Raw genomic sequence first — 116,248 nt, forward strand, 5'->3', positions numbered from 1 at the left:
TCCTTTGCTGGGGAAAACATTTACAATTGCTGCCAAACTCCCAGTGTTCCACTCTGTCTGCCCTCTCTCTTACCCTGCTTTTACCCCCAGCCTGGAGTCCGCTTGGGTGGAAATGCAGCATATAATGGGCCCAGAGTTAATCATCTGCAGGTTTCACCTGATAAGTCACAGCATGTTTGCTACGCTCCTTCCAAGAGTCAACAGCAGCTGTGGGGATGTACCGAGGGTGGCCTATGGCATTCAGAGCTCTGGCCCAGATGGGAGGCAGTGTGCCGGGAACCTATCTGAACACCACCATCTGGAGTGCCTCTGTTGCCCTGAAGGCACTTGTCTGCGTCTCCAATGGACACAGCTTAGAGATGCCAAAAAACGAGCCAAGTTCGCTGGATGGACAAATGGCCTGACGTCAGTGGAATTTGCTCATAATTTGGGCCTCATGTGTGATGTACTGTCTGAACTCAAAGAGCTATCAAAACAGTCAGGGAGGAAGAGAAGAAGGAAAAAGACAAGGTGGAGGAAAAGGAGGAGGAGGAAGAGAAGTAGGAAGTGCGAGAACAGGTAGATGAGAAGGAGAAGGAAGAGGAAATTAGGAAATGGCCAGGAGCTGTGGGAGGACAGGTTCAGCTTTTGACTCCTGGGGCCAACAGTCCTTGTTAGTTTGTTGAAGGCATCAGTGCCAAACGAAACATGGCCTTTTAAAGCACTGAATTACGTGAGTGCAGAGCTGTTAAAATCAGTGTAGCAAAAATCCAGCTGGGTTTGGCCAGTGCCACAAAGTACAAAATGATGATCACTTGCTCTGCCAAGACCCAAGGTTCCCCAGACGTGGTGGCCTGAGCAGAATTATTTGAATATATGTTCATTCTTTAAAACAAGGAATTTGCTATTAGGAAATAGACATCTGTTGTTTTTTTTCTTGCTCTGGGTCCCGAGGTGGATTTATTGGGAAGCTTCAGAGCCTTTGACTTGCATGGGTCCCTGTAAGGGCTGGGAGACTCTAGGAGTTAGAGATTGCTCTAGATGGGGAGAGGAAACCACGTTACAATCAAGAGGCATTTAAACATAAGCATTTCTGGTCAATTGCCTAAAGAGACCTCAGCAGAAAAGAACTGAATCTCCAATATTTCAGTAACTTGTTGCGACTTATTTTCTCATTCTAAACAAATTCACTTTCATACTTATTTTCAAATTTGTAATTTTGTATTATTTTTATTAAGGAGAGGCTGAAAATTACGAAGCTCCGGGCTCCACAAAACCTGAATCTGTCCCTGTCTGCCTCCATGGCTTTTCTTCTGGTCACCACACCTTAATTTGTCTTTGTGGAAAGGCCCTACTATTCACTCAGTGGTAGGCGTGGGATCCAGGTCTAGACAAAAAGAGAGGAAGTGACTGGTTTAGGAAAAAGCATGTGATCCAATTTGGGCCAGTGAGAATTGGGGCCAGACTTTTTGCTGGATCTCTCTACCATGGTTTTTAAGTTGTGGGAATGAAAGTTTGACATTACTGTTTTGCTTCTACAAAAGGAAACTGCCTGAGAATAAAATTAGCATAGATGAAAGCAGAACTGAGAGATTAAAAAGAAGCCAAGTCCTCATGTCACTTTTTGCCCCAGAAACCAGTTGTATTGAAGCTGGTATACATAACCCTGGGCTTTTCAGATAGACAAGTCAATTAAGCCCTCTTTTTTGCTTAAGCTAGTTTGAGTTGGGTTTCTGTCATTTGTAACTGAAAGAGTCTTGACTAATACAGATCTAGAAAAAAAAATCTACTATTATTTCAGTTCAGAAAATGGTTCATTGGTGTATTTGAGTCTTTCCCCCAGCTTTATTGAGATATAATTGACATATAACATTGTGTAACAACTTGATTTGATACAAGTATCTACTGCAAAATGATTACCACAATAAGGTTAGTTAATGTATCTACCACTTCACAAAATTACATTTTTTTGTACTTGCCTCTTAATAGTTATAAATAGATAATGCTTATTGATCACTCTCATTAAGGGCTTGCATAATCCATTGTATCTTACAAGCAACCTTATGGTGTATGCACTATTATTAACATGCCCATTTTACTAAAGAGAAAATTGAGGCACATAGAAGTTAAGTAACTTGTCCAATTGGTCCACTATCACCAAAACAAGTGTCTCAGACTTGAAGCCATGTTGATCAGTCCTTCCATTTATTCAGCAAATATTTATTGAGCACCTACTAGGCACTGGGCATTTAAGGATGAATATGACATGGTTCTTTCTAAAAGCTCTCAAAGTATTGGAGGGAGGGAAGCCTGAAAAGTTTATTCTTTTAAAGAATGTGGATCTGGCCATGCAAATAAGTGTCTAATAAATACCTCTCTCAGGCTTCCCTGGTGGCACAGTGGGTGAGAGTCCACCTGCCAATGCAGGGGACACGGGTTCGTGCCCAGGTCCGGGAAGATCCCACATGCCGCGGAGTGGCTGGGCCCGTGAGCCATGGCCACTGAGCCTGCGCGTCCGGAGCCTGTGCTCTGCAACGGGAGAGGCCACAACAGTGAGAGGCCCGCGTACCGCAAAAAAAAAAAAAAAAAAAAAAAAATATATATATATATATATATATATATATGTATATATATCAATTCTGTGGTTGTTATTAAAACACTACAGGGTCTCCCTGGTGGCGCAGTGGTTGAGAGTCCGCCTGCCGATGCAGGGGACACGGGTTCGTGCCCCGGTCTGGGAGGATCCCACATGCCGCGGAGCGGCTGGGCCCGTGAGCCATGGCCGCTGAGCCTGCGCGTCCGGAGCCTGTGCTCCGCAACTGGAGACGCCACAACAGTGAGAGGCCCGCGTACCGCAAAAAAAAAAAAAAAAAAAAAAAAAAAACACTACAAAATCTGCATGGATATATTAATAATGATACCTTTGGTAGATGGTTGAATGGTGGCTCCCCAAAAGTTATGTCCTTGTCCTTACATCTGGCCTCTGAGAATGTTACCTGATTTGAAAATAGAGTCTTTGCAGCTGTAATTAAGTTGAGGGTATTGAGATAACATCAGCCTGTATTATCTAGGTGGGCTGTAAATCCAATGATGAATGTCCTAATAAGAGACAGAAGAGAAGAAGCAGGGACAAAGAATAAGGCAGAGATTGAAGTTATGCAGCCACAAGACGAATGTCTGGAGCCACCGTAGTTGGAAGAGGCAAGGAAGTATTCTCCCCTAGAGCCTTCAGAAGGAGTGTGGCCCTGCCGACACCTTGATTTCAGACTTCTGGCCTCCAGAATGATGAGAAAATAAACAAGCTGGTGGTTGTTTTAGACCAGCAGGTTTGTGGTAATTTGTTATGGCATCCTTAGAAAACTTGGATAACTTCTTTCTAATAGGTTGTTATGCTTAACAGTCACTTTTCAAAGAGAAGACAACTTTCAAAAGTGTTATATATGGTTATGTTATACACGGTATAATGCAAATGAATCTGGGCAAGTTAACAATCTCTCTGGGCCAATTTTCTCACCTAAAAACATGGAAATAATTCCATCACCACAAAGTGTTTAGACTATTAAATGAGATAAATGATGCCCAGCAGACAACTAGCAAAAAAGCCAGGTGCTCAAAGATGTATCCATTTGAGAACAGGACACAACACTTACTACACAGACACCCTGGTGAAACAAGGCCTCTCAGGAGAGAGCTGGGATAGTTCACATGCAGAGTCCTGGCCTATGTCAGAATTGCTTTTGCATATAACCACTTACACCCATCTGGTGTCAGCTCTTGCTCTCACCAACTAACCACTGCCCTCTCCCTCAACCTTCTCTACTTCCTGTTTACGTAGATTGCTGCTTCCTGGCCAAGGGAATTGAACAGTTTCAGCCAGACTGTATTTCCCCTGGACCTATGCCAAGACTACCTTCTCTGCTTTCCTTCTTTCATTCTGCTTTCTTCTTGTTTTAGAAGCTGTCACATTAATGAGGACAAATTTCTTGCTGCTCTGAGCAATCCATAGCTAAGCAGTTGCTCCTCTTCCTGGCTGTTGTACTGAATCAGGTGGACATGAGAAAAAAAATAGCAAAAATTACGTACGCATCAAGAAATCGGTCCAGCCCTGCTTGCCTCAGCCCCTCCAAGCTATTGATACTGAGGCTTCTTTCACTCAACTGTGCTGGTCACATTGCCTCCACTCTCAGGCCCAGCCCTCACCTATTTGTGTGAAGCAGTCCTGACCAAGGCCGGCAGGATAGCAAGGAGTCAAACTAGACCAGAACATCAGGTTGGAAGGCTGCTGAGATGATCTAATTTGTGATTCTCAATGTGAAATAAATGTCCAAATCACCTGAGAGGCTCTTTCAAAACAAAAAACAAACAAGCAAACACTTGGAACTGGAGGATAGGCATGGATATTTGGGCGGAAAAAAAAACCCAGATGATAATGATTTTGCCCACAAGTCCAGGTTTATTATTCTTAACACAGGAGATGAGAATGTGGACTCTTGAGCCTGACTGGATTCAAATTCTAGCTTTGCCACCAATGAGCTGTGTGACATTGCACATGTTTCTTAACTTCTCTGTGCCTCAATTTCCTCATCTGTAAAATAGTAGTAATAATACCTACCTTCATCATAGAAATGTTGTGAGGAGTAAATGAGTTAACATGTGAAAAGCACTTAGACTATATAAGTGTTTGCTAGTATTACCGTTACTTCTATGTTGTTTTTATTGACCGGCTCAAGGAAAAGGAAGTTGATCAGAGGATGATATGCCCGAATGAGTGATTTGAAGATGATACAGGCAGAGGCAGAGGGGATGGTAGAGTTCAGTGTATGACAGTGGAAATGGGTAGTGGAGGCTGAATAGAAGACTATCATTGGAAGGAGAAAGTGGAGCAGTAGTAAAGCATATGCTGTCTGGAACTGGAGTGCCTGAGTTTAGATCCTGCTTTCGCTACTCAGTAGCAGCACAACCACAGGCAGACCTAATTGTTTCCTCATCTGTAAAATGGAGATGATAATAACAGTGACCTATCTTATGCGGCTGTCATGGAATCAAATGAGTTAATACATGACATGCTGATTTCTCAGACTAGTGCCTGGCACATAGCAAGTGTTCTCTTATCCTTAACATTTTAATTGGATATGAGAAGGTCAAAGAACTGAGGGGCCAATTGTTAGTCGGAAATTGGCATTATCCGAGATGATGGCAAAGTCTGAGGTAAACAGGAACACTGTGAACCAGTTCACATGAATGAGTGTTCAATAAATAAGTGAGATGACCAGCAGGCTGGTAATAAAGAAGTAAGGAGGAGGAGAGTGATTATAGCCAAATGGCACTAGCCTCCAAGTGGCTGAGTCTTTCACAAGAGTGTGACAGCACTTACAGGGAGTAAAGAGGACCCCAACATCATATTCTGGCCCTGAAGGCCAAGAGCTAGGGGCAACAGTCAGAGAAGGGGCTGAGGCCGTAGGAGAGTTTCCTGCCTAGGGAGTGACAGTCCACATGGAGTGTGGGAGGAGTCTGGAAGATGGAGAAAAGATGGGGGTAGAGCCACACTGCTAAACGTCACAGTAGGTGCTATGGACAATAAATGGTCTAGACCAGCACTATTCACTAGAACGTTAGGCAGTAATGGAAATGTTCTGTATCTGCACTGTCTGATATGGTAGGCACACGTGGCTATTGAGCCCTTGAAATGAGGCCAGTGTAATCAGTGTTATTAAACAATCACTGAGGAATTTTGTTAAGATGCAGAATCCCAGACCCTACCTTCATCTACTGAATTAGAATCTCTGCAGTTTGGTCCAGGACTATCTCCCAGAGATCCCCAGGTGACAGGTTTAGGCCAGGTATACAGCCAGGTTTATGCCATGCTGCATGATCTAAGGAGGCTGGAGAAAGTGGGTATCCATGTGGTTTAAATATAGGAAAAGCTATCATATAGGGTCTGTTTGGGAAGTTTTAAACTTATTTTATTCTGAGTGACTCTGATAGTTTTTATTTTGAAAGTGTTTGGCTTGGTTGATCTAAGAAAATTTAAAACTTAAAGAATGTAAGAGTAGAGAAAATCGTATTATGTTAAAGGTTAATACTAGTGTTCCTATTACGGGAGAATTAACTGCTTGAGAAGAAATATTTTGATAAATGCTAGAATCCAAAAGTGAGAGTGGGACTTCCCTGGTGGTCCAGTGGCTAAGACTCTGTGCTCCTAATGCAGGGGCCCTGGGTCTGATCCCTGGTTAGGGAACTAAATCCCACAACTAAGAGTTCCTAATCCTGCAACTAAGAGTTCGCATGCCGCAACTAAAGATTCTGCATGTGGCAACGAAGATCCCGTTGTGCCGCAACTAAGACCCAGCGCAGCCAAATAAATAAATTAAATAAATAGTAAAAGAAAGAAAAAAGAAAAAAAGGGAGAGTGAAAATCCTTTCTGTGTAAAAGGGAAGATGAATCTGAGATTTGGATGGGCCTCTGGGATGGAAAAAGGGAAGAGAAAGGAAAGGGGAAAGAAGTTCTGCAAGATGGTGGTGGGCTGAGTATGTACAATGTAACAGCACCCACCCCCCACCAAAAAATGTCAAATACAGTTCACCAAATTACAAATATTCATTGAGCAAGTTATTTAACCTCTCTGTGCCTCAATTTCCTCCTTTGTAAAACTGTGGTAATGTTACTTACCACTAAGTAAGACCTACAGGCTTTTTGGTTGGGGGGAACTGGTGAAAGAGCTGAGTTTTCTAGCTCTTGGGAAAACTTGGGCTGTCCTGGGGTAAATTAGAGCCAGTATGATTGAACACAGATGCCTGGAGGCAGAGAGAGTCAGGAGAGCATCAACTGCTGAAAATGCCCAAAACTCTGTGGAAAGTTTTGTGTTACTCCACATTGTGGAATCAAGTAGTTGAGGCAGTTTCATTGGGCTCTCACTGGTTAGGGAGACCTCAGCTTTCATCTGGGTTACAGCAGGAAAGAAAGCAAAACATAAAATGGCCTGTGGGTCCTGCTACTTGAATTCGCTGACCCTTAGACTGGCTGCATGAGCCGCCGTCCACTCACGGGCCTCTCTGCTAGCCTATCTGGTCTCTTGGGGCTGGTCTGTTTATGTCCTGTCCTCTCATCCCCAGAGTGGCCTGGTCAGCTCTGGTCTCAGCTCTTATCATCCCTCCCAAGTGGTGTCACAAGGATGTGTGTAGATGATAAGTGCTCTAGTCCTAGAGTCTAAGGGTTTAGGGAAGGGGGACAGCAGCAGGGCCCTGGGTGATTGGGTATCTGATTTGCCCTTGAGGGAGGCCAGATTAGGCCAGGCAGGGTCTTAGGCAAAAGTGGGGTGCAGGAGGGAGGAATAGCTTTGGGGAGCAGGGGTACAGGGTTGCCTAGAGCAGTTGGAATATAATTGAGACAGAAGGAAAAAGCAAATGTATTCCAGGAATATATGTCAGCAATTGAACCTTAGAAGCCAAATCCACATTAAGACTGAGAGAAAAGGAATGGTCAAAAATGGAAGACGGGACCCAATTTCAGAAGCAACTAAATACAGGAACATAGCAGAAGACAGGGCGAAGGGAGGAATGGCCAAAAGGTACTGGATTTCTAGCCACAGTGCTAGGTTACACGTGGCTAAGTTATCCTCTCCTCAGTGAGAGGTAGAGGTTGCCCTGCACATGGAAGCATACCTTTTTTATGTGTGTGTAGTAAGATGTACATAAGATTTACTATTTTTTAGTGTATAGTTCAGTGGCATTAAACTCATTCACATTGTAGTGCAACATCACCACTCTCCATCCCCAGAGCTTTTTCATCTCAATCTGAAACTCTAAACCCATTAAACAATTCCCCATTTCCCCCTCCCACCTGCCCCTCATAGCCACTGTTCTACTTTCTGTTTCTACAAATTTGACTAATCTAGGTACCTCAAATAAGCGGAATGATGAAATATTTTTCCTTTTATGCCTGGTTAATGAAACATACCTTTTTAATATCCCCTCAAAGTTCCTAAGGAACATGTCAGACGTGCCCCAGGTCATGTCTCGACTAGCTCTGCAAGTAAACCAACGACTTGCTGCTTATCCATCACGGGTTCTGATTCTTCCCTTGAGGGAGATGAATGCAGGCAAGAGGAAGGGGTGCACCTTCTCCCTTTGCATTACTTTTGCTGCCAATTTGCCTCCTCTGTTCCCCAGCCTTTTTTTTTTTTTAACATTTTTATTGGAGTATAATTGCTTTACAATGGTGTGTTAGTTTCTGCTTTATAATGAAGTGAATCAGCTATACATATACATATATCTGTTCTCCAGCCTTGATCACCACTACCAATGTTAGCTCTACTTGATCACACCACAGCCCTCTTTAACCCCAAAATGGAATGAAATTGCTGCTCTAAAGAGTGAAACTGGGACTTCCCTGGTGGCACAGTGGTTAAGAATCCTCCTGCCAATGCAGGGGACACAGGTTCGAGCCCTGGTCCAGGAAGATCCCACATGCCACGGAGCAACTAAGCCCGTGCACCACAACTACTGAGCCTGTGCTCTAGAGCCCGCGATCCACAACTACTGAGCCTGAGTGCCACAACTACTGAAGCCCGCGTGCCACAACTACTGAAGCCCACACACTGAGAACCTGTGCTCCGCAACAAGAGAAGCCACTGCAATGAGAAGCCTGCGCACCTCAATGAAGAGCAGCTCCTGCTTGCCACAACTAGAAAAATCCCGCACACAGCAACGAAGACCCAACGCAGCCAAAAATAAATAAATAAATATATATATATATATATATATATTTTAAAAAAAGAGTGAAACCTTTTTCAACAAGCCTTAGGTAGTCTAGCATCTCAACAAGTGTGTTTGGAGTCATACAGATGGCCATGAACCTCTTTTAATTAACTAACATTTGGACTGGGACTCATTCTGTGATACCGCTTACCTCAGCCTCCCTCACCTATCTGGTCTGTGCCCATGGTGAGATGGATATGTCCTTCCACTGCTCACCATCACCCCACTCTCACCCATATAGTCCTCTGCTTTTCCAGCACCAGGCTTCTGCCCTCCCCCTGGGATTAGGGCCTATTTCATCATTCCCTCTCTATTCAAAGGTATCATCCATCTGTCTAGGGTCCCAATCATTAGTGTCCATGGTCCTTTTTACCATTTCTCTTAGAAGGCCTAAGAGTCTTCATGCAAATCGACCCCTGGTGGTGGCTGTGATCTCCCAGAACTCTCAAGGTGACATGCAGTTGAGCCTCACCATGACCCATGTGACTCATGAATTTTATTTTTGAAAGAGAGGAAGGAGGGGCAAGTTGAAGACTACAGTTCCATGACCAGACACTGTCAGGGGACTTTGCTGAAAGGCTCTTGCCTATCATAGAGGGTCAAGAGTCTCTCATCCTCAGGATCTGAAAGTGAACACTGAAAAGGAGGAAAACACATTTTGCTTTGGCAAAAATCAGGATTCAGATCCTGACTCCTTCCTAGGTGGGTGACCTTGGAAAATGATTTAATCTGGCTAGCCCACAGTTTTCTTATTTGCAAAACTGGAATAATATAGTACATAGCATATAGGGTACATCGATTTGGAATCGTAGTGGCTGTAAGAAACAGAACTACAATATAAGGGGTTTCAAAATATTTTTAAAATTTTTCTCTCACCTCAAAGTCCTGAAGTAGAGGGCTTCCGTGGTGGCACAGTGGTAGAGGGTCTGCCTGCCGATGCAGGGGACATGGGTTCGTGCCCCGGTCTGGGAGGATCCCACATGCTGCAGAGCGGCTGGGCCCGTGAGCCATGGCCGCTGAGCCTGTGCGTCTGGAGCCTGTGCTCCGCAACGGGAGAGACCACAACAGTGAGAGGCCCGCGTAATGCAAAAAAAAACGAAAAGAAAAAAAAAAGTCCTGAAGTAGAAAATACAGAGCTGTTCCACAATGTCCTCAGGGACGCAGGGTCATCTCACTGCTCTCCATTCCTTCTGTGTGGCCCTCACCCTCATGGCCCAAGATGGTGACTAGATTGCATCTGTGTTCCAGGTAGCAGGATGGACAAAGGGATGAAGAAGGGGTAAAGGGCATGTACCAATTTTGAGGAAAATTGCCAGAAGCTGCCATACAACACTTTTGCTTACATCCCATAGACACAATCACACCTAGCTGCAAGAGAGACTGGGAAATTCCAGGCAGCCTTGTGCACAGCTAAAAATTGGGAATCCTGCTACTGCAAAAGGGATAAGGAATAATGGGGGGACATTTTGAGGCTCTGTTACATAAGTTACTTATTGTAAAGATTAAGATACTCCATCAATAAATGTTGGCTATTTTTTTTTTTTCTTTTTTCTGGTACGCGGGCCTCTCACTGTTGTGGCCTCTCCCGTTGCGGAGCACAGGCTCCGGATGTGCAGGCTCAGCGGCCATGGCTCACGGGCCCAGCCGCTCCGCGGCATGTGGGATCTTCCCGGACCGGGGCACAAACCCGTGTCCCCTGCATCGGCAGGCGGACTCTCAACCACTGCGCCACCAGGGGAGCCCAATGTTGGCTATTTTTAATATTCTCCCTTGAGGGATTACTAAGGAGTAACTCAGGGAAGCAGAAATAAGAGTGTCCCCCAAATGAAGAGAAGATGTGGCTTTCATTTTATCCTTTGTTAAGATAATGACTCACCCAGACATTGTAGCCTATGAGGTGCTGACTTAAAATTTTCCAAGTTATTATCTCCTTTACTTTCTAGGGCTCGGCTCACTTTGAAAGTATCTTATTGACTCACTCTGAGCCAATCAGTGTCCTGTCTAGGCAGACTCTCAGAAGGGAGCATACCAGCAACCTAACCAGATACAGTCCCTGAAAGGGAGGACCTTCAAAAGATATGTGTACCTCCTCATACCCACATCACCGCTGTGAGTGTTTCCTCTTCTGTAGAAACTTCCACTGTCTAGTGCCCAATTAGCACCATCTCCAACATGAATCTGACTTCCCCTCTGCCAGCAGCTTACAGTCTGTCTGTGGTGCAGATAAGTTCCTGAAGATTCTTGCTTCTTCTCTGTCGCAATATTCTTGCATCACTCACTAACTGAGATGGTCTCTTTCATTCTAGAGAACACCATCCCTCCCAAAGCCCATGATCACATTGAGGGGATAACAAAGGCACTAGAAGAATTGATCAGTTAACTGAGAACAACTAGAGCAGACTTCCAGAACTGCAAGGACATGGAGGTCAGATTCCAGTCTAGTAGCCTTCAAGAGCAGAACCACTTCCCCTTTTTTCCTATTGAAATATTACATTGTATCTCAATGTGTAAAACTGATAACAGCAGAGTTGATCTGATTGAATGTGGGGAGAGCCCAAAGCCCAGCCTACCCATCTTGCCTCTTACCAAGCACCTTCGCTCCTACATGAGAAGTCCCTGGGTATCTCCAAGGGACTCCAGGGCTCACTCTACTAACCTCAGTTTGAACATCCTTATTCTGGTAATTCTCTTGCTTTAAGAGCTGGTCGTGCGAAGGGGAAAGAAAAAAGTTTTACAATCAGACAGTCCACGTGTCACATGTTGAGATCTTACTAGCTGTGTGACTCTTGGGCCTCAATTTTCCCATTTGTAAAATGGGGATGATGAATGCTGCTTTCCTGCATTGTCATAAGACTTAAAGTGAGTTTATGAATATAAAGTTCCCAACACAGAGTAGGTTCTCAATAAATGCTAGCTCCCTTTCTTCTTTTCCTTCCCCTTAAGGTAAGATGACATCTAGCACATCTTTAATGGATGTTTAACATCTTTTGCCCACCACACTGACCACTGTGTGTGTAGATGAGTGTGCCTTTATGAACGCGTCTAAAAAAGTACAGGCTACTGTTGGGTAGTTTTAGGTCCTGGAAGCTAATGATTACTGTAGTTTGTAAAAACTGTCCTCAGGCATTAACAGAGCTAATGAAAGTACTAACAGATAAGGCCGTGACATAGATTGAATGGATTGGCTTCTTACGTTTTTTTTTTTTTTTTTTCTTTTGGTGGTGGCACGCAGCATGCAGGATCTTAGTTCCCCAACAAGGGATTGAACCCATCCCTCCTGCAGTGGAAGTGCAGTCTTAACCACTGGACCACCAGGGAAGTCCCTGTTTGAAAATATGAATCAAAGAAAAGTTGAATCTATTAGCCTGGCTATCACAATAAAGAATAAAGAAGAAATAAAGAATAGTTTCTTGAATGTTGCTGAAGAAATAAAGAATAGTTTCTCCTACCCACCAGTAGGTGAGCAGGGGCTACTCTTCATTATGTTGTGTGGGCTTCTCATTGTGGTGGCTTCTCATTGTGGAGCACAGGCTCTAGGTACGTGGGCTTCAGTAGTTGCAGCACAAGGGCTCAGTAGTTGTGGCTCGCGGACTCTAGAGCACAGGCTCAGTAACTGTGGCGCACAGGCTTAGTTGCTCCGCGGCAATGTGGGATCTTCCCGGATCAGGGCTCGAACCCGTGTCCCCTGCATTGGCAGGCGGGTTCTTAACCCCTGCGCCACCAGGGAAGTCTGTTTGGGCAGAGCAGCCAGAGTACCCTCATGCTCAGTATAAGGCACTTTGGGTCACTTTATATAAAGGTCAAGTGAGGGGGAGGGAGCCAGTCAGGCCAGAGACCAGCTCCTCAGAATGGGATTCATGAATCCCATCACTAAAAGGATGGCTCAGGCCTGGTATCTGAAGGAGTTTACTAGTTTCAGTCCTAATTCTAGAATCAGAGAGCAGAGCACAATGAATAATGGTTGTTGAAGAAGGCAGAACAATGGCCCCCAAAGACATCCACATCCTATCTCTGGAACCTATGAATATGTTATATTACATGGCAAGGGGGAATTCTGGAATTAAGGCAAGGTTGCAAATGGAATTAAGGTTGCTAATTGGCTGACCTTAAAATAAGGAGATTATTCTGCATTACTCAGGTGGGCCCAATGTAATCATAAGGGTCCTTAAATGTGGAACAGGGAAGCAGAATAGTCAGAAGGACGTGTGATGATGGAAGTAGAGGTTGGAATGTTTCAGTGTGAGGACTCAACCTCCCATTGCTGGCTTTGAAGATAGAAGGGGGCCAGGAGCCAAAAGCTGCAGGTGGCCTTTGGAAGCTGGAAAAGGTAAGGAAACACTGTCCCCTCCAGGGCCTCTAGAAAGGAACACAGCTCTGCTGATACCTTGATTTTAGCCGAAACCCATTTTGGTTTTCTGACCTACAGAACTCTAAGGTAATAAATTTGTGTTGTTTAAGCCACCAAGGTTGTAATAATTTGATACAGAACATTAGAAAACTAATACAGTGGGTTATGGGCAAACACTGGGAGATTATACAAGGCAATGGGGAGGGGCATCCATGAGCCCAGCTGTGGGAAACTAAATAGCACAGAAGCTGGGGAGGTAAAGTCCAATGTGTCAAGGCTAATAATAGTGATCTCTCTGGCTCATTGGCTCATTTCCTGGGTAAGTTGGAGACGGCCACTCCTTACCCCTTCAAGCCTGCAGAAGGAGGGCAAAAGGCATTGTGGGCACACTTTCCCAAAGTAAGACTTTCGTGCTTTTCCTAATCAGTCACCAAATGATCCTGGGAACAAATGGCCTCCAGAGCCCCCACTATAGTCCCTGTTGGGGAATCCTGCAGGTGTCCTGACACTTACACTATCAGGATTGCTTCTCAGGCACAGACTCACATGTTCCTGTGAGTACCTGTCTTCCTTTTACAGATTCTTGGAAACTCAGTGTATTTTGCTTTCATCCTCAGAGCTGAGAATAAAAGGAAATATTTCACCAGGTGCAAGAAAATACCACAAGATGATAGCATTATTAATGATAACAATAGATAGCATTTGAGTTTCCTAAGCACACTTCACAAAAATGTTACAGACCTCACTTTTTTTAATCATCATGATCATCATAATCCCATAAGGTGCATACTGTTGTGATCTGCATCTTACATATAAAAGAACTAAAATCCAGAGAGATTAAGGAGCGTGCCCCAAACCACAGCCCTAGCCGGTGGTAACTCAGCTCAGTCTTACTCCAAAGCCATGCACTTAGGTATTTTATCACTGGCTTCCCGGGCCTTGAGTACCACACTGCTCCAGAACTAGCTGCAGAATGGGAAGCTCCAGCTTCCTGTAGTTCTCCCAACACCAAGGCAGAGATTTTTGACTGAAAATCACTTCCAATAATAAAATAACAAACATGGTTCAGAAATCTAACAACATTCTTTCAACTCTAACTCTCACGCCACATTGGTGCACTAAGTGACATTCCCTTCTTAGGCTCCCAGTCAAATATATCCATCTCTTCCTGGTCTAACTTCCCATCCCCTCTTCCCTATTTCCTCTCAAACCCCATTTGCCATGACTAGCAGAGGAGAGAAAGAAAAAGGAGATAGGGTAGAGGAAGAGGAATTGGACTGAGCAGGTAGAAAGGTAAGAATCCTGAGCCCTATGTGAGGATGGACAGCACTGGTGCCCACAGGTCTAGAAGCTGAAGGCTGGGGTCCTTAGTTCAGAGTCAAGACTAGTTCCCAGCTTAAGCAGCATACCCCATGTCTTCTCTTCCTGTATGCCTCGACCCTATTCCTGCTTGGGTTTCCCGGATCTATCTTACCAGAGGTAAAGAGGTAAGCCATAGGAGAGAACATGAAGAAAAATGAAGAAAAGAGGCAGAGAGATTCGAGAGAATGCTGCTCCAGTTCAAATTCATATACAATTTCTTGACTGCTTCCTCCAAAAATCTCCTCCTCTGCTGAAAAGCTCCATCCCTGCCATACTGGCCCTTGCTTTGTGCCCTTAAGGATTCCATTCTGTCACTGGCCTACATCAGAGGTCTTCTCTCTGGGAAAAAATAGATGTCAATCTAGGAGCCCAGGCATTCATTCAACAAAATCATTGAGCACCACTGAGTAGACAGTGTTCTAGGCACAGGCGGTAGAGAGATGAACAAGAAGGATGTTCTCACCAAAATGAATCTTTCAGGAGCAAAGTCTTATGTAAAGGAATCCAGAAAGCCTTTCTAAAGCAGAAACAGCCAGATACTCAGGCTAGGCTTTGAAACAGACTGAAGCACTCACATAAACTCTAAAGTTCCTTAAGCCTGGCAACCCAGATCCTCCAAGTGTATGCTTGACCTTATAAGGACCCAGGCCATCATGCAAGGAAGATATAGGTTTCATCTTAGATGCCAGCTCTGATTGACTAGTAGTGATTGCCCAGGGTCCTGTGTTAAGAAAGATCAGGAAACTCCATTTGGGCTCAAGCAGGAAAAGGTGCTATGATAGAGTAACCACGTCTGCCACATATATTTAAGGAATGAGTGATGGCAAATGTGCTACAATTACTATCCCAGCCTAAGGTGGATAATCGTACATTTTTCACAGTTGTTGCATACCTGTTCATTTCCCAGCTAGGCAACAAGCTCTAGGGAAGGCAGCATCATACCGTGGAAGGAGCACTGGAAGCTGAGCAGAAGAGCTTTTCTTTCTCTTCTGAAACGTAGCTGATGGGATGGAATGAGGTGTCCAGAATCAGAGAGGCAAGGCTTTGGAGCCAGGCATTCCACTCCTCCACGAGTTGTCTGATCCTGCACCTGGCATAGTTGATTCTTGTTTTTCTTGGTAGTTATGTTCTATAAATCTCTGTAAACACTGAATTAGCAAATACTGAACTATTACTCATAGGGGAAATACAGGGTTAGGTTCCTGCAAGCCTCAGTCACAACATTTTTGCAACCAATCAATATATAACTACATAACTTTGTTTTATGTATGCTTCTGCTTAAAGATGCCTTATTTAATATATGTTGACTCATTAACATTGAACCCATAGCCAATAGCACTATAGCTGTTCACACCTGAACATAGCTCATCTAACACATGTTTTTCTCTGTAAGGCACAAAACAGCTGCTTGCACTTAGGAAACACTAGGTAGCCCTTCAACATTATGATTCAAGGCCATTTTAAACAGCAAAATCACCATTAAACAGCACAAAAAGGTGAAAAACGTGGCACTAAGTAAACTACAAAAGGGAAACTTGTTTACAGCGTCAGAGCTGAAACAAGAAGGGGGAGCGTTGCCTTGCTTGCCTCAGCTGGGAACAAGCACATTGGACAAATCAATTTTTTCACTGCTCTGCACTGTCTGTGAATGACTTAAGTGCCAAAAGCATAAATTTGGGGTTACAAATAAATTTTAGTGAGTAGGCAAATTTGCAAATACAGAACCCACAAATAATGAGGATGGACTGTACTTACCCTCTGTGAACCTCAGTGATGGTACCTCCCTCACACTACAGATTAAATGAGAGAAGGTGTGTAAAATGCTTCACATGATTCCAGTTAGTTCTTCTTTATTCAAAATATTTGCATTTTTCACCTTGCGTACCTTGTCGGCCGTGCTCAATCCACAGAGATAAGTAGATACCAAGAGATTTCCTGTCGAATGTGCCATCCTTATCCCTGGAGCATAAATAAAAAACTGCTCACACAAGCTCAAGTAGAAAGGGAGGTATTTTGATGGAAGCAACCTAAGTGCCCATCAACAAATGAATGATAAATCCAGTCAAATCTGTTTAGCCTCTTTATGCCTCATTTTGTTTCCTCAAAATGTTTACCAGTCTGTTTCCTCCTTTTGAAAATGGACACCATAATAATACCTACCTCAACATTGTTTTGAAGATTAAATGAAATGACTTCCCTGGTGGCGCAGTGGTTAAGAATCCACCTGCCAATGCAGGGGACACAGGTTCGTAGCCCTGGTCCAGGAAGATCCCACATGCCGCGGAGCAACTAAGCCCGTGCGCCACAACTACTGAAGCCCGGGCACCTAGAGTCCATGTACCACAAGAAACAGGAGCCCTCACTCCCCGCTACTAGAGAAAGCCCACGCTCAGCAAAGAAGAACCAATGAAGCCAAAAATAAATTAATTAATTAAATAAAATTTTTTTAAAAGTGCTCAGGACAGTGCCTGGCACAGAGAAAGTTCTCAAAGCATGGTAGCTATCCTATTAATATGATCTTAGAAGAATCTTCTCAAGAGTGTCTGGAGATTCAGATAGATCAGAAGAATGACATTGGAAAAGGCTGGAAAACATCCACTGGACTGTGATTCAAGGATGTCTTTGGGAATCTTGATGAGTTTCAATGGTGCAGTGGAGGCAGAAGCCAGAATGGGTGCAGAGGAGGACTAGAGGGGATAAATGGGTTGTGAAGAGGTAGATGACGATGGGCATACAGGAGTTCATTGTACTGTTCCTCTACTTTTCTGGATATTTGAAGATCTCATAATAAAGATTTTTTAAAAGACAAAAAAAACACAAAACAAATGAAAGATAAAGAAGATGTGGTATATATATACAATGGAATATTAGTCATTAAAAAGAATGAAAAACTGCCATTTGCAATGATGTAGATGGACCTAGAGGGTATTATGCTTAGTGAAACAAGTCAGACAGATAAAGACACATACTCTATGTTGTCACTTATATGTGGAATCTAAAAAAATAAAACGAATGAATATAACAAAACAGAAAGACTCACAGATACAGAAAACAAACTAGTGGTTACAGGTGGGGACAGGGTGGTAGGGGATTAAGAGATACAAACTACTATGTATAAAAATAGGTAAGCAATAAGGATATATCGTACAGCACAGGGAAATATAGCCATTATTTTCCAATAACTTTAAATGGAGTACAATGTACAAAAATACTGAATTGCTAAGCTGTACACCTGAAACTAATATAATGTTGTAAATCAACTATATTCCAATTTTTAAAAAAGCAAAAAGAAAAGGAGGTATTTTGAACAAAAGGCACTCTCTGGGGGCACTAACGTGCAGGGGTCAGCACAGCCAGGACACCCTGGGATGGGACTGAAACAGGAAGGTTAGATGTAGTCCCAGCTCTCACATGGTTGCATCATCTGCCATCCCTGCTTCTCTCTCCGTGTCTGCTGTACTTTCCTGCTTCTCTCAGCAGACAGGTTTCCTCTCCTTTTTCTGGCTTCCTTACACCCTCATAATTTTAGCTCATGTGTGGTTCTGGCTTCCACAGAGCTGATTCCTGCCTGACTCCACATGGCTGGTGCATACCTGTAGTCTTTGCCTGTCTGGCACCATCCTCCCACTTCTGTTAACAGAGGAGCTCACTGTACACCAAGTTCCAGGATTGGCCTGTGACCCAGGCCTGGCCATTGACTCTCTCTCCTGAGAATTTGATGCTTTCTTAGGTATCTTCTATCACTTTTGTCATTACTCTGTATATCTTTTTGCTGCCTCGTGGTTTTTGTTTGCTCAGAGCTCTTGTTTATTCATGGTTTCCGCTTACCCATGAAGTCGGGATACTGCCTACTCTCCGTGTCTTTCAGCTTCTGCTCTCACTGATGATGATGACGATGGTTTTTTCTCTCCAATTCTGATTCCTGAAAGAAAAAAAAACATTGGAAGAGTTAATTGCCATTTATTCGGGCAAAACTTTCATGCCAGGATACTCTAAAGCCTAATGTCCAGCCTATTGATCAGCTGCTCCCAGGTAAGTGCCTGCCATTGTCCAACAAGCTGGGCAGAGTTGTAGGGGTAAGAGGGGAGCATATGGTATTAAATGTGGTCACCTATGTTTAAAAATTTATGTCAAGCTGGTTATCCAGATGCCTATCTTTTTCTGTCACCCCAAATCCAATCTATGAAGAAATCCCATTAGCTGTACTTTCAAAATATGTTTAGAATGTAATCACTTCTCACCATTCCCACTACTACCACTTTGCTCCAAACCACTCTGCCTCTCACTTGCATTACTTCAGTAGCCATTTGTTTCTATGCATAACCCATTCCCAACATAGTAGCCAGAGTGATTCTTTTTTTTTCTTTTTTACATCTTTATTGGAGTATAATTGCTTTACAATGGTGTGTTAGTTTCTGCTGTATAACAAAGTGAATCAGCTGTATATATAGCTATATCCCCATATTCCCTCTCTCTTGTGTCTCCCTCCCACCCTCCCTATCTCACCACCGTAGGTGGTCACAAAGCACAGAGCTGATCTCCCTGTGCTATGTAGCTGCTTCCCACTAGCTATCTATTTTACACTGGGTAGTGTATATATGTCCATGCTACAGAGTGATTCTTTTAATACCTAAATCAGTTCATATCATTCCTTTGCTTCACATCCTGCAATGGCTCCCCATTTCACTCAGAGGAAGAGCTAAAGACCTAGCCTCCATTATACTTTGACCTCATCTCTCCCACTTTCCCCCTTGCTCACTCCACTTCAGCCACACCTGCCTTCTTTCTTTTCCTCTAATATTCCAGGCACGCTCCCACCATAGGGCCTTTGCTCTAGCTGCGCCATCTGTCTGAAGCACACTTCCTACAGTTACTCGCTTAACTAACTCCTTTAGATCTTTACTCAAATCTCACTTTCTCCACAAGCCCTGCCTGACCAATCTGTTCAATACAACTGTAGTACTAAATACATTACAGTAAGTTCTGCAGTAGTAAATACTACACTTCCCCACATATCCATTCCCTCTTACACTGCTGTACTTTTTGTTCCTGCACTTATCACTTTCTAACATACTATATAAATTACACTTATTTATTGCCTGTCTCCTCCTGCTAGAATGTAACCTCCAAAAAGACAGAGATCTTTGTCTATTTTGTCCCCTGATGTATATTAAGGATTTAGAATAGTGCCTGGCCCAAGCACTCCATAAATATTTGCTGAATTGAACTGAATTCCTCAGTAGGGAGCTATAAACATGGTAGGTACACTAAAGCTTTTCTATGCAACATAAAATATCTCTTTCAGTGAAATTTATACATGTAAGTATACATATTAGAAAAGAGAAAAAGTCTGTGATCAATAATCTAAGCTCCCATTCAAGAATCTAGAAAAAGAGTAAAATAAACCCAAAGCCAAAGGAAGGAAATAACAAACATAAGAGCAGAAATCAATGAATTTGAAAGGAATACTATGAACAGCTCTATATACATAAATTTGACAACGTAGATGAAATCGACCAATTTCTTGAAAAACACAAACTAACGCAACTCACCCAATATGAAATAGATCGTTTGAATAGCACTATTCAAGAAAATAGAGCTATTAATGAAATTCACTACTTACCTATCAGAAGGGGTAAAATATAAAGTAAGGATGAAACCAGAGAAACCAGACCACTCATACAATGTGGGTAGGACTACAAAATGGAACAGCCACTTTGGAAAACAGTTTGATAGCTTCTTTTAAAACTAAACATGCAATCACCATTTAACCCAGCAATTGCACTCCTGGGTGTATATACCAGAGAAATTTTATGTTCACACAAAAATCTGTACATTAATGTTTATAGCTGCTTTACCTGCAATAGCCAAAAGCTGGAAACCCAGGTGTACTTCAAGGGGTGAACAGGTAAACAAACTGAGTATATCCATTCATGGAATATTCAACAACAACAATAAAAGAACACATTATTGATACATGCAAAATCTGGATCAATCTCCAGAGAATTATGCTAAGTGAGAAAAGCCAAAAATACATATCACCTGATTCCATTTGTAGAACATTCTTGAAATGATAAAATTACAGAAATGGAGGACAAATTGATGGCTGCCAGAGGTAATAGCCTGGGCTGGGGTGAGAAGAATGACAGGAAGGTGAATATGGTTATAAAAGGGCAACACAGACATCCTTGTAGTGATGAAAATGGTCTGTATCAATACCAATATCCTAGTTGTGATACTGTACTATAGTTTTGCATGATGTTAACAGTAGGGGAAACTGGGTGTATTAGTCAGGGTTCCCTGAAAAACAGAACCCATAGGATATATAGATATTAGATTACAGGTACAGATATAGATATAGACACAGACATAGAAATAGACATAGACACAGACAAAGATATATAGATATATAAGAAAAGATTTATTATAGGAACTGGCTCACACGGTTATGGAAACTGAAAGTCCCATGATCTGCTGTCTGCAAGCTAGAGAACCAGGAAACCCAGTGGTGTAATTCAATCCAAGTACTAAGGCCTGAGAACCAGGAAGGTCAGTAGGGTGAGTCCAAGTCCAACGGCCTGAGAATGAGGGGACCAGTGGTTTAAGCCTCGGTGTTAGTCCAAAGGCCCGAGAGCCAGGAGCACCAAGGTCCAAGGGCAGGAGAAGATGGATGTCCCAGCTCAAACAAAGTAAACAAATTCACCCTTCCTCTACCTTCTTGTTCTACTCAGGCTCTCAATGGATTAGATGATGCCCACCTGCATTGGTGAGGACGAGCTTCTTTACTCAGTCAACTGATTCAAATGTTAATCTCTTCTGGAAACATCCTCACAGATGCACCCAGAAATAATATTTTACCAGTTATCTGGCATCCCTTAGCCCAGTCAAGTTGATACATAAAATTAACCACCACACTGGGTAAAAGGTACCAGGGATCTTTCTGTATTATTTCTTACAACTACATGCTAATTTATAATTATCTGAAAATAAAAGATTTAATTTAAAAATACCTTTCTATTTTAAGATACCATGGGCTACATTTAGTAATAGCTACTTGGGGGGTAGGGGGAGAAGAGAAATACTTTATTAAATTTAATCGATTGTAAAACTGCATCTCGTTTTAGAAATGTTAAAATGTGGAAAAAGTTATATCTTAGAAACTAACTCAGAAATATATTAAGTGTGCATGTTTATTTGTATAATTATAAACATCAGACATAGGAAACCACATGAAAGTAAAGATACCAAAATAGTATCCTCTAAATGGTAGGATTTTAGGCATTCTCTCTCTTTTTGTTTTTAGCTTATCTGCATTTTCTCATTCTTCTGCAATGAACACGTATTACTTGTGTAATTTTCAAAGCAGAGCATATTTTTAAGACATTATTTATATCAACCCTTAATCCATTGCTCAAAATCCTGCAACCAATCCCCAAACGACTAGTTATTTCAGTCTATTCACATCATAGAAATCAATACCTCCCAAAGCAGCCCAGACAACTGTAATTATTGGAAATGAGAGTTATTGAAAGCAAGCCTGTGTCTTCAGAGGGCTTAAGGACATGGATTTTGTCCCAGTACAGATCAATTAACTTGGCTTATTCATAGAGGAAAATCGTAAATGTACACCACCCCCATGGTTCCCAAGGGCCAGGCACTACTCAAACATTATCCACAAGAGACACAAACATGTGAAAGCAAACAGCCGATGCAAATCTATCTCTGCTAAGCACGCCTTCTCACACCGGGCAATTCCTCATTTCCTCAAATGGTCAGAAGGAAACATAAACAGATTTTAAAATAGTTGTTACAATCAATAGCCAGATTGAAACTAAGGTGTGAAAAAGCAATCTCATTTGCAACCAAGACCCCAAATCCCCATTAAATACTTTAGTGTCAACCTTCCAAGAACTGTAAAGAAAACTACAAAACCTAATAACACATTGAAAGGAAATCAGACTATATGGTGAGCTATCCCTGCTCGTGATTGGAAAGACTAAACAAATGATACAGTAACACTTCCTATTTACAGATTTAATGCAATGCTAATTAATGGGGCATAAAGAATTTTACAAAAGAACTTGACAAAATAATTATAAAATGCACCTGAAGAGAAGCACACAAAAAGGTTAGTGCTCTGGGAGGAGACAAGATAATGCTGCAGAACATGACTTTCCTGGATTTAAAAACATTGTGATATCGTACAGAAGCGATGATCAAAACTCTTGGGCAGTTCAATTCCCAACTGAAGGGGCTATTCTGAGTTAGCATGGTGAAGAGGTGAGGGAAGAGGCCAGTTCTAAAGACCAGTCAGAGGCAATAGGTGTCTTGGGAGGGCTTTTTTGTTTCTAGGACACAGGGACCTCCTTCAAGGTAGCTCAAGTAAGAGAGGGCTTATTTTAAGGCTGCAACAAGCAATTTCACCACATCTAAGGAAGGAAACAGAACAGCTGGACCTCACTGCACTAAAATTATGAACCAAGGCAACTCTCTCCATATCTCAAGAACCCTCCCTGATGCCCCTCTAGTACTCACTAGGTCTGAGCAGTAGTTGGGTGACACCTCACCCCACCTCCTGTCTGCCCTGCAGTCCCATCTCCCCAAAGCAGTGGCAGCCCTGGAGGATGTTCAAAACACCTCTTCAATTTTATTCTCCCAGTCTTATACGTAGTAGCTGCTTCCTGAAATACAAATCTCTGGTTTTCCTAGCTTCCCCTTATTTGCATTTACAGCTTTCCAACAGCTGCCTAACAAACTCCCTGAATTTAATCCCTTCTGTTTAACATGTCCACAGTGGTTTCTATTTTCCTGACTAGACCCCAATTGCTACATTGCCAATTCCAAGGCTGACCTTAGTTTGGTGTTTTTTGTTTTTTGTTTTTTGCTTTTTTTGGAGCCAGGTGTGCAAATCACAAGCTGTTTCTCTTGTGAGCAGGTATCCACCTCTGGTCCAAAAAATCATGTCCAGGGCATGGCTATTTTCAGCAAATGGTCTGTCACCCCAAACTTTCTGGTGCAGCTGAGAATAGGACAACCCAGAAGCTGGTGGACCTGGGTGTGAGTGGGCAGTTTGGGGGTGGAGATGACTGACAATTGAGGAAGGACTACAAAGAGACTTGAGCAGAGTTAACCAAACACAGAAAGCGCAAAGTCTGAAATCAGAAATCCAGAAAGAAATCAGTGACAGGTAGTCACTGTGGGAAACCAATGGGGTTGAAAGCCAAAGGTAGGTACAGGTACAGTTGCAGTCACAGGGAGTAGATTCCAGGAACAGGACTTAGACAGACTGGAACAAAAGTGGGCATTTCAGAAATGTCAGGGACAGATATGCAGAGACGTGCTTGCACAGAGGGCCAAACAGTGTTAAATATAATCACATAAAGGGATTTGAGAGCAATCGCCATTTATCTGAGTTTGCCCCTAAGGTGACATATTCCCTAACCTGCCCCTTCTTCTTCTTTATATTTTCTTAATAATTGCCTTTTATTTTACTATTAATATTTCTTCTTCATTCTATCTGCAGAGTTTTTCCTTTTTTAAGCATCGAAGTGATATGTGTCCATTGTAACATAACATATATTAAAATTTATAGATAAATGGCAAGAAAAATATAAAGTTCATCTGTAATTCAACCATCCAAGGTTAACCTTCCAGACCTCTTTTTATGCCTCTGTATTCATATGCATATACCTATGTTCATATACACATAGTTTAAAACCAAAATTACTTCACTTCTTAAGGGGATGTAAGAGGGAAGAATCTTATAATACTAGGTTTTTTTTTTTTTTAAAGTAGACCTATTGACCAAATCAGAAATAAATTCAAAACTCACAATAAGTTAATACATGAAAAATTTGGTGAAATTAGCAACAAATAAATGAATCTCTGTTAAACAATATTGGAGAAACTAGATATCATTTAAAAGAATCTAAATACATGACCATACTTTATACTTGATCCTAGCCAAAAGGCCAAGAAGCAATATATATGACCATACTTTATAGTATATGCCACAATAGATTTGGAGGTATTAAAAACAGAAATCTATTGTCATTTGAAGATAAAAATTTCAAAGATTTATCATAAAATATATGATACAATGTAATAACATACCTTTCCTAACAGAAAACAACATATCAATTTTGGAATATTGAAGAATTTAAAGAAATCATTAATGTCAAGGTCAGTGGGTTTTATGCTATAAAATACAAAGCCAACTATTTAATTAAAAAGTAAATTCAAGATAAAAAGCAATGGAATGAGAAACCACTGAAAATAAATGTCAAAGTTTGTTCTCTATAATATATAAGGGACTGATAAAAACATGAAAGATCAGTTCCCCTTTCCAGAGAGATAAATGGCCAAAAGATGTAAATAACAAAAAATACAAAAAGTAAATAAACACTTGGGAAAATTCCTTGCCTCATTAATAATTAAGAAAAATGAATTTAAAACAATGATGAGGGGGCTTCCCTGGTGGCACAGTGGTTGAGAGTCCGCCTGCCGATGCAGGGGACACGGGTTCGTGCCCCAGTCCGGGAAGATCCCACATGCCGTGGAGCGGCTGGGCCCGTGAGCCATGGCCGCTGAGCCTGCGTGTCCAGAGCCTGTGCTCCGCAACGGGAGAGGTCACAACAGTGAGAGGCCCGCGTACGGCAAAAAAACCAAACCAAAACAAACCAAAACAAAACAAAACAATGATGAGGTAAAAATTCTCCCTACTATCAAAAGTAAAGTGAGAAAAATCCAAAAAATTGGTAAATAGACACTTGAACATTGCTATAGTACTGCAAATTAGGAAAATCTTTCTAAAAAGCAACCTGGGAATAGAGTTTTTAATCCCACTTTGGGGAAGAAAAAAGAGATCTTTTTAAATTATTTTTTATATCTGTACTACTTATTATTGTGAAAAAAACAGATACAAGTCAAATGTCCCAAAAAAAGAGATTAAGTCATCTTGGTAACATCAATACATTAATATGGTAGAATATTGAATTGCTTATAAAAATAATAAATCTATGAACAATGTGCATTAATGGAAATAAAAAAATAGAAATTTAAATGGTATGAAAATAACTTCTTGATATGAATATGTAAACATTATATCTGTACAATAATAAAGATTTTTAAAAGAAAGCAAGCAGAATCTTGTAAATGGTGGATATTTTACGATAAAGGCATTCTTTGTGCTTTTTGTTGATCTGTTTAGAAACTTTTTGCTTGGATTAACACACATAAAATTTGGTTTGGTTAAATACACATAAAACCACAATATATACAGTTTTCAATGAATTTTCCTGGATAATCAACTATGAAATTTGGCAGATGACATATCTCACAATTCTCTACCCTCCTCCAACCCATCCCCATTCTAGAACTCCTAGGAGCAGCTGAAATTTAGAATGGAAATTCCTACCATTTCGTTATTGTAGTGGATTCTGTAGTACACTGCCTACCTAGATCTCCCCTCCAGGACTGAGGCACTCATTCCCCTACCTGCTTTGAGAGTTGGTTGACAGCTCTCAAATGAATGTCTCTCCAAGAATTGCTCTCCCTCAACTGAAGAAAGCTGCCTTGCCCAAGGTCATGCTCCTTTCCTTGGGGGCAGCAACTCCTAATGACTGGCCAGTGATGGAGGGGAGGATAATACAGGCCAGACTTCCTTGCCTCAAGGATGGGCGCCCTATGGGAGCCTTTGTTGCAACTGCATCACTGTTTACTCCTCCCTCTGTTCAACCTACCACCAAGAGAGACCAACACTGAGCCCTCAATATGGCACCATTCTTCCAGGAGACCATCCAGCAACTTGTTGGCAAGTTGATTATACTGGAAGGGGCAGCGATTAATTTTGATTGGAATAAATATATATTTGGGGTATGGGTTTGCCTTTCCTGCCCTTAGGGCCTCAGCCAGCACGACTATCTGAGGGCATATGGAGTGTTTGATCCACCAACACGGAATCCTATTATATTTTTATTGGACCCAGGAACCCAATTCAAACAGAGAAGGTGCAACATGACACATGATCAAGGGATCCAAACTTTCTATTTTATATCATACTACACAGAAGCTGTCAACTTGACAGAGTGATAAAATAGCCTTTTAAAAGTGCAACTGTGGTACTGCTTTGGAGGTAATACCCTGCAAAGATGGAGTGACATCTTCCAAGATGCAGCATATACCATAAATCAACAATTATTATATGTGACTGTGTTCTCAGTCAGTATAATACATGATTCTGGAATCTAAGGGAAGGAAATAGGAGAGGCTCTGGGCTCTGCTTACCATCACTCACAGTGACCAATTGTAGTATTTACACTTCCTGTTCCAGCAACCCTGGACTCTGTGTTTAGAGGCCCTGGTGATTGAGTGGGTAATTCTTTGTCCAATTTTGATGGTAAATGGAGCGGCCTGAGAAGGGCATGGTAACCAGAGGCCCACCAGGTAAGACACATACACAACAGCACCAAGGGTGAGGGAAATAAAAATGGATTGTAGAGCAGGGAGACAATGAGTATCAACTGCAACCTTCAAAGCAGAAATAGTACCAGGGGCTGTAGTTTGTTCCACTAACCTTCCTCTTGTAGGTTTCCCCACGAAAATAGACCAAGCAGAATCCTGGAGGAGCTGTTGCCAGAACTTATTATAGTGAAACTGAGTGTATCCAGTGCAAATGGTTGGCTCTAATGGATGCTATGGTATGTCACTCAGATCTTCCTTTCTGAATTGAGGCAATCATTCCCTCAGCTGCTAGGAATATTGGCAGCTGATGGCTCTCAGACAGGTCTCTCCTCTGATATTGTCCTCAGCTGAAGAGAGTCACCTCGCCCAAGCTCATAGGCAGCCCACATCTAATGACTGGTCCCTCCCCAAGTATGAAGGCCCAGTCCTCTTTGATACAAGGCAGGACAGAGTTCCCCACAGGATTGGCAGGCAGACCTTTGTTGTGACCACTCTGCAATTCAACTCATCCTTCTATGAAATCCTACTTCCTTCACTTCTTTGCTGGTATTGAATCCCTGGGCACTCTCCAGGAAACTTCCTGCATGCAAATATTCATCTCAGAGTCGGTTTCTGGGGGACTCAATATGCAACAGTTAGTTGTTTGGTTGTTTGTTTTTTAACAGAAAAGACTATGTCTATATAGACATTAAGAATCCCTGGGTGATCTATGTCTGGAAAGTACATTTACCTCCCCAGCAACACTGACACTATTTCCTCGCCTTTGGAGACTTTGTTTTCCTGGGGCTCCATTGCATGTGCAGAATACTAGAAGCAATCAAGAAATCTTTCAGTTCCACTTCTGTCTAAAGGTCATTTCCTTTCTTCTTCAGCTCTCTGGTTGTGTCAGACTCTGAGCTTCTCTATCCCATTCTTCCAGGAAGCCACTGGTCCCATTAGCTGGCATTTGTCTCCCTCCACCCACAGTCAAATAAGTTCTAGATGCTGACATAGTTGTGGGAATCTCTACAGTGTCACCAGGAGGAGGTGAACTTAAGTTCCTCTGGCTGGCAGTCATCATCTTGTTTCTCTGTTTCTTTCCTTTGCCCCCATGGCTTTTCTCTCTTGATCAGAGAGTTAAGTCACTTACTTACTCCACGTTATCTTCAAGTCCCTCTGCCTACTGTGATTCAACACCTTTTTATAGTAAATCTCCACATTATACTTTCCAATTTTATTATTATTATTGTATTATTACACTTTAAAAGTTCTGAATGACAAAGCTACAAATGAAAACTAAGCCTTTTCCTTCCTTCCTCCCTTCCTTCCTTCCTTCCTCCCTCCCTCCTTTCAGTAAATTTCTTGGGTACCAACTGTGAGTCATCTCTTAAGTGAAGCTAGGCTATACTTAACCTTATTTAAGGTTATAAATGTGATATTAGGGACACAACCATTCCTTCTTGAGATGACCCTAGGGGCCAAACTTAGCAGTAGATTGCAGGTCTGTCTGAATCTTGCAGCACGTCCCACTGGGACAACAACCCAGAGCTCATGACCTTGGATGGAAAGTATATTAACAGCATTCTCTTTGTGTAGGAAGACCTCCAAGTTTTGTAAAGGCCCACTATATTTAGTTTAGTAAAGTGAAATGTCCCTAACCAGTAGATTTCTATTAACCAGCCAGTCCTCAAAGGCCAACTGGAGAGGGAGGCTGGAAATCATAACCCAGCCCCCTTCCAAGTGACTGCTTTAAGACATGAGGCCCTCTTGTATACTTTTAAATCAAGAGCCACATAAAATTGGACCTTCTCCATCCTCACATTGCTGTTGACCTTAGTCCTGAAGTCTGGACACACTTCTCAACTTTTCTACAACGTCCAGGTTTCTGACCTTGCAATCATTCTTCATATGTAGCTTTGACTCTCCCTCAGGGCAGAGCGTGGGGTCAGCAGAGGGAACTACTGCTCCTCTTCATCACATTATCTCAAAGTACTGTCTTTTCAAATGGAGAAATATATAGAAGGTAGCCAAAAATTGTGACTTTTGATATGCTTACTCCTCTGGTTACAGAATCTTTCTTGTTTTTTGTTCATCTTTGGCACCATTTCTTTGACTTTGACTTCACACTTTTGTTTTGCTCATGAGTCAGGATTCAGGCTCCCTCATACTGGGACAAATCAAAGAAAGCTGAAAGAAGGAAGGTAAATTGCACCATAGAACCCTGGAAATTTCTGAAATTAAAGGCACCAAGTGCCTCTGAAGATGGGAATATGGGGTGTGGGTGGAAAGAAAAGATTGCTTGAAAGTCTTTATAACTATCAGATCCCCAGATTCATCCCAAAGGCACAGCCAAGCGACTACCTAGAAGAAGGTAGGTGGTTTATTCTCTTGAGAGGCTGGGTCAAAGGCTCTTGGCTTGGTGCACTAGATGTAGTGAAAGATGGGGGATTAAACAGAAGTCTCTGTAAGGAATGATGACCTCCCCTTACCCCCACCCTCCAGCCTTTTTCCCCTGATACTTTCCCAGAAGGCTAGAAGCCAGGTTCATAAACTCTCCTGCAAAAGGATTTCTTTGACTAACTGACTAGCCAGCTAAGAGAAAGTAACTACAAATAATGCCATTTGGAGGTCCTTCCCACTGTCCCACCTCCAAATGTGACACTACTGTGAAGGCCAACAGTCCAGTACACTCTCCCATCCACAGAGGGGGCATTTAAGTGCCTCACTCTTAAATACGAATAGACAACCATTTATGAAAAATCAAAAATGTAAATACAAACAAAAAGAGTTCAGAGGGACATGATGATGCGGGAAATAAAAGAAAACATCAAGCACTAAAATGAATGCCCTTAGAGAAGTAAGAGAAAATGCTGCATCCATGAAATAAGAACAGGATGCCATTTAAAAACTAAGCAGAACAAAAACAGAGACAGGAGGGAAGGGACAATCAGGGAACCAGAAAGAGCTTTAGAAAATAAAAATATGATAGCAGATTTAAAAGTTCAATAGAAGAGTTAGAAGACAAAAAAAATTTCCCAGAAAAAAAAAGAAAGATAAGAAGAAAATTAAATCAGTACAAGTGATCCAACAACTGAACCAAGGGTTCTAGAGTGAGCGAGAAAATGGAGGGGAGGGAATTACTAAAATAAAAATATACATGATAATTTCTCAAAACTGAAGGAAATGTGTTTTCAGATTGAAAAGTCCCATGGTGTTGAGGTTCATTTTGCACAGTGGATGAGAAAAGACCCTAATCTAAGGTGCATGATCATGAAATTTCAGAATGTTAGGAAGAAAAGGAAGATCTCAAAACCCTCCAGAGAGGAGGAAAAAAACCCTCAAGCCCCACAGGACGTACCTAGTGTCAAAATTCTCAATAGCAATATGGAAAGCGAGAAGACAAAGAAGCAAAGTTTTTAAAATTCTGAGGGAAAATTATTTTCAACCTAGAATTCTATACCCAGACTATCATTTAATGTGCTGCTAAAATAAAGGCATTTCAAACATGGCAGTCCTAAAAAAAATTTACCTTTCATGAACTTTTTCTCAGGAAGCTATTGCAGGATGAGTTCCACCAAACCAAGTGAGCAAACCAAGAGGAAAATATGAGTTCTAGGAAACAGGAGACCGAACAAAAGAGAGATGTAGAAGGAATTCCCAAAATGATGAAAAAGGGAAGTGGCAGGATGACGGCTGGGCAGCTGGCCTAGAGAGCAACCAGTCCAGACCAGAGCTAGACAATGAAAAGCTCCAGGATGACATCCAGAAGAGACGTCTGTGAGAAAACAAACAGAACTGATAGAGTGAGAGATTTATAATTCTGTCAGAGGGCTTGGGCAGAAATTAGTGATTGCTCTATGGAAACAGAAGTTTAAAAAAGACAATTATTAACCTAAGGGAAAACAAAATGATTATATAAGATACACAGTGAACAGCAAGCAGCTCACCTGTGAACAATATTTCCATAAGCATAATAATGTAAACACTGAAAATGGGTCGAATCAAAATTGTGATATAATTACAATGGGAGGAGAGTTATAGGTGAAGTGTGTGTGGTAGAGGATACTATAAGAAAACAAAATTCTACCGTCCATAATAGGGAAGCAGGAGATAATACGTAAACTGAAAAAGTATTATCTCCTGATTTCCTATTATGGAGGGTAGAAAAAGTCAAGGGGAAACAATTACAAATAAACACCAGAAGAAATAGCTAGAAGATGTGACTATAGTTGGCCCCATAGAGTGGAAATCAGAGGTGGGGAGGAGGGAGCAAAAGGACTGTCATTTTGTTTTGCTGCTTTTAGTAAAAGCCTTGTGTTTGACTTCCTATACTATGTGCTCATATATCTGATTTTTAAAAAGACTAAAGCAAAAAGAAGTGAGTTAGGGAGGAAATAAGAGAGAAGAGAAAATTATTGTAGAAAAATAAGATGAAGTCAGAAGTAATATTATATCCAGTATACACCATTGCTAAAGATAGGCTGAAAATTGGGTTCTGAGCTTTTTAGCAGCCAACACAAAGTGGAAATGTAATCATTTATACAGTTTCACAATGTCCAAGAGATAAAAACAAACTACTTAGTCAAGAGAAATATATCTATTCCTGGTACTGAGATCTGAGAGACAATTTTCCCATCTGTCCTCCTAAAGAGGACACCATGTGACGTAGTGAACCACATCCTCATCAACTTGCCTAAAGCAGATGCAATAAGATTATAGAGCTCTCTCTTATCATATCTCTCAACATGGTTCGATGGCAAAATGCCAATGCAAAGTTCAGTAAAAGCAACTCTGCAAGAAGATAAAAATCTCTCCACTTCAGAGAGACAATAAAACATAGTGGCTAGTGTGTGGGCCTGGCTTCCAAATCTGTTCTTAAAATACTCAACTACTCTGCACTCAGTTTTCTCATCTATAAAATGGGCCTAAATATGATCATCTCCTAGGATTTTGTGAGGATTAAATAAGTGTATGCATGTGAAGTACTTAAAGCAATGCCTGGCATATATAAGCACTCAAAAAAAAAGATAGCTATTATTCAGAGAGGTATTTTCTTTTTTTCATGGATCTTAAATGTTAAGACCACAGTAAACAAAGCAGTGTGGTATTGGTGAATAGATAGATAGATAGATCAATGGAGATGTACAGGGAAATAGATCCACACAAGCGTGGCCAACTGATCTTCGACAAAGCTGCAAAATAATTCAGTGGAGGAAAGAAAGTCTTTCCAACAAATGGTACTAGGGCAATTGGACGTCCACAGGCAAAGAAATGAACTTTAACTGAAACCTCACACCTTTTACAAAAATAGCTCAAAATGGATCATAGATTTAAATGTAAAATGTCAAACTATACAACTTTTAGATGAAAACAAAGGAGAAGATCTCTGGAATTTAGGGCTAGGTGAAGAGCTCTTAGATGTGACACTCAAAGCATAATCCATAAGAGAAAGTTTGATAAATTGGACTCATGAAACTTTAAAAGCTTCTGTTCTGCAAAACATCCTCGTAAGAGAATGAAAAAAAAGACACAAACTGGGAGAAAGTGTTTGCAAACCAAAAAGTACTACAAAAAGTATTGCAAACCAAACATCTGCAAAGGACCATAATGAACTCTCAAAAATCAGCAGTAAAAAACAAACAATCCAATTAGAAAATGGGCAAAAGACATGAAGAGACATTTCTGTAAAGATGATATACAGATGGCAAATAGAAATATGTTCAACATTATTAGCCATTATGTAAATGTAAATTAAGACCACAATTAGACACCATTATACATCTATAAGAATGGCTAAAATAAAAATAGTGACAAAACCAAATGCTGAGAGAGCAGTTGGTTCTATTATGTATTGCTGGTAGCAATATTAAATGGTACAGCTACTCTGCAAAATAGTTTGGCAATTTCTTAAAAAACTAAACATACACTTACCACTTGACCCAGTAATCACACCCCTAGGCATTTATCCAGAGGAATGAAAATTTAAGTCCACACAAAAACATATACAGGAATGTTTATTGTAGTTTTATTTGTAGTAGGCCAAAATTGGAAACAACACAAATATCCTTCAATGGGTGAATAGTTAAGCTATAATATGTCTATATCATGGAAAATTACTCAGCAATAAAAAGAAACAAACTACTGATACATGCAACAACTTGGATGGATCTCAAAAGAATTATGCTGAGTGAAAAGAAGCCAATCTCAAAAGGTTGCATACTGTATGATTCCATTTCCATAACATTCTCAAAATGGTAATATTACAGAGATGGAGGACAGATTAGTGGTTCTAGGGATTCGGGTTTGGGGATGGGAGGAGCATAGAGGGTGACAGTAAAGGGGTAGGACGAGGGATCTTTGTGGTGATAGAATAGTTCTATATCTTCATAGTGATTGTGGTTACATTAATCTACACATATGATGAAATTGCATAGAACAATACACAAACAAACACACACACTCTCTCTCTCTCTCACACACACACATACAAGGGCATGTAGAACTGGTGAACTCTGAATCTGAATAAAGTCTATTGATTGTACCCAGGTCAGTTTCCTGGATTTGATATTATACTATAGTTATGTAAGATGTTACCACTGAGGGAAACTGGGTGAAGGGTACAATAGACCTCGCTGTACTATGTTTGCAATTTCCTCTGCACTTATAATTATTTCAAAACAAAGTTTAAAAAAATAGATACTATGAAAATATTAGGTAAATCCTACTTCAAAATCTTTCTAATTTGGGGATTAAAGTTACCTTTATTCAGCAAAATCTTTCTTTATAGATTGTATAAAATGATAATTTAAACATCTGAAGAGTTGGTAGAAATTGTAGAAATTCATCTGAGTATAGGGCTTCTTTCAAAAAATAGTGGGGCTTCCCTGGTGGCGCAGTGGTTGAGAATCTGCCTGCCAATGCAGGGGACACGGGTTCGAGCCCTGGTCTGGGAAGATCCCACATGCCGCGGAGCAACTAGGCCTGTGAGCCACAACTACTGAGCCTGCGCATCTGGCGCCTGTGCTCCGCAACAAGAGAGGCCGCGATAGTGAGAGGCCCACGCACCGCGATGAAGAGTGGCCCCCGCTTGCTGCAACTAGAGAAAGCCCTCGCACAGAAACGAAGACCCAACACAGCCAAAAATAAAAATAAATAAATAAATAAATAAAATAGTGAAGGCAAGGAGCCGGGTGTGTGTGTGTGTGTGTGTGTGTAGAAAGAGAGGTGCTGAAGGCAAGTAGCACATTTCTAAATGTCCTTACAGAATGGCACTTATTTCATAGACCAGTGTCTAGCCTTCAGCTTTTTAGTTCAAAACCAGATTTTCTTGCCCGACTGAGCATGGATTCTCATTAACTGAGCTCATAAGACTGGTATGCCATACATGACCATCTGAGCCACATGCAGATAAACAAGAAAAGCCAAGTTTCTTTCTGTTTTTTAAATAACTTACTTTGAACTCCAAACCCACATCCTACAACCTGGAGGAATACCAGCCTAACCAATTCTTTGCAAAGGCGTCACTGGTCCGATTACTGTCCAGATACCAACTTCCATAGTCTGAAGGATACTCCTAGGAATAGTGACTGCAAGGTTTTTATGATGCTTGGCATTCAGAGAGTCTTTAGGGCCTAGGATCCAGCCTCCCAGGCACTCCATACAACTTTGTCTTCTGTCTTACATCTTCTCAGGCTCTGATATATCCTCCTTCCCAACCTCTGGGAAACTCCTAGAGAAGCCTCTTACTTCCCTAAGATCCCTTCTCCCCCTGTCCTCCAGATACCCAGCATCAAATGACCCATCAGCTTTGCTTTCCCAGAAGGTGGGAAAACCCACTAACTTGAAGCTGCTTCTACTTTTGGTCTTACCAAAATCCCTATGGTAAAGAATTATAAAGGCTTACTACCTTCAAAATGTGGGGGGAAATACAGGGAGAACAGAATAAAATTAATACTTCAACAAATCATTCTACTAAAACTACATCGAACTGGAAAAGCCACTTTATTAATTTGCAGTGAGCAATGAATGTCACAACAGGTCACATCCATGTGGCTAGCCATTTCTTCCCTCTTTAAAGTAGATATTCAAGATTCTAATTAGACTGTTTTTTGGTGAGCCTGGAAGCAGAACTAGAGGTATTAGAATAATTCAACATTTAAAGGGGACAGCCTGTCTCAGCCTGATGTATCAATCCCACAACAGGGATACTCAAGTCATACTAAGGGAGTTGGAAACACTGGAAGGTCATTGACTATAATCCCCTGGATCCATGTTCACTTTGAGAATGTTCTTGCCAGTGGAGTTGCAATAGTCAGAGGCATTTGGCTGGGACTTTGTCTCCCAGGAGAGCACTTGGATGAACACTACCAACATTTGTCCTAGAGACTGTCCTATTTCTATGCTTCCACAACCTCTTCCATCAAATAACAGCCCAGTCTTTCTGGCCTATGACGCATGTCTCTTCTGGATGATTTTGCATAGATCTGTTCCAATCAATTGCATAGGAACTTCAAACTGAATTCTCAAAGAGCCATGTAATTTCTTTGTTCTTGGGTTAGCCTTCCTATACCCACCACATCCTGATACTGGTATATATAAAACTAATTATATTAGAAGATCTTCAATGTGGGATTCTAAATATCAGACGCACCTAAACAAAAGTATTATCTTAAATAATGTAAAAGTAATTATGCATTTAAAATGACATCATTGCAGTGCCCGACACAGCACGGTGGCCACGCACATCCAGTCTGCTGGCAAGGGCAGTGGAGAGCCGGGGGAAGTCATGGCCTTGGGAATGTCCTCTGATGAAAAAGAACCTGCAGGCTTATCAAATAATTTTTGTGTGGAACATTGGTGTGTTGAAAAGCAGTTCTGTGTGCTTTTCCCCCTCGGTGTGGATCAGCAGTGCTGAGGCAGCAGGCGTGATACAGAAGTATGAGCAGAGACCTTTGGGAATCCCCAAACTCCAGGGAAACTAAAGGTGACAGCAAGCCTAGTGAAGAGGACAGGAGTTGGGGGCCTGGGGCGGTGGTGGCAGGAAGGCGCCCGAAGGCAGCAGCGTCCCATCTGCAGTGGCGGCAGCCCAGCAGGTGCCCCTCATCTCTCTAATTCTGGCTCCAGCTGGGTGGTCAAGGGAGCTGCAAGGTCTTCTGGGCGAGCAGAGCCCACATTCCTGAGCTCTTCTTTGCTGTATTTGGGTCATCTCCCCCCATCCAAGGGGAGAAATCTAGATGAGGTTTAAGAATTAGGGCTTTAAGAACGTGTATCTCATAGTTGAAACCTTGGAACACGTGTTTTCAGCACAAGGTGTTAAAGTGGATTTAACGCCTTTTCAAGGAGGATGTCTCCATGTGGGCAGAACTAGAGAATAAATGGATCTTGAATACACTAGAAAAAAAATGACATCATTCCAACCATTGAAGAATAGTTAATTGTTTCATACAGCAAGAATGATGATGGGTGAAATCTACTGGATGCAAATGATCCAATAATAATGGATCACTGAAGTCAGATTTTTAAGGTTGAGTGTACACTGTTAAGTATGGAGTGGACTCACTGTAAAAGATCCTGAGTATTTGTGTTTGGGTGGGTAATAATACCTTTCTGGATTATTGTATGTGTGCTATGTTGAGATATCTAATCCTCAGACATATCATAATCTAGTACAGTACAGGCAAGTCCATGGCATTTTCTCCCACTCTTTGCAGAGAAATAATGAATGTCTTAGTGAAAGTATCGTACTCTGAATTCGCAAAGTGCTTAAAGGCAATCTTTTTGGTAATTCCTCACCTATATATCTATGTGTACCTCAAGAATTATTATCCTATTTTTTATTTTATAGGAGAATAAGAAAATATAGTTAATAATAATAGTAATAATAATAATAGATTTCACAGTCATTTTTCCTATAAAAAGTTTAACAAGTTATATCACCCATGGCAGCAAGAATAAAACTCAGACTGAGCCTGCTCCCTCAAACTCTGTTTAGTTACTTTATATTCTCTAGTATCCTCTGCTTGTCTTATTTCTCTTTTCAATCATTTTTTTCTTCTCTAGTTTTCTTAAAATGGCACAAGCAGGGTACTCATCGTTACTAATAAGATCTTCCCAATCTTAATTCATTATGTCCAGTAAAGCCAGAGAAAACACTAGCCAAGTAGCCTCATGAATGATTTTGTAATAGCTTTCTCTATCAAGATAAATGGATAGGGACTTCCCTGGTGGCGGAGTGGTTAAGAATCTGCCTGCTGGGCTTCCCTGGTGGCGCAGTGGTTGAGAATCTGCCTGCCAATGCAGGGTACATGGGTTCGAGCCCTGGTCTGGGAGGATACCACGTGCCGCGGAGCAACTAGGCCCGTGAGCCACAATTACTGAGCCTGTGCTTCCGGAGCCTGTGCTCCGCAACAAGAGAGGCTGCGATAGTGAGAGGCCCGCGCACCGTGATGAAGAGTGGCCCCCACTCGCCACAACTAGAGAAAGCCCTCGCACAGAAACGAAGACCCAACACAGCCAAAACTAAATAAATAAATAAAACTTAAAAAAAGAATCTGCCTGCCAATGCAGGGGACACGGGTTTGAGCTCTGCTCCGGGAAGATCCCACATGCCGCGGAGCAACTAAGCCCATGCACCACAACTACTGAGCCTGCGCTCTGGAGCCCGTGAGCCACAACTACTGAGACCATGCGCCTAGAGCCCATGCTCCACAACAAGAGAAGCCACCGCAATGTGAAGCCCACACACCACAACGAAGAGTAGCCCCCACTCGCCCCAACTAGAGAAAGCCCGCTGACAGCAACAAAGACCCAACGCAGCCATAAATAAATAAGTAAATTTATTAAAAAAAAAAAAAGATAAATGGATATGCTATAGCATCTTAGGACTTCTGAAGTAATTCCAGTATAATTTTAGGATTCCAAAGCAGTATATGAGAAAACAAAGGTTTTTAAAGTTCATGTCAACTGGTTTGGGAGTAAAACTTAGCATAATGTTTCTATCAAGTTGTGCTGTTTTGATTCCTTGACTATTTATGAAGCACATGAATGTTTATGAAATACATGAATATATTTACTTTGAGATTTGCTTTCCTCCAGCTCATGCATAACAACACTTTTTGTATTTATGTAAACTTGAAATAATAATAATAAGCTAGTTGTGTTCAGTTCTGTCCTTTGAGATGAAGAGATGCAGTCATAGCCCCAGAGGGCAGTCATATGGTGTCCACTGCCTCTCAGCATGATAACAAGTAAAGACTGTGCTCAGAATCTGTTCAGATGACCATTTCACCCAAGACACATTTTTGTTAAAGACAGAACACCAGGCATTAGAGGAACATGAGGCTTAGAATTAACATGTTTTGTTCTGCTAAGACAAAAAAAAAAAAAAAAGATCCAGTCCCATGTCACCTACTGACTCCATCCTACTGCAATTGGAGCATCAGGACAGAACCTGTTCTCGTCCTCATGGTCAGACCTCCAGCATTGCACACACTCTGTGAAACTCATTTGGCAAGAAGGATCCAAGGGCGCAGGAGAGTGTGCCCTTGGATCCTGTTGCCTACGTGTTGTATGAGGTGGCAAGAACATCTCTTTTGGTTTGGTTTTTCACTGCCTGAAATTATAAAATCAGATTACTGCACATAATGGGGCTTATTCCAAGAGGCTAGGGTGAGATTTAGAAGCCTTTCAGTCCACTTATCAAAATGCTTACAGTTCCCATTTCATTGTGGATGAAACAATAATAAATATTGAGCAAAAGAAGTTAATCCCCATCTGAAGGATGTTATCCAGTTAAACAACAAAAGTTGTTCAGATCCCAGGCAATGAATTTCATATTAAAATTCACAGCAACCCATAGGCACATTTCATTAAAAGCCATAGACATTGTAATGTATCTTTTTCAGTACTGATTCTGTCATGAGTCTAATTGAAAAACAGTAATCACGAACATCAGGGTTGGGTTTTTTTTAAATCAGTATTTTTCTTTTAGCAACATAGCGGATCTAGGACTGACAGGGACCTATCACGTAATGTTGTCTACATAGTAGTACCAAAGCATTTTTCTATACCAAAATTTAACATTGTATAGCAAGTATCTTCTTTTTTTAAACACTTTTTAAATTTATTTTTTGGCTGTGTTGGGTCTTCGTTGCAGTGAGCGGGCTTCTCATTGCGGTGGCTTCTCTTGTTGCGGAGCATGGGCTCTAGACATGTGGGCTTCAGTGTTGCAGCACACGGGTTTCAGTAGCTGTGGCTGGCAGGCTCTAGAACGCAGGCTCAGTAGTTGTAGCGTACGGGCTTAGTTGCTCCACAGCATGTGGGATCTTCCCAGACCAGGGATCAAACCCATGTCCCCTGCATTGGCAGGTGGAGTCTTAACCACTGTGCCACCAGGGCAGTCCTATAGCAAGTATCTTCTAAAGAAATCTTTTTATTTGATCTTTTAACCAATATAGGCTGGGTGTGAGGGAAAGTAAAGTTATTACACAGTCTTATACTTAGTATTTTTATACTTTGCTTGACATTTGACTATTTTTAACATATTTGTGGCTTATAATAGGAATTTATTTATGTTTTTGGTTACATATGTTCTATATGCCTATCAATATGATATGGGTGTATCTATGTGATATGTATACCCTGTGGTATGGTGGTAAGTCAGCCCTTCAAATAAATCCTGATTTATTGCCTTTGTGAATTTCCTTGCTGTACATACTCCTACCATGGCCAATTTCAAGCTACCAATATGATGATAATGAACGTGGAGTTTGGAAGAGGTGTGAACATTTGCCTCCAGCACACCACTGTATCTATACGTGTGCATGTGTGTGTACATGTAAATATACACATAATGTGTACACACACACACACCTGTGTGTATAGGTATGTATACTCCACACAAACACATATACATCTACACACACAACTGAGAGGGCTATGGAGTAGTGAGGAAGACTGAAACCAGTGCAATCCCACTTCTACCACTCACTAGTTATTTGAACTTGGAGGAATCACTTAACTCTTCTGTGTCTGTTTTCTCTTTTGCATAAAGTACATAATAATAGTACTATTAGGGAACCATTTACTGAAACCACCCGCCTTGGCCAGGCACGATAATAACCGCTTGCATGAGTTGTCTCACAACAGGAGGTCCTGATAAGGAACATGGTGCTGCCACCAAAAACTAACCAGGATAATTTGGGAGGGGCCAAAAGGAGGGAGGAGACGCCAGTCCACAATATATCCTGCCAACGTTTTTGAAACACTTACACTGGAAACCATCCTGACTGAGGAAGGGCCTTGAACTCGAGCAAATATGGGCACAGGCAAGATGATTGGCCAGAGACAACCCAGAAAGCTAACCCCATTACCATAAAACCTGAGACTGTGAGCCCCATGGCAGAGCAGTTCTCCTGGGTTCCCTTACCCTGCTGCTCTCTGACTGCCCGGGTGCCCCTTCCCAGTAAAGTCTTTTGCTCTGTCAGCACATGTGTCTCCTCAGACAATTCATTTCCAAGTGTTAGACGAGAGCCCACTCTCGGGCCCTGGAACAGGTCCCCCTTCCAGGAAGAGTACCACTTAATAGACATGTTGTAAAGGTTAAATAAATTAACATCTCAAGTGCTAACAACAGTAACACTTAAGAGCTATATATCAGCTATAATAATTGTTGCTGCTATTAACATTATTATTTATAAATAACCATGTGTATATATAGTAATTTGCCAAGATTTTGCCCACCAAAAGCAGCTGATGCTCCACCTTCCTCTCCTCTACTCCCCAACCTCCGCCCCATCTCTCCCCTCCTTCCATTTGCAGGTTCAGGTTAGCCTTGTAGGGACTAAGTTCTTTCCCAGTCAGAATCAGCAAATCTTTAGACCTGAGGCAGGAGCTGTTCTGTTACCACGTCTCAGGTTGTCTGTCTTACCTACTTAATCCCTCTCTATCAGTGCCTGGAGAGCTCCCCTTACTGGGTCATTACCCTGGATACTTAGCTACCTACCTTCATTCCCCAGAGTCTTTGAGTTCAGCAGTTGCCTCTCTTCTATTGGCTTCTGACCAGTGGCTTGCCTGATCCTTGCTCTGAATGAGAACCTGGATCTCTGGACCTTGACTGCTGGGTTCTAATCTCATGACTTTGCTATGGTTTGGAATCCTGACTGATGATCTTGTTCTGGACCGTCCCCAATTCCTATCCATTTTGCACTTACAATTCACTTGATCTGGGATATCTGTAACTATGATGGCCATTCAACCTGGGTTTTCCAGATAGTGTCAATTTTAAATATTTTGTCCTTTAGACACTAGTGTTTTGGTATATGAAGTATATTTCCCAGAGAATTTTTGACACCAGAGAGAACTATAAAATCCCATAGGCAAAATATGTCCTTTTTAGTTTTTTAATTCAGAAAATATAATCAGGGTTTATCTAACCTTTTAATAAGTTCCCATACTCAAGTGACCACCAGTCTTAATGCCCAGTTGCAAACCATGGTCCAGGTTCTATATATTACTCTATCAGGCAGTACTATATTACATGGTGGAGGTGATTTGGAAAGAAGGCACAGTTAAAAGGAGGACCCAAAAACCTCCTTGCCCCAGGTTTCAAATAATGGCCGGAATGTCACACATTCTATTCTCATTTTAAAAAATGATTTACTCCATCTGTGTGTACATATTGTAATCATCTGATATTTACAGTCATTTGAATAGAATGAAGACAAACAACTTGATTGTGTCTGTTTTCTTCCATTCCACTTCTTAGTGACCACGTGTGTATCAGCAGCTATCTCTTAAGATGGTCTGCCCTGGTAAGCTCCTCCCTAAATTGAAAAGTGAATAAATTTCTGCAAAATCTAAAATCAGTGATTTGAGCTCAGTTACCCCACTCTATTTCCAACAGATTCAATCTCTGCCGGCAGATTTTCTGCCTCACCAGGCATTCAAAAGTGAATTCTTAAAAATATTCCCTCTGAGAAAACATCAAATTCCACTAGAGCTCTAAACAACAATTACTTTTCTAAATCGACGTCTACTATTGAAATATAGTAATTATATTATCATTTTGTAGTTGTGGTGTATATGGGTTGCATGGGTGGTGGTGGTTGTGTGTGGGGGGGGCAGGAATGGATTAGGAAGGGGAGGGTCAGAGTTCAAAACCTTTTTATTCTTTAGAAACTTCCACACAAGCAACACTTGGGTCCCTCTCGTTTTAGAACTGACTCACTCTAGCAGTTTAAATAAAATTCATTCTTTTCCACCTAATCCCCTTTATTAAGAGAGAGAAAAAAAAAGAGTAGGATTAGATAGAGAACTTAGCTAAGTCAGGAGGCATGGATTTTAAACCAGCTTTCTCACTAACTCTCTTGATGGATCCCCAGGAGGTCCATTCTGTCCATAGACAGAATTCAGGATGTCTGTGAATTTAAAAGGGGAAAAAAATTACATCATTATTTTCATCGATGTCTAATTGAAATTTAGCATTTCCTTCAAGAGCTCTCCCAATTCTGCCCTATCTTTCACTTCCTCCCATTTGTAGGCTTAAATTGCCCATGTAGTCCTTTGATTATTAATGTAGACAAGAAACCACAGAGTGTTAGCAGTACTTATGATTTTCCACCACGAGAAGTCAGACATTTTCTTATTGCTTTCACATTTGTTGCAGATATCTCAAGTTATAATATCTATTCATCACTATTTCAAAATTATGGTACTTAATAGACTTGCTGCTACGTCTTATAATTTAACACGTTAAAAAAGAAGCACATATATTACTATATCATATATTTGTTTTTTAATATTCTGATAACTATATTTTGATGGAATTGGTTTCCTTTGGATTCGTATGTATTTTTAAAACATCTTTATTGAGATATAATACATATAACATAAAATTCACCCATTTAAAGTGCACATTTCAAAGGTTTTAATATAATCACAGAATTATGCAACCATCACTATAATCTAAGTTTAGAATATTTTCATCACCACAAGAAGAAACTTGTACTCAACAGCAGTCACTGCTTACTCTTTTCCTCTCTATCCCTCAGCCCTTGGCAACCACTAATGTACTTTCTGTCTTTATAAATTTGCCTATTCTGGACCTTTCATATAAATGGGATCATACAATATGAGTCTTTTGTGACTGGTTTCTCTCACTTAGCATGTTTTTAAGGTTCACCCAAGTTGTATCATGTACCAGGACTTCATTTCTTTTTATTGCCATATAATATTTCATTGCATGGCTATACCATATTTTGTTTATTCATATTGATGGACATTTAGGTTGTTTCCACTTTTTAGCTATCATGAATAATAGCTGAAATGCTATGAGCATTCATGTGCAAATGTTTGTGTAGATATATGCTATGTTTTCATTTCTAATGGGTTTATACCTAGGAGTGGAATTGCTAGGTCATATGGTAACTCTGTGTTTAACCTTTTGAAGAATTGCCAGACTGTTTTCTAAAGTGGTTGCACCATTTTATATCATCTCCAGCAGTGTTTGAGGGTTCCGATTTCTCAATATCCTCTCCAACTCGTTATTGCATGGCTTTCTGATTACAGCCATCCTAGCGGGTATGAAGTGGTATCTCATTGTGGTTTTGCTTTGCATTTCCCTAATGGTTAATGACGCTGAGCACTTTTTCACATGGTTATGGGCCATGGGTCATGGTATGTCTTCTTTGGAGAAATGCCTATTCAAATCTTTTGCCCATTCTTTAATTGGATCGTTTGTCTTTAATTATTGAGCTGCAAGAGTTCTTTATTCTGGATACAAGTCCCTTATCAGATCTAATTTTTCTTCAGAAAAAAAAATGGCAGAAGAAAAGAACAGACATGCTTAGAAAAATCCAGACCTTGGTGTCATTGTTTGATTATCCCTGTACATGAACCAATAAATCCTCCTTATTGTTTAAAAAAAAAAGTTAGATTCTAAAATTAGATCATGGTGATGGTTGTACAACTCTGTAAATGTACTAAAACTGTACATACCTTAAATAGATGAATTTTATGGCATATGAATTATATTTCAATAAAGATGTTTTTAAAAAGACAAAAGAGGGGCTTCCCTGGTGGCACAGTGGTTAAGAATCCACCTGCCAATGCAGAGCACACGGGTTTGAGCCCTGGTCCGGGAAGATCCCACATGCTGCGGAGCAACTAAGCCCGTGTGCCACAACTACTGAGCCTACACTCTAGAGCCCACAAGCCACAACTACTGAGCCTGTGTGCCAACTGCTGAAGCCCGTGTGCCACAACTGCTGAAGCCCGTGCGCCTAGAGCCTGTGCTCTGCAACAAGAGAAGCCACCGCAATGAGAAGCCCGCACACTGCAACAAAGAGTAGCCCCCACTCACCGCAACTAGAGAAAGCCTGCACGCAGCAATGAAGACCCAACACAGCCAAAAATAAATATAAATAAATTTAAAATAAAATAAAAAGATAAAAGAATCCATTGCCTAATCTACAGTCATAAGGTTTACTTTTATGTCTTCTTCTAAGAATTGTATTGTTTTGGCTCTTACGTTTAGGATTTTGATCCATTTTGAGTTTATTTTTGTACATGATATAAGGAAGGGGTCCATCTTCATGTACTGTACATTATTTTATGTTGTTAAAAACATTATTCTGAGAGGGAATCCACAGGCTTCACCAGTTTGACAAGGTGATCCATGTTACAGAAAAAGGGAGGAATCTTTGATCTAGAAATTGGACTATACCCTTACTTCCCTGGGTCTCAGTTTCCTCCCCTGTAAAATTCATGGGTGGGATTGAATTGGGAAGCCCCTTCCAGTTCTGTGGTGCTCTTTACTATGTACACATTATGGGCAGAAATCAATGATTCTTTTCTTAAGAAAATACCTACGTATGACACCAGCTGCTTTATTTAAAAGGAAACCATTGTTTGGCAATCCAGGGAGGGCTCAGCCAGAGCTCTGGAAAGTGTTTTAAGGGGTAGAGGTGACACGATAGGGGAAGGAAATGTTTTCTATTGAAAAGCAGTCAATTGCCTTCAACAAGTTGCCAACAAACTGGGAAAAGACTTTTTTTTTCCTCTGGTTTCAGCTGAATGCCAGCTTTTGGAAGGTAAATAGAGTGGGCTAGATGAAAGGGTTACAAACATCCCCAAATGAGGGAGGGAATTTTTTTGTACAAAGTCAGCAGGAGGAGAGATGCCATACATGCAGCCGAGGCACCAACAGTGAAGTCATCAAAGGGGAAGAAAAATCAGGAAAATAATCTTTGCTTTTACAATTGTAAAGGGACTTTTACAATTTTACGATTGTTCCTCTATATTCTTTACCTTTAAAAAAATTTTTAAACAGGTCTTCGTTACTGCATGCAGGCTTTCTCTAGTTGCGACAAGCGGGGTCTACTCTTCATTATGGTGCATGGGCTTCTCATTGCGGTGGCTTCTCTTGTTGCGGAGCACAGGCTCTAGGCACGCTGGCTTCAGTAGTTGTGACACACAGGCTCAGTAGTTGTGGCTGGTGGGCTCTAGAGTGCAGGCTCAGGAGTTGTGGCACATGGGCTTAGTTGCTCTGTGGCATGTGGGATCTTCCCAGACCAAGGCTTGAACCCGTGTCCCCTGCATTGGCAGGTGGATTCTTAACTACTGCGCCACCAGGGAAGCCCCAGCATCAAATTCTTTAAGCTATTTGACCATTGTCTATATGCATTGTAATTTTTCCTGGAATCTATTTCTACACAGTGGAACTACAGATCATAATAATTATAAAAGGAAAGCAAAATGTTTGCAAAAAGTTGCATTAAATATGCCATTTTTAAAAGACTACAGGATGCTCAAGCTGTACAAGTTTGATAATATTAAATATTTAGCAGGGTGTATATTTATGTGCCTTATAGTAAGTCTGGGATTTTATCACCTGTGTATATAATAAAGTGTCTATTTTAAAAAAAAAGATCAAAATTTGCCTGTTGGTGAGTTTGTAATTAGATAACAGAGTGAAACCACCTAGCTTATGACCAGAAAGCATGTGGAATTGTATCTTTGCCACTGTATTAAGTAATATTATGGACTGAATTGTGTTCCAACAAAGTCCATGTGTTGCTTTGCTGTATACTTGAAACTAACACAACACTGTAAATCAACTATACTTCAATTTAAAAGAATCCATGTGTTGAAAAAAATAAATAAAATACTATGGGATATTTGCAGAAGGGCTAACATAGTCTCCTGAAATATGTAAGCTATCTACCCTGATGCATAGAACATGCTAAATTCTCTGTTTCTGCAAATTTTGCAATTTTTTTTAATTAATTTTTTTGGGGGGTATAGTTTTTTTTTAATTTTTTAAAAAAATTTTTAATTAATTTTTTATTGGGGTATAGTTGTTTTACAATGTTGTGTTAATTTTTGCTGTACGGCAAAGTGAATCAGCTATATGTACACATATATCCCCTCTTTTCTGGATTTCCTTCCAAATTTTGCAAGTCTTGTGTTGATATCCATTTAAATGAACAGTAAACCTTAATCAAGGAAGGGAAAATAATCCTTAGGGGCTTGAACGTCAGGACTTCCAATTTTCCTCTTCCCAGCACCTTTTCCTCAGGTTCTTCCCCCTTCCAAGAAGGACCGACTGACAATGTGGGGAAAAAGAGTGTGGGCAGAGAGGAAGCAGAGTCAGAGCTCAAGAGCCCTGCCAGTTAGTCAAAGGTCAGCACGGAAGGGACTGTCTGTGAGAGGACGAGGAAGCTGACTTCTCTTGAGCCAGCTGAACTAGATGGCGGCCAGTCTCTATCTCCTCGCTGGGCTGGAGTCGAGTCCCCACGGTTTTATGGGGCCCCATAAAGACAAAAATGCTCTGTAGAACAGGGTCTAGCTTCACCTTTTTAGGTGAACAGGCCAGGTTTCAGCCGGGGGTCAAGGGAGAGAGGACAGAGAGGACCAAACTGGCATGTGCTGCTTCAGAAACTTACAGGCTTATTTGGAAAGACTGAAACTAAATAAAGACTTCTTATTAGCATAGAACTAGAGTTGTGAAATCTAGTCAAAGGGTTGTATGCAAGGATGCTGGGTTTTTATACATATACTCTCTCGGTGATGGGGAAAAACAGTGAAAAACAACATTCTAATTAGGGGAGAAAACTATTGTTTTTCATAAATTCGTAACATTTCTCATGCCAACAATTTTCTTTTGACACTACAACACAGGAATGATGCTCCCAAGTTTTTGCCCCCCTCCTCAAATTGAAAAGGGAAGTAAAATTCTTTTCTCAGAAATAAAATGCACATTTAAAAAAAAAAGAGCATTAAACTAACATTAGATGACTTATTCTAAATGATGTTCCCCTTTAACTGGACTTTTCTTCAGATTTTCTAAGAAGAAAAGTTGACATCTAACTCCATGTGTCAGTTTCTTTTTTTCCTTTGTAAAAATTTTTCTCACATTTACTTTCTGGTGGGAGTAGTATTTTATTGTTCTGTGAAAATCCAATTCCAATCCATCAGTTATTATTATCAGTTATTAGACATTTATGGTCAGAACTGATGGACCTTTTTGCTCTTTCTGCATTTAGATGATCTCAGCTTATATTCTGGAAATGTGCATTGAACCAGAAGTGATATCCTATCACCCCTGAGGACAAATCTTTCCAAAATGCCTGTCTAGCTCACTGTGTTCTTCACAGAAGGGAGAATCCTGAGGACTGGGTCCAACGGGGAGGAATATTGCCCAAGATGGCCGGAGACAACATAGCTGGATGGCGAGTCCCAATTTTCATCATCTTAGTTGAAGAGAGACAAGGTCGTGGCACAGAAGACAACCTTCTGCATTTGAGAGCCAGGCAAATGCACAGAAGCAAGTAGTAAAGCTGAAACCAGGGGAGTGAAGGTCTGAACAGAGCTAGGCGGATGGAGAGGGTCAAGGGAAGGATTTTGGTTCTGAAGCAACAAACCGGAAGCAGGTGCCAGAGTGCCCTTTTTTTTTCCCCCCCGGTACGCGGGCCTCTCACTGCTGTGGCCTCTCCCCCCGTGGAGCGCAGGCTCAGCGGCCATGGCTCACGGGCGCAGCCGCTCCGCAGCATGCGGGATCCCCCCGGACCGGGGCACGAACCCGCGCCCCCTGAATTGGCAGGCGGGCTCTCAACCACTGCGCCACCAGGGAAGCCCCAGAGTGCCCTTTTATGTCAGCTGTTGAGGGCAGTTCTGCTGCTCGGAGGAGCCACCCAGCACTCCAGGCTAAACGCTGCAAAGCAACAGATATATCAGATCTATTTTTATTCTCTCTTTTATATACTTTATTTTCATCTCAGTACTCCATGGTTTTTTTATCCTTTCATTCTTCCTTCTGTGGGTTCCTGTTTTGTTTTTGTTTTTTTTTAAATTTTACAATTTTATTTATTTTTTTATACTGCAGGTTCTTATTAGTCATCAGTTTTATACACATCAGTGTATACATGTCAATCCCAATCTCCCAGTTCATCACACCCCACCCACACCCCTCCCGCCACTTCCCCCGCTTGGTGTCCATACGTTTGTTCTCTACATCTGTGTCTCTATTTCTGCCCTGCAAACCGGTTTGCGGGTTCCTGTTTTTAAACTCCATTCTCTACAGCTCTAGGCTCCTTTTCGGACTTTTTAATTTTGTTTTCTTTAAGAGTGTTGTAAAAACTAGCACTTTTGCTGTTTTTGTTTTTGTTTTTCTTTGTTCATGTAGTCTGATCTGGAAACCAGGACTTTATGTTGGCCTGGATTTCTCAGGTCTCTAATCAACTCTGTGGAAAGTGGAATAGCTTGGCAACAGACATAATAATAATAATTAAAAATAACAGTAAGCACAGAACTAAGAAATGAGATTCAAAAATAAGAAGGAAAGTGACATAGGCTTTCATCTGAAAATATCTATCCTGGCCAACGGAGAAGCACCCTTACAAATCAGTTAATTACATCTCTCCATGTAGAGAAAAGCAAAACCATAGGGAAATTCTACCTTCAAGTGTAAAGTTTGCTTTGTGTATTACCTTCTGGTGAAATTCCCAAACCTTTGAAAACCCAAGATGAAAACAATGGCTGCCTCTAGAAAGACTTCCAAGGATACTTTTAAAACAGAGTAGGTTTGTTTTTCTGGTACAAGGACTTCAGAGAAGTTCTCACTTAAATCCATGCATGGTCATTTTATATCTCCCATTTATGCACGCTTGTTTGCTGAACTTAAGTCTAGTGAACGAGTTATTTTAAAAAATACTTTTTGAAATTACCCCCACCCTAAACAGCAGGACTGCTGTGTGTATACTAATGCTCTGGAAAGGCACAAGTCAGGTATTGGGTGTAGGCACAGGACAAACCGCATGGTCTGCCTTGGCAGCCCTGTCCTCACCTGCAGGCTGCCCACACACACACTGTCTTCCAAACGGTGCTCCTCTGATGCCAGATGGCTGACTGAGCTACTGTGGCAGGGAGCCTATGGGAGGGGAGGGAGGAGGGGATGTGGATAAAAATTTTATAAACTAAACTTCAAGCTGAAAACTTGATTTACCCTTTCAGCCCAATTCACATTGGAAGTCCCACCTTTTCTTAAAAATCTTGGACACTGAAGAGTTAAAAGGGTATGGAAGCTGGTGTAGCCTGGGGCTGTCATCCAAGGCCAGCAGCAGGAAGGGTTTGGCTCTGGCTAGGCTACAGACAGGCCATCTGGATGCAGGGAAGGCCTAGAATGCCAGAAGCAGCTTTTCTTTTTTGGTGTTCGGCTTCATTAAGTTCAGCCTGGGGAGAGTCTCTTTGGTTTAAGACCCAAACTGAGAGTCTTCTTTGAACAAGGATTTGATATTTTGAATTTTATATAAAACAAACACCCACTACATATACTCTTCCAGCAAAGAAGGTCATGAAAAGCAACATCCTCGATTAAACATATTTTAAAAAGGATGTAGACCAGATTCACTAGACTTATAAATACATAGAAGCTATGTGTAGTCTTTAAATAACTTTGCTAGGAATAGATAAATCTGGGTAGGTTATCTGAGGAAAAAAAAAATTCTATTTTTTATATAGTACCGCTCTGTGACTCTCATGAAGAATTCTTTCATTGTTTTTCCTATAGTTCACTTGGAAAAGCAGTTTCACCACACTGAAATTGCTTTTAGGTCTTTAAAATTATCTTCTTTCTTCATTTTTATTTTCTATTTAATTATATAACATTTGGCATAACGTTAACGTGGGCCAATTGTAATTCCTTTCACAGGAAATTTTTCTTTATTAAAATTGAGAAAAACAAAACTCTGCAGGGAAATTATAGCAACTTCCTACTCTATATCACTCATGAACATACACTCTGTTTGGAAACCACCCTCTTTAAGAGATATGATCTATTCTTCCCTAGCTATAGCAGTCTGTGGTGGATTTGTATGTGTTACTCTTAACAATGAAAGGAAAAGGTGAATGTAAATTCACTTGGACAAAACAAAGCAGGAAAGAGAATATTATCCTTAAGAGAATTCTTACCTTAAGGAAAAGAAAATGCACGTATCTTTCTGGGTGGGGAAGGTGAAGGGGGGAAGGGATGGGTGGGGATTTTTTCTCTCCAAGGCATTAATTGCCACCTAGCAGCAGAGGAGGGAATTGCGCACATAACTTTGGACTTCAACTCTAGAAAATATTGGTGTTAAAGGGCACATTACTTTTATTATGATCTAAGGAATTACTAGCCTACTGGTAGACTAGGGATTGACTTTTTTTCTCTCTTGTAGCGAGGAAAGAAAAAGAACTATAACAAGTGAAAAATTTTGCCTTATTTATAAGAATGCTCTTTCCACCCTAAAATGTCTCTATTCTTTTGTTTCTCAATGGTTACCCTTGCCACCTCAGCAACAGGCCAAAGGAAAAGAAATTCTGAAGCCACTCTGACACCAAAAAAAGGCTGGCTTTGGCCCATTAAAGGAAGAAATGCCTGTTTTTAATATAGAAAGTAGTTTTCCAAACAATCTCAGAGTTATTTCTATGAAAATGAGATCAGAATATATTTTATTTTGTTAGGGCAATAAGACGCCATCTATTTTGAAAATTAAAAGACTTTTTTAAATAAAGGATGAAATAATTTCCAGATCAAATGATTATTCAAATGTGTTAAAGAAGGGCGTCCTTATTTCAAACTTCACCAACCATGTTTTTATTTTTGTAGCAGTCAGCCATACTAAATGCCAAAACTTTAAAGGAGAGTCTCTATAATTGTGTTTCATAGATCTTGGCAGCTAAATAAAAGTACCTAAAAATTTTCAAAAAAGATTAATGCAAAATTAAACAGTTAAGAGGACTTCAAAAGCTAACAAGTTGAAAAACCTCTCGGCTTTACTCTTGGCTAAAAGTGTATCTTATTTAAGGTATTAGATATGGGAGGAGGGAGTGGTTCACTGTATACTTCCAATTTGTCACTTTTTATCCAAATAAATAGCAGGCATTGCCACTATATTGATTATATGAGCACATTATCACTAAGGAAGTCAGCAACATTTTGGAAGACAAATGCTGGTTTTAAAAGTAATAATAATAGTAGGTAATATTTACTGACTATTTACCATGTGCCAGGCAGTGTGCTAAGCACTTTAAATGAGAAATTCACTTATCACAATAATCATAAAAGATACTGGTCAATATGATCTCTATTTTACAGGTTTAAGCAACGAGAACAAGAACAACAACAAAACAAAAGTTCAGAAAGGTGAAATAAGTCATTGAAAGTCTCAGAGCTTGTAAGTAGCTAGGCTTAAATACAAACCCAGTTCTGTCTTAAAAGTGGAATGCCCCAGCTTTCAGTTCTTGGAATTCTCTCCTATCTATTCTCACTCCAATCTCATGGCTCTGAATAAATCTTCTACGATGATGACCCCCAATTTTGGATCTCCATCCTGGACCTCTCCACTAAACTCCAACTCATATGCCAACTTACTACTCCGTATCTCCATTAGAATGTCTTAGAGACATCCCAAACTTGAAATATACAAAACCATATCCATCATCTTTTCCCCCAAACCTACTCCTCCCATCTCTCCTTTGTCACATTTCATTGCAACTTTTTTCTTCCATTTGCTCAGGCCAAAAACGTTAGCCATTTTGAAACTTCTCTTTCTCTTACATGTCACATCCAATCCATTAGCAAAGCACTGTTGGCTCTGTCTTCAAAATATACCCAGAATCCAACTACTTCCTACAATCTCACCATTACAACTCTGGTCCAAGCCATTGTCATCTCTCACTTAGATTACTGTAGGCTTGATCTTGTTAACCTCCTTGGCCCCCTATAGTTTGTTCTCAACACAGTGTCAGGATAATCTTTTATAAAGTCAGTCCTGAAATGTCTCTGTTCAAAACCCTCTAGTAGCTTTCTATCTCACTCAGAGTCAAAGTCCTTATTGTGGCCTAAAGGCCCTATATTGTCTGCAGCCCCAAACCACTTCCTCTCTGATTTCATCCCATACCACTCTTCCTCAGGAATTTTTGTCTGTTTTGTTTACTGAGGTATTCTCAGCATCTTAGTAATAATGCTTGGCATATAGTAAGGTAATCGACAAATATTTGTTGAATTAAAGAGAAATATCTGACTCGAAAACCTTTCCTTTTCATCATTCCCTTCTATGAGTATATTGGTGGCTTTGTGAGTTGAAGGTGATTGGCTGGATTATTCACAGTGGCTCTTGTATCAGAGCCCCACTTGTAGACGAATAGAAGAAACATTTTGATCTCTTGGGGTTTTAATGGCTTTAGGCTCCTTTAAGCATGATTTAAAGATTTGGCTCAGGGTACATCCTGACTTTTAACCAGCAGTTGCAAAATTGATCAGTAAGGGTATTTTGCAGAAAGAATAGGCCAGAAAAGTGGCACTACTCTGTTTAAAGACCATTGTTAGTCACTTCAGGATTTTTTAGCATTAAATAAAAATAAATTCGAATAAGAGCCAAGTTGAAACTTTCCTATGCACATGTAACATTTATTGTTACTCAACTATCTAGATGACATTCTGTAATAATTTCTTAATTTCTGGAAAAAAAAAAGCATTTCTCAACAACTCAAGTATGCCAATGGCTTTTGTACAGGCCTGTCTTTTGGTCACACACACTGAGGAGGAAAATTATCTTATATACTTTAGATAGAATTCTAAAGTGTTAATCTTCCAAGTTATGTCTATTAATTTCAATTTGCTCTATCCCAAGCTTTAGCTCTTACCCAAAGAGAATCTTAGCTTCTGAGTATCTATTTTTTTTTAAAAAAAAAGGTTGTAGTGGATACAGATAAGGCTACCTTTAGAGTGAGCTATCTAAAGGCTATCAAATGTTGGTTAAATAAATTATGATACATTCTTATAATGGAATACCTTCCGGTTATACAGACATTTAAAAGCATGTGACATGAAGAAATGTTTGTGATGTAATGTTTAAATTAAAAAGCAGGTTAGGGGCTTCCCTGGTGGCACAGTGGTTGAGAGTCCGCCTGCCGATGCAGGGGACACGGGTTCGTGCCCCGGTTTGGGAAGATCCCACATGCCGCGGAGCGGCTGGGCCCGTGAGCCATGGCCGCTGAGCCTGCGCGTCCGGAGCCTGTGCTCCACAACGGGAGAGGCCACAACAGTGAGAGGCCCGCGTACCGCAAAAAAAAAAAAAAAAAAAAAAAAAGCAGGTTAAAAATAAGCATATATAATTGGATACAAATTTTTGTGGCAGTTTATTTTGTTGAGATATTAATTCTATGTTTTCTCCTATCTCCCTGCTTCTTGACCCCATTCAAGAAGGTATCCAGACCTCAGATTCCTCTAAGGCAAAAAGCAAAAGCTGCATGGAGACAAATATAGGCTCTCCCTATATTGTGAAATGAGAAGGGGAAAAAAAGAAAGGAATGCCTTTGAGGATGACGTGGAAGAGAGATTCCCCAGGATTTAGGAGATGGAAGCCCATAAGTTGAGTGAACATCTAAGACTCCTGTCTTGCTCTGTGACAAAACCTCAGAGAGGAAGGCTGCACCTGGGTGCAGGGGGTGCCAAATTCACTCACTTGATTCCGGATTCTTGAGTTCTCAGGGTGGTAAGAAATGTTGGAGTCCTCAGACCTGAAGGGAAGATGGCACAAAAGGGAATCTCAGCAGTAAATCAATGTGGACAGACGACCAAATAATTTGAGGTAATTCCAGGTATTTCCACAATGATTAAGGCCCTAGAAACTTTGTACAATCCTGGATGGAGAGGAAATGCTCAATAATAACTGAGATTGACTTTCTCACCAACATGGCAGGATGGGAACTCAGGGTTAGATTCATGTTGATCTAAAGAAATGCAATATTTCTTTCTATGGAATGAGTCACACCCCACAATATGCATATGCACACAAAGACAATGTACTATATATTATAAATATTGGAAAATGTATTATCAGGATAATTTTCCTCCCTTCTTTGATAGATATTATTGTAGGGGGAAAATGACTAAATTTCTAATAGTAATTTTCTCTACCTAGTGGATTATATGGGATTATTTTTCATACTGTCTGCATTTGAAAAAAATTAAAATAAATGTATATTCCTCTTATAATTGGAAAAATATAAAACCAACTGTAAGCTGACTTCTTTCCTATATATTTGAACAGGTAGAAACAGGAAAGGGCATATATCATTTTAGGTTCTATTTTCCAGCTATTTCAGAGCCACCAATATTAACGTGCTTAGAAGTATAATATAAACTAAACTTCAAGAAAAGATAACAGATTTTTCTCACATTAAAAAAACTGGTGTATACCTCCTGCACCCTGTAAAAACTGAAAATATTTTTGTATCTGTCAGGGTCCCAGCAAGAAACAGATGGCACACTCAAAAGGGGCAACTGAAGAGAATATAATCAGAATGTGAGGAGGGAAACAGCAAGAGATGATGATGCAGTGTATTTATTACCCCAACCTGGCCAACGTGGAGGGAGAGAGGGTAATAAATACACTAATCTCTGTCTCCTACTGCCTTTTGATCTCCTGCTAGTGCTCTCCATCAGCTGAGCTCAACCAGAAGCCAGTGGGGAAGGGAACTTGCTGATGTAACCTCTAAAGGGTGACGCAGATCTATAGGGGCAGCAGAGAATATCTGGCACAGTGACATTAAAGTACAAGTAAATCTGTCATTTTGCTATAAATATTTCCAAATTTAAAGATTTCTACTAGAAGAGTACTATAAACAGAGTTTTGTACTTTAATCTTTGAATTGGAATATCTGCAATATATTTGGAATTATCACTACTGCTAAAGTACTCTTACTCATCCACGAATTCTAAACTTTATTGGGTACCTAGCTTGTATGATACATTAGATATATATATTATACAAACAAATATAGCACAGTCCCTGTCCTCCAGGGGCTTGATTTACTAGATGGAGACAAACTGTAAATAAATAAGTACTGTTGTTATATGTGTGTAGCAGGATGTTAAAATGGGACTTTCTGTCTCAGTTTTGGCTGAGGCTCTAAGGAAAGTAAAGTGCCAACTATTCCCACATTCCACAGTAAAGTGGAAGACCACCAAAATTAGAAATTAAAAAACAGAGGGGGGCTGCTTTTGCCACTTTTAACTGTCTACCCATTTCCTCACTTCATGCCTAGGGAGAGAGGCTTTAATGGAAATTAGATATAGGACCCCTAAGCTGGGCGTCACGGTGGTGGATTAGTGTCTGGCTTATATCTGAGGAACTCATTCATTCAATACTTATAGAGCACTTATTAAGTATAGACACTATTCTAGGCACAGGTGACTACAGAGGTGAACTAAATAGACGAAAATCCTCTGCCTTCATAGAGCTAACATTCTAGTGGAATCTAGGCAGCAAGAAATTTTGGTTGGCTAACTGTGAAGATGAGTTTTCAATTTTGTCAAAGTCTATACTCCCATAGATGTGAGGCAAAGCCATTCCGTGGGTGTTTCTTTCGGTCAGATATGGGCTACCGGCGAGGATCAAGTGGAAGTGTGAGGAGACCTCCACAGTAAGAAGCTGGAGGTGTATACAACAGATGCTAGTAACTGACACTGAACTTTAGACGAGATGACATATATTTACCCAAGTGCAAGTGAGGGACTGTTTACATTTGCTCACTGGGGATGGAAGTGTTTCCAAAGAATGCATAAAGTAACGAGTCAAGTGTAAACACCTGCTGATCTCAGAGAGCATCAACAGAACTGTACTAGCCACGTTAAGAACTCTCTTGCCCTTTCCTCTATTTCATCTGGGGAGAAGTAAGGCCACCGAGTTGGTGGTGGTGGGAGGGGGCATGAAGAGAGATTTTAGGCTGGGACATAGAGAAGAAGTCAACCATTCGCCTTTCACCATGGCAGGCTCAAGCTGGTTAGAGGAGGGAAAGGGCTTTGCTATTATCTGCCAGTTATTATTATGCTGGACTTATTAACTACTTATCTGAGGCTATTGAATTGCCTAGTTAACTTTTTTTTTACTTGAATGTCAGAAAAGTCATGATATTTGTGCCATATTTCATTCACAGAGCAGGGAAGAAATAACTCCACAGGATGTGTTTTAACATGTGGTGGGAAAGTTTTGTGCAATTGCACCCTACATATCTCATTTGGCAGGGAGCTCCTACAAATCAATGAGAAAATGATTAACAAAATAATAAATTGAGAAAAGGAATTAAATGGCAATTCACAAAAGTAACATAAACAGCCAAGAAATATATGAAAATATTTTTTTACTAGTAATCAAAAAATATAACTAAAATTACAGCAAGAGTTTTTTTGGGTTTTTTTTTCTGCCTATCAACTTGAGGAAGGTAAAAAGTTCATACACTATCCAGTATTGGTGAAGGTATAAAGAAAGTGGATTCTCAGGCACTCTAGAAAATATACTGATATAGCTTTTCTTTTTTTTTTTTTTTTTTTTTTGCTATTTTGCCATATTTATCATGATTGAAAATGTGGGTTCCCTTTGGACCTGCAATTCTATTTCCATGAATTCATCATAAGGAGGTAATCAGGAAAGTACACAAAATGTGTGCATGTAGAAGAATATTCATTATAGTTTTGTTCTTTTTGGTTTTTTTTTTGCGGTACGCAGGCCTCTCACTGTTGTGGCCTCTCCCGTTGTGGAGCACAGGCTCCGGACGCGCAGGCTCGGCGGCCATGGCTCACGGGCCCAGCCGCTCCGCGGCATGTGGGATCTTCCCGGACCGGGGCACGAACCCGTGTCCCCTGCATCGGCAGGCGGACTCTCAACCAGTGTGCCACCAGGGAAGCCCTACAGTATTTTTATAATAGCAAAAACTTAGAAATAATCTAATTGCCCATCCATAGTTAAGTAAATTATTGTATTTCCACACAACTGAATACTACACAACTATTTTAAATAATATAGATTATTACTTATGGACATGTAAAGATGGCCACAACTTTTTATGTCTAGTATAAAACAGTTTAATATGATTTTACTTTTAAAAAAGATATATTTATTATATATATATATGTGTGAGGCACATGAATATATAGAGATATGTAGAAAAGAACTATCAAAATGTTTATGTGCTATATAATCATTTTAAATGATCATTTATTTAATCATTCATTTAACACTATTTATTAAGCTCTTAATATGTGCTAGGCATTATGCTAGGTGCTGTGAAAACAAAAGAAAACAATGTTAATTCAATCTGCTAAACTAATAGTGATTGTGAAAAATGACAACAAGCAGTACTGGTGAGTTTAAGAAGGGGAGCACTCTCCTATACTACTGTGGAGAATATATGTTGGTAAAATATTTCTGGAGAGCAATTTAGCACTTTTTATGAAAGACTTAGAAATACCCATTTCATTTGACCCTACAATTCCATTTTCAGGAATTTATTCTAAAGGAGTATAAATGTACACACAAAAAATACGTCAAGCAGCTCATAAATGAGTTGCTTGGGAGAGGGGTAACCTAAATATTAAACAATGGGGATTTGGATAAATAAAGTATCATATGTTCACAATGCAGAATACTAGGGAGTCACGTTTAACCTAGAAAATGTTTAACAGGAAAAAATGTCCAAAATATACAAGTGACAAGATTTAAAAAGAAGAGTGTGGTACTAAACTGCTCGGAACTTGAGCAAATCACTTCAATGATCTGAGTCTCTTACTTCATCTGCAAAGCTTAGATACTTAAGGACCCTCTCAACTCTTACCTTTCCTGAGTCTAGGTACTCATCCTTTCTTCTTTATAAAGAAAATAAGTCATCATTGGGAGTCGGTAAATGTTAGGTTGGCAGCTTATTGCAGAGCTGTCCTAAACTATTTCATTTGGGGATTTACTAAAAGATTGCTCACAAAAGAGAAAATACGTGTCTTGTAAGAAAATGTCCGCCTTTTTCCTTAGTAGCCTAATCTTTCAGGCATCGTGCTTGATTCTGAGGGCACAGAAAGACATTAGTGCCCTCGAAGAGTTCAAAGTCTCTTGGGCGGAGGGAACCAGTAATGACGTTAAAGAGTGATAAACGACAACAAAGCCTTGAAAGATGAGTTCTCCAAGGAGTAGGGAAAAGGATTCCAAAGTAGAAAGAAAAACATGTCTACAAACAAGATACTCGAGGAAGAGTATGGTTCACACAGAGAAACGAACCATTATTTGTGGCCTTTCTTGCAGTCTCGTTCTTCTCACACTACACAACACCCCACATCTCTGTGGAAGCTGAAGGAGAGGTTGAGCCGCACACTCGCTCACCCGGAGTCTCAGGTGCATCTGGCCTGGTCAGTGAGAAACTGGCGGGAATCTGCAACACACAGGGAACTTCACTGAGGACCCAAGAAGGGCGACTTGGTAGTGGCCGCCTAGCAGCTCTTAGCTCCCGCGGGGACACCTGTCCCGGGGTTTCCCGCCTATCTCAGTTCCTCCTGCTTCCCAGGCCCCGCCCACTCCCGAGCTCGCTGAGAGTTTTGAGGGCGGGGGAGCGAGGGAAGCCTATCGACATCTCTGGAATAGACTGCTCTACCCTGCGCCACCGCCTTCAAAGTCCCGCAGACTTCTCTGTAGATCGCCTAGCGGAAGTTTAGGCAGCGCTGCTCGGTCCGCGGGTTTTCAGGAGGCCGAAGCCAGCCTCGCGCCGGAACCATGGTGAGTTGGATTCCGAGCTCAGGCTGGGTTTGGGCAGAGGTCCGCTGGCTGGGGTTGGCGAGCCGCCTCGCCTGTCATCCTTAGAGCGGCCCGAGGCCACGGGCCATGGGAACCTTAGCCGAGTGGAGGGTTCAGGCAGTGATTCAGCATCTCCGGCCTGGCCGGGAGAGGGGAGGTCGGTAGTTGGTGTGGCCTTTTCCTGGGGTTTGTTTCGCTTTCCACCGGGCCTTGAACAGTACCTCCTCGGACTACTAGCCGAGTTCGCCCCTCAGTTTCCTTCAGTCGAGTAGATTCCAAGCGGTCCAGAGAGGCCCCTAGTGCTCTGTGTGGGAGAAAGGGAAAATGGGGACTTGAGATCTGCCTGCACTGCCAAGTGCGGACTTGACCTCAGGGTTTGGGTTCCTGGACCGCGTTCATTTTCCAGGTGGGTCCCTCTGTAATCTCTCCCTCAGAGCTCGATCAGAAAAGGCCCTTTTCAATCACTTTGTCCAGTCACCTAGTTTTACAAATGAGTGAACCGAAGCTGATAGAAGTGATGGAATCAGGGTTACAATATAGGGCTCAGGGCTTGCAGACCGATGTCTGCCATTCCAGCCTTCAGCTTGCTCACCACCATGATTAGTCTCCCAAGTACTGTGCTGGTGGACTTGTTTTAATACCGTCCTTAAAGCAGTAATGGGTCTGTCGCTGTGGCTATTTGTGTCCGCTTCTAACTTCCTGGTGACATTGTGTTCATTCATTCAGTACGAATGTTTCAGAGGCACTGTTTTAAGCACAGTGAAGGTTCAAAGATAAATCAGACATGTCCCTAATCGTAATATAAAGTAGAAAGGGACGTGTAGATAAAGAACTGGTGGGAGTATGTTTTGGGATTTGGGGAGGAAAGATGGAGAAGACTTTAGGAGGTAGACATTTGAGCTAGTTTAGGGAAAAGTAATGCTTTTGACCATTTATTAAGGTCTGGTATAAGGGAAGAGCATAAGCAAAGATAGGAAGGAAAGTGGACACATAGGAACTTTAGTAATTGACTGAACCTAAAGCGGGTGCTATGGACAGTGTTAGAATTGTAAGATGGGTTGGGAGCATAAGTCCCATCTAGATTTGCTCTCCCCTACCCAACTAGCTCTTTGTAAATGTAAAACTGGTTTGCAGCTGAGTACAGTAGTAATCTTCCAATGAGGTTGCAATAACAGTCTTTTGTTAATGTTAGATGAAAACAGATGGAAGAACATTTTTTAATGATAGATCTTGTTAAGATTTGGGATTTGTAATGTTCTCGTGTTAATAAGTCTTTTTTCATTTACTTTCAGTTTCGCAACCAGTATGACAATGATGTCACTGTTTGGAGCCCTCAGGTAAAATGTTTTATACTATTTCTATGAAGTGGTTTTTGGTGGCTGCAATGTGTTTAGAAACTTACGGGATTGTGGGCAGTGAGAAAATGGAATATAATCACTTTAGACTTTTCTGAAACCTAAATGTATCATAAAAGTAAGTTTCCTAGTTTTTTTGTTTGTTATTTATTTATTTATTTTGGCTGAGCTGGGTCCTAGTTGCGGCATGCAGGATCTTTTTAGTCGTGGCATGCAGACTCTTAGTTGCAGCACGCATGAAGGATCTAGTTCCCCGACCAGGGATCGAACCCGGGCCCCCTGCATTGGAGTTTTACCCACTGGACCATCAGGGAAGTCCCAAGTTTCCTAGTTTAACTATGTTCACCTGATTTTGGGGATCTCTAATTTTAAATATATAAGAGGGTCTTGTAAGATGACTCTAAGGTATGTTGGGTTTTTTTTTGTTTTAGGGCAGGATTCATCAAATTGAATACGCAATGGAAGCTGTCAAACAAGGTTCAGCCACAGTTGGTCTTAAATCAAAAACCCATGCAGTGTTAGTTGCGTTGAAGGTAAGTAAAGCAGTAAATATATCTTCTTCCTTTAGAAAACAACTGTCAAATGTAACTTTCACTATATAGATAATAAAATTGTAAACTTGTTTTTCTATCTTAAATAATGTCTCTATTTAGAGAGCACAGTCAGAACTTGCAGCTCATCAGAAAAAAATTCTCCATGTTGATAACCATATTGGTATCTCAATTGCGGGACTTACTGCTGATGCTAGATTGTTATGGTGAGTATGATCGTGGAAAACAAAAGAAACATCCCTTTGATTCATAATTGATTACATTTCTAGAAAAGATGCAGATATTTTAAGAAGTTGTCTGCCAGAGTGCTTATAAGTTAAGATCATGAATACCTTAATGGATTTGGAGTCAGTTACTAAGTATTCCATTTCTTGATCACTGCAGTATTAATAGAATTAATCATATTAATATTAACGCTTTTGAGAAGTCATTGAATAATGTGTTACTTGATAACTCAGTATATATTGTTTGATATCAGGTCTGAGAAGAGCTTGACACTTTTTTCAGGTTTTAAGGATCAGCTGAACTACCCTTGCTTTCTTTAACACATCAGTATTCATTTGACATTTATTTTTTGCAAAGCTCAATACTGGGTACTGCAGGGTATACAAAAGTGAATCAGACATAGATCTCATCTTCTAGGAACTTAAAATCTAGTAGAATATCTGTAAGGTAGAAAGTGGAGAGTAACTGGTATATTTCTGTGAGAGACCAGAGGAGATAAAGATTATTTCTAGTTGAGGGGCATTGTGTAAATGAAGAGGTGGGGCTTTGGAATCACACAGTCTTTAGTCCCCACTTTTAGCACTTAGTCTGATATTGATCTAGTCACTTAAACTCTCAATTTTTTTAGTGTTTTTTCTAAGGTTACTGATAAATAGCCTAACATGTAGAACACTTAACACAGTGACTTTTGTTGTGTGTGTTGGGAGGTGGGAGGTAGTTAGCCAAAAGTAATCTCTTAAGTCTGTGATTTAATTAGGAAAAAAGGAATATAAACACTAAGGGAAATAATAATGTTTAAAATTTTTAAGTTATCTGGCAAGCCCCCCTGCTCTCTTAGGTCAGCAGTATAGTGACGGCATTATTAGTGACGGTTTCTTTTAGCTGTTGAAAATGTAATATATGTTGTGCCGTCAAACATTTTATTTAACCCAATCTGTCCAAAATATTGTCGTGTTACAGGTAATCAGTATAAAAACTTTATTAATGAGATGTTTTACGTTGTTTTTTTGTACTAAGTCTTTGAAATTTCATGTATATTTTGTACTTATGGTACATCTCAATTCAGACTAGCCACTTTTTCAGTGCTCACTAGTCACATGTGATTAGTACCTGCCATATTGGGCAATGCAGTTTTAGACAGCCCTGGGAAATGGACTTAAATGAAAGTAGAGAACAAGTAGCTTGGTTCCTGCAGCCAACATTTGATCGTCAGATGTGACATACACATAAACTAGACAAAGCAGCATGAAAGAAAAGTACATATCCATTTCTTGTTTATTCTCTTGGCTTTAATAGTTAGGCATGAATTTCCTTTTCCCCTGTGTTATACTTGCTTGAATCTTGTCAAGTTTAAGAGTGAGACTCAACAGTCTAGTGTCTGGTATCTCCTCTAGAGTGCTGCTTATGGATAGAAGTAACGTTGGCAGGACATGTTAACAGTGCCGTACTATGGATTCTATTTCTTGTATTTGTTCTATTGGGGAAATTTTCATCAGCTTTCAAGAAAAAAAGCACTGTCTTGTTGACAGTGGGAAGGGTAAGAGAAGAGACATTGCTCTTTTTCTCTTGCTCAGCCTTTTCTTCTCTGTTCTATAAAGTGCTCTGAGACAAAGGTTATCTAGAACTAAGGAACATTTTAGTCATAAACATAGTAAGATTGTGAAAACTTTAAGGTTAGTCATTTAAAATTTAGAAGGAAGAGTTGGTATAAAAATGCATCCTTGTGGCCATGTCTTTGTGGTTCCCTTGTATGGATGTAATTCATGTAAATGTCTGGAAGAAAGCAAAAAGAAATGAAATTATTTAGAATAACTCTCTGTGATTTGAAATTACTAATTTTTCTTGTTTCTTTTTTAGTAATTTTATGCGCCAGGAGTGTTTGGATTCCAGATTTGTATTTGACAGACCTCTTCCTGTGTCTCGTCTTGTATCTCTAATTGGAAGCAGTATCCTTTTTATTTATGCATTTATTTTAGCATTTATGGATGTGGACTTTAAAGGGTTTTGATACTTTATCCTTATGTTACTTATTAGGAATATGATAATATATAACATGGGTACGATTGTGAAAACTTTAAGGTTAGTCACTTTTCAATAGCGGAATGTTTAAAATTTTTAGAAGGAGAGTTGTAGGAAGTTTTACCATGGAAGAATGGGTCTAAATAAGAAATTGGGCTGCTCTTTTATCAGCCCTTATAAATAAGCAATTAATATTTTCCAGATACAGATAAGCCAAATTTCAGAAAAACTAAGCATCATTTTTAGAGGAGATTTAAAATTTTTTATTGGTAGTTCTAGATGTTACCAAAAAATCCTTGCCCCTTATATCCAAAATGAATGAGATTCTTTACATCAGAGAAAGTCATTTTGGTAGCACTCACTTTGGATTTGGTGGATAGCCAAACATTTTTTTATAATAAGCCAAATAAATATTTCTTTTATTTTCTTCTTCTTGTGGTGGATTATGTAGCAGTTGAGAAACCAGAGTTCTTTGTTAATAATGTTTAATTTGAAAATAAAGATAGTACTTTATACCTTGTTAGAACAGGCTCTTTAACTAGTTTAAGAAACTCAGATACCAACACAAAGATATGGCCGGAGACCATATGGTGTTGGGCTGCTTATTGCTGGTTATGATGTAAGTTCATAGAGTATTGTTATATTTTAATGATTTTTTAAAAACTGACTAGAAGTTTTCTAATTTTTAGTTCAATCAAAGTGAAGAATTATGTAGTGTATTTTTCTTCTCTTTGTAGGATATGGGCCCTCACATTTTCCAAACTTGTCCATCTGCTAACTATTTTGACTGCAGAGCTATGTCCATTGGAGCCCGTTCTCAGTCAGCTCGTACTTACTTGGAGAGACATATGTCAGAGTTTATGGAGTGTAAGTGATTTTTTTTTCTTGTCCCCTCCAGTCTTTATGTAGTGAATAAATATAGTATTCTAAATGAAGAAAAATATCTGCTTTACAGAAAGAATTTTTAAAAAGATTAAACCCATGAAGTGTATATTATTTCTGTCACACATACTAGCTTTTACTTTCTCTGGCTACCACAGTAATTTGAATCATCAGTAGAACTTTTTCAAAATATAAATATGTGTCCCTGACCTTGAAGATTCTTGATTCAGTTGGTCTGAAGAAAGTGTGCCCCAGCCAGAGTTGAGAGCTACTGTACTAGCTACCAGTTGTAAGTTCTGTTTACAACTTTTAGTTTTCTGAGATTCTTATTTTTAGCCACACAGACATTCTGCATTAAGTAGTCCATAAATAAATAAGAAGTCAGTGTAGCTGTGGGAAAGAAAGGTAAAAGATGTAAGGTGTGGTGATAGGGCAGGTTTTTGAGTAGTTTGCTTACGCAAGGCTCTTGGATTTTAACACATGCTTTTTATGCATCTATTGGGGTAATCATGTTTTTTTTCCCCCTGTATTCTATGGTGGTGTATTGCATTGCTTTTGAACATTAAACCAGCTTTGCATTCCTGGGATAAATCCCTCTTGGTCATGGTGTATAATATAAATTTTATATATATATATATGTGTGTGTGTGTGTGTGTGTGTGTGTGTGTGTGTGTGTGTGTGTGTATATATATATAATGTTTATATAAACATAAATGTTGCTGGATTCAGTTTGCTGGTATTTTGTTGAGGTTTTTTGTGTATATGTTCATAAGGGATATTAATCTGTAGTTTTACTTTCTTGTGGTATCCTTGTGTAATTTTGGCATCAGAGCCAAAACTACACAAGGATAGTTGTACTAGCCACATACAAGGAGTTGGAGGCTCCTTTTATAAAGAGCAAATACAGTGGTGAGCATTCCACAGAATACATTATATGAAACTTTGAGCTGTATCATTTGTGAATTAGTATTTTGATTTAACTTATAGCATAAGAAAAGGGTAAATTCAGTAACAAAAATCAATTATCCTCTCATTAAATAAAATAATAGCAATCTAATAATAGATTATTAAAAGATTATATGGCCAAACTTTAGACTTTTGGGTTTTTGTATTATGATGTATTTAGTATGTGACAAAAACCATGATTTCAGACTATAGGGCTGACAAATAAAAGAAGCCTAGCATGAAAATGGAATTAAGAAATAATTATTAATCTATTATATTTTAGGCAATTTGAATGAACTGGTTAAGCATGGTCTGCGTGCCTTACGGGAGACACTTCCTGCAGAACAGGACCTAACTACAAAGGTAAATATCACATTTCCCAATTGTAGATACTAACATTACGGTTTAATCATTTATCACATAAATGTAAGTAATAGAGAAGTTTGTGTACTTACAGTTCTTCAATTTGTGAGTTGGTTGCCTTGGCTCATTCTCTCACTTTAAGATGTTCACTAAAAGGGACTGATTTTGAAATGATTTTTAAACATTTCTTTTTGGTATAAAGCAATAAAAGCAGTATGTCTGAGGTACAATATTCTTCATTTCTTCAAGAGGTAGGAATATCGTCATATTTTTAATTCAGTGAACAAATATGTACATTGAGCACTTACCACATGTAGGCAGTAGGCGTTGAGAATATATAGTAAACATAACAAACATCTTGGCATTTTTGGGACATACATCCAAGTGGGGGAAGAGAGACAGTGTACCCACAAGTAAATTATATAGGATATTAGAAGGTGATAAATGCTATAGAAAAAATAAAACAGGTTAAGAGGAGTAAGAGTGACCAATAGGGTGTAAGAAGGAGGTGTGGTGGGTATAATTTAAAATAGAGTGGTCAGGGATGGCCTCACTGAGAAAGTGAAATTTGAGGGAAAGATCTAAAGGAGGTGAGTGAGTGAGCTATGCAGATGTCTAGATCAGTATTCTTCCAGGGAGTATAATTGCAAAGGCCTTGAGTCCAGAATGTCCCTAGTGTTTGAAGCAAGGAGGCCGGTAGTGTCAGAGTCAGTGATCAAGAGGAAGAGAAGGAATGAAGTCAGAGAGGTAATGGAGGCCAGATTGCGTATGTCCTATAAACCATTGTAGATGCTTTGGATTTTACTCCCAGTGGGCTGTTACAGTTTGAACAGAGGAATACCATGGCTTGATTTAGGTTTTAAAAGAGTCACTCTGGTTGCCGTTCTGAGAACAGATTGTAGTGGGGACATGGGTGGAAATAGTTTCAAGGTTGTTATAGTAATTCAGGTGAGAGATTGTGGTGGATTAGAGCAGAGTCATAAGAGTTGGAGATGATGAGAAGTAGTTCAGTTTTGCTTATGTTTTGAAATTAGAACCAAAAAGGTTTGCTAACAAATTGGTTGTGGGGTGTGAGCTTAAAAAAATAAATCAGGGGCTTCCCTGGTGGCGCAGTGGTTGAGAGTCCGCCTGCCAATGTAGGGGATGTGGGTTCTTGCCCCGGTCCGGGAAGATCCCACATGCCGCGGAGCGGCTGGGCCCGTGAGCCATGGCTGCTGAGCCTGCGCATCTGGAGCCTGTGCTCTGCAATGGGAGAGGCCACAACAGTGAGAGGCCTGCGTACCGCAAAAAAATAAATAAATAAATAAAAAATCAGGTTTTTGACCCGATGAGAGGAAGGAGAGATTTATGATTTACTGAGATGGATAAGACAGTTAGAGAACAGGTTTTGGGGTAAGGTTGTGGAGGAAGATCAGGCGGTTAGTTTAGGACTTAACAGGATTTGAAATGCCTCTTGTTTGTCCATTTGGTGATAAAGAATAAACAGATATCAGATGTTCACCCCCTAGAGTTTGGTGGAGAATGGTCTATCCTAGAGTTACAAATGTTGGAGTCTTTGTGTAGAAATGGCATTTAGAGACTGGCCTGGATTAGATTTCTAAAAGAATCGAATAGTTAGACAAGAGGTTTGAAGACTTGGTTAAGGGCACTCTACCCTTTAGAGGTTGGGAAGTGAGTAGGAATCAGCAAAAAGGACTGAGAAAGGTGACGAGGAAGGTCGGAGGAAAACTTGGAAAATGAGGCATCCTTAAAAGCAAATGAAGAAACTGCAGTCATCCCTTGGAATCTGGGGAGGGATTTGTTCCAGTGCTCCCCCCCTTGGATACAAAATCTGCAGATGCTCAAGTCCCTTATATAAAACAGCATAGTATTTGCATCTTAACCAACGCACATCCTCCTGTATACTTGAAATCATCTGTAGATTACTTATAATACCTAATACAATGTAAATGGCATGTAAATAGTTGTAATTGCAATGTAAACGCTATGTAAACAGTTGCCAGTGCGTAGCAAATTCAAGTTTTGCTTTTTGGAACTTTCTGGAATTTTTTTTTTCCCCGAATAATTTTTGTTTTGCTTTTTTTTTTTTTGCGGTACACGGGCCTCTCACTGTTGTGGCCTCTCCCGTTGCGGAGCACAGGCTCCAGATGCGCAGGCTCAGCGGACATGGCTCACAGCGGCCTAGCCGCTCCGCGGCATGTGGGATCTTCCCGGACCCCTGCATCAGCAGGCAGACTCTCAACCACTGTGCCACCAGGGAAGCCCCCGAATATTTTTGATCCATGGTTGGTTGAATCTGAGGATGCAGAACCCACAGATAGAGGGGCCGACTGTCTTTCAAAGAGAAGAGAATGAAAAATTGCCAATAGACCGTGGAAGATGTGGACTGAGAATTAACCATTAGATTAGCAGTGATGTCTCTGGGACTTGACTAGACGATCTTAATGGAATGGTGGGGTAGAAGCCTGATAGGAAAGGAGTCAGGAGAAAATAAGAGGAGAGAAATTGGAGACAGCTCTTTGGAAGAGATTTTCTGTTGTGGGTCCAGAGAAATAGGGTGGTGGCTGGAAGGGAATGTAGTGAAAAAGTGGTTTTTTATTGTTTTGGTTTTTTAAGATGGGAGAGATTACAGCAGGTTTGCTGCATGGATATAAGAATAATCCAGTATCAAGAAAAACATTTATATAAGATAAAAATGAGAAAAACTGCTAGACCAATTACCTTGAACATCACACAGGTGGAAAGGTAGGCCTTAGAGAGGAAATTGAGCTATTCATTCCCAGTAACAGGAAGGGAGAGAATCTAGGGACATAGATACAGGAAAGAGTGGATACTGTGGGAGCTTGTGAACATTCTCTTCTGATTGCTTCTATTTTCTCAGTGAAATAGGAGCAAGGTTTTAAGCTGGAAGGAGAATGGAGAATATTAGAAAGAGTTGTCCAGGGAAGGGGAGATTGAATGATCTAGGGACCCGTGTAATACAACAACCACTAAAGGCCTCCTTGAGGTTAATGATCATTAACTAAAGTGAGATCAGTCAGCATATTATAAAATCCATTTTGTTATAATGAATGGATAATTAATATTTAATATGTCTATGAAGACTTTATAGCCTGCATAATCTTTTTAAACACTTTTTTCTATTATGAAAATAATATTCTTTAAAAAAATTAGGAAAGTACATTAAATTTTTTTAATTTGTTTAAAATACCTATAATGCCATCACTCCAAGATGACTGTCTTAAAATTTGGGTATACAGTTGACTGTTGACATTTACAACTTGGAAAAGGTTGCTCAGGTATCTGGCTTCCTGATTTCACATTTTTACTGAATCATAGAGAATGCCCTATATATCCTTAATGCCTCAAGTTTTTGCTGAAATTTTAATCTTACAGGAGCTCTTTTGCACTGGTTAGCGTTCACTGAACACTTTAAGAATTGCTTTTTAATTTTTCCGTGTAGAACATAGTTCCAATCCCCTAAATTCAACACTTTAGAACCCAAAATTTATTTCCCTAAGAACTATCATGTCTTAACTTACACATGAAACAAATTAGATTATTTCTTAGAAGTTAGGGTTACTTCCTAGCAAAGCGGTTTGTTCCCTCACACTGGTCTTTGCATTCCCATTATGAACAAAGTTGCAAATTTCTAGGTGACATAGACCTTTGGAATTATTCATGATTATCAAAAGTGAATATTAGGAACTTCCCTGATGGTTCAGCAGTTAAAACTCCGTGCTCCCAATGCAGGGGGCCTGGGTTCGATCCCTGGTCAGGGAACTAAATCCCACATGTCGCAACTGAGACCTGGCGCAGCCAAATAAATAAATAATTTTAAAAAAAAGTGAATATTAAATCTGCAAATTACAAAAGTTTACTAGTTTTCTTCTTCCTTTTTTCCCCAAGTATTTTTTAAGTCTCATTCAAGTGCTATATAAATTTTTACTCTGCTTTTTTCCATGCAACATTTTATCATAAGCGTTTTTCCAACCTAAATTCTCTTGAGTTTTAATTTTTACCTTTTTTTTTTTCCCCTCAGAATGTTTCCATTGGAATTGTTGGTAAAGACTTGGAGTTTACGATTTATGATGATGATGATGTGTCTCCATTCCTGGAAGGTCTTGAAGAAAGACCACAGAGAAAGACACAGGTATATAACTAATTATAAGCAAGAGACTTCAGTTCTATTGTTCCTACCATGACTGTGTAAATCTACCACTTTTGTCTTTAATTATTGAGATAGGCTCATAATTCATGTGGCAGTGGGAAAACTAAGAACTGACTAAAGTAAAATACTGAGAGGTCAGTGATCTCCATAAAACACCAAAAGGGTGATTTGGTTACCTATTGCAGTTTCTCACTTCTGTGGGTTGATGGGCTCAGCTAGATTGTTCTTCTGCTCATCTCATTTGGGGTCTCTCAAACGTTCCAATCAGTTGAGGGAGTGGGGCTGGAACATCCAAGATGGCTTTACTCACGTGTCTTCTTTACTCATACTTGCTAGATATCTTAGAGGGACAGCTAGATGGCTGGGACCTCTGCTAGGATCGCTGGGCCTCTGTCCACGTAGTCTCAGGGCCTCTCCTTCACCAGAGTATCTCTAGCAGGGTAGCAGCTCAGAGGTTGCAAAAGTTCAAAAACTGAGAAGTGCAAGCTGCCAGGCATTCTTAAGGCTGAGGCCCAGGGCTGGCACAGCATCACTTCTATACATTCTGTTGGTTAAAACAAGTCATAGGGCCAGCCAAGATCCTACCAGAGTGGGGACTGAGAGAAAATTCATTGGGGACCAGCTTGGGAAACTAAGTTGGCTCTTCACAAATATTGAGAAAAGGATCAAGAAGTATTGGTGAATCTCAGGTTAAATACTAGCCTTTTTTTGTTGAATGTTTAGAGTACACATTTGCTTTTGTAGATGCTTTTTTGATAGCTGTGTAACTGAAAAAAAAAAGGTCATGAATTTCTTCTACAGCATGAATTTTTTTTTAACATGTTGGTATTTGGAGGAGCAAGATTTGCATTATTTAACTGCTATTGGTAAGAACCAGCACTGTTGGGAAGAGTGCAGTGGAGTACCATACAACTGCTTTGTTTGAAAATATTTTTGCTGTGTTCATTAGTGCTAAAGAGGAAAAGAATGTCTAAAATGTGCCAGTATTTTAAAGCTAGTAGTGATAATAAAAGGAAAGCCTTTATTCTTGATCAAGACAAATTACGATGAAACGCTGGAATTGTTCAGTGATGCTTAGGTTTTCAGAACTGTAAAATTGTATCTATTTTTTTAAAACCCTTTGTTCGAAATTTTAATAGTGCAGTGAACCAAAATTGAGTATCCAAAATGTCTCCTAACTCCTTTTCTCATAAATTTTTTTTTATAAAGCAATGTTTATGATTAAAAGTATATATTGGTCAAGTGTTCTTTTTAATATTTTCTTTTTTCTTCCTCTCTTAAGCCTACTCAACCTGCTGATGAACCTGCAGAAAAGGCTGATGAACCAATGGAACATTAAATGATAAACCAGTCTATATATGTATTATCATACATGTAAGAATGCAGGAACACGTATTGATGACAATAACCTATACTTTGAACCAAAAGATGCAGAATGGTGGAATGGTATGTTTTAGGAATCAGTCCAGATGTGAGTTTTTTCCAAGCAACTTCACCAAAACCATATAATGGGGTGCATTTTCTTTAAGAGCGTCTCTATAATCATTTTCTAGAAAGTATAGTTATCTGAACTAACGTTTTTATATGAAGAACATATTGTCTTTGTGGTTTTAAAGACAACTGTGAAATAAAATTGTTTCACCTGCTGATGTATTGGTGTTTTGCTTTTTAAGCAGCTTCAACTCTAAATAGTAATCTGAGATTACAGCTCTGTCATCATCATGTGTGGTCACCATGTTTGCCAAATTAAATTGCCTTATTTTTAGTGACAGGAAAAATATTACCTCTTATCTATAACAGCCTTATACTAATGCCCCAGTGTATGGACTGGCTGCATGAGAATCCATGGAGATTTGGTCCAGAATACAAATTTTAGGGTTCAACCCTGGAGATTCTGATTAAAACCTAAGAAACTACCACTTTCTAACAATAGTAGTAGGAAGTTTAACATAGGAACGATTTTTCTTTCCAACCAGCAGGTGGCAGTAGTGATATCTCTGGTCTGGTCTCAGTGTAGGGAATTTTTGCAAAAATAGCAAAAGGGAAATTTAATCCCAAGCTATCATTTCCTCTTATCCTGCCCAGCCCTACTTCAGCATAATCTTTAGGCTGCCTTCCATTATTCCTGTGAACTGTGTATGTAAATATTGCAGTACAATTTTTATCTTAGATCATGCAAAATGAAATTAGAGGAAATCTGTTTTAAAAAACAAAGCCAGTAATCAAGAATTTTGCTGCTAAGAAGCCTAGAAGAATTATTTTCTTTTCTGAGATTCATATCTTTCTAGAGAGGAGCAGTTTGTTTATAGATAGGGAACTTGGATTTTTGACCTAATTCTACTAATTAGCCGCTATTGGCTTTGAGCAATTTACTTAGCCTTCCCTTAGGGAAATCCTTTGGAGAATTATTGTGAAGGTTAAGTGGGAAAGTTTATGTGAAACTTAGTAGGTTTAAATCTCTGTGTGACTTCTTGAAAGGAGAGTGGTAAGAGAAATTGGCAACCTTGTTGAAGGAATGACCTCTGACTAAATACAGGAATGTGGAGATGTTGGTCTCCACTCTGGAATCAGCCTCAAGAGTCTGCCATTTGAGCTTGCCATGAGGCCACCAGTACCATTTGACCTACAATGTAGTCGCATCAAGGATATGTAACTCACAAACACAAAACAGTGAAAGAGGGAGTCGTCCTACCTGCCTTCAGACTCAGCGTACAGTCTGGGCAAAGGGGCATAAGTGAGAAATTTCATAATCTGCTCTTTCCTTAAGCAGGTCTCCCTTCCCATGTGCCTTTCACTGTGTGAGCCTCGTCTTTGTTGAGTAATTCTGTTGTTTAAATATGTGTGTGTGTGTGTGTGTGTGTGTGTGTGTGTGAGAGAGAGATTTTTGTGTCTGTTCCCTGAATGTAAACCAATTACTTTGCTGACAATCAGCCAAAAAAAAAAAAAAAATGATCTGTATTGTACTTTGGGGGAAATTTTAATAATTTTTTTTTCAATATGTAATTTTAGTCTGACACACTAACTTTAGAACTTAAAATCCTCCCCACCCCGATAAGATTCAATTCCATTATCTGTAGAGAGTTCATTTTGATGCCTTTTCATGTTTTATCTAGTGTATTATACTCAGGCATTCCATTTAGTCTGTATTAAATAAACAGTAAAATTCCTAATAATGTCCTCATGAAACCTATCACTTTAATATAAAGAAAACATGTAATTCACTTGGAATTATTAGGCATCTATATGTGCATCTTTGAAGAACTGGTATAGTTAAGAATAAGAGACAGGGCTTCCCTGGTGGCGCAGTGGTTGAGAGTCCGCCTGCTGATGCAGGGAACATGGGTTCGTGCCCCGGTCCGGGAAGATCCCACATGACACGGAGTGGCTGGGCCCGTGAGCCATGGCCGCTGAGCCTGCGCGTCCGGAGCCTGTGCTCCGCAGGGAGAGAGGCCACAACAGTGAGAGGCCCGCGTACTGCAAAAATAATAATAATAATAAGAGACAGTAAAGTAGGTGACAGGATTCAGGTTCTCATCCCAGTTTTTTCAGTGTTTAACCATTTTATGATGCGGGCAAGTCCCTTTTCTCTAGGCCTTGATTTTCTAAACATTTAAAATTTTCAATTCTTAGTATATGACAGGTCCTTGCTCTCAATTTATAATTTAAAAAGTGTTCAAACACAACATTGTAAAACTGTACCCCAATAAAAAAAATAAAGTGTTCAAAATGATATAATTACATGCTAGAGTAAAAAGTCCCCCAAAAAAGTTCATGTTATAACAAGTGAGGAAGAATTAGGCTGTATAAGAGCCTGATATCCGTTCAACAAGCTCTGTATTTCAGAATATACAATAATATAGATACACTGCCAGTGACAATTTTCAGCGCAGACCCAAACTGCCGAGCTTTCTTATTGCTAAGTCTAGTTTTTATGCCTTTTGGGTCCTCTTTTCATGCTGATAGATTGTCACTTCTTGATAAGTGGGCTTGGGAACCAGATAACTGCATTTGTGAAAATTCCATATTAAAAATGAAGATAGACATGGAAGAACTTCTTGTACACATACCTTGGGTTGATCTCAAGGGAATTGCACTGAGTGAAAAAAGAAAAAAGTCAAACTCAAAAGGTTATATTCTAGGGCTTCCCTGGTGGCACAGTGGTTTAGAGTCCGCCTGCCGATGCAGGGGACACAGGTTCGTGCCCCGGTCCTGGAAGATCCCACATGCCAGGAAGCGGCTGGGCCCGTGAGCCATAGCCGGTGAGCCTGCGCATCCAAAGCCTGTGCTCCGCAACGGGACAGACCACAACAGTGAGAGGCCCGCGTACTGCAAAAACAAACAAACAAAAGAAGGTTATATTCTATAATTCATTTATATTACATCCTTGAAGTGACAAAATTATAATGATGGGGAGCAGGGTAGTAGTAGCCAGGGGTTAAAGAGGGAAGTGGCTGTGACTATAAAAGAATAGCAGGGAAGGAAATCTAAAAAAAGTAGATATATGTATGACTGATTCACTTTGCTATACAGCAAGAAACTAACACAACATTGTAAAGCAACTATACTCCAATAAAAATTAAAAGGATAGCAGGAGGGAGCTTTGTAATGGAATTATTCTATATCTTGACCAGTGGTGATCATACAAATCTAAACATGGTAAAATTGCATGTGAAACTGGTAAAATCTGAATGAGGAGTGAATTGTATCAATGTCAGTTTCCTGGATTTGATATTGTACTATAATTATGGAAGATTTTTTTTTACCATTGGAAGAAACTAGGTGAAGATGGAATATCTGTATTAACGTCATTTTTACAATTATCTCACGAAAAATAGTTTTAATAAAATGAATGTACAGGATTTGAGGAGCACATGGACTTTGCGATATATTTTGCGTTCTCAAAGAATTTATTTTTTGCTTGATGGTTCCAGAAAGAAGAAATCTCAAAATAACTGGATTCTAGACAGATGAAGCACTATTTGTGTTCTATCTCCCTAATTGAGATGAGCCTGTTAATAAGGTCGGGTTTTGTCAGAGCTCCTTGTATTCACAGTATTTTGCTTAAGGTTTCTAAAAAAACTTGATTACTAATTGGCCAGAAAACCGTCTTTGGGGGAGGGGGGGTACGTGGAACCTTAAATGGACAAAACCGCAGGTACTATGACTGATCGTAGCTGTAACAATTAGGTCTTTGGAGACAGGTGAAATCCTTTTAAAACAGTGACTGTTAGTCTCCCTTTAAGGATTAAAAAAATTTAATCTAGGTGCTTGTAAAGGATCCTGAAAGGGACCGATACTAAATAAGGACCAGAAATCATACCAGTGCGACTGTGATGTTCAAGCAACTCCAGCCTAACTGCAGAGGCTGAGATTCAGACTACAGCGTTAAGAACTGAAATGGATCTTCATATAATGCAGTGTCTCTTATTAGAAGAACTGAAATTACTTTCTCAAATTGTCTTTAGCTACTTTCCCAGTTTATTAGTGGGTATGCTAGAAAAGGGATTCCAGCTCCCAGTCTAGCGTTCTTTGCCAGTGGGCCACAGAGCCCTGTAAAATGTTTTTACTTTCTGTCCAAACACTTCTTCTCCTTGGTTGTTTCCGTTTCTGGAAGAAAATACAATTTCTAAGTAGCGTTTAAATAACCTCAACTCTTAACCCAAGCTTGCAGGGAGAACTTAAGTATGTGTTTCCCAGTTCCCTCTTTGGCCTAAAGCGGCCGAGGGCTTGAGAAGTGGAAGAGACTTGAAGTTCTTTTAGAATTAGAAATGCTTACGACGTACTCGCAGCGCGCAGACGCAGGGCGGAGATGCGTGTCCTCTCTGAGTTGCCGTAGGGGCTAAGGTGGCTGCGGCTTGGGTCGGTTCCCCACCCCCTTCCACGTCAGCCTAGGACTTTGCTGGTCAGCCGCCGCTGCTTCGGGTTGGAGTCGGAGGACACGGTCCCGCGGTTTCCCCAGCCGCTGCGCCTTGGAGTCAGGTAGCGGGCCGCAAGCCCCTAATCTCGGAGAGTCGTCCTGGACTGGGCAGAGGCGGAGGAACGCGCTCTAGCGGGAAGCTTCGGAAGGGGAGCGACTAGGCCGCTAGCGTCCGGGCCTGGCGAAGTGGAACGCGGGACTGGAAGGCTCTGGGCGGGACGCCTCATCTCGGCCTGCGTACTGGCCGGGGGTCTTCTCCGACCCAGGGCCCCGGGGCTCGCCATTTCGGGCCGGGGCTTGCTTTGCAGGAGGGAAGGGACGGGGAAGTGTCCCACGGATGAACGCATTAAAGCTCTTTAAGGTTTCAGCAGAATATTCGTGCACGGGCTCTTTTAACTTCAGAATTTCAGATTGTGTATTATGTTTAAAAATCACTTTTATATCGCGATGGGCTGGGGGGCTGGGGGACTGTCACTGTATTGTGGGCTTTAGTTCTGCAGTACAGCATTCTGAACCCGGGACGGGATCGTGCGGTGGGAGATAATATACCTTAGGCCAAGGCTGACAAGTGTGTGTTTTTTAATATATCAAGATTTATTTTTATGAAACATAACGTAGATTGATCCTCCTCTTCTAATACTTTAAAATTCATAAGCCAAACTGAACTAAAGACAAGAAAGATCACGATAGTTACTGGTTCTTTTTTTGCTTTTGTTTTGTCTTTTCGCTTGTGATGATATCCTTGTATTTATTTTTCTAGGTTTATTTTGGCATCCGTTATCTTTAAATCTTGTATCGAGAGTAGGCTATAACCGGAAACCATGACGGCTGCTGAGAACGTATGCTATACGTTAATTAACGTGCCAATGGATTCAGAACCACCTTCTGAAATTAGCTTAAAAAATGATCTAGGTAAACTTTGATAATACTTTGAAAATGAAATGAAAATAAAAAGCTCATTTGCTTTGCAAGTTCCTTTATAATTAGAAATGCTTAATTTTTGTCTTAATTTTTTCTTAGGATCTCTTCAATAGAACTTTGTCTTATTAAAAATGAAAATGTGTTACCTTTAGTCCTGCAATATTGGTTTTTACAAATAAAACATCTCAGTTTAGCTTATAACATGGTGGGGTGGGGCTAAAGAAATATAATGGTTTAGTTTTTAACTATTCTTCAAAATAATGTAATGTCGTGTTTAAATGTAGCTGACAGTTCTCTGTAGATAACAGGTTGAGAATGTGTATTTGAATGTTTTAATTCCTTTGTGCACTTAACTTCATATTACTTAGCTTGTAAAACCAAAAGAACTTTGTTCTTTGGGTTCACTCCCTGTTGAACAAGTAAGTCAACACTGGGATATATGTATATTTTTCAGAAAGATTTAAGCTTTTCATTTTTAAAGCATTTATACAAAGAAGAAAACAAAAACTATATTTCTGAATTTTAGAAGTGTATACTGTATCTCCTTTTTGTGAATGATTCTGTCAAAAATTTTTTTTAGGTAATGCATATTCCAAGATAATGATTCTTGTTTGACTGAACTGCTAAAAATAAGTTTAACTTAAACTGATAACTACTGTTTAAAACAGATTAGAGAGAAAATAATGCTTCAAACCTTGAGAGTATCTTTTAAAAGATAGTTTGCAGTTTGAAAGGAGATGATGTTTTACTTGCATATTCCCACCTCTTAATCAGCAGTAATGGAATACCTCCTGATTTAGGTTACTCAGTACTATGTTTCTATTGAGGTCTGTTTTTAGAGAAGGAAAAAGAAATGTTTTTTTATGGCATTTAAACTGATATCCTTAGTTTACAAAAGCCACCTGTACTGTATTTTCTTTTTTTTTTCATGTTCATGTTAGATAGTAGAATGGAATGCAAATTAATGAATAAACTTTCAGTACTATTTTTTTCTCATAATTTAAAAGTTTTAATTTTTAAACCCCCAGAATACTTAAGTTTACTGCTGGTAAACTTTATTGCTGTTTATTGCTGGAACAAAACTTGTCCTTAACTGTAAAAGTACTCTTAACTACCTGCCACCTACCAAATAAATAAATAAGTAGTCTTGAATTTTTTGTATATTTTTTACTTTATCGCAAAAGAGTTGAGATGAGAAAAAGTTTAGGAGTAGTTTCCAACTTGAGTAACAAATACTTTTGTTTGGTGAAATAGTGAGTTGCTTTAACTACCCTTTACCTTTAATCACTGGATGTGAGCCCTGATGACTATACATTCCTTGGAGTATATTTTGGTGAATTGAATTGATATTTGAAATTTTCTATGTTTTTGATAGTGTTCACACAGGAAAAGAAGTTCTGAAAATTTTGAGTACGTGGAAAGAAGCATTCTTCACCTCAGTTTGAATTGTTAGAATAAATGGAAATTGGGGTTAGGGGAACTTGAAATAAATGGTGTTGATTTTTTACAAAATAAAAGCTTAATAAACTTTTAAAACTTTTTAACCTTTAGTTACAAGTGGATTTTTATCCTGCTAAACTTTTTAGATTTGCTAATTCATGAAAAGTAGCCCAAAACTGGAACAAAAGAAGCCATCAGCATTATAGTGATAGGGTATTGTCTTGTGGACTTTGTGTCCTTTACACGATCAAACAGATTAGGTAAAAAAAAAAATTTTTTTTATATTCACAAAGGAAGCTTTGGGACAAAGAGAGGAAAACCTGTTTAGACTCAGTGAATACAACTTTAGCCACTTAGAACTTTGCCTAATCTGTCTTATTTTGTAGTTTTGTAGTACTGTCCTCTCCTGATGCTTTGTTTTTGTCATCCTCATGACTTAAAAACTGAAGGTTTGCCCAGATTGGTACTTATTCATCCTTTTACATTAGTTCATTTCTTGATTTGATATGGCACACAATTTTTTCATGGGTGGCAGGAGTTGTAATACTCTGAAGCATGGAAAGATGCTTGAGAAGTTAGTCTGTTTTAAACAAAAATACTGACCCTTACGGGATAAATTTGGCAATAACCCTCACTGTGTTCTCAGTCCAAATACCTGAGGATATTCTCTATTTAACATGTTAAGATATCATACCAAGTTGGTAATAGATATATAGCTTTTGGGGGCTAGAAAGAGCTTTTGATTTACCTAGTACGATTCTTCTGAGCCTTAAATCCTTCCTATAACTCTACCAGTTACTCATTCACAGTCTCTTTTCTCTTTGGCGACAACAGGAACTATTCTTATAGCCACGTGTGTTCTAACTGTTGAAAATTTACTTCTAGTTCTCTTCTTTTCCTCTTGATTATTAAAGACTTTTATCACCCCTCTTCATCCTTCCCTCTCCCAGATTTTGTTTATTTTTATGATCTAAACAATTGTAGTAGAGTGTGCTTGTCTCATATTTCTGTCTTCGAATTTTGGATCCAAAAGATTTTTACCATAAATTCTTTAGTATGCAGTAATAACGATGTGAAATTATAGATTGTTTTGCATAACATATAGCAAATATTTTTAGGTTAAGTAACAGTAAACTAGCATTTTATCTTAAATGCATCATCCTTTATTGTAAATAATGGTTACTAATCCAGTACATTATTTGGTGCACCTGTAGATTCACGGCTTCTGCATTAACTCCATTGGTTTGGGACCAAAGATCTAATCCAGTGCCTTTATATTATGTGTAAAGAATCATGAGGTTCAGAGATGAATGACTTGTATAAAGTGGTACAGCTTGTTTTTGTCAAAGCCAGGTGGAAAACCCTTGTCACTTGGGTTAGTACCTTTGTTACCATTGCCACTGATAATGTGAGAAAATGTTGTATTTTGTAATTGCTTTTAAAATTATCTGAGAAATTTTCTTTTGAAATAATTGTGCTTTTATTTTTGGAATTTTTGAATCAGAAAAAGGAGATGTGAAGTCAAAGACTGAAGCTTTGAAGAAAGTAATCATTATGATTCTAAATGGTGAAAAGCTTCCTGGACTTCTGATGACTATCATTCGCTTTGTGCTGCCTCTTCAGGATCACACCATCAAAAAATTACTTCTGGTATTTTGGGAAATTGTTCCTAAAACAACTCCAGATGGGAGACTTTTACACGAAATGATCCTTGTATGTGATGCATATAGAAAGGTAAACCAAACCATGATTATTTCCAAATACTGCTTTAATTTTTAAATAATTGTAAAATTGGTGGAATGGGCTTTGTTTTAATTTTTAAAATTAAATCTTGGGTAAGATGTAGGTTGTAGATATTTGGAACTGAAGTTGTAAAAAGTTACTGTGAAAAGTTTTATTGTTACTTTTTTCAGACACTTTCCATGCATTTTATATGTTATTAATAAAAAACAATGACACATAGAATATAAAACATTGATGTGATAAGTAAAACTTGCTTTAATCAACAGGAATGTGATAGAAATTGTGTAATAATCTAGGTCTTTTTCCTCAAACCTACTTTCTGACTTTTTTATTGGAAAATTTTGTATTTAAAAATTGTGGGTTTTTTGTAAAATGTTGGGACTCAACATTTCATATTTAAAATTTTATATCAGGACCTTCAACATCCTAATGAATTTATTCGAGGATCTACTCTTCGTTTTCTTTGCAAATTGAAAGAGGCAGAATTGCTGGAACCTTTAATGCCAGCTATCCGTGCTTGTTTGGAGCATCGACACAGCTATGTTAGAAGAAATGCTGTTTTGGCCATCTATACTATCTATAGGTAAATAAAGGTCTTCCTTTGGCTTAGTTCTGTGAGGACTGTTCAGACTGGAAGTTCCAAAGTGGTTCCTTGCAGATTGTATGTAGCTTGCAGATATGTTTTGATTAGGCTGAACATTTTTTCTTTATTATCATTAAGTTGTTAACGTTGAAAAGTTGAAAGAGCTGGCAACACTGGGTCCTGGTTTCTGCATAATGACAATCTGCTGGAAGTGAATATGGCCCCCTTTAAACAGGTTGTACACTTTCCAGTTTATGACACTACCTGTCATTCTCAATTTTAGTACTCCAGCCCAATTAATTAATTTATTAACTTGCTTAGCCCATAGCTTTGAGATTTTGACCTTATTTTAGAATTCTCTTTTTGTGGAATGTGGGTCTTTTTACACTTAGAAGCCTTAAGGAGGGAACTTTTTTTAATAGGAAGGGTTGCAATTCTCAGCTGATTCCTGTCCTTAGAAAGCTGAAGATTTTGGACTTTAAAAGCCATTCTAAAAAGGCAGTTTTAAAGTTTGGACTTTAAAAGAATGAGTTAGATGAGGCTGGAATGCTTGGTTTTTACAGTCACTGGTGTCAATTTATTTAGAATTAGAATGTAATTTATATAAATATCTTTGTGCTTTAATAGTTGATTGTTAAGTAATTTCACAGTTCTTTTACTGTTACATTAGATTTTGTTGTCTGTTAGGAAAAGTGGTATTCTGGTTAATAATGTAGAGTTCTTTGAAAGTTACCATACAGACTACACAAATTTCAGAATTTAAACTACAGTATACACACAAAAATTAGGACATAAGACAGTTAGAAATTTGAACACTTTCTATATGATGATAGTAAGGAATTGTTACAGTTTTTAAGATATGATAATGATATTAATATTAGTTTAAAAAAGAAAGAGTCCTTAATTTTAGAGAAGCATACTGATATATTTACAGAAGAAGTGTTAACGAGGTGTGGGATTTGCTTAAGAATAATATGGGAGGAGAGGAAGCAAGTAGAGATGTAGGTGAAACAAAAATGACTATGGGGCTTCCCTGGTGGTGCAGTGGTTGAGAGTCCGCCTGCCGATGCTGATGAGCATCAGCATTATATCCCTAAAGTATATGAAAGAGAATTGTTAGAGCTATTCAGTTGATAGGTAGCATGTTGGATAAATCAGCTTTTTCTGTATTAACTTAGAAAACATATAATTTGATAACTTAATAGATGAAGATGTAAGCTTCTGATTCATACCCAAAATTTTCTAATTGATTTAAAGTTTTGAAAAGCAAAAAAATGGATAGTGTTATAAGGTTTGATAAAGGTTAATTTTGGTAGTGTCCAGAGAGTTACTAAAATAACAAAGTAGCTTTTATTAAATATGGATATTACCTGTTTTATTTCAAGAAATTTTGAACATCTTATACCTGATGCTCCTGAACTGATACATGATTTTCTGGTGAATGAGAAGGATGCAAGTTGCAAAAGAAATGCATTTATGATGCTTATTCATGCCGATCAGGTGAAGTACTTTTTAAAAAATACTTTTATCACTGTATTTAAATGAGAATTAAAGATATTTCAGAGACCTAATCAAGTTTTTAGTCAATAATTTTGTTTATAGTACATGTGATTTGTATATTTTGACTTTTTTAGATTTTTTAACTTAATTTATATAAAAATAGAATTTAAAAAAATTCCTTCTGTGGAATATTGCTTAAGTATATACTCTTTAAACATCAGAGAAGCATTTAATAGCAGCCACTTTACAGTTCTTCCAGACTGAAATTATTATGGCCATGTGCTGTGGCACTCTGCTTTGGGGCTTTATTTTTCTTTCTTTCAGTATAGATCTAAAATTGTTTAATGGAGAAAAATAGTATGGGGTCTATCCTGAGCCATAGCTTCAAAAGAGGGTGGACTTCAATGTAGATATGTCTTTGTTAGGCTTTTCAAACTTCATAAGTAAATGTCAGCTGTACATCCAGATCCACTGGTAATTAAAGTTTATTCTTCTGCTGGTTAGCAGTGACTCTGCATACCTTGGTGGGATCTAATCTCGGAATTTTTACCATCCAGTATTTATTATCAAAATATGCATGAAGACTGGAAAGCATGGAATCTATCCATTCCTCTGAAATCTAGATGCTATCATTTTATCTTTGTAAACAAGATTATAAGAAAGCTGCTTATTTGGGCCACAGTGTTTGTCGTTCTCTAGAGTTGGTTTTATTGACCTATGTTATTGCTGTTTACCTGCATGAAGGGACATAATCAGAAATAGTTCAATAAAATTTGTCGATACTTTTACTGTAGAGCTGTTGTTGAGGCCATAGTTCTCTCTATCACAGTGTTCAGTGTGTGAGAATCAATGAGATTTTTCTTTCGGGTCTCAGAAATAGGAGTAACTGTGCTCATAAGCAGTTGGTTTGTTTTGATTGTGTGGATACCCAGAATCATGTAATACATAATGTCTTTCTACTTAGTTTAGCTGCTAGAAAATTCAGACCCTAGATTTGTGGCCCATTTCTAGAAAATATATTTGACTTTTACATTATGTGTTAACCTTCATTTTTGTCCTTCAATTAATTTTCCTTTGCCCTCATTTCCTCATTTGTTTTAGATTTATTTGTATATATTTTTTAAAGTTCATTAAGTCCTTTTATTGAATGAGGTTGAGTTTGATAAATATATTGTTATTTTGTCAGGATCGAGCTTTGGATTACCTAAGTACTTGTATTGATCAAGTTCAGACATTTGGAGACATTCTTCAGTTGGTTATTGTTGAACTAATTTATAAGGTAAGACTAATCTATAATGGGCAAAATTAAGAGTTTGAGATAAGGTTAAGTAGTCTCTGGGATGCTGCTTAATTGCTAGGATAATATGTTTTAACAGTAGAAATATTTCATATCATGGCCTATTAAAGTCTTCCCCACCCCCTTTGTTTTATCATATTTTCCAAATATTTCCGTTCTTTCTAAACCTCCATAAAGAATTCTATGAAAACTCGTGGTTTGACCCAATACAGCTGCAAAGAAATTGTTGTGTACTGCTAAGTCACTGAATAGATTATGAATTAGGCTTTGAAATAAAAGTCAAGATCTTTTCTTGAATACACACCAGACTACTTTTTTTTTTTGGCTGCACCAGGTCTTAGTTGCAGCATGTGGGATCTTTAGTTGCGGCACACGGACTTCTTAGTTGCGGCACACGGACTTCTTAGTTGTGACATGGACTTCTTAGTTGCAGCATGTGGACTCTCTTACTTGCGACATGTGGACTCTTAGCTGTGACATGGGGACTTCTTAGTTGCTGCATGCAGACTCTTAGTTGCGGCATGTGAACTCTTAGTTGCGGCATGCATGTGGAATCTAGTTCCCCGACCAGGGATCGAACCCTGGCCCCCTGAACTGAGAACATGGAGTCTTACCCACTGGACCACCAGGGCAGTCCCCACACAAGACTACTTTGGAAATCTAAAAACAAACCAAAAAAAGTCTTAAGTATTTTTTTGTTCCTGTTTGTAAAAGAGAATAGAAAGACTTTAAATATGTTAATATGACATTGTAAGCCATTGACTCACAGAAAGTTTAAAACTAGATTAGAGATTTGGATTTTAAAATTAAGTACTCTATTGGCAACATTTTAATTTGATACATCCTTTGAAAGAATTGATTGCATCTTAAACGATCTGAGAAAATAAAAGATGCAATAACATCCAGTTTTGCTATTGATACCATTGGAGGCCAACAAAAATATTTGTTAGGAATGACTTTTATTGAATAGGGTGGCATGGACAGAATACCCCTAGCATACACTCTCACTCATTACAGCCTCTTTGCTTCTGCAGGAAAGAGGCCCCTTTCAACACAGGGTACGCAGTCATTTGGAACTGGCATTTAAGATGAAACCAGAACTATAAATATATAAATATAATATGTGTAATATATATAAATATAATTCATGTGTATGGTTTAGGGATACCACTGAGAGTCTCAAAAATAGGGATTCTCTGCTATCCAGTGACTTCTTTGTCTGGTAGGATCCAGGTTATAAGAGGGAAGAAGTTTTGAGTCATGTTGGAGTAATGGAGATTTGACTATATATTTTAGGAAAATCTAACATAAATACTGACTTCAAAAGAGAAAAAGTAAGGAATATTTGCTTCACAGGTAAAGGTATTGAGATGCATTTAGAACGGGATAGAAAATTATAGTTGTCTTCCCAACATTGAATATGGCCCCAAATAATAAGTAGCAGTACTTGAAAAAGAGGTTATCTTTCTTGCTTTATTTAAGAATTGGTATTTTTCTTTTATCAGCTGTTGAGATTTATATAATCCATCATGTTTCCCTTTTTGACGTGACATCCAGAATAAAAATGTAGTACCAAATTTAATACCTATTACAGTACCCATATTAGTGTACTTAGTTAATGTGTTGTCCTTTCTTTGTTACTTTACATTTTCTCTTTCTATTTCACTTGTGTATAGTACGCATATCTTTAATTATGAGCCATCTAAAAATCTTTATAGAAAGAGTGGAAACATAAAGTATTATTGAATGAATAAATGGATTGAGTAGCTATAACAATTATTTGAAGTAAAACCTATTACTTTCTGAAATTACCAGTGTTGTGTCACAGCGTCTCATCTGACATTGGCCGACATCTTCAGGTGTCCTTATAAGACTATTCTTAGCTTTCAGATTAAGAAAACTAGCATCCCATAAGCTGATATATATTTTAAAAATCTGTTTGAAAGCAAGTGTTCCTGCAGTCAACTGAAACCTAAATGTTTTCTTCTCCAGGTCTGTCATGCTAATCCATCAGAAAGGGCTCGTTTCATTCGCTGCATCTATAACTTACTACAGTCATCTAGCCCTGCTGTAAAATATGAAGCCGCTGGAACATTAGTGACACTCTCTAGTGCACCTACTGCAATCAAGGTACTGCTTTTTTTTGGAGGGGGGGTGCCAATTAGATGATAGATATGCTATCTTATCACTTATGATTTAGTGACATTGCAGTTTACTGTGTGGTTACACAGCATTACATGGCATAGAAATAACTACAAATATTAGAAAATTATTTGATTTCCTATGTAGTCTGACCTTCCTTCTTTTCTTTCTTTCTGCTTTCATATGTATTTAGGGAGAGAGCAAGAGAGACAGAGAGAGAATAGCAGTATTTCTGGTTTCTGGAGAATGACACTCGTATTTTAAGATCTCCACCCATACTTTAGTTACATTAAAAACTAGATCTAGGGCTTCGCTGGTGGCGCAGTGTTTGAGAGTCCGCCTGCCGATGCAGGGGACACGGGTTCGTGCCCCGGTCCGGGAAGATACCACATGCCGCGGAGCAGCTGGGCCCGTGAGCCATGGCTGCTGAGCCTGCGCGTCCAGAGCCTGTGCTCCGCAACGGGAGAGGCCACCACAGTGAGAGGCCCACATACCCGCTAAAAAAAAACCGAATCTAGGAAAATGGATGCTGGATCCTAAAGGATGGACCCTAAAAATGTTCCAGTGAATATTTTCAATAATGAAATATTTCTCTTTTTTAGTTTACTCTATCAAGACTATGTGAAAAACCCCTACTATATTCATAGAATGAACTGTTCTAGAAAGCCAGATTGTATAAATAGGAGAATTTACTGCTTTCGCCACCAATACTTAAAAAATTCTTTTCACTTTTTATTTTGAAATAATTTTAGACGTAGAGAAAAGTTGCAAAACTAGGACGAAGTTCCCATTACCCTTCACCCAGCTTCCCATAATATTCATGTCTTGTATAACAATTGTATAGTTGTCAAAACTAAGAAATTACCATTGGAACAATATTGTTAGCTAAACTATAGACTTTATTCAGATTTCACCAGTTTCTCCACTAAAGATCATTTTCTGTCCCAGGATCCAGTTTAGGATCCCATGTAGCATCTAGTTATCATGTGTTAGCGTCCTCCAGTCTGTGACAGTTCCTCAGCCCTTCCCTGTTTTTCATGACATTGACACTTTTGAAGAGTACTGGGTCAGTTTGTTTGTAAAATATCCCTTAATTTTGGTTTGTCTGGTGTTTTTTCCTAATCAGATTAAGGTTATGCCTTTGGGCGAGGGGGAAATACCACAGAAGTGATGCACCATTCTCAGTGTATCATATCTAGGAGTATATGATGCTGATACATCGTCTTACTGGTGATGTTAACCTTGATCGTTTGGTTAGGGTGGTGTCTGCCAGATTTCTCCACTGTTGAGTTGTGATTTTTCCTTTTGTAATCAATCAATATCTTGAGAAGATACTTTTAAACTGTACAAATATCCTATTTCTCCTCTGACTTACACCAACTAGTTTTAGCACCTATCAGTGAATCTTTTCTACAACAGTTACTACTATGATATTCTAATGGTGATTTTCTGTTACCCTTATTCTACATGTATTATTTGGAGTTCTTCCGCAAGGAGGAGCTGTCCCTTCTCCTTCATCCTTTCTTCCCTCCCTCCCTCTCTCCTTTCCTTCTTTCTTGCTTTATATCAATATGGATATTTTATTCTGTGGATTATAATCCAATATTATTATTTATTTTGTTGATCAAATTGTTCTAGCTTTGGTCATTGGGAGCTCTTTCAGGTTTGCTCCTTTGTCCTTTGCTTTTAATGAGTCAGGGCCATCGTTATATACTTGAGTTTTCGGTACCGTAATGCAGGTGTGTTAGAGTTTGCACCTAAACTAAAAGATGCTCAATAGCTAAACTATTTGGGACTCTCTGTCAGCTTTTTTCTCCCTTGTTCCTTAGGTTCAGCCCTTAATTTTTGGGGGGCCTCTTACTGCTGTGGCCTCTCCCGTTGCGGAGCACAGGCTCCGGACGTGCAGGCTCAGTGGCCATGGCTCATGGGCCCAGCCGCTCCACGGCATGTGGGATCTTCCCGGACCGAGGCACGAACCCGTGTCCCCTGCATCGGCAGGCGGACTCCCAACCACTGCGCCACCAGGGAGGCCCAGCCCTTAATTTTTGCCTGTTAACAAGTGTTTCTGCCTGTAACAGCCCCTTTTCATCCTTTTAATTTGTGATGCTTCTGATTTTTTGTAACCTTGAAAAAAATAATGAAATTTGTTAGAACTTAGGAAATAGAGGGACACATTCCTCTGGGAAAAATGCATAAACTTTTAGTGCAGTAGTGGTAAATGTATCTTGGTTTCTTGGAGGCTTTATTTGTTTCTTATTTTCAGATTCTGTGTTTAAGGTAGGTGAATGTGTTCTTAAAATATATTTCTCTTTTCATATAGGCTGCTGCTCAGTGTTACATTGATTTAATTATTAAGGAGAGTGACAACAATGTAAAGCTCATAGTTCTGGATCGATTGATAGAATTGAAAGAACATCCTGCTCATGAACGAGTACTACAGGTAGGTGTTTTCTAAAAGAGAGAAATCCTCAATAAAATCTTTTTTCAAATTGAGATAATTCCTAAGACTTACTGTCTTGGTTAGCTTACATGCTTGGAGACTGGGCAGTTTAAATTTTGGTCAACTAAGGTGTAACTCTTGAAGCACCATAGCCTTTTGGGATATTGTCTTTGTTATAAAAAATCATTTCTAACATGAATTAATATGTTACCTTTTATCTTTTCTATTTGTACTACACTTGGTGTTCTTAGCAGTAGAGATATATTTGTTTTAATTTTAATATAATTTACATTTCTTGGAAAATAATTATACCAACTGAGAATAAAGATGATTAGATTCTAGAAAATTATCAGCATACCTATTTAATCTGTGAGAATGATTGTTATAAAAATAAAGCCCCATGGTACAAATAGAGCTAAAATCAGTGGTGATCCTGGATCAGAATAACAACAAAAAATTTGCTATAAAGGACATTATTGGGACAGTTGGAGAAATGTGAATATAGACTGTATTATTTAATAGTATTGTGATCAATGTTAAGTTCTCTGAATTTGAGAATTTTACGGTGGTTATATAAGAAATTTTTCTTGAGTATACACTAAAACATTTAGGAGTAGAGAGAGTATGACAAAGCAAATGTAATAAGGTATTAACAACTGGCAGATGTAAGTGAAGGTTATACAGTTAATTCATTCTTAAAATTTATAGAATATTTTTATCAGAGAAATTTTTAAAAATAGAAAGTTTTAAAGAAGTAAAATATTTTGTTTTGCTATATTTAAAAATACTTACTTGCTATAGATTTTTAAGTATGCTTCTTTAAAATATTACAGTTTCCTGCAGAGCCAAAATAACATTATCACACTTAACAAAATTGTTAATAATTTCTTAATATTATCCAGTTTTCCCAGATGTCCCTAAAACGCCCTTTAGTTTTGTTTTTCTAGTTCATGACCAAACATCACATCTGGTTGTGATGTATGTGGTTGTGATGTATGGTTCCTTAAGTCTCTTAATTTGAGCAGTATCGTTTTTTCATGACACTGACTTGTTCAAGAGACCAGACCAAACGTCTGGTCTCCTTCAGGATGTGTCTGGTTACTTTCTTTGTGTCATGTAGCTTGTTCCTCTTGACTTTTGTATTTCCTATAAACTGTAAGTTTGAGCTAAAGCTTGATAGGGCTTCCCTGGTGGCACAGTGGTTGAGAGTCCGCCTGCCGATGCAGGGGACATGGGTTCATGCCCCGGTCCAGGAAGATCCCACATGCCGCGGAGCGGCTAGGCCCGTGAGCCATGGCTGCTGAGTCTGCGCGTCCGGAGCCTGTGCTCCGCAACGGGAGAGGCCACAACAGTGAGAGAGGCCCGCGTACCGCAAAAAAAAAAAAAAAAAAAAGCTTGATAGAGTCATGAGTAAACATGTTCAATGTGAATGCATCATATGTGATATTATATACTTCATATTGCCTTATATCAGGTGACTCAAATTATCTGGTTTTTCCACCAGTAGTGATTTTATTATAGATCAAAGAATTAAGGTCATGAGGGACAGAATCCTTTATTCTACAGTTAGGATTTTCTTCTTGTGACTAGAAATACTGGTGTTAATTCTGGATATTTTTGTTCTTTTTCAGGATCTGGTTATGGACATCCTAAGAGTACTGAGCACACCAGACTTAGAAGTACGCAAGAAAACTCTGCAGTTAGCACTGGATCTTGTCTCCTCTAGGAATGTCGAAGAGGTAAAACAAAACTTTGACAGCACTTTGTAAGCTGTCAAGCCAAACATGATGTCATTCTCACTTATTTTTACTTTGTTTTATAGTTGGTTATTGTCCTTAAGAAGGAAGTGATTAAAACAAATAATGTGTCAGAGCATGAAGATACTGACAAATACAGACAACTCCTTGTGCGAACATTGCATTCCTGTTCTGTCCGATTTCCAGATATGGCTGCAAATGTTATTCCTGTGGTATGTAATTCCAGTGATCTTAACTTTGAAATTCTCTAAAAATAAAAGTTAAATTCTAGTTATTTAACAGTTAAACTCTGGAAATCTCAACTGTCTGTACTCACTAAATCTCATGGTCAGAAGGGATCTTTATGTTTACTATTAAGCTCAAAAGGATAAGGACCCTGACTTCTTTCTCTTACATCTTCACCAAAAAAATAAACAAAACAAAAAAAAGTGACAAAAATACTTCCACATATTATTGCAATTAATGTTTGTTACAGTTCCCTAAAGTAAAATTATTCTTTGTGTATAGATTATTCAGTGGGATTTTATCTCTTAAAGTTGAAGGATTTAATTAGAGGAAAAATTAACATACCCAGAATATTTTGTTTTCTGTCATTGTCAGATAAATTAGGTATGTTATTGGAATTTGGAATTTTGACTTTGAGCTCTGAATTTTCTCTAAAATGATTTTACTTTTAGTTACAACTTAGATGTGTCCAGTTATTTTGACTTGTGGATTTCCAGCTTCTGTTTTATCATGTGTTTTGTAATAAACTGAAAAGACATCATGATTTTGTTTACATAATGGTGCTTGTCTCTCAACTTACGTTTTGTTGTGTATTTGAAAAGTATTATTTATATTCTTTGTAAACTTGTTTAATTTACTTATTAAACCTTAGATAATTTTCTTTCTGAAAACATGTAATCGTTATCCATTTTTTTCTTTTAGTTAATGGAATTTCTCAGTGACAGTAATGAAGCAGCAGCTGCTGATGTCTTGGAGTTTGTTCGTGAAGCCATTCAGCGCTTTGATAACCTGAGAATGCTTATTGTTGAGAAGATGCTTGAAGTCTTTCATGCTATCAAATCTGTCAAGTAGGTTTAAAATCTGTTTAAATGTAAAGTCAAATAATAAGCATTTTACCAATTTCTGTTTTTTGGGGTTTTTTTGCAGTACACGGGTCTCTCACTGTTGTGGCCTCTCCCGTTGCGGAGCACAGGCTCCAGACGCGCAGGCCCAGCGGCCATGGCTCACGGGCCCAGCCGCTCCGCGGCATGTGGGATCTTCCCAGACCGGGGCATGAACCCGCGTCCCCTGCATCAGCAGGTGGACTCTCAACCACTGCGCCACCAGGGAAGCCCCCAATTTCTGTTTTTAAGGGTCAGTTGATAGACAATATAGGGGAAGAGAGGTGTCTTAACACAGTCAAGACAAAATAAATGTCAGAAACATGTCACCCCTACTCTCACCCTTAGTTAACCCAAAATCTATGTACAAAATAAAATTTTTGGTCCATGTGATGTAGGTAGGTTTCTCTATTCTCATTTCCTCTAAAACATTGTAAATCCTGAAGTGACTAAGGAACATATTCTTAAAAGGTATCATTTTGGGGATAACATTATTATTTATATCTCCCCTTTAGCATTTACTGAAGTGAAGGATTGAAAATACAACCTAAGTCTGAATTGTTTCCTTTCAGATAGCCTTTGCTAATGAGAAAGGACGTTGCATCCAAGTTTTGCTTCATGTAAATCATCTCATAGACTGTAGTAGACTTGCAGTATATCTGCCTGTGTAGAAAAGAAGGGACTACAAAATTGGTTTTATGATATGAAGATGTATTGATATTTATGGAAGTGAGAAAGATTTGCTTCCTTTCTGGGGGAAAAAAAAAAAACATATCAAAGTTTAGCTTTTGGCAGCCATAATCTCTTAGAGCTTCAGTTTCTAGAATTTTTTTGAATAAATTTAATGAAAATCTTAGGGAAAAGATGACTGAAGACTTTATTCAGTTTAACATTTTTTAATTAGAAAATTGTTGCTTTCTTTATGTTTTTGGTCTTCTTGTTATGATCCTCTGCATTCCTTTTTCATTGTTCTTTTCAGCCTCCTGCCTCTTCAGTGAATTACTTTTTACATTAAAATAATACATTTTTTGTAGTGATAATTTACCTTAAATTTGGTCCTAAATGGAAGATAACACCTTTCTGGGAAACATTTTGGTATTTTATTTTTACTACTAGGTTTACCAGTTGTAGAATGTTCCTAAAAATGATGGATAAGATGCTTACTTTCCTTTTAATCCTTGTGATTTCAAGAGAGAATCAAAGAAACGTGGTGTCTTTGTTATATTCTTCCTTAATATTTCATCCATAGTCCCTCACAACTGCAGAATATTGTTTTCTTGCTTAAGCTTAAATTCACAAAGAAAGATCACTGCTTCAAGATTTGTTGGCAGAATCAGTGTTTCAGAACTTGTATTCTTGCTATAGGATTTACCGAGGAGCATTATGGATCCTGGGAGAATACTGTAGTACCAAGGAAGACATTCAGAGTGTGATGACTGAGGTCCGCAGGTCCCTTGGGGAGGTATGTTTTACTTTTAGTAAATTCTACTTTATATGGTGATTTTTTACTTTAGTAAACTGACTTTTATGTGGTGATTTGCTTTTGTGTTTTTATTTGGTAGTGCTTGGGCTAAAGAACACTGAAAAAATTTTAATTACACAGATAATTAAGCCTTTGGGCAATGGGAAATTAGGAGAGTTGCCCTCCCCTACATTGAGCCATAACACCTGTTCTTTTATCTGTATTATTTACCCTTCTGGGTAAGATTTTTTTTGAACAAAAGGTTCTGCGTTTTAAAAAAGAAAAAGACTTGTAAAACTCTGCTTAATCCTCTGTGTTATGAAAAAAGAATGCATATATTATAAGAACAGGGCTGACTTGAGAATATGTATTTATGTACTAAAACTGGCAGTATTTCCTCATCCAAACAACCATATGGTAGAATAGAAAGAACAGTGCTTGTTAGGAGCCTGGATTCCAGTCTTTCTTCTGCCAGTAATTAGCTTTGGGTCTTTGGATATAAGTTCCTAAACCTGACTGGACATCAGGTTTTTCATCTATATAATAAAGGAGTCGATAGATAATGATTGAAGACTCTTAGAGCTCTTAAGTTAGATGATAGACTGGTGTTGAGAAATAAATACAAAGTATCCATTTGGTTTAAAGAGGAAGTTGATGAAGTTATTATGTACAAATAAGTTAGATTTATTTCATTTTATGGAAGGATGGGTGCTGGTTTTGGTTAGTATTTCAAGGAAAGGGATGGAGAAGAAGAATAAGACTTAGTGAGTATCTCCTTTGTCTTATAGTCAGTGTCCTAAGCATTTGCCTATTAAGTAACTTGTGTAGAAGGAATTAATATTTCCATTTAACAGATTAGGAAACTGAGACTCAAAGTGGTTTAATTAATTTTCCCAGAACCATACAACTAAAAGTGGCATCCAACTCCAAAGCCCCTGTTCTCACTACATTACCCTGGGAAGGAATGAAAATTGAAAGCAGAGTCCCAAGTTCCAAAAAATCCCATTGTGGGAACAGTTCTGTAGAGAACTATAGAAATGATTGAATATTTAAATATGTTTTGCTTGCTACTGATATTATTACTAAATTGATGTTTCCAATTGATTTTTAGATCCCAATTGTAGAGTCAGAAATTAAAAAAGAAGCTGGTGAATTAAAACCTGAAGAAGAAATAACTGTGGGGCCAGTTCAGAAGTTGGTAACTGAAATGGGCACCTATGCAACACAGAGTGCCCTTAGCAGTTCCAGACCCACCAAGAAAGAGGAAGAAAGGTAATTTGTGGCACCTGTGCCCTGCCAGCTACACCTCTATGATTACTCCTGTGTCTAAAACAGTCAAAGGATTTCTTTTTCTTATAATTGATAGTTTCCTCTTTTGACCCAAATGGAAATTTTTGCCATATAAGATACTTGAAAGGAGAATGATGTTTTAAGTTCTTTCCCCCAGAAATTGTGTTAATAGTTTTAATCCTCTGCTCCTTATAACTGTTCTCATTGAAATAACTGTGTTCTGTTTAAACTAAAATTATTTTACTCATGTAGAAAATGCTAAGTGGAGGTAACTGATGATATTTGAGTTTTGTTGCCTTTTTGCATTTGGAAAACATATTTTGAAGATTTTCCACTTCTAATTGATGGAATAAAATTTTGATGTTTTCCTCCTTATTTTGTTCTCAATTTTATAGTGAAGTTGATGAAAATTTGCCTAAAATTTTAATGGTTACTATGTACTAGGCATTGGGCTAAATAAAGAGTTTGTGTCATATAGTCTTTGACAGTATCCTGTTGATTAACCACATTTTATAGAGGAACTTGAGGCTTAGAGAGGTTTGCAACTTACCCAGAGGGACATAATAAATAAGTAGATAAGCTGGGGTTTTAATGTAGCTCATTGGTTTCAGTATATGCACCTTTAACCTTTAACCTTTAACCTAACTCTTTCCCTATTCATTTAGCTCTTTTATCATTTGAAGATAAGTGTTAAAGCCATGTGATTTTTTCTTTTTCCTTTTTCATTCTGAGAGCTAAAGAGGGAACCATAATTGAGATCCCTATCACTGAAGGGTGGCACTGAGAGTATTCAGTAGGCTTCCTTGAGTCGTTGATGGCTGAGAAGTTGGTGGCTTTCACTTTCCCTGATTGCTTTGCAGACCTCCCCTGCGAGGATTCCTTCTGGATGGAGATTTCTTTGTGGCTGCCTCGCTTGCCACAACTCTGACCAAGGTTGCCTTGCGCTATGTTGCTTTGGTTCAGGAGAAGAAAAAGCAAAATGTAAGTTCATTATCCTACATTTATCCAACAAATGAATCTTGAGAGCTTATGCTCTAGTAGGGGAAATGGACAAAGTGATATAGCATAACATATATACAACCTAATGATTGTAAAATTGACAAAGTAATGTAATAACAATAGCACGTGATTAGTCCAGTGGAAGTGATACAAGAGTTTATGAGGTTATTTCTGCTTGCTGGGATTAGTCAGGGCCCAATGAAGGAAATGTCTCTCCCTCCAGCATCTTCATCCTGTCAGTTACTGTCTGTTTTATCCTAGAAATGCCTCTTAAATGTATTCCCGTTTCTACAGTTTATACCTTCATCGTAGCGTCTGACCATTCTGACTGTATGTTAATTTACAATAATGTACTTTCTTTCCACCCAACCCCTACTACCATCCTTTGTGTTATTGTCCTATATTTTATTTCTACATGTCATGTTATCCACCCTATGATGTATTGTTGTTATTTTTGCTTTAAATAGTCAGTTGTCCTTTTAGTATATATTCACCATTTCTTTCCCATTTCTTATTTATCTAGTGTTCAGACTCAGGTAGGGAAGGGGGACATACTTAGCAAGTTGTAAGAAGTTGAGAGTTGAGAACAGGTCAAAGTTCACGTACCTTCCTGGGTGGGTTTTTTTTTTTTTTTTTCATATTTTTCTTCATGGTAAAATGTACATAACATAAAATTTACCAGTTTAACTGTTTATAAATGTACAATTCAATGTCGTTAAGTATATTCAAATTGTTGTGCAGCCATTATCACTATCCCTCTCCAGAACTTTTTCATCATCCCAAACTGAAACTACCCAGCAAACAGTAACTCCCCATACTCCCTCCCCTAGCCCCTGGCAACCACCATCCTACTCCTCTCCCTCTATAAATTTGCCTATTCTACATACCTAATATAAATGGAATCATACAATATTTGTCCTTCTGTGACAGGCTTATTTCATTAAGCATGTCTTCAAGGTTCATTTGTATGGAAGCATTGTCAGAATTTCTTTCCTTTTTAAGGCTATATAATATTTTGCAGTTTCTGTATATCCATTCATCCATTATAAATGGTCAGTTTCCTTCCAAGTATTTTTTTTAATGAGAAAAAAGTTATATTTGCCCACATATTTACCACTTATGGTGCTTTTCATTCCTTTGTATAAATGCAGATTTCTATCTGATATTTTCTTTCTGCCTAAAGAACTTGTTTATTTTTATAATGTAGGTCTGCTGCTGATGAATTCTCTCAGCTTACATTTGCCTGAAAAAAATCTTTACTTTGCTTTCATTTAAAAAAAAAAATCTCTGTGGTAGAATTGTGAACGTTTTTATTTTATTTTTGTTCATATCTTTTTTCACATTGCTAAAATAATGAGTGATGTATTAAAAACTAATGAGAAAAAAATCACTCACGGTTAAAGCACCGAAGTACAAATCTTGTTAATATTGTGCTGGCGATAGATAGAAACATCAAAAGATGGAATTACATTACCAGATATAGTAACAAAAATCTTTCCTTCCTCAGAAAGAGTTCATTATGGCTTTTAATAATGATCACTTTTTCCCCTAGTAGTGATCATTTTGTGTTTTACAATACTGCAGTTTCACTTAACTTTATCCCATGTTATTCTAAACCCTTCCTAATCATAATAATATTTAATAGCTGCATAATAGTCGTCCATTCGATTCTTTCCTTTACTCAAACCTCCATATAATTAGACATTTTCTTTTTAGATTAGGGACTTTCAAAGGATTTTTTTTTTAATTTCCATCTTATAGATTTCCTTATAAATCCATAAATGAGGTTTAGAGGGTCGGGTAAAATTACAAGATGTATTATCTCTTTTTTATTGACTAATTTTATTTATGGGCAGTAATTTACTTTGTAACTCTCTGTGGGCCATTATTTATTTATTCAGGTCTTGTCTGTTCTCTAAATTATGCTTTTTAAAAATCTCCAGCATTTTATATCTCAGTTCTGCAAGTTGGGAGACCATTTGCTGATACCTGCTTAAGAGAACTGGATTTCTGGTAACATACCTGGTTCAGCAAGTTTGTGACCTTTGGTACGAGGCAGAAGGAAGTTTGGTTGTTTATCACCATACTGGCTCTCCTTCATTTATGCCTTTTCCGACAGTCTTCATTTTTTCATGTAGATCTGACTTTCTCTCTGGTATCATATACCTTCTGCCTAAAGATTTTGCTTTAACTTTCCTTGTAGTGCAGGTCTGTTGGCAGTTAATTCTTTTGGTTTTTGTTTGTCTGAAAAAGTCCTTCTCCTTCATTTTTGAAAGATATCTTTGCAGATGTAGCATTCTAGGTTGACAGTTTTTTTCTTTTAGTACTGTAGAGATGTTGCTTCATTGTCTTCTGGCTTTCGGTACTGTCTTCATTGTCTTCTGGCTTTCGGTACTGTCTTCTGGCTTTTCGGTAGCTCCTGTGTCTCTGTGTGGAATGTGTCCCGTTTTCTTCTGGCTTGTTTTGGATTTTCTCCTTATCACTATAATTTCAAGTTTCAGTAATTTGATTAGGATATGCTTTGGTGTGGTTTTCTTGTTTGCTTTTGGTTCATTGAGCTTCTTGGATATGTGGTTTTGTAGTTTTCATCAAATTCAGGAATTTTTTGGCCGTTATTTCTTTAGCTACTTTTTTCTGTCCCCCTCCTCTTTCCCCTCCTTCTGGAGACAATATCTAGGCTCAAAGGATTATCACACTTACTCTTCTGAGGTTCTTTCCCAGGCTTCTGGTAGTTTTTTCACGTATGTATGCTGATCAATACTTAGCCAAAGATATTTTGACAAAGATATAAAGCATGTGTCAGGATAATGGTACATGAGACTAAAAAAGTAAGTCGAATTCACTGGTGGAAGACCTTGAATAGCAGGCTGAGTGATAGGGACTTCAACATGAAGGCTGTAGGAAATCATTGAAGGTATTTGCATGTGGAGTGAAATGATTGAATAGCAGGCTGAGTGATAGGGACTTCAACATGAAGGCTGTAGGAAATCATTGAAGGTATTTGCAATGTGGAGTGAAATGATTGGTGCCCAATAAAGATTAAGATAGTAGGTAATCACACTTAGCATCACCAGTAACAGGACAACCTGACATTATGTGCCTCCTAATGCAATACAATAAGATATGCAAAACATTACCTATCTTGTACTCTTAACTAAAAGTGGAGAACATTCTGTAGAACAGCTAGCTTGGGCTCTTTAAAAGAAATCATAAATCATTGTGATGGAAAACAACACAGAAAACCAGGGGACTGGTCTAGTTTAAAAGGGGCTAAGGAGAATAATAGTCAAATAAAATGCATGAAACTGGTCCTGGGTTAAAAAAAAAAAATTTTGTGACAATTAGGAAGATTTAGTTCAATTTGGAGTGTAGTAGATATATTTTGGAACTGTTACATTTCTTAAGTGAGATGATGATGTTATGATTATAAAGGAAACTGTCCTGATTCTTAAGAGATGTATGCTAAACGTTTATGAATTAAAGGTTCTTACTTTCATATGTTAAGCCAAAAAAATAAGTGTACCTATATAGGTAGAGTAAGAAAGCAGTTATAGCAGAATGTTAACAATCCGTGAAGTGTATCATTCTTTTAACTTTCCGTAGTCGGAAAGATAAAAGATAGCTTTGGCCTGTGAGGGGTTAGAGTAAGAGAAAATAGTTTAAAAACCACTTCTGTCTATCAGTTAAGGGTTAGTGAAGATTTTAGAGGGTGGCAGTTAGAATAGAAAGGAGGGAAAAGGGTGCAAAAAAACAGGGAGATAAAATCTAAAATATTTGAAATCTTATTCAGGTGAAGTGAAAATTAGGTTTATTTCTTGGATTGTGAGTTATAATAAAGTGACATTATTGCATTTGGAGAAGCCTGACAATAAATAAGCCATTTCTTTCCTTATCTAGTCTTTCGTTGCTGAGGCCATGTTGCTCATGGCCACTATCCTGCATTTGGGAAAATCTTCTCTTCCTAAGAAGCCAATTACAGATGATGATGTAGATCGAATTTCCCTGTGCCTCAAGGTCTTATCTGAATGCTCACCTTTAATGAATGACATTTTCAATAAGGAATGCAGACAGTCCCTTTCTCACATGTTATCTGCTAAACTTGAAGAAGAGAAATTATCCCAAAAGGTAAGGTATATATGATAAAGCCATAATAGTGCTTTTTGGTTTTATTGTTGTTGCTGTTGGTTTTTCAGTCCTCATGTGTGAGGGCTTGTCCCTGTTGAAGGCCTACAAAAAGCTATCTTTTTTTCCATATTAAAGAGAGATGGTGTATTGTATTTTCAACACAGAAAGAATCTGAAAAGAGGAATGTGACAGTACAGCCTGATGACCCCATTTCCTTCATGCAACTAACTGCTAAGAATGAAATGAACTGCAAGGAAGATCAGTTTCAGCTGAGCTTGCTGGCAGCAATGGGTAACACACAGAGGAAAGAGGCAGCAGATCCCCTAGCATCTAAACTTAACAAGGTAACAAAATGTCAAATACACTGGCGAGTTATTTAAATTGGCTACTTAAGAAAGTAGTAATCAGGAAGTTGTTGGTCTTGCTGTTTTTTAAAGGAAAAATAACTAGTACAGCATCAGTTTTTGTCAAGTTACTCTGATTGATAGGTTCATTAAACATGAATTGAAACTCGGTGCAGCCTGATACTTTACTATATGATGGCACTGTAAGTCGCAGAGATGAGTTTTAACTTGTTCCAGTTGTGTGTCAAATTACCACAAAGTGAAACATAGCGCTGAGGCATCCTTAGTGGTTGACTAAAACTTTTAAAAGGTAGGGCACTAGCCTCTTCTCCAACACCCTGCCCTCAAGTTTCTCCTGTCCCCTGCTACTTTAAACAGGACAATTACACTTTTATAGTCTTAATATATTGAGTTCCGAATAGGATTTCATTAGGAAAATTGTTCTAATCTCTCTCTACTCAGATGTTAAATTTACAAATCTGGTTTAATCCTTCTTCCATTAGATGAGTAACATTCTCAAATTGGTTTTGTTGACCAAGATAAGATCAGTGGCAGAATAGGAACTACTGAAACACTTTTCTCCCTTAGAATTGGGAATTGATATTGACAATATTACAGTGATAAAATTTTTCAATTTATTTTTTAAAATTGTGGTAAAGTTTACATAACATCAAATTTACCCTCTTAACTATATTTAAGTGTACAGTTCAGTGGCATTAAGTAATAGTCACATTATTGTGCAACCATCACCACCGTCTATATCCCCTGAACTTTTTTCATCTTACAAAGCTGAAACTCTATACCCATTAAACAATAATTCCCCATTCCCTTCTTCCCTCAGCCCTTGGCAACCACATTCTACTTTTTATCCCAATGAATTTGACTATTCTAGGTACCTTATGTGGAACCATACAGTATTATCCTTTTGTGATTGGTTTAGTTCACTTAGCCTAATGTCTTCAAGGTTCATCCATTTTGTAGCATGTGTCAGAATTTCTTTCCCCTTTAAGGCTGGGTATACTTCACTGTGAATATATACCATGTTTTGTTTATCCATTCATCTGTTGATGGACATTTCGGTTGCTTCCACCTTTGACTGTTGTGACTAATTCTGCCATGAATGTGGACGTTCAGATATCTCTTCGAGGTTCTGCTTTCATTTCTTTTGGGTTAAACCCAGAAGTGGAATTGGTGGATCATAGTGATTCTGCTTTAATTTTTTGAGGACCACTATACTGTTTTACATAGCAGCTGCACTGTTTTACATTCCAACCTTCAATGCAGAAGGATTCTGATTTCTCCATATCCTTGCCAACACTTCCTTTTTATTTCTTTTGTAGTGACCATCCTAGTGGATGTGAAGTGATATCTTGTTGTGGTTTTGATTTGCATTTCCCTAATGATTAGTGATGTTGGGCATCTTTTTGTGTGCTTATTGGTCATTTATATATCTTCTTTGGAGAAACGTCTATTCAAGTCCTTTGCATATTTTTTAATCTGGCTGGTTGTTTTCTTTGTGTTGAGTTGTAAGATTTCTTTATATATTCTGGATACAAGTCCCTTATCAGATGTATGATTTGCAGATATTTTCTCCCATTCTGTGGGTTGTCTTTTCACTCTGCTAATAGTGTCCTTTGATGTACAAAAGTTTGTAATTTTGATGTAGTCCAATTTACCCATTTTTTTCTTTTGTTGCTTATGTCTTTGGTGACAATATTACATTTTTAAAGTGTTATATATACTCTGGATGTTTTTTTAAAAATTTTTTTTGGTGGGGGAACATCTAAAAATTTATCTTTGTGGAATTACAGGTGTTTCTTGCTTGTAATTATTTTTCCTGAGTTTGGGTAGCAGCTAGTGAGTTTAGGTGCTTAGGGATTTAACTGAAAATGTATGCAAATCTATTCAGTTCCTAAGTTAGGATAATGTTTAATGCATTTGCTGAACATATTTAACGTCTTTCTACTACTGAGCTGTAAAGTGTAGGACCTGTTATTTTTAATGTCTAAGTTTCAGTTACCATGTCTACATTACAAAACAATTTTATTATACATTTCAAATGACTGGTCTAATCTAAGCACATCTGTTAATTACCTAACAGACTTAGTCATTTGGCTAGGATATGTTTGGTTAAATTGTCTCAGTCATTTGATTATCTTTATTTTTGTTTGACAGGTCACCCAATTGACAGGTTTCTCAGACCCTGTATATGCAGAAGCTTATGTTCATGTCAACCAGTATGATATCGTCCTGGACGTACTTGTTGTGAACCAAACCAGTGATACCTTGCAGAACTGCACGTTAGAGTTAGCTACCCTGGGTGAGGAAATTTACCATAACAGAAAGATATCGTTACATAGTAAATCTTTATGACAGGTTGTTAAGAGAAGTGCACAAGTCTTAGTATAAGAATTCTCTTGAGCCCTTTGTGACATTTTGAATCAAGTCTTAGTTTTACATTTTATATTTAGTCTCCTTCTACTCCAATTTTCTGAACCTTTGTGATACTGACTTTCTTATGTTTATGTTCTTGGTATTCAGTGAGCTTAATCTAGCATATGTCAGTTTTTCTAGATTAAATAAGAGCTGTTTAAGTTACAGATTTACCAAGTAGTTTTAAGTTTTAATTGCCTTAGTACAGAACTAGGTATTTTCTGAGCCCATTACTAATACATACCATGTGTGGCCAAAGTAACACATCATTATCACATTTAGCAATGTGAGATTTTTTTTTTCTTCTTCTTTATATAGACACATGAATCAGACTTTCTCTGGTCATTTATACATATGGCTTTGAAGTTGGAAAGTATAAATTGTATACAGGAACAGTGCACTGCCCCTAGGAAATTCCATATGGCTTAAACAAGAGTTAAGGGACTTTAAGAAATCAAGGGAGAACAGTTCTGCCCTGTCTTCCTCAGCATAGCTTGAGGCCTATATAAAGAACTGTTTCTAAGAATTTGCAGTCCTTTCTTCAGATTGTTTTATCTTTGTAATAGAGTGTATAGTTTAAGACTTAAGCTTTTGAGACATCTGTATCCATTCACTGAAATAAAGCAGTATGCCCAGAGTACCCCCGCCCCGCCCCCCCACACATGAATTAAATATAGAATTATTCTGAGAAGCCTATTACCTTTTAAAAGAAAATGTGCATTTTGATGTGAATAATAGTGTTAAATGATTTCTTTATTTTGTCCTTATATTTGAATCATAACCCTTCTCTTGTTCCTTGTTTTGCTAGAAACTATTGAGCTATATACATTTTAAGGTTTTACGATTGGAGAGGTTAATATTTATGTCCTTTTAGCCATGTCTAAATTTTTTTTCAGGGGACCTGAAACTTGTGGAAAAGCCATCTCCTTTGACTCTTGCTCCACATGACTTTGCAAATATTAAAGCTAATGTGAAAGTAGCGTCAACAGAAAATGGAATAATTTTTGGCAATATAGGTAAGGAATTGTTTTATAGCATGTGATGTTTGGATACTTTATTAAAGAATTTCTGTAATGAGTAGCTGTGTGACATTTCTTGAGGACAGGACTTGAATCCATTCATGCATTCATTCATTTATGGGGCATCTGCTATGCTATTCAGTGTTGTACCGTGTTCTGGATATACAGAAATGAACCAGATAGAGTCACTGTCCTCAAACTGTCAAGCAAAAGGAGGAGACAGATAAATAATAGATTAGAATACAATGTGATAATGGCTAGTTTATATACTATGTGCTTTGGGATCATAGAGGGAAAATGCTAACAGTATAGAAGGCTTTATAAAGGAGGAAGGTATGTTATCAAAGGATAACATTTGAACTGAGTCTCAAACTGTGTATAGGCATTTGTTGTCGGGCCACCTAGGGATTAGCTTGTACAGAGGTATTAAGTCAATAAGCTTTCTTTTTTAAAAAAGCAATTTCTGGGGCTTCCTTGGTGGCGCAGTGGTTGAGAGCCCGCCTGCCGAGGCAGGGGACACGGGTTCGTGTCCCGGTCCGGGAAGATGCCACATGCCGCGGAACGGCTGGGCCCGTGAGCCATGGCCACTGAGCCTGCGCGTCCGGAGCCTGTGCTCCACAACGGGAGAGGCCACAGCAGTGAGAGGCCCACGTACCAAAAGAAAAAGAAGAAAAGCAATTTCTGTGGTAGGAACAAAAAAATCTCTGTCCTCAGATAGCTTCTAGTTGAGTAAGGGAAAACAGATATGTGAAGTAGATATGTGCAGTACATAACGGTAAGTGCTATGAAAGAAGGCTGTGCTGGGTGAAGTGGAAGTCTATTAAGAGATTGGGTCGGTTCTCTCAGAGTGGTGGGGGGTTGGGAGGAAAGGTAAAAGAAAAACTTTGTGGAGGAGCTGAAGCTCAAATGGGGTTTTAAAAGATCAGTAAATGGTCTACAGATAGAGATTCAGTTAGAAGAAATGCAAGTAGTTTGATATACATGGAGTTTAGAGTGCGCTAGAGGGTGGTGGTAGAAGAGAACGAGGTTGGGAAGGTTAGTGACAGCTATATTATACTTGTCATGCTAAGAATTTCGGACTTTATCCTGGATATAGAGGGGAGCCATTGAGGAATTATTAGTGAGTGAGTTACATGATTAAATATTTCTGTGGCAGCACTAAAGAAGACTGATTGGAAGAGGCAAGAAGATTAACTAGTAGACTTGCAGTAGCACAGGTGAGAGATGATGGAGAGTTTGAACCAACACAGTAGTGGCTGGGATGGAGAGAAGGGCTGAATATAATAGATACTTAAGGAGATAGAATGTCCAGGACATGGTTACTGATTGAAGAGAAAGTGGCTAGAGCAACGCTCAGATTTCCTGCTTGGGTATGTTGGGTTGGTGTTTATGTTAATCACCAAAACGGAACATAGGAGAGAAGGACAGATTTGAGAGAGATGATAAGTTAAACTTGAGGTTAAATAATGAAGTGTCTTAAGTTATTGAAGGGCAGTTTGAGATGAGTCTGGAACTTGAACGAGAGGTCTGAAGTAGAGATGAATATTTGTTTTAAAACCATAGAAATGGAAGAAATCACCCAAAGAAGGCATAAAGAGTGAGAAGAAGGGAGATTTGAAAACCGAATCCGAGAGAACAGCAATATTAAGAGCTGTTTGGAGTTTTTATTCAGGGTAGTATTAAAGCTGGTCAGAGAAGGAGAAGCCTGCAAAGGAAGTGTGGTTAGAGAAGCAAGGAAAAATTCTGAAGAAGTATCGGCAGCTGCAGAAGATCCCTAAGAGAAGGGCCCTTTGGATTTGACAATCAGTGATAATAAAACGTTTCTTATGACCTGTCTTGGGCAGTGGTGGTGGGTTGAAGACTGCATAGGACGTGGAGAAATAAAGATAGTGAGTGTAGGCCACTCTGAGTGTACGACCTTGGTTTTGATAAGAATGAGAGAGGGCAGTAGCCAGAAGAGAAATAAAGGATGAGGGAAGATTTTTTTTTGACGATGAGAGGACCTTGACTATGTTTATAAACTATAAGGGAAGAAAGTCAGTAAAGAATATGAAGGTAAAGACGAAAGAGGTAATGATTGATGGAATGAGGTCCTGAACCAAAGCAGGCATCACAGATGGCAGCAAGTATGAACCTTGAAGAGCAGAGGCAGTACTTGTCTGATAGGAAAGGTAAGTAGGTGAAAGTTGATTCAGAGAAAGATACATTTATTTTTAGAGGTGGGGTTGAAAATTAAAGGAACTTATTCTTGGTAACCTTAGTTTTCTCCAAAAGTAGGGTGGGGGAATGTCAAGAAAACAGGCTAAAAAAAAGGTAGGCTCCAGTCAGATTATGACTTTCTACCATGGAAGAAACAGTTACAGAAGAAAAGATCTTGTATCATTACGTACTATGGCTCAGCAGTATTCATCCAGAAATATTAGTTAAGCATGTGCATGAGAACACTACTACCTGTGTATCCTTCTACAGTGTCTAACACTGCAACTGCTATGTAAGCACTCACTGAGTTTGAATCCTGGCCTCCACCACTTAACCAGTTCTGTGACCTTGAGCCACTTAATTAAGTTCTCTTTGTTTTTATTTCTCTATAAGATGGAAAATAATAATACTATAACATAGGATTGATGGTCATATTAAATTGGTAATAATTTGTAAAACATAGAGCCTACTATATAATCAAAACTATTTGCTAATGTCATAGTTGTTATTTGGAAATATTAAAAATTTTAAATTAAAATTTGCCTTTGGTGATTGGGGATCTTTTTATATGTGTATACTGCAGTTTATGATGTCTCTGGAGCAGCAAGTGACAGAAATTGTGTGGTCCTCAGTGATATTCACATTGACATCATGGACTATATCCAACCTGCAACTTGCACTGATGCTGAATTCCGTCAGATGTGGGCCGAATTTGAATGGGAGAACAAAGTTAGTCCTTGGGAGATTTCCTTGAACTCCTTATGTTTCTTTTTGGCTAGTGTTGAGGGATTCTCTGATAAAATTAATCCCTCTAATAAGTGTCAGATGTGAAAAACAAAGTCTTTCAATATCTGTGCTTACAAATTAGCTTTAACTGGAAAGCATGCAAGTGGTTTGGTTAAGTTACGGTTTTAAATTGGTGAGAGTAACAGTTCTATAATTAATCTGATTGTTCAAGACATTATAAACAATGTTCCATCCCTTGTTTGTATGAATAGTAACTTGCCATTGAATCCAGTGTCCAGTAGAAGCTTTGCAAAGTCAGTGCCTGCTAGGAAACTTTGTTCCTGTAAGCCTTGATTTTTATTAGAAATATTTTATATACAGCATGTTGATTGTCTGTGAAGTTATCTGTATCTGAAAGTTCCGATACCAGCCTACAGTTTGTTGGATTTTGTAGATGTCATTTACTTTTTGTTGCCCACCCTTTCCACCTAAATACTTGGAAGGAGATTCTAATATGACATACGAATGATTGTCTTTTCAACCCCAAGATAAGAAATTCACAACTTTCTTAAAGTAAGAGCTATAACCTCGACTTTTTTCTCTCCCTCTGTACAGGTGACGGTTAACACAAATATAGTTGATTTAAATGACTATTTACAGCACATATTAAAGTCAACCAACATGAAATGCCTCACTCCAGAGAAGGTAAAATTTGCCCTTGTACTTCTTAAATCTGATAGAGAGTAAGATGGTAGATTCTTGGCTTTCTTGTATTTCCTCTAGTGTATTTCGGTATTATTTAGCCTGAGAAAAGCAGTGTCATTCTGGACTAGCTAAAAGAAGTTATCCCATAGAATGTATGAATCTGCTTACTGCTTTCTACTGGAATAGGAACAATATCTGCTTGTTCCTAGTTCCTTGTTCCTAGTGACCCAACTGAATAGTCACATTGGTTTTTCTTTTCAGTCTTCTCCCTTTTGGCTAAAGGCTTATTCCACAATAGTTCACGATACTGGATTAGAAAATGTCCATGATCTTTTCTGTTGGCTCTGATTGTGGGTCATAATATATCTGCTCAAGTATGGAATTGTTAATGTACTTTGATTTTCTGCTATGTTTGTGTATGTATGAAAAAAGACTAGAAAGAAAGACCAAAAAGTGAAGACTGCCAGGGAATTCCCAGGAATTTTTCTTTATACAATTTCTGCTAACTTTGTAATATTGATTTAATCGTAAAAGAATGCTGCCATACAAGTAGGTTTTAATTCATATATTAGTCTATTGAACAAATACTCCAACAAACATTATATGCCCAATACTCTGTGAGCTGCTGGATGTACAATAAAGAACAAAATAAAAACAGTCTCTTCCTTCATGGAGCTCAGGGTCTGGTATGGGAGGGAGGCAGACAGCTCTAAACAAAGAACATATAAATACAAATGAGAATAGGTGCTATTTCTTTAAAATCAGTTTTTTTGAGGTATAATATAGACGCAGTAAAGCTCACACTCTTTACATTTATAGTTCTATGAGGTCAACAAATTCACACAGTCATGTAACTACTACCACATGATAAGTCCTGTTTTAAGTGGTAATTTTCCTATGCTATTTGGTCTTGCTTATGTGTAGTTCTCTAGGAGAGTATTGAATTCATCACGAATTTCTTCCAGGCACTTTCTGGTTACTGTGGCTTTATGGCAGCCAACCTCTATGCTCGTTCCATATTTGGAGAAGATGCACTTGCAAATGTCAGCATTGAGAAGCCGATTCAACAGGGACCAGAGGCCCCTGTTACTGGCCACATAAGAATTCGTGCAAAGAGTCAGGTAATAGTTGGTTTTTTTTGAGATGGTCTCTGAACTAAATAAAAAGAGAAATAATTTATGTCTCTTTATTTCTATATGTAGCATCCTCTGTCGTACCAGTGTTTCATGCATTAGATGCATGTATATTCATAATAGTAGTATCCTTGAATAGAAATATGACTTTACTTCATTAAAATAGCCCACCTTTTGGGCCACTCATTCTGTTTGTTTGCTTAAAATCAGATCAATTCCCATGGGGTATTTGTGAAATGGGTTCTTCAGAGGTTTTTGAAATCCAAGCTACAAATCTGGTGACTATTTGTAAATCTAGCACTAAAAGTACTTAACCAAGTAAAGTTTTGGTGAGTCTCTTTTGTACATCCTTGGTTTCATTGTTGATGTGGTATCATTGCATGGAGGCTTGGTTAGATAGAATAACCTACTGATTGTACATAGTTTCAATAATTATAAACATCTTCATTCTTTCTTATAGGGAATGGCCTTAAGTCTTGGAGATAAAATCAACTTGTCTCAGAAGAAAACTAGTATATAAGAATAAACAAAAAAGTCCTCGCAGCTTTACAGTTAAAATTTAGGTATGGGCTTACTGGACTCCAACATATTTTGTACTCTTTTGTGCTTTATGTTATATAGAATCTGAGTTCATGCTGAATGCATTCCAGCCAATAATTTATCGCCTTTCCCTTAAATCAAGATTGATTTTAAAATTATAGTTTGTCTTTTGTCTTAACAGTTCTGAATGTTGTCCTCAAAGTATATAATGTTTCTCACATGTATCAAGACCATTTTCACAGTACAATAAACAGATCTATTCCTAAATCTTTTGTTTTATAAATAAATGTGTTATTACATAGTTTTAGTTATGAATTAGTTATAAATTTAAATTGCTGTTTGAGTCGTGAATATATGAACGTTATTAAGAGAATTTACAAATGCGGTGATATGAAATGAGATAGGCCTTGATTTACTTGACTGATTTTTACTAATTTAATATTCTAACATCAGCATCTGTAAGAATGCCTTATCATGTTCTAAAGGGCTTTTCTCTGAAATTTAGGTCCAGGAAGATGGTATCAAATACCTTGAGAAAACAGGTCCATCTTCATTTTAAAAGAGTACTATGAACTCTGACTAAAATAAACACACTATTAATTATCCTGAATCATAATGAAAAGTAGATAATCTGAAATAGATTTTTTAATCATTCACCTTTAGCTTTGGGTATTCTTTTATGTTCGTTAGGAATTAAATTGATTCCAACCAGTTACTTGAGCTGCACTGGGAGGATTCAAAAAGCTGTCCTGTTTCCATGTTGCCTCTATGCCTCACTCCCTCCTCCCCTTTTCCTCACTTTACACTAGGGCTGGGCACCATCCCAATATGATTCCAAATGCCTTTCTGAGCTGAGTTCCCTAGGGTCAGATTGTGCTGTTCTTTTGGAAAGCCCTTGCTTTCCTTGGGGATGACTGAGGTAGTCTGCTCTTTTAGCTAAGTCTGAACACTAAACTATTATACTTTGTCTTCCAGCTAGGATTCAGGCTGCATTCAGGATGAGTTCGTAGATAAGGTCTGTGAAGGAGTGAAAGCAGCATCTCCTATTTCAGCACTTAAGTGAGAATGGAATGATTTGTTTGGCGTGTGAAGGAGATTGATACCTTGTATGATGTCAGAAACTTTGAAGCCACTTGCTTTTCTAATCAGAGAGAACCAGAGGACTATAGGGCATTTGAGATTCCAGAGCACTGAGATCTGAAAGGAAAGTCAGTGGCTACCAAATGGGCAAGATACTAGGAATGCTGGAAGGGGATCAGTTTGATGCAAAGTCAAGGGTTGGAGATTTGTGATGAGAGCAGAGGAACTGATGCAATTTTGGATTAGATCATTTCCCAAGTTCTGTTCCACTGAGCATAGCTTCCTTGATGTCATTAGATATTATGAGAGAAAAGGGATTCCATAGTTAAGTAACTTTGGGAAAAGCTTTATACTGTCCTGTACCAGAGATTCACTGTGCACATTAGCATACTAAAAATTTTGAGAGGCACTTGAGTAAAGAGAGCAGATTAGTTTGGTTTAACCCAGCATATCTTAATCTTACATAACCGGGGAATCCTTTTTCCATAGAACACCTGTTGACAATACGTAAGGCAGGAAAAGCAGCTTAGCACATTAAACATTTTGGTTTTGTATTCACAATCAACCATTACTGCATTTTAAATCCCAAGGATGTATGCCTCTGTATGTCCTAGAATATATCTCTTTTTATACTCTCAGAAAATTCCCTGCTTAACATTCTGGCCATTTTTGTTCAGATCAGATTGGTTCACATTGCCATTTTCTTAAATTCGTAAATAAGGAGAACAAAGAGAAAAAAGTTAAAACAGTTGTTTCATTAGCATTTTATTAGCTTTGTACACTTGCTAAATGTAAACTGAGTGAGATAGCAGCACTGTTTAGAAAAGCTGTTTACACTGCTCCTTTAATAGGGATCTAAAATACATTTTATGTGCTCACATTACAAAATATCATATAATTAGGACCATGATGTCTAGTAAGAGAATAAACACAGTATCTGGCACCAAGTAAGGGCTAAATATGTAAATGTATTGAATGAAAAACTAAATCTTACAAGAAAATTAAATGGCCCTTATATTTTGCTGTCTTGACACTAGAGGGAGCCATATGCAGTTACTTTCATTTTGGGATTAGAAGTGATTGGAGTTTATAGAGGTATTTTTATAAGGAGAAAAAACAATATAATTTTTTATTAGCAAGGAGATTGATATTAGTGATATTTTGCTAGCTGTGAGAAACTTTTCCACATGATTTATAAATAATACAGGAGACAGAGGAATTCACTTTAGGATATCTAAAAAGACAAGAAAACCAAAATATTTTTTAAAATTCAAATATTATCAAGTGTGAAATATCTGTGCTATGTATTGGATAAAGTAAGTGATTCTACTGGTGACCTTTTCCTTCCACACTGGTAAATGTCCTTAGTCAGCTAATTATTTGTAGCCTTTCCCTTAAACCAAGATTGGGTTTAAAATTATAGTTATTTTGCCCTAACAGTTCTGAGTGCTGTCCTCAAAGTAGGGTCAGGTATATCAGCTCCCTGCCTTACTGCCCTCTCAATGTTATCTGTTCCCACCCCCCGCCCCGAACTCTACTCTCCACCCCCAGGAATCTCAGGAGCCTGAAGAGGTAGCCGGGTATAGTGCAGAAGTTCAGTTTAGAATCAGAAAAGTGTACGGTCCTGTCTGAACTTACTTGCTGTGTGGGCTAAGACAATGGTAAGTAGCTGATTTATTGAGTGCTTACGTGTGCGAGGCATAACCCTGAGTGCTTTTTCCATGGCATATATAATCCTCCCAATGACTCTCACCAGGCAAATACTATTAATATCATCATTTACAGATGATGACTACAGTCATAAGAGAGGGTGTTACTTCTTATCAATTAAGGCTTAATATTAAGAGTTGAACTCAGATATAAAGCCAGGGTTTTATATCCGACATGAAAGCCTTGCAATTAGTAATTCATTGACACTACTGCCTCATCTCTTTGTGCCTCAATGTCCTCATTTGTGAGGTGCTTAGAATGTCTGCTTCATAGAATTGATGTGAGGGATGAAATGATATAATGTATTTATGATGAATGTTTGGCACATGATAGATGCTAATCAATAAGTGTTCATTCTATTTCTTTCCCCATTCTCCTTCCTTACGCTGCAGAAAAGACGGAAACCTATTGACATGATCTTCATACCTCCCTCAGAATTTAGGTCCTAATTTTACACTACTTGAATACTTTGTTTGTTTGTTTTTTTGCAGTATGCGGGCCTCTCACTGTTGTGGCCTCTCCCGTTGCGGAGCACAGGCTCCGGACGCGCAGGCTCCGTGGCCATGGGTCACGGGCCCAGCCGCCCCGCCGCATGTGGGATCCTCCCGGACCGGGGCACGAACCCGCATCCCCTGCATCGGCAGGCGGACTCTCAACCACTGCGCCACCAGGGAAGCCCTGTTTTTGTTTTTAACACCAGAAACTTACTTAAAAGAAGCTTTATTTCTCAAGAATTCTTAATAACAGTATCATGTCAGGTTTTAACTAATTTTAACACTTTTGCTTATAAACTGTTGTTGTCACAGCTAAATGTAACTGTCACAACCCATACACCTCATATCATGGGTGGTCTGTGATGAACATACTGTTTTTATTTGCTTTCAGGATGACAATCGAATGACTGATTCTTTAACAACTGAGTATAGAAATATGTGCAGCCAGATTACAGTAACAATGTAATATTTAGAATTGCTCACTTAGATCAAAAGTCACTTCTAGTAATTGACCACTTTCTCTTTATTTTCTCTGTCTCTGGCATGGCAGAATCTTTTTGATTAAGAAGTTAGTTAGGGCTTCCCTGGTGGCGCAGTGGTTGAGAGTCCACCTGCCAATGCAGGGGATGCGGGTTCGTGCCCCGGTCTGGGAGGATCCCACATGCCATGGAGCGGCTGGGCCCGTGACCCATGGCTTCTAAGCCTGCGCGTCCGGAGCCTGTGCTCCGCAACGGGAGAGGCCACAGCAGTGAGAGGCCCATGTACCACAAAAAAAAAAAAAAGAAGTTAGTTATGCAGTGACAAAAGAAGGCAAGTGGGATTTGTGCCTTTTATCTGGGTTCTGTGTATAATTGTGGGATTCTGAGAAAACTATGTATTTTTTTATTGATTGTAAAACCAACAAGACAGACAAATGAAATGCAGCATGGTGGGCTGAAACAGCCCTGAATGAGATTCTCCTAAATTGAATCTCAGTTCTCTGAGTAGCTTTCTGAGAACAGATGTATCTGTCTGGGTCTATCTCCTTATAAAATAATACAGTTAACTGACCTCCAGGGTTTCTAGTTTAAAAAATTCATACTAAAAATCCTTGTGGGGCTTCCCTGGTGGCGCAGTCGTTAAGAATCCACCTGCCAGGGCTTCCCTGGTGGCACAGTGGTTGGGAGTCCGCCTGCCGATGCAGGGGACACGGGTTCGTGCCCCAGTCCGGGAAGATCCCACATGCCGCGGAGCAGCTAGGCCCGTGAGCCGTGGCCGGTGAGCCTGCGCGTCCAGAGCCTGTGCTCCGCGACAGGAGAGGCCACAACAGTGAGAGCCCTGCGTACCGCAAAAAAAAAGAATCCGCCTGCCAATGCAGGGGACACGGGTTCAAGCCCTGGTCCGGGAAGATCCCACATGCCACGGAGCAACTAAGCCTGTGCGCCCCAACTACTGAGCCTGGGCTCTAGAGCCCGCGAGCCACAGCTGCTGAAGCCCATGTGCCCAGAGCCTGTGCTCCACAAGAGAAGCCACTGCAATGAGAAGCCCATGCACCACAACGAAGAGAGCCCCTGCTCACCACAACTAGAGGAAGCCTGCACGCAGCAACGAAGACCCAACACAGCCAAAAATAAATTTAAAAATAATAATAAAAAAAATAAAAACAGGGCTTCCCTGGTGGCGCAGTGGTTGAGAGTCCGTCTGCCGATGCAGGGGACGCGGGTTTGTGACCCGGAACGGGAGGATCCCACATGCCGCGGAGCGGCTGGGCCCGTGAGCCATGGCCGCTGAGCCTGCGCGTCCGGAGCCTGTGCTCCGCAACGGGAGAAGCCACAGCAGTGAGAGGCCCGCGTACCGCAAAAAAAAATAAAAAATAAAAAATAAAAACAAAAAAAGCCTTGTGTTTTTACATATACCTCTTCAACGAACTTTATAAATCAACTGGGACATCTCCACCTGGCTATTACCCACAGACACCTCAAAGTCAATGTTATGAGATGGAACTTATCTCACTCCTCTCACTCCTTGTTCCACTGCTGTGTTCCCTGTCTGGTTAGTTATGCTAGAAACCCACTAGTCACCCTTAACTCTACAGTCACCCCCTATATCTCATCAGATACCAAGCCCAATGTTCTCCCTTCCTCAGTATTTTTCTAATCTTTTTTTCCCACTCCTACTACCATTGGTCTGGTTTAGACTTTTGTCATCTTTATTGTAGTCTATTACAGTGGCCTAACCATAAACTTTACATATGATTCTAAATTTAAAACCTGCACTTTAATCCTGACCACACGCAAGAATAGCTATATGATTCCTTGACCTGGTCAGACCTTTCCCTAGTAGTACCATTTTGAGAGGCATAACTAAAAAAAGAAAGTCCAAAAATTTTAATATTATAAATAATGACAATTAAAAATGATTGAGACACCCCAAAATGGGTATTGATAAGCAAATAATGTTAAGTATATATGATGTGTGCCAGAGTACTCAGTAGATAGATAAATATTTATTGAGTGACCAAATGAATGTAGCTATAGTGATAACAGGGTATGGACACATGCCTATGAAATGTTAGGTGAGGGGGGAAGGGATAAATTAGGTTGGGATTAACATATACATACTACTATGTGGTATAAAATATATATATATAAAATAGATATATAAAATAGATAACCAACCATACAGCACAGGGAACTACACTCAATATTTTGTAATAAACTATAAGGGAAGAGAATCTGAAAAAGAATTCTCATATATTCATATATATATGTATAACTGAATCACTGTGCTGTACACCTGAAACTAACAAAATATTGTAAATCAACTATATTTCAATTTAAAAAAATGTTAGATGAGAAGACTGTAAGAATGTCTCCTACATTAAGATGAATCAGGATACGTTATAGATACACTGCCTGTCTCTTCAGGTGAATAAAAAATCAAAAATCACATCAGTCATATCACTAGAACATCTTGAAAATAAATGTTCTTTATACCTCAGGTCACTGGGTGTGGCTAAGATATTTCATTAGCTAGAGTCCCTGATTCTAGCTCTTGTGATTTTTAGATCTGTAATCTTTTTTTTTTTTTTTTTTTTTCCCTCGGTACGCAGACCTCACTGTTGTGGCCTCTCCCGTTGCAGAACACAGGCTCCAGACGCGCAGGCTCAGCGGCCATGGGTCACGGGCCCAGCCGCTCCGCGGCATGTGGGATCCTCCTGGACCGGGGCACAAACCCACGTCCCCTGCATCGGCAGGCGGACTCTCAACCACTGCGCCACCAGGGAAGCCCTAGATCTGTAATCTTGATGTCTTGGGCCACCCAGAGAGCTAGCATCTCCTTGTAAGTAAGCACTGCCTTCTCCTATAAAGAGGGTGGAGGCTGAATCTTAACCCATAGGATTGCACCAGCCAGAACGTGGGGAAAATGCTATGTGGCTCAAGGAGTCTGTCCAGGAAAATTTCTGAACTCTACTAAGCTATGCAAAGAGTTTCTTAAAGCCCAACAACATGAAAAAGTGAATTTAATTAGTCGTAATCAAAATGTTCTCTCTCTATGAAGTTGTTTAAGGTCATACTTTTTTTTTTTTAATGACCCCGTGCTTTCAGTAAATGTATGACTATCACTCATGCTTTGAGTAAAGGTATGACTGTTAAGAGTGTGGTTTTCAAACTTTCTCTGCTAGTACACTAGGATTCCACAAGCTGGACCAATGTGTTCCCACAGCTAAAATCAAATAATGGTGGTCTTTTTTCCCAGGTCCAAGAAAATTTGGTAGAAAGAATTTTGTCAATTTTATGTTTCTTCTCCATAAATGTTAACACATTAAAACCTGCTCCCAAATTTTAAAAGTAATAAGGAAGCATTATGGGAATATTTGGCTAGCTGAATGTTCTTGGTCTAATAGCTCGTCTTTGTGACCATATGTGCTCCTGGTGGTTTTATATTTTCTGTTAGTAACTTGTTCCTTGTTCATCAAATTGAATTAAATGTGTCACTATCATGGTGGCAACAAAGGACAACTTGATTCCTAGGTGCTCCATCACTGGCCTAGGTGTCTGTGTGAAATGTAACATAAAATCCAGATGTTCTTACGTAATTCATACAGATTGTATACTCATAGACACTATTTAATGAAAATAAGCCTTGGTAATGGAAGTATAAATCCAAGTTCAGGTAGTCCCTCGCTTATGCCTTTACTGTAGAAAACTCTGGAAAAGCCATGGAAGAGTGTGCCCTGGTTTGGGGCACTCAACCTGTAAGTAAGATTTTCCCCGTATTCCCCAACCTAAGGCACAAGGCAGGGACTTTCTAGGACCCCTGGGTTCTGACTGATAATACCAGCTATATGTCTAGTGCTGTGCGTTGTCCTGAAGTTACTGAGGGTAAGATACAATTTGGTGCGTATTTTAAGGACACATAAACACCCGATCAGAGGACTGTTTAATAATTCTTATAACATAAAAATATACCAGCTGCTATAAGAGCACAGAAAACTGGTGACTGTCAGAAGAAAGTCAAAACAGTTTTCACAAAGAGATGACATTTGAACTAAGCCTTGAAAAGCATAAATTTGCATGTTGAATGTCAGATAAGGGATGGGGAAGAAGGAAGGCCATTACAGCCACAGAACAATTGGATAAGTCACAGAAGTGCATAGCACAGAGGCGGGTTCTTCTCAACATAGGGTGTGTTGGGGGCAGACGGTGAGACTGGAGATAGTAGACAAGGGTCAGATCATGAAGGCCAGGCTGAGGCATTTGAACGTCATCTTGTAGAGAGTGAAGTACTAAGGGTTTTAAGAAGGCAAGTGAAACGATCAGATTTGCATTTAGAGAAACCTCTGGCTACGGTTTGGAGAATAGATTGGGATCATGGGAGACCAGTTAGGAGCCTGTCATAGGAGTCAAATCAAAAATTATTTTGACAGAATAAGATGTGGAGGGTGGGACAGCGTGGGGGCAGGTAGAAGCCTTAAAAAAAAAAAGTGACAGGTTTGCCTAAGGGCAAATGCTGCTCCAGTAAGGCAGGCTGGGTTACCAAATCTGCTTTTCCTCATATATAAAATGGGAGTGATTATCCTTACCCTACCCATCTGAAAGGGTTACTGAAATTGCAATAAAATGTAGTATGTAAAGTTGTGTACAAATGAGTGACAGAGTGGTTATAATAGTATTTTCATTGTGATCTTCATCCACAGCACGTATACCATGGGGTGAACCATGTAAAATTGCCTCTTTTATGAGCTTTAAAAAAAACCCAAATAATAGCAATGTCATTTGATTCAGCCTAATAGTTTGTGGGTTACTTAGTTTTTCCTGTTACTTCTGGCCTCCTTTTAGGCCATATTATTGCCTTCTCTCTCTTTTCTTATTTTTAAAGATGAGCAATACATTTCATCAAGGGGATTTCCAGGAATGCTAGGGAGGCAAGTATGGTAGAAAATGTGCAGGCTTTGGAGTCAAATAAACCTGGAATCAGATTTTCCTCTGTAATTTATTAACTGTGATCTTGGGCAAGTCAACCTGCTTCAGCCTAATTTTTTTCATCTGAAAATGGAAATAAATAATGCCTACCTTGCAGGGTTATTAAATGAGAAACTTCGTGCCGTTAGTATGTGGCATGTAAAAGGTGTCAAATAAGTCTCAACTCTTCCATACACACCCCCTC

The 116,248-nt window shown here is 39.0% G+C and overlaps 2 protein-coding genes and 1 long non-coding RNA gene across 6 annotated transcripts; 2 read left to right on the top strand and 1 right to left on the bottom strand.

Annotated features, from left to right (window-relative positions):
* Positions 1–41,769: 41,769 nt before the first annotated feature.
* Positions 41,770–58,818, bottom strand: LOC137230430 (uncharacterized). Its single transcript, XR_010946135.1, has 3 exons — positions 58,474–58,818; positions 53,890–53,944; positions 41,770–42,303 (listed from the first exon to the last, which is right to left on the bottom strand). It is a non-coding gene; the product is annotated as an uncharacterized lncRNA (long non-coding RNA).
* A 7-nt stretch (positions 58,819–58,825) lies between these two features.
* On the top strand, positions 58,826–71,143 carry PSMA1 (proteasome 20S subunit alpha 1). Its single transcript, XM_067749810.1, has 10 exons — positions 58,826–58,965; positions 60,276–60,320; positions 60,770–60,871; positions 60,992–61,095; positions 62,972–63,060; positions 63,682–63,752; positions 63,871–64,000; positions 65,244–65,323; positions 69,366–69,476; positions 70,777–71,143. Exons 1-10 carry the CDS (start codon positions 58,963–58,965, stop codon positions 70,831–70,833), a joined length of 792 nt encoding a protein of 263 aa, XP_067605911.1. The 5' UTR covers positions 58,826–58,962; the 3' UTR covers positions 70,834–71,143.
* A 4,180-nt stretch (positions 71,144–75,323) lies between these two features.
* Positions 75,324–114,600, top strand: COPB1 (COPI coat complex subunit beta 1). 4 transcript variants are annotated; one of them, XM_067749813.1, is made up of 23 exons: positions 75,324–75,473; positions 76,172–76,323; positions 79,277–79,506; positions 79,929–80,098; positions 81,484–81,598; positions 82,785–82,877; positions 84,888–85,025; positions 87,358–87,477; positions 89,109–89,216; positions 89,300–89,446; positions 90,162–90,307; positions 91,706–91,802; positions 92,914–93,074; positions 93,953–94,073; positions 97,989–98,216; positions 98,381–98,560; positions 100,736–100,880; positions 101,890–102,009; positions 104,795–104,940; positions 105,553–105,642; positions 106,608–106,763; positions 107,236–107,338; positions 113,691–114,600. In XM_067749813.1, exons 2-22 carry the CDS (start codon positions 76,233–76,235, stop codon positions 107,293–107,295), a joined length of 2,862 nt encoding a protein of 953 aa, XP_067605914.1. In that variant the 5' UTR covers positions 75,324–75,473; positions 76,172–76,232; the 3' UTR covers positions 107,296–107,338; positions 113,691–114,600. The 4 variants fall into 4 exon arrangements, with proteins under 4 accessions (XP_067605914.1, XP_067605913.1, XP_067605912.1 ...); XM_067749812.1 differs by lacking the exon at positions 113,691–114,600 and adding an exon at positions 110,498–110,609; XM_067749811.1 differs by lacking the exon at positions 113,691–114,600 and having other exon boundaries at positions 107,236–107,582.
* Positions 114,601–116,248: the final 1,648 nt, after the last annotated feature.

The sequence above is a fragment of the Pseudorca crassidens genome, chromosome 9 (assembly GCF_039906515.1).
Source record: "Pseudorca crassidens isolate mPseCra1 chromosome 9, mPseCra1.hap1, whole genome shotgun sequence".
Taxonomy (NCBI): domain Eukaryota; kingdom Metazoa; phylum Chordata; class Mammalia; order Artiodactyla; family Delphinidae; genus Pseudorca; species Pseudorca crassidens.

Coding starts and splice junctions, on each gene's coding strand:
- PSMA1 (XM_067749810.1), top strand. Junction 60,872..60,991: donor CAGTGTTAGTTGCGTTGAAG/GTAAGTAAAGCA, acceptor GTCTCTATTTAG/AGAGCACAGTCAGAACTTGC. Junction 63,061..63,681: donor TGTATCTCTAATTGGAAGCA/GTATCCTTTTTA, acceptor AACTAGTTTAAG/AAACTCAGATACCAACACAA.
- COPB1 (XM_067749813.1), top strand. CDS start 76,233: ATGACGGCTGCTGAGAACGTATGCTATACGTTAATTAACGTGCCAATG. Junction 80,099..81,483: donor GCCATCTATACTATCTATAG/GTAAATAAAGGT, acceptor TTTTATTTCAAG/AAATTTTGAACATCTTATAC. Junction 89,447..90,161: donor CTGCAAATGTTATTCCTGTG/GTATGTAATTCC, acceptor TTTTTCTTTTAG/TTAATGGAATTTCTCAGTGA.